At 36.3% G+C, this 107,380-nt stretch overlaps 9 protein-coding genes and 1 long non-coding RNA gene across 14 annotated transcripts; 5 read left to right on the forward strand and 5 right to left on the reverse strand.

Annotated features, from left to right (window-relative positions):
• Positions 1-1,621: 1,621 nt before the first annotated feature.
• LOC135610817 (protein LIFEGUARD 2-like) lies at positions 1,622-4,917 on the forward strand. The gene is made up of 4 exons (XM_065105778.1): positions 1,622-2,023; positions 2,110-2,223; positions 4,294-4,451; positions 4,545-4,917. The coding sequence occupies exons 1-4, from the start codon at positions 1,768-1,770 to the stop codon at positions 4,749-4,751; spliced, it is 735 nt and encodes a 244-aa protein (XP_064961850.1). The 5' UTR covers positions 1,622-1,767; the 3' UTR covers positions 4,752-4,917.
• A 1,816-nt stretch (positions 4,918-6,733) lies between these two features.
• LOC103983111 (VAN3-binding protein) lies at positions 6,734-9,873 on the reverse strand. 2 transcript variants are annotated; one of them, XM_009400280.3, is made up of 8 exons: positions 9,464-9,872; positions 9,047-9,160; positions 8,168-8,561; positions 7,833-8,081; positions 7,701-7,750; positions 7,567-7,624; positions 7,201-7,480; positions 6,734-7,115 (listed from the first exon to the last, which is right to left on the reverse strand). In XM_009400280.3, exons 1-7 carry the CDS (start codon positions 9,740-9,742, stop codon positions 7,230-7,232), a joined length of 1,395 nt encoding a protein of 464 aa, XP_009398555.2. In that variant the 5' UTR covers positions 9,743-9,872; the 3' UTR covers positions 6,734-7,115; positions 7,201-7,229. The 2 variants fall into 2 exon arrangements, with proteins under 2 accessions (XP_009398555.2, XP_064961851.1); XM_065105779.1 differs by having other exon boundaries at positions 6,734-7,480; positions 9,464-9,873.
• A 4,979-nt stretch (positions 9,874-14,852) lies between these two features.
• Positions 14,853-21,532, reverse strand: LOC108952602 (uncharacterized). Of its 2 annotated transcripts, none has more exons than XR_010485702.1 (6): positions 21,453-21,532; positions 19,786-20,135; positions 19,617-19,666; positions 18,408-18,797; positions 18,274-18,332; positions 14,853-15,221 (listed from the first exon to the last, which is right to left on the reverse strand). It is a non-coding gene; the product is annotated as an uncharacterized LOC108952602 (long non-coding RNA). The 2 variants fall into 2 exon arrangements; XR_001977653.2 differs by having other exon boundaries at positions 14,853-15,232.
• Positions 21,533-22,748: 1,216 nt separating this feature from the next.
• Positions 22,749-23,825, forward strand: LOC103983493 (protein IQ-DOMAIN 19-like). Its single transcript, XM_018825017.2, has 2 exons — positions 22,749-23,041; positions 23,109-23,825. The coding sequence occupies exons 1-2, from the start codon at positions 22,796-22,798 to the stop codon at positions 23,823-23,825; spliced, it is 963 nt and encodes a 320-aa protein (XP_018680562.2). The 5' UTR covers positions 22,749-22,795.
• Positions 23,826-24,372: 547 nt separating this feature from the next.
• Positions 24,373-29,729, reverse strand: LOC135584803 (uncharacterized). 2 transcript variants are annotated; one of them, XM_009400279.3, is made up of 8 exons: positions 29,478-29,729; positions 27,608-27,701; positions 27,474-27,524; positions 27,042-27,092; positions 25,869-26,048; positions 25,641-25,760; positions 25,207-25,340; positions 24,373-24,642 (listed from the first exon to the last, which is right to left on the reverse strand). In XM_009400279.3, exons 1-8 carry the CDS (start codon positions 29,627-29,629, stop codon positions 24,576-24,578), a joined length of 849 nt encoding a protein of 282 aa, XP_009398554.2. In that variant the 5' UTR covers positions 29,630-29,729; the 3' UTR covers positions 24,373-24,575. The 2 variants fall into 2 exon arrangements, with proteins under 2 accessions (XP_009398554.2, XP_064961852.1); XM_065105780.1 differs by having other exon boundaries at positions 26,919-27,092; positions 29,478-29,728.
• Positions 29,730-35,783: 6,054 nt separating this feature from the next.
• On the forward strand, positions 35,784-58,692 carry LOC135610818 (multisubstrate pseudouridine synthase 7-like). Its single transcript, XM_065105781.1, has 21 exons — positions 35,784-35,997; positions 36,075-36,153; positions 36,246-36,440; positions 36,519-36,736; positions 37,672-37,744; positions 37,851-37,907; positions 42,257-42,336; positions 42,417-42,479; positions 42,598-42,685; positions 42,792-42,894; positions 42,992-43,095; positions 45,104-45,177; positions 49,334-49,398; positions 53,064-53,233; positions 53,957-54,024; positions 54,103-54,163; positions 56,927-56,964; positions 57,073-57,141; positions 57,236-57,554; positions 57,927-58,043; positions 58,255-58,692. Exons 1-20 carry the CDS (start codon positions 35,798-35,800, stop codon positions 57,954-57,956), a joined length of 2,154 nt encoding a protein of 717 aa, XP_064961853.1. The 5' UTR covers positions 35,784-35,797; the 3' UTR covers positions 57,957-58,043; positions 58,255-58,692.
• Positions 58,693-59,498: 806 nt separating this feature from the next.
• LOC135610820 (protein NETWORKED 1D-like) lies at positions 59,499-67,397 on the reverse strand. The gene is made up of 6 exons (XM_065105782.1): positions 66,910-67,397; positions 66,584-66,672; positions 66,258-66,487; positions 63,260-65,469; positions 61,136-63,097; positions 59,499-60,846 (listed from the first exon to the last, which is right to left on the reverse strand). Exons 3-6 carry the CDS (start codon positions 66,358-66,360, stop codon positions 59,743-59,745), a joined length of 5,379 nt encoding a protein of 1,792 aa, XP_064961854.1. The 5' UTR covers positions 66,361-66,487; positions 66,584-66,672; positions 66,910-67,397; the 3' UTR covers positions 59,499-59,742.
• Positions 67,398-76,952: 9,555 nt separating this feature from the next.
• Positions 76,953-81,428, forward strand: LOC135609193 (serine/threonine-protein kinase 52-like). Its single transcript, XM_065102290.1, has 6 exons — positions 76,953-77,584; positions 80,073-80,197; positions 80,356-80,558; positions 80,636-80,810; positions 80,967-81,101; positions 81,217-81,428. The coding sequence occupies exons 1-6, from the start codon at positions 77,323-77,325 to the stop codon at positions 81,421-81,423; spliced, it is 1,107 nt and encodes a 368-aa protein (XP_064958362.1). The 5' UTR covers positions 76,953-77,322; the 3' UTR covers positions 81,424-81,428.
• A 6,022-nt stretch (positions 81,429-87,450) lies between these two features.
• On the forward strand, positions 87,451-92,553 carry LOC135610821 (type IV inositol polyphosphate 5-phosphatase 7-like). Of its 2 annotated transcripts, XR_010486327.1 has the most exons (14): positions 87,451-88,077; positions 88,181-88,274; positions 88,633-88,701; positions 88,811-88,898; positions 89,004-89,108; positions 89,238-89,738; positions 89,843-89,984; positions 90,129-90,322; positions 90,437-90,545; positions 90,813-90,961; positions 91,109-91,361; positions 91,469-91,537; positions 91,738-91,778; positions 91,871-92,553. XR_010486327.1 is itself a non-coding variant. In XM_065105783.1 (12 exons), the coding sequence occupies exons 1-11, from the start codon at positions 88,048-88,050 to the stop codon at positions 91,329-91,331; spliced, it is 1,704 nt and encodes a 567-aa protein (XP_064961855.1). In that variant the 5' UTR covers positions 87,451-88,047; the 3' UTR covers positions 91,332-91,361; positions 91,469-91,782. The 2 variants fall into 2 exon arrangements, 1 of the variants encoding a protein (XP_064961855.1); XM_065105783.1 differs by lacking the exon at positions 91,871-92,553 and having other exon boundaries at positions 91,469-91,782.
• Positions 92,554-98,349: 5,796 nt separating this feature from the next.
• On the reverse strand, positions 98,350-99,262 carry LOC103983104 (uncharacterized). The gene has a single exon (XM_009400272.3). It carries the CDS (start codon positions 99,072-99,074, stop codon positions 98,709-98,711), a length of 366 nt encoding a protein of 121 aa, XP_009398547.1. The 5' UTR covers positions 99,075-99,262; the 3' UTR covers positions 98,350-98,708.
• Positions 99,263-107,380: the final 8,118 nt, after the last annotated feature.

Consider the following 107,380-nt stretch of genomic DNA (forward strand, 5'->3'; position numbering starts at 1 on the left):
ATGATGCCAATGCTTGATATATCCTTTCTATTATCAATAGATTGAATGCTGTTAGATTAGGGTATTAAATGGATGTAGATCCTTGGAATCTAGAGTGTATAGGGGAATTAGCAACACCAATTATTACATTAAAGAGGGGGTCTTAGGAAGGCGATCGAGTCTAGGTTACACATTAGGTTGTAGGAGGATCATTGACTTCTCGATATTCTTTTAAACAAATGATTTAATTTTATTAATTGTGAGGATATTTTTAAGTTCATTATGTTAAAGATCTATTAGTGCTCAGAATCTAAAATGTATAGTTAAACTGTATTTTTCATCTTTATATAGTCGGTAACATCACAAGTATATACTTAGATTTTAAGTTAATGATAGTTGGGTTTTGAGTCTATACCCTAAAGGGTTAATGATTTTTAAAAATATTTATAGATTCTTGAGGGATCAACAAATTGACATGAGAAGAATTGTAATGGGTACATCGCTATTTGGGGTTTAATTATTTTTAAAAAATCAAAATATTTAGATTCATTGTTTTATTGATCAATATTATCTTTGTGAAGGGGAAGGATGGATTCTACTATCATTTTTATTCTATAATTTCGTTAAATCCTATTAATATATTCTTGGATCTAAGTTGGATTTTTAGTTTGCTTACATAATTTCTAAAGGAGTAAAACCAAGTTTAGCAATTGTAAATCTCATACCCTTTACATTTGATTTAATTTAAGGTCTTGTTCATTCACAATAACAATGATTACTAATATTAACTCCGCGAGAACATCTCCCTTCTAACATACTCTACGTAGATAAGGAAGTGATTCATTTCTTTTTTACTTTATTATATTACGAATTTTTTTTCTAACTCTCATGTTAATATTAATATAGATAATGACCTCTGTCTCTCTGCTCAGTTTATAAGGGGTTATAATGTTCATCAGCCATCAGATCCTTTGTGGGCAAAATTTTGGATCATTTGGGATAGACTTATTTTTTTTAGCATTTATAAAATTTGAACATTTTTAATCTAGTCAATAAAATTAAAATTTTGAGTTTTTAGGGTTTCATAATCCTATAGTTTGCAACAAAGTTGTTTCTTCTTAAAGAAAATATAAATTTAGGTATCAAAATTATATAACAAGAATTTAAATTCTTAATCTTATCTAAGATATGTGAATTAGGTACTGACTAATTATTCGAGTATAAAGCTATTACTAACAATAACCGGTAATTTTTAATATGTTCGAGTAAAATCGACTTTTAACGGGCGAGAGAGAGTAACCGATATCCACATAAATCGGATTCGGGTACGTTCTGACAGAGATCGAGCGCCGCAACAACGTCCGTTCGATTAGAATATTCAAGATCGTGACCGTTCGTGCACGCCGACCATCGGCTCCCTGCTTCCCGCGCCGCGATTGTTGGAGCCGAAGCATCGGCCCAGTGGATGCGGATCGGCTACTTTTCTCCCGACGGCTGAACCACCAACGAAACCGACGGTTTGCTAGTCTTCACAATGGACCAACATAGTTTCTTTGACGTGTCATTTTTTTATTGGATGTATAATTGTCTGCTCGTTCCTGTTGAAATCCGGAACACGTGGTTCGCAGGGCCAACGCGACGGAGGATTCCGTTGCCTTGTCTTCGTCCTCACGCACCATATATCTTCTTCTTCTTGCCTCCTTTCTCTCCGCCTCAAATCGAAACCCTAACTCTAAGACGGCGATCGGAACTCTCGGAAATCCCCCGTGCGATTCGTATTCGGAGAGGATGTGGCAACGCGGGGGGTACCAGAAAGCCGGGGACTTGGAGTCCGGCACGCAGCCGCTCTACCCGATGATGTCGGAGAGCCCCGAGCTCCGGTGGGCGTTCATTAGGAAGGTCTATTCCATAATCGCCGTCCAGTTGGCGCTGACGGCGGCCGTCGCCGCCGTCGTCATCGCCGTCCCGCCCATCTCCCACTTCCTCGTCTCGTCGACCGCCGGTCTTGCGGTTTACTTCCTCCTTATTTTCCTCCCCCTCATCGGTATTCCTTTTGCTATCTTTTTGGGGATCTTTTTGTAATTTGCTGCGGTGCTCATCCCTTAAACATTTCGGTGTAAATACGTGCAGTTTTGTGCCCTCTGTATTACTATCACCAGCGGCATCCAGTGAATCTGATTCTCCTCGGACTATTTACTGTATCGTTCAGTTTCGCAGTTGGAATGAGCTGTGCGTTCACGGACGGTAATATCTGAACTATAATCTTCCTCGATGTGTCAAAAAATATCTTTTTGGCGTCATTTAACATCGAATCGACTATCATTCTCGTTTTTGGATAGAAAAAAAGTCAGCTTCTGGGTTTACCTTATTTAGAATATATTTGAATTGAATTCCAGGACTCGGAATCTGCAATCAAAATCTTATTTTTAAGTTTCTTGTTAACTGCTGTGAAACCATAGAATAGTTGCAGTGTGAGGTCCCCGCCAATCATTAAATGCAGGAACCGTGTTACATCATCTGCACTATTACTGCTTTATTCTTTTACTGGATGTTTTTATCTTCTTGATTCTTCATTCACAAAATTCTTCTTTTTTTCTATCTTCTTTTTACAATGAAAACATTCTTTTTGTTATGAAAACGTAACAGCTAATCTATATTCTTGTTTCTTTATTTGTTTGAAGAAGATAATATTTGTTTGTCTTTGGGCAGTTTTATGTCTCATTATGTTTTGACCAAAGCATTGGATACTATATTAGGAAATATCTTCATTTTTGGGTATGGATGTTTTGGACCAATCATCTCCAATACTTCCTTTAAGATAAGGAGAATATGCTGCAATGAAATGTGAGGTTTATAGTACATGTATTTCGAGACATCCAGTCCTTTCATCCTTGTACTAGTGGGCCAACCTGATACTTTTTTAGTGGTTAAATTAGGATAGTCATTGGTGATGGTAACTAGAAAAAACTAATGTCGGTGAACCTTTTTGGACAAAGTTGTTCCATAGATTTCTATTTGCAGAATTTACCTTGAATGGACATCTTTTGTAGCTACTGTAGAAAATCCATCTCTTGTTGGTTGTGAGCATTTCTATTTGCTGAATTGTTGGAAGAATTTTATGTTTGCTTATGTGTAGATCCAATGAAATAGATACGTTAAGAACCTCCCCTTTTCTTACTATCGTCTTCAGCACTAGGTTTTACTTATACATCCTAGAATTTTCTAGTTGATTGCTGGCAGTTATTAAGGTCTCTTATAAACTTTATGTGCCAACAATTGTGGTGCTCACATGTTAAGGCATGTAGCGGAATCAATATCTTCTTTTGTAAGAAGTAGATCAATTCAATTGATTTGAGTTGGAAAGAGGCATTTAAATGTGATAGTCATATGCTTGCAAACTCGGTGACTGGTTTGCTGCTGGCAGTTTGAAGTACCTTTATTGGACTTGATATAAAAGCTTGTGCTTGGTCAAACCGCTGTAGAAATTTCTATCATAAAATGAATTTAACCGTTGTTTCTGGAGTATTTGTTTTATGCCAAGATGGTTTATGGCAATATTTTCTTTATTTTACAAATAAAGCTGTTGTTGTCTCAACTTTCAAACAAGACAATCATGACACATAAACATGGTTTTTTTAAATAACTTGGAACAGAAGCACATGCATCTTGGAAGGTTGAATTTACAATTAACAAGTTGACAGGGAATATGTCTTAGATAGGAAGATTCCTCATGCTAAATTATTGCTTGGTCAAGTAGCAGGGCCATTTACAAAGGACTATTGGTTTTAATTGTCTTATAAGCAATTGCATACGTGCAATTTCCATGATTAAGTTGGTTAAGAAAGATGACTGCATCTGGGGGACTGTGTGGAGTTTAGAGAGGGAGGGAGCTTTTTCAGGTGTTTAACCTTTTTTATAATAGCATACCTAAAAACAGAGGAACTTTTTGAGCATCAAAGTACTTTAAGATATTGGTTTGAACAAAATGGTGACACAAAGTACTTGATAATTATTGGTAATTGTTAAATAAATAGCAGTCTACAATGGGCTATGCGTTAGGTCACGGGTCTTATTAAATCTACTTTGGGCGTTTGTACTGTTCCTCAAGTCACCAAATTCCTACATTTATGTAGACTCATATTCATTGCATGTGCTTGTATTAGACTCTCCTTATACTGTTCTTGTTATAATTGTTCTCAGATCCACCCTATTGTGCCCGCCGTTGACAAATTTCTTCTAGAAATGTTCAGATACTTTCAGTTAGCATTGTACTTTAGGAGTTGATATGGAGACTGAGTCTTTGACTGGAAACAGGAAAGGTCATTTTGGAAGCTGCTATTCTCACTGCAGTGGTGGTTGTTAGCCTCACTCTGTATACCTTCTGGGCTTCTCGGAGAGGCCATGACTTCAACTTTCTTGGTCCTTTCCTTTTTGCTGCTATCTTGGTCTTACTGGTGTTTTCACTCATCCAGGTAAAAACACTGATTACATGGCTTTTCTCACTTTTTTGTTTTTTGTTTGATTGTTTATACTTACAGTCATTCATATTACCAATCATGCTTCAGATTCTATTTCCACTGGGAAAGATTTCCATGATGATATATGGAGGGTTAGCAGCAATCATATTCGCAGGCTACATCATATACGACACAGACAACTTGATCAAGAGATACTCTTATGATCAGTACATATGGGCTGCTGTTGCTCTCTATATTGACATCATAAATCTGTTCCTTAATTTGCTCACCATACTGAGAGCTGCTAACAATTAAATCATACATAGTGAATAAATAAACTGAATGTGTGTAGAGATCTCTTTGCGACACATTATTGAACTTGGAAATTATCTGTCTTGTAATTGCAAAAACAAGACCTATGTTCATTCAACTCCATCTTGTTATTCGCTGTATCTAATTTGAATAAATGACAGATTGATCAGTTGGTGTTAAACCTCTTTTCCATTTGTTGTCTCAAATAGACATTCCATCAGGAGTTGGAGGTGATATGATGATCTGTTTAGAGTAAGGCCTTCAATGATTTGCAATCACTTAGTATCTCTCGTTGATGTTACTGCAGTCTATTCTTTTGTGGTTCGTACGGTTGGGTTCCCAGTTGGCAAACTTGAAATGCATAACACTGGCAGTCTGAAAAGTTTCTAGAGCTAGAGAAGACTGAGCTATTGCTTTTGCCCGTCTGCTTACAGCTTTTCTACTTATTGGAAACCACATCTTGAGGAGAACTAGTATGGTAGAATTATCATCTCTTGCTGAACTGAAACAAAAGCTCTGTTAATCACTATTTTTGTATGATGTGGTTGACCAGTACAGTGTTCAGTGATTCTCGACCTCAAATAGTTGGGACGTTGTGATTATGACTTGTTATTGTTGTGGTTGATTAGAATTCTAGAATTATCATCTTTTGCTGGACTTATTATCATCTTTGCTTTTTGAATCTCTCTCTCTCTCTCTCTCTCTCTCTCTCTCTCTCTCTCTCTCTCTCTCTCTCTCTCTCTCTCTCTCTCTCTGGATGATGTGGTTGATGGGGCATTAGAAGCTGGAAGCATTTGCATGATGGTTTGTGGAGAACAACAAAAATCACAGTGCAGCCAACCCCAAATCTATGAAGAGTTCTTTAAATTTGGGAGAACTTCAAGATTACATGTTGTAGATTTTTCAACAAATATGAGATACAAAACAACTAGAAAGAGATTATAAAAAAAGAAATGGATATCCATAGCATGTGCATAGGAGTTTTCTTTTCCTTCTATGAGATTGAAAGAATCGAAAGAATGACAGTTAGGGGGTTGTTTAGATGTTTGCTTACCCAATTAATATTTGCAAGAATAGGAGGTGATGACTGATAGATACATGGAGAGAAGGAAAGTCGTGGCAATTATGAGAACTAAAATTAATCTGATGATATTTACCAGTTCGAGCATGAACACCGTAGACGCAAATCATCAATTGTAGCTATAGCATTGGAGATGAAGAAAGTGGTGAGAATTGTTGCAAACTGAAATCCTTCAAGTCATTCATATAAGATGGTATTCACCGATGAGAATTGTTGCAAACCGAAATCCTTGAAGTCGTTCATATAAGATGGTATTCACCGAATCGGGCATGAATCACGATGCAAGACCATCCTTTTTTATGGTATGGTCTGATCTGATTCATTCTTTTGTTTTTTTTTTTGAATTAAACATGACTCATTTTTTGTTCCTCTCTTTCTCTTGTATTTTTTTTTGTTCTTCTTCTTCGGATATACTATGTCTCAAATGATAAAAACGGAGATATGCAACAGATGATACATATCGATCCAAAGTGTGAGCAAATATGACCACACTTATTTCGAATTATTAGATCCAATTTAATAAAATAAATAATAATAATAATAATAATAATAATGAGTCCCGTCCAACATCGTAACCATTATTTCTGCCATTTGGACATCACAATCATTATTTCTCCTATTTCGCCATTGCTTCCTAAGTATGCTACTGTTGCTTCTCCTCCTCTTCTTCCATCTTCCTTTCTCCTATTTCGCCATTGCTTCCTAGGTATGCTACTGTTGCTTCTCCCCCTCTTCTTCCTCTTTTCTCCCATCAAATCTTACGTACCGATATAATCAATACACTTAGATTCGAAATATCTCCAAAATAGATCCAAACTGTAATATCCTTGATTCTGTTCAAGGTATTGTGTTTAGGAAGATTTGATTACTGTAGCCTTTCTATGCTGTTTGTCAGTCTGCTGAATTCGCTTAATGAAACCTTGCTTAAGGTGATTCACACAAAAAAACATACCCAACTCATTTTACATCACATACGAGCTACTAAGTTTTTGCATACTTGGATGAAAACACCACATTTACATGACACTGAGGAGATTTGTAGTGAAAGAGATGATGTTTGTGTTCAATGAGATCCTCAGAGCTGCTTCCAGTGATGAAAACGCCACATTTCCATGAATGCAAGCAGCAAATGCTGTTGGAATTCTGAACCATTCTGTGTTCAACACATGGAGTTTTGGAAAAGGGAAAGTCACAGTTGAAGCTGCAGCATCATCAATGCCTTTTTGACTGCAGAAGCACTTCTGGTCCTCATGTCTTCCTGCATCTCATCTCCTTCTCCTATGTTTCTGCCGAGGTCCAACAAAAAGATGGAGTGCCCCTCAAGCTTCTGGTTTCTATAATGGCAAATGGGAACCCAGATCAGTACATTACCGACTGCAACCATTCTCCTCAAGATGCGTTCAGGCGCGGTGGGGTTGGTGGTGGTGGTGCTGCTGCTGCTGAGGCTGCTTCTTCTTCTTCTCGTTGACGATGTTGAGGAGGCGGGAGACTCCTTGAGTCCACATGTCGTGCTCCCTCCGGCTCCGGCACTCGAACTCTATGACACGTTGCTCCGCCGTCCGCAGCCCGAAGTAGCGGCGCCGCTCGCCGCCTTCCAGCAAGTGCCGGCCCGGCCATGCTTGGATGTCCTTGCAAACCTCGACGATAACACCTGCAAAGCCCACAGTTCCATGAGATCAATGAGAGGGAGTTCAATTGCTCGTCATCTGTAATGGATGATGATTGCATGGCACTGACTCTTCTTCTTCTTCGTGATAGTCCCTGCGACATGCTTGCTCTTCGTCTTAAGCATTACCTGCACCAAAGAACAACAAGGAGCAGTAAGCAGAGATATGTGAGAATTCATGGAGAAGCTACGAGGATCGACTTGCCTGATCCATCTTGTTGACGTAGACAGAGACGATCTTCCAATGAAGCGCACCTGCGATCCGCAATCAACTTGGATTCATCTTCCATGTGCTGCAGATGAGAAGGAAGGTGATAAAGGAGGAGTGAGATGAGACCTTTGCGTGTGCGCTTGAGGAGCTCGGTGCCCCGAGCAAGAAGCTCCTGGCAGCAGAGGCCCAAGAAGTTCTCCTCGGCCACGAGCTCACCGCTGACACTGCTGCTATTGCTGTCGAGTTCCTTTTCCTGCATGCGGCGGCGGTGGTGGTTGTTATTCGCCGCCCCTCCTTTCTCGACTGGTATGACGGCGGCGATGTTCCACACCTCCTTCAGTGCCCTCGCCTTCAGCGTCGCCGCCCCCCTCAACGCTGCCGCCGCGGCCAACGCACAGGAAGTCTCATGAGTCGCAAGAACGACGTGAATCGAGAGCCATGGGAGATCAAACAGTCGTTACCGGTGGCAGCAGCGGCCGTGAGGGCGACGACGTCCCCCGGAGTCCTGACGCTGACGGCAGAGCTGATGACCGACGCCAGGTGCTCGCGCTCAGCCCCCATGATCTCAGCGACCTCGACGCACTGCGCGGCCACGAGCGTCGCGGCGGAGGCCACCGCCACGTCGGTCCTGGCAGCGCGGTCGTCCTTGCCGGAGCCCGAGGCGGAGGCGGTGGCCGCTGCAATTGCAGCGACCGCCGCAGCCACCCCAGCCACGGAGACTGCAGCGTGGAGCTGCGCGTTCTGGGCTCTGCTCTCCTCTTTCTTCCGCTCCCTCCTGTCCTTCAGCCACCTCCCAACTGTCTTGCTCGTCCCTCGGCACGGCTGAGGCTTCCGTGCGTCAGCAGCTCCCCAGAACTGCACGGATTAAGAGAAAGTGATGAGCAGTGTAGTAATCGAGGAGGCACTAGAGCACTGCCGAGAGGAACGAGATCTCCTCTGTTCTCAAGCAGAACAAAGCTCCAAGTCCCAACACAAGCTCAACACAGAGTATAACACGACAACAGAAGTGCGTAACTGCGAAGCCACGTTTATGGTGGTGTACAGGTCAGTGGTTTCATTGGAAGAAGAAGAAGAGGAAGCGTTGTATTCTTCCCTCCTCTGTCTTCTTCCTCTTATTCCATCTCTCTTTCACCCCCAACACTGACATCCTAGAGATAGGCGTGCAGAGACATTGGTCATCACTCTGTCTTCACGCAGTGTCTCCAGTTTCGGAAATCATTATTGCTTACTAGAAGACATTGTTTTCTTCAACACGAAGCTAAGAACAGTAGTCGCAGAAGCGCAGACAAGGAAGAAAGCAACTCGAGAGATCGAGAGAGAGAGAGAGAGAGAAGAATAACCTTGACGTCGTCCATGTGGCAAGGGGAGACGGGAGGGCTATCAGAGAGTGATCCACCGCCGTTCAGCGGCCCGCTACTGTGGGAGAGGCGTCCTGATGTGAGAGGAGACACCTCCTGCCATGGCAACAAGAACAGGGGAAGCAAACACAGCAATCAAAGTTTAAAATTTCAGCATTAGCCAACAGGAAAAAGAAGAGAGTTAATTGAGAGGAAATCCACATCAAAAGACCAGATTAAATCGGAGAACGAGGAACAATTTGGACTGTAAATGTTGCTTGGCTTTCTTCCGATTTGCCAAGATCCTTAAGAGAAGACGAACAGCACAGGAACGGCAACAGAGTGTGTGTCCTGAGCTCAAGAACAGTAGGAAGAGAAGAAGGGATAAGAAAAGATTGGATTTTGGAGCACGCAGCTCACCGACTGCGACATGATCCGCTCCATGACGAGCTGCGAGGTGGCCGAGGAGGCAAAGGAGAAGGTGTTCCCAGCTACCGCCGCAGCCGCAGCACCGAGCTCCTCCAGCTCGCCTGCGGCGTCCTCGGGGATCGCGGCGGCCGGAGGCGGAAGCGGCGTCAGGGCCCTGGAGACCTCGAAGGCGGAGGCGCTCCATGAGCGGGAGAGGAACTCCATGGGGTCCCTGGGGAGCTCTGGTGGTCGGGGGATCTCCGTCCGCCACGGGTGGCCAGCTTCGTCCATGGCCAATGCTATAGTTGTGGGGAAGAGGGATGGTTTCGAAGAGCCCGTCCCTGTATATAGAAAGAAACAGAGAGAGAAAGAGAGTGAGTGTGTGGGGGTTAGTAAATGAGATTGTAAGTTGTGTAGATTGGTCTAATGGCAAAGCCAGAGAGAGAGAGAGAGAGAGAGAGAGAGAGAGAGAGAGAGTAACGAGAGATGTGGAGATTGGTGTCATAGCAAAGCCAGATTGTAGAGTGGGTGTGAAACAAGGAATACAGTACATATGCATTAAATTGGACTCTTTCATTTCTCTTATGGATATTCTTGACAAGAAGATTCCTTCTCTATGAAAATTAGTAGATGTAATTAAAAATATTTTTTAAAAAAAAAAAATATTTCATATTTGATGTATAAGAAAAGTAAAAAGATAATTCACTGGTGGGCAAACTATGCAAGAACTGATAGGGAGAGAGGTTTGATTTCATATTCAATTTGATGCTAGTGATGATGTTATAATCATTTTAGTTAGCATACTTAATTTGACAAAGATGTTTCCCACAATGTCAATCTTTAATCCTTCTCTTTCAATATAACTGAATATAATTACAATCTTAGTTTTTTTTTTCTTCTAAAATTATTATCAGCTGGTTGACTAAAATCATATCAGAGTTAATATGGCTGAACATTTTTTTGGAGAAAGGATTGATCCTATGGTTTGATTTTTTGTTCTTCTTTTATTCAATCCGAGGCTAGTAAAAAATTTTTTATCATCGTATTTAATATTAATTTTAATTTAGTATTTTTATTTTGGAAAAAAAGAAGAAGTTGTGTGTCAATGTGATGAGGTAAAAATGAAAACAAAATTATCTTCTGCAAGTGTTTTTGTCTCTGCTTCCCCTTCATCTTCCTCTATTTTTCCTGTCTTCGCTCTATGTTTATCTGCTATTTTGCTAGTGTTTCTGTCTCTTTTATCTCTCTTTCATCATTCAATCATAAAGTCTCTCTCTCTCTCTCTCCATCTGTATTTGGTGAGAAATAGAGGAGAAAATGAAAGGGTAATGAGATTGGTTTTTGTCGTGTGTCAGTGTGCATGAGATAGAAGGTGAAAACAAAAATCAAGTACTTTTGGAATTGTTTTTGTTTTTGATCTGTTCCTTTAACTATCCACCCTATAGATCTGAACTCTCTATTTTAATTCTCATCTCTCTTTGGTAAGCAGTAGAGAGAGAGAGAGAGAGAGAGAGAGAGTGGTGTAATGAATCAAATTGTCAATGTTACAAGGAGCTATTATGATGAACCATGGTAAGAAGCAACAGAAAATTACTATTATTATTAATTTTTAGTCCAAAAAATAAATTTTGCTTATGTAATTACTCTATTACAGTTATGTTCTTACAAAATGTGAAGTTGGAAACAAAATTCCATTACTGTATTAGTATGTTGTGGGTAGATTATTGCAGTTAGTTTATTGTGGATGAGCTAAATTGTCTCTTAATTTTTCTAAAAAGGATTTTTGTCTACAGATTCTATTTATCTGTAGCCTAAAAAATTAATGTTCATGGTTTTTTTAGTATCAATTGTATGAAGAAAATGAATTTTCTAACAATAATTTTGGAAAATTCTTTCACAAGGTTGGCTTTAATGAGGGAAGAAAAATCCTACTTGTTTAATGAAAATAATGACTATAAACAGTGGAACAGCCATTATTCCTGTTTTTTCTTCCCTCTGTGTAGATCTGGGAAAAACACAATAAATTGGAGACAAGAAAAGCCAGATTGTATGGCCAGCTCTGCCTTGTCCCTCCATACCAAATGATGTATCATCTGTCATGGTGCATTCACATGCTTGGTGGTGACACATCCAAGAACAACACTGCTACCACCAAGGTTTGTATCAAGTCAATTCTTTTTGTGCCAGCCAAGATGATTAGATGTCTTGGTCCAAGGCATCAGAGGATGTTCTTCTTTGGTTGAAGGTTCATAAATGAATGTAAAGATGCATTGAACTACACCTGTGGGAGTGATTGTTACACAACCTTTTTAACTCTCCCCTAGTCCACCTTTTGAATCACAAGAGATGAAAGCAGTGTTAGCTTTTGTCTTGAGCCAAACCACCTCCTAGAGAGAGAAGGGAGCTGCAGTCTCACTCCCTCATCACCATTGTCCACTGGAGAGTAGGGTGAAGGTAGGACCCATGAAGCATTGGGAATCACAAATGTGGGGCTTCTTCATCTTGGAAGTCCCCATTCTCTGTTCTGCAGACCAGAGATATGGCCTATTTCTTCACTCAGCAATGAAACTTGGAATGAGGACATTTTAAGGTTCATCATCTGGACCCCAAAAAAGCAACTAATGAGCCCAAGCAAGTATTCACCCACCAGCTTTTGCCTATCAACCTTTCCTCTGCATGACTCTCTCTGTCTCTCTCTTATTCCTCTGCTCTCACCCTTCCGAGAGAACTTTTTTATCATGTGGATCCTGAAGCTTTTACCATGGACAGTTAACTGTGGCATTCATCACTGATCATGGCTAGCAATGTTTGCCTTGGTCAAGATGATGTTTCTCTCGAGTAGCTGCTGCCGATAGCAACTGTAGTCCTTTTTTCTTTTTACATTAATTTTTCTTCTGCAGACACTGTTCCCCTGAAAGCACTTCCACAACTTTGCAAAAAGAGAGATGCTCATCGCAGACTGGATGTTTGTATGGTGCAGCTCATCACAACATTAAGCATAGGCGCCATTACAAGGTGGGATGTATGATTGTTGAAGTGGTCTACATAGATTTGAGATTCTCATAATTTCTTGCAATTCATCATGTCCACAAGTAATTCAAACATAATACATAGAGTAATCATCTATCTCTTGCTCATTTTATTTCTAAAGAAACTTTATCTAACAGTGCTCTTTAATCTGACCACTGAAACCAAACTACAACACCAGCAAGTTTTTCTTCTCTGGACCATTATTTTCCTCATCAAAATTATTTTTTTCTTCTGTCTCTAGACTAATCTATTCATTCATGCAGGAAACCTTTGTGTGCAAGAAACACAAACTTCTTCTTCTGTGTCTTTGGTCTAGAATTTTATCTGAGATTGGGAAATGCTTGGGTGGGCCAGAGAAATGAAAGTAACATGTAATATGGTGCAAGTTTCTAGGAGACGAGAGAATCTATTGAAATTTAGAGAGAGAGAGAGAGAGAGAGGAAAATGGATGATTGCACCAAGCCTCAAGCAATCTAGAATATAGTTATTTGTCAGAGAAGGCAGGAGTCTTTCATACTTAAGCCTCGTATGATGTTATTGCTGCTCATCTGCTTGCGTTGCCAACCCTGTTTTACCTACAGAGAAAGCTATTCAGTTTCAGTCGGTGAAAAGACCCCAAAAAAAAAGAAAAACTCATGCAAAAAAATAATAATTTATATTCTTAAATACATGATTATGTGATCAAATTCTCAAAAGCTTAGATTGTTAGAAAAAGACCCAATATAGACATTAGCATCTCCTCTCATGAGCTGAGCAAACTGATTAGTGAAGTGTGAACGAAATTTTAGTGCTATATAAATATAGAATTGAACTTGTGATCTGCTTTGATATCATCAAAAGCTTAGACTATTAGAAAACAACCTCATACATATATGATTTGAGTGATAAAGAATAGATTTGTGAGATTTTTATCATTCATAAAAACCTTGTTCTACAGTGAGAGAGATAAAAGCAGACTGACTGCCAACTTACCACACTCCCTCCTCCAAAGAAAAAGGAAAAGGAAAACAAAAAGAGGAAAGTGATGGTCATTTGTGAGCCCTTTGTCACATTTAAGGTAGTGGGTGATTGGTGAAAGGGGATTGTGGAGACAAAAGTGAATGGTCATCATCATGAGCCTGCAATGGGTAGACCCTAACTTCTGAAAAACAAATAGACTAGGTTAAAAGGGAATCACAGGCTCAGGAGAATGTTGCAATAGAATGCCAAAGCTACCCCTTGACTGCCTTTCTCTGATGGAGCTGCAGAAGCTCCTGGAGTGTGATTTCGGAAGTAGAACACATCTTGAAAACAAAACGAAAATAGCTTAGAAAATATAATAAGGAACAAAGGAGCCCATCAGATCCTTATCAATGTTAAAATGATACTCAAAGGAGTCTCCTCAGCACCACAAAGGATATATCTATCCAGGTGTTTTTTTAACTGAAATAAAAATTAAAGAGGTCTAATACAAAACCTTAGAGGACCGTTTCCTTTTTCAAACATAATTGATTAATAATTTAGTCACTCGATTACTTTCTTTATATGCATGTATAAGATTATAATATTTGATAGAGCCGCTTAAGGGCATCTCGTATTTTGTTTACAATAATTGGATGGGTCGCTTAAAATCGTATTCAATCTTTATATGACTAACTCCGAGTTATACTATTACACGCAACGTCTATACTACCATGTGATCTTTGATAGATCCATCATGGTTAAGTTAACTCATCCCAAACAGCTTTTACACCATTTGTTTATTGTTGGCATTTCTCTTTAATATACATATCAAACTCATGGTATTAGTAAGTGATCGGGACTCTTTCTAGATCACTAGACCCGATAAGTCCATTTACATTGATTTGGATGTAGATTGTTCTAGTTTATTGAAATTACTCTAGTTTATCGAATAAGAGGTCTTGGGTGGCCATGATGCTCAAATCAATAATAGTGATAAGAAAGCTTTAGATTAGGGTTGAAATGAGTAAATGTGTATATATCCCTTTATTATGTGTGGGAATGAATACATCACATATGGGAGTGACGCATGATAAACAAGGTGAACAAATTTGTTGCTTGGTAGAAAATAAAATCGAATACTTGGCTTTCGGTGCAAAAGATGGCTCCTTATTAAAACAAGGCTTGCAACAAAGAATCGTATCTAGCGGAGGAACATCACCTAACAAAAAAGTGATGAGTGATATAGAGCCAATTGACTTGTGTTCTTCATGTCTGGGATCGAACATTACAAGTCGCTTTCCTTTTATCGGATCATGATAGATTATTCTTTTTCCAAAATTACGATGAGAGAATTGATATGGACTAGATCTCGCTAAGGGAGGAGTACAATATATTTTCTCTCATTATTATTAAATAAAATAAGTCAGAGGAAGCATCAAATCCTTGTCAATTTTTTTTAAATGATGTCCACATAATGGAATGGTAGGATGAATGGGAGCAAAGACAACGTCATACAGAGACCAGCATTTTGTTTCCCACCACCACCTTCCTTGCTTCACCAAAGCTTGGACTGAGACAAGACGGTGAGTGGGATATCAGTTTCCTAGCACGTTCTGAGATGAAGCACCATGAGAGATCAGCCGGCATTTGGGACTGGATGAGTTGCTCCTCACTATCATCAGATATGATCGGACCAACAAGGCACTTGCCCACCATGATCCTTTCCTCCATTATGATGATCGTGTTGGGTGCACTAGATGGGCGATGCCTCAGTGATAAGAACAGAATCTTCAGCTGCCTGAGGAAAGTCTAACAACAAATGACACCAATTGACCGTAGTTAGCTTTTCCTTGTTTCTACCATCAACAACAACTAACCTCGGTTAATGAAAATGGATTAGTGGCTGACCAATATTGAGTTGATTAAGATATGCATGGATGATGGAACCTGACTTTTTTTACCATGGCAATTCATGAATTTTCAATTCATAATCACCAAACTACTTGCAAACAATAACAAATATATTTTTTTGTCCTCCCATCAAATCATATATATATCTAAAGAAAGAAATAAAAAAAAGGACTCAAAAAGCCTCTAGTCAGACTACATGTTTCATTAAAAATATTCTAAAATATATAAATATGAAGGAGACATGAGGAGAAGAGTGATCACATGAAGAAAAAGTATTTTTTTTTCTCCCTTTAATCCTAATTTAAAATTAACATAAATGCACTCCAGAATAAATAATAATAAAATTTTGAATATAGAAAGTTTAAATCTTGAAATCTAAACCATGAAGAGAGAAAAGAAAAAGAAGACATTGATGGATTCACGCTGTGCCCGACTCTTGCCAGAGAAGTAAATCGATACGGAGTCAAAAGAATAAGAAACCCCCGTCGTCACTACCCATGCAAAGTAGAAGCAGATGGATGGCTTTATGAAGAAGGGCCACAACGGCATCAATTGTACCGAGGGAAGGAAAGAGACCGAAGAGAGCGGACGTTTGGTTGGTCCTCGAAACCACGTGGGGCCCGTACGCTAAGGCTCGATTAAAAGAGGAGGGGAAGGACGGGGAAGGAAAAGAAAAAGGCACGGCAAAAGAAGTCTCGGAAGCCGTGCTTGAAATAATCGTCACGGACAGATTCCGGTATATAATTAGATAGCATCCGGTTGATGTCATGATGACACTACTGCTTTGCAATGAGCTTTTTTTAATCACCAAAAAAAATTGAAAAAGAAGAAAAAAAACACCATGACTACTCATCCGATTTCGTCAGACATAACAACAGGAGCAAACTATAATGTTTATACCTATTATTTTTTTTATTTCTTTTAAGGCTAGTGTGATTTTCTAAAAATATAATCATTTTTTTTGGGTATTTGGTATCCTCTCTTTTGGTTTTCTTCAAACGATAATATTAATTAAAAAAAATACTTAAATTATACCTCAAAATTTTTTTTGCCTTACAATGTCGTGGCTTGTTATAATATTTTTGATCTTTTACAGCTTTGATCACCATAATAAAAATATAACAAAATCTGTTTAAAAATATTATAAGTAAATAGAATAAAAATACACTAAAATTCATTTGATATATCATTCAACTAGGTATTTATAATAGTTTAAGAATAGCATCACCCAAAATAAAAATCAAATAATGGCTTCTGTTTTGTTCACTACAATAAAAATATGCTAAAATCTATTCGAAAACACTATAATGACTTCTAAACTTATAGTCTATGAGTAATAACAATAAAAAAAACATAATATGTAAAACATACTACAATAAAAGTTTTTTTTAATAACGTTCAGTATTTTCGGTATTTCAATAAAAAAAATACTATAAATACTATTGTAAAACACTATAAACGAGTCAGATGAAAACACTGCAATAGTTAAAAATTACCAAAAAAAAAAAAAGGTAAAAAAATTTGGTACAATTTTTAAGGGGCATTTTAGGTATTTTAAATTAGAGATATTATCTAAAAAAATATGAGATACTGATTGAGAAATACCCAAAATATGAGTATTTTTTAAGAAAATCGCCCTTAAGGGTAAATGATAAAGATATATTTTGATTGCAAAATAATGATTTGATAAAGGCTTTATCAACTAAGCTTATTCTAGACCTTATAAATGAATTATTTTATTCTACCTAATTATAATCTATTGCAATATGAAAAAAATACACTAGAGAGTTTGAATAGCATCCCAAAAACAAACTACACATAATATATTGATTGGTCGATCGTATAACAGTCTTTACATCTACTAATTTACATGGTATGCATGAAAGATGCATCATTTAGTAGGCATAAAGATCAAAAAAGGCACTTCACTATAACAGCTTAAATGGTCTAACCTGAACTAATTTGGACACATGTTAGCCAAGAATAAAGTATTAGGTGGCCGAAAACGAACTTAGGCCTCAGCATGCACTAAAAGTCCAATGTTAAATTCATGTTCCTATACAATACATATTTGCATGCATATGGGTGTCATGATTGATCGATCCCGTTTTAGTTTAGTCTAATATCAAGATACACGCAAAACATATTCTTCAGCTATAATGCATCCATAGTCTCACAGTAAATTAGCATGAACATATCAACATCAGTAATTAGACAAGACAAGAAAATAAGCATGAAAGGGTAGTAATGAGGACCACAGCAAGGATCCCATCATGGATACAGCCATACCGATCCAACACCACCCAGCCCCCAGCATCAATATAAACCAGCTGGTGGCAATCATTCACAGGTGGCCCATCACTTGATGCCAGGGTGCATCCATCCCCCATGGGATTTTGATTCGTCTCCATTAAGTATCCTACCATACTTAATGGATATGGAATCTATATAAACCAGCTGTAGCCAATCTACAGCTACAGGGCCTCAGCAACATGGATATGGAATCCAAAGGAGTTTGTAGGCCATGCAAAGGCTCAGAAGAAACAAGAGAGAGTGAGAGAGAGAGAGAGAGAGAGAGAGAGTAGGACGTGGCATTAAAGGAAGTTGGTGAAGCTGTGCCGTTTAGTAGTCTCATCAACCCATCCACTGCGCCGTCGCAAAGATCAACAAAGTAAAGAGGAAGATAAGGGACAGAAAAATGATGGCATCAGGAAGGCTGATATTAAGTGCTTTAGTACTGATGTACAGGTGCTGTAGATCGCCGTCACAATAAAGAAACGGAGGGGCAAATCAAATCCAGTGATGGAGACCAGGTCACACCATCCTCCATAAAGGATGTCCCCACTCAACAGAAGGGACAATGCAATGGGCAGCAGTAAACAGGAAGATAAACTTAGAATTAGTACAAGAAGGTACTGAAGAAGCTAAAGAAAACTCACCTCATATTATGGGGTGGAAGGCTTCAATCAATTAATCTTCCATGCTGATTGAATCCAACCTGTAGATGAATGTAAGCAGTAGAAGTGAGCGACAGTACAGAGATTAAGAAATGGAGAGAGATGGTAGAAAGTACACTCTGGATATAGGCTGCTCCGACAGAACAATGGCACAGGCATTCACAGAAGCCAGGGGTTAGACTAGAGGATCTGCTTCTACATGCTCTACAGGGAAGCAGTCCCTGTCTCACATAAATGTATCAGGAGACCTGCCTCTACATGATCCTTAGGCGACATCATAGACACAGTCGATATATTACAGGCACAGGCTGCTTCACGGAATTGTACCACCACCCTGGCTCTTCTCACGTGAATCGAGGGTGACATCATAGACATCCAATAAGGTGATTCTCCTAGTCTGATTGAGAAAGATCTCAATGGCCTTGTTCTTTTAACTCACACTGTAGTATATAGGAGGAAGCCGCAGTGACAACCTTGGGCCACTTGAACTGAAAGATCTCTTTGTGCTGTGGAAAATGTTGCACGATTAAGTTAAGAGGCATTCAAAAAACTTACAAGTAGTCCACAAACTAGCACATAAAAACCAAGAAGCCAATATAACATACAATATGTTGAGGCTAAGACTGATGGGTCCAAAATGTTAAGGATTCTTGATTGATGAGTGAACCATTATTTTATCAGTATAACTGATGATTTTGTATTAACCTACTACTGCCTCATCTATATCTTCGCTACTTCTGATACATTAAAAAGAAGTCGAAAGTAACTACAGTTAACCAATTTATTTCAGATAAGTGTGTTTCGCCATGAGAGTCAAGTCATCCAATAAGACAGACTGACTGAGGGAAGTTGTGTGTGTACATGTGTGCATGTATGATGTGCGTGTGTGCATGTGTGGGCTTTTGGGTGTGCAATATTTATCATACAGAAATAAAGAGTGATGGTTTTGACAGATACCCAAAATTTAAAGAAATCTATTGCCAACAACTAATATAACTTATTGCTGCATAATGGATGGGAGATTACTTTTTTCTCAAAAAAATGAAAACGATAATTAACGTTATAAACTAAGAAGAATATGAAATTCTACAAAAGAACTGTGATGAGAAATTAAAAAGATGACCCAATTCATAAAATATCACAATTTTATGAATTGAATTGCATTAAGAGATAGCCAATGGAAGAGTATCCTGCAATACAAGATGTAAGGAGTGCCTATGTACATATCCTTACCCCTACAAACAATTTATACGCATACCAAGATATAAACGAACAAAATTTTCATTTAAATGAAATGGATACATTCTAATCAATATATAGAGTACCTGATACTGATGGTCTGCATTGCTTACAGAAAAAGTTTCTCTTCTATGACCTGAAATAAGAATAGATGTTTCATATGTGGCCTCTTACTATTTAAAAGTTCACCAATAGAAATTTTAGGAACAAGATGAAAAAATTGAGATCACTAATATCAATTTTAAAGATATGTACATTTCCATAAACCAGTCACAAAAATACTGCACCAAAACCTTCCAAGTCGAATGGTCCAAACAGGATCAGTCAATTAAGCAGCTTCCCCTTAGCTTTACATTAGATGTCCATCCTATCGATAATCCGACAACTTTATTCTTCACAATTGTTCTTTCTCACATCCCATAAATTATCCACATCCCTTCTAATTCTGGGCTTCATGATCATCTTCTCCAACTTTGGTCTTGGCACTCCACCGAGAGACCGTGCTTGACAACTTCATGGCATATAATGATGAGGATATCGAGCTTGAGCCAAGCTGAGCCTTGCTTGATGAATGTACATATGTGAAATTGTACACATGGGCCGACCTGATGAGTACAACCTTAAAGTGACCCTACAGCCAGTATGAATATCCTTCGAAAAATACATAGCAAATATATTATTCTCTCAACAAAACGGAAAGAAGAAAATAGGCTTGAGATAGAACTTGTTACCTACCTGACGAGGATCTCAATTACTGGTATGCTGCATTATGTTACACTCATTCTTTACACGTTACATATTTCACCTATCAATCCAATTATGATAATTATAATTTATAATAGTTATCTAAATTGTAATCTAAAATTTGGCAATGTGTCTGTGATTTCCTCTTTACTGGATTTTATCTTCTCAATCATATTACAGTATTACGATCAAGCACATATCTCATTGTCTGCTACCTTTTCTGTGCCAACTTTTAGTAATATATGCACTCGTTCCCTTCAAATGATATATTTCTTAACATACATGACACTGCTGTGGAATCATTTCATGCATGCAATTGAATCTCAATTGACATCTATCAAGTGTTGTGCCCCTCAAATATAAATCCTAGCTCGACCACAAACTTATAGTTTAGTAACCGAGGAAGACATAAGGTTCCATAGAAAATAATAGCAAGGGCAGATGATCCCAGTAAATTAAGAAAATATTGAGACGGAACTTGTTACGCACCAGATGATGATCTAAACCATTTATACGCTGCATTATGTTACAATCATGCTTTGCACATCATATAATTCACCTACCAATCTAGTTATGATAGTTATCTAACCTGTAATTTAAGATGGACACTGATTCTCCCTGCATTAGATTCATAATGAAGCACATATCTCATTGTCAAGGTACCTCTTCAAATGGTTAAATATCTCAAATTCCATGGCATTGATTCTCAACTGACATCTATAGGCAAGAGCTAAGTGCTCAGAGGAAATCATAACAAGGGCAGGTGATTCCAGTACAGGAGCATACCGCCAATGTGGGGTCATGGGAGAATCAATGCAAACGCCTTTACAACTACAAACAAAGAGGCTGCTCCTAAATCTGATGCAACATGTATAAAGATCAAAGCTACAAAATGGCTCAGGCAAAGCAATAACTCCAAGAACTAAGAAGAAAGCGACAACATCATGCCATTCCCGGATGACCTACTCCTCGAACGAATTGACGGGAAGAAAAGCATGCCAAGGAAACTGATCGGAGGCAAATAGATCATTGCAAGTGGACGGTCTCGCCGGGGGCAAATCCTTATAATCCTTGACCTCACAACACCGATGCGGGTTCACGTGATCTTCTAGAATCCGAACATGAAGAAACGAAATCGAAACGAAGACGCGACGAGTGCAAGAGGGATCACGGATCACCTGCTCTATGGCATCGGAAAGCCGGGCAGCTCGCTCGCGTACTCTCGCTGGGCAATCGACGCCGCTCCCATCGATGCGAGAGAGAGAGAGATAAAAAGGAGGGAGGGCCCATAGAAGCAAGGCACAGTTTTTGTCCTTTAAGACGCAGCCCAGCCCAATCACGTCAAGACCGAAATGATTCGGCCCAAGCAAGTAAACGAAAAATATATATGTAGTTCATTTATTACCATAAATAATATATATATATATATATAATATAATTATTGTCAGTAGCACTTGCAGATTTAACGATTTGAATACTGACATATACTGTAATTACATACAATTGTAATTAAGATAAAGGAATGATGATGGATGGATGCTCTACGAGAAGAAATGAGTTTTAAGGAGGATAAATATTGAGGTCATTTATTATAATTGACTCATATATAGTTGACTTCTGAATAATAAATGCCATTATTTAATTAAGGTTATTTGCTAGATCAATTTTTTTAATTATTTTTAAGGTCAAATGGTCAACATGAGATCTGATCCCAGACCCTTTTTAATACATCACTTAAAAGTTGTCAGATGAAATCTTGAATCATCAATCTTTAATAAGTGGCTCTGATACATCCCCACTAAATTACTATTTTAAATATCAAAATTTGACAGATGAATTTTTTTTGCTCTTATTTAAATCCTTGGTAAATGAGTAGTACACTACTCAGAACAATATTTTAGATTGAAACTTATTGAATGAAATTATAATCATAATATATATATATATATATATATATATATATATATATATATATATATATATATATATATATATATATATATATATATATATATATATATATATATATATATATATATATATATACTGCAATTAAAATGCTTATGAAGCTCAATCAGTTTACTTCTGATATGAATTGACTCTTCAGAAGTTCGTTCAGCACAGTATAGAAGCACAAGTAGTACACATCTGCATTATCCTGTTGCCAATTCATTGTATACAGTCAAGTAATTGCCAAACCAGGCTAGCACATTAACTTCTTGCTGTCTGAACCGATCCATAAATTGCTTTGCAGAAGAGGTATAAAGAAGCCTCAAAACTACAGCATTTTGTCTGTCTGAGAAGCAATCTAAATGATAAGAATTGCAGTGCTGGGTGGAGGCTTTTTTGGATCCTGTGCCAAAAGCTGGCACTGCTGCTTGGTACAGGAGTTGAATACAGTCCATGGTGAATCCATGCATGTAGTTAATGATGGAGTTTGATCAGCAGTGGAGTCAATTGGATGGAGGAAGAAGGTGAGTGCCAGTTCATATGCCAACCATGAACAAGTTGTAGTGGTGCAATGGAGAAGGCAGGCAAATGGCTGAGAAGCCTTCTTACAGGCAAGAAGGAGAGAAATGGCAGCAAGCCGACCACATCGTTGACAGTGGCAGTCCTAAAGGGTAAGAGAAGATGGAGTTTCCGCAGGCCCACTGCTACATTCAAAGACTCGCAATCTCCGGAGGTCGACAAGAGACTGCACGCCATGGTGATGAAGATTGAGGATAATGCAGCGATCAAGATCCAGGCTGCTTTCCGGTCTTACCTGGTGTGATCTCAACTCCAATAGTTTCACCCTCCCATGATACTGAGCGACTGTAATTGATCTTGTGCAGGCAAGGAAAGCTCTCCGTGCTTTGAAGGGTCTGGTGAAGCTGCAGGCCATGGTGAGAGGGCAAATGGTGAGGCAGCAGGCGGCCACCACTCTCCGTTGCATGCAGGCGTTGATCACAGCTCAAGCCGGAGTCCGAGCACAAAGAACTCGGATGCTCGAGGAAGCCCAGGGCACCTCGCAGAGCGCGAAGGCGGTGGAGATGGATCTTGGAGAAGGATGCAGCAGTTCGAGGAGCAGGCGCAGCTGCTCGGCCTTTGCACGTGTTCGTGCTCGTGGATCACTCGCGGACGTGAGCCCGAGAACTTGCAGTGGCCGCTTCGAGGAGTTCTCCTTCACGACGGCAGGGAGCAGCCCTCGGTGGTCGTCGGCCTGCTCCATGCATCATACGCCGATGTCTTCCTTCGGCGCTTCACGTGACTGCGCCTTCCCGAACTACATGGCCAACACGGAGTCGTCGAGGGCGAAGGCTCGGTGGCAGAGCGCACCGAATCTGCGGGCGGATGTGGTTGAGATGAAGGCGAGTAGGAAGCGGGCGTCCGCGGAAGGGAGAAAGACGGCGAGGAGTGCTCGCATTCTGCGACCTGATCCTATCACTGTCCATGGCGGATCAAGATTGATAGATCCGACATCTGCCGCCCATACACAATTAGCAAGTGAAGGCCATGTTGTCTCTCTTTTTGAATATGGAAGTACAAATCATGAAAATACTATAGTGTAAATGGACCCAAAAAAAATTCTCTTTTTTGAATTTTTGCCAGAGATGACCTATTTTTTCTCCTATTTGTATCTAAGAAAGAAATAGTAAGACTTCTATTTTTCCAATAAAAATAAAGATGGTATTACACAAATAAACTAAAAACCTAATAAAAATTAAATCATATAAAAAATAAAATTTCAAATAGGCATGATTAGGAATAACAAAATAGGAAAAATATTATACCAACTATAGGATTTTTAAATAGATTTACAATATAAAAAACTTCCAGTGTCTATTAAAAATACTTTAACTGAGAGTTTAATGATTCTATTCAAAAATATTTTAACTGAAGAATTAGAGCAGTTCAACTCTATAGCATGATCAAGTGAGTACTATTCTAATTGTCTTGTCAGAAGATATTTAAGAAATTATAGTAAACAGAGGACGTCCTTTAAAAAATCTGAAAAAAATATAACATGTCTAAGAAAAAGCTCAAAAGATTTTTTTTTTCAAGAATTCCTACAAAATTATACATGTATAAGCCATAAACATCTCAAACAAACAAACAAACAAACAAAGACTTTCTTAAAAATGCTTGGCAAACAAAATTGCCAAATAGCATCTACAAAAAGCTCAAGTTCCTCTCATGGTGCTCACACACCCAAACTATGATAAAGCTTGTGATACACAGGCCACATAAATAAACATGGTGGAAGACAAGACCACAGGGATCAGAATCAGATTTAAAGGTGAAAATTTTTGTCTGACATCTCAAAAGGACTCTTTGAAAAGACGAGGAAGCACTTCGTGTGCACTGATATCCAATGCCTCTGGGTTCCTGAAACAAGATGGCCAACGTTTGTGAGACCCTAACTTGATTCAAAATACTCTGATAAATAAATGAGTACATATCAAAAACTTTAAACTTAGTAAAATCACGCTATCAAGGATCGGTGTCGCATATGTGAATAGAAATAGCTTCCGATATATTCTAGAAGGTTGCAATACAATTGGAGCGTAAATGTGCAATCTGCAATCACCATGCCTTTTTGATATTGCTACTCACCCAAAAAACGAATTTGTTTTTAATTAATCAAAGGCATGTCAAGAAGATATAAGCACAGAAGCAAGTGGAATGGTTTCAGAAATGACACTGTTTATAACACTTCCAGTAAGGAAACTGAAATGAGTATACAACTTAGTCATAGTGGTATTTCAGTAGATGCAAATATCGAGCTTACTAGAAGTTAGTTTCCTGCCAACAAAAGCTATACAAAACAAAGATTGACTTTTAAAAGTTAAAACCAACAAAACAGCATGCACATTGTCATCCAGAATGTGATACATGCTTTGCTATACCTCACCAAGAAACCAAGGGAGCTAGGAATAGAAATCGAATTACCTGCACAAAATCCGGCCTTTCTCCGTGGAGCTAGGAATGAACCATAATTTACGCAATAAAGGCGACTCAAATTGCACAAAGAAGCCATTACTCTGGCCAAGCTTCCACTTTCTTGAACCTTGCCCTTTCCACACCTACAAGATATTTGCATGACTGTGAGATCCATAACAGTCAAAACTGTTCTTGCACATCCACTATTATAGTACCAGTCTACGAGCTACAAAAGTACTTTGAATTCCTACAACACTTTTAACATATATAGTGTGCTTTCCTAGAACGACCCATATCAGAAGGGGAAAACAAAGAACAGTTTACTTCTGTAATAAAATGACATTATCAAAATACCAACATCAAGACAACAAGAAAAAACTTAAATATACTCAGATGAATCAAAGGACTAGGCAAATAAACATAAAATGTAATCTATAGCTTACCTGTGGATAGGCCATAATGCTCTTTGGTGCAACCAAGCAAGCAGCCCTGGAAAATGAGTCCTCTGCATACTGCCTTAAAAATGAGAAACAGTTGCTGTGTGTATGGGGAGATTCAAATGCCTGGCATAGGAAAATAAATCAGAAAGATCAACATCATGAAATATGAGCTCGTATTTGATCGAATGTAGAGTACACAAATACTATATTAACCAGGCTGTTCTCGATTACCTTGTCTATATTGACAACTGGAGCATACTTATCAGTCTGAGTCTTCTGCTTATCAAGAAGGAAATTAACCCTAGGATCAACCTGACCAGTCTCATGCCATGCTTTTATAGCTGAATCCATTACATCAGCAAGGAAAGAAAAGATATCTTGCCATACTTCCTCAGCTCCAAATTTTGAAGACTACAAGCAGTCATGCCAGTTTAATTTTAGTAGCAACAAGAGAGGAGCAGGATCATCCAAAATTTCACCCACTAATTGTTAAAGAGGAAAAAGGATGTCTAACAGAAAAAATCAGATTAAAGAGAGAGCAAAAAAAGGACATAAGTATACATGGGTGCCTACTTAGAAAACTTTAGACCATTCCTTGACCCTCTAAGTAATCACATGGTGAAAAGATATCCACATCATTTTAGTTACAACCTCACCCTGTATGCATATCACTTCTAATTGTCAATTAAATGGTTATTGGTATGACATGTAACTGAACGACCCTCTTTCAGAGAATTTCTTCAATGGCTAATCTAACAAGCCTCTAAATTAAGCTAAAAGCCAAATCAGTTCCTAGATAACCCATTCAACAACTAAAGTTACAAAAGAACAAACTCCTAAATCATCCATCATAACTGTTTCAAGTGCAAAGAGTGTTAGGTACAGACCTTAAAAGAAAAAAAATGTACCCAGTGGTGCATAAGGCTCCCGTCAATGTTAGGTACAAACCTACAAACTAATATTGCTACTTCTAACCTCAAGCAGGGAATAAATCAGCAAATGATATACAGAAAAAGAATTAATTAAGTTAATATGACAAACATTTTCTTTGAGGTTTCAACAAGTAACAATATGACTTTAAATTACAAATCAACCAGTACAGAAGCTTCCACTTCAGGCAGAGCAAAAATTTACATCCTGAATTTATTGATAGAGACAATTCTCAAGTTGCAAATAGAGTGCAATAAATCAAACTTAGTTGAAAATACCCATATCTAATATGCCTTCACCATTATTGGTTGGTCAAATAAAGTAAGATAAGTCTAAGTATCATGAACTCACAAATTCAGGTTTCAAGGGATCCAAAAAATTTCTCATGTCAAAGCTAGAACGGATATTTTCTACTTCCAGAGCTCGCTTCTTTTCTCTGGCTAATTGTGTGATTCTCTTTATTTTCTTTGATACCTCAGAGCTCTGTGGATTGCATTGCAAAGCCACTTGGAATGCAGATATTGCCTGCAAGATGCAAAATAGTGGATATCAATACAGAAGGATAATGTTTCAAATCAGTGGCAGCAGAAAGTAAGATCAAAGGAAATGCCTAAGGGTGCTCTGTGCATACTCGACTAATTGGCAAAGGAGGTATTCAAGCCGGTTATCTAGTTTATGAACAAACTTATGTGTAATGATACATAATATATACCAACAAGTTTTCCTAAAATATATCTACTGCTGCAGATAATTGGTCCAGCAAGTTGCAACAACCAAAGGATAGCAAATCATCTGCTCAGCTTAAAAGCAAGGCAAAAGCTTCAAGACATATTCAAGACTGCTTTGTTCATATCTTGATATGTCCTATCAATTATGAAAATACTTTTTTAAGTTTATTGTACTTACATCATCATAGCGTTCCATTGCTTCCAAAATGCATCCTTTCCTGAAATAACCCTAAAAGGGGATCAAATGACAGTTAACTTTACCTACAAACAGAGAGATATTCTACAAGTGAACAATCAACGTAGATGAACAACCTTCTCCCACTGGGGGTTTAGAGAAATCGTTGTCTCAGCATCAGCAAGTGCTTTATTGAGTTTAACCAAATGGAGAAATGCAGCAGCACGGTTACTGCATGATAACAATATCAGGTGTAAAAGAAATAGAAACACTAAATTGTAGATAACACAAAAAATTAAATAAACTAAATCAAAATATTGCCTTGTTAGGATCCTAATTAAGGATTAGTAACATCTGATAGAAGTATGTTAATATTCTATAGGACTCTATAATGAACAATTTATCATTTTTAATGCCCCTTACATTTGAAAAGATACACTTCACATTATCAATCCAACAATAACAAATGATTAATTTATCCTGTTATGGTTGCTGCATCGATTGCCTATAATTGTTCAATGTTGTTGCCAAATGCAGGAACCAATATCAATAGTCTAAAGAAACAGCATCCCATAGTAACTCTGTTACATTTCAACTTAATCAGCCTTGCCCAGTCAAAGCAGCCAGCAACCAGATAGCAGCATTTCAAATTATTTTTGGAGATAATCAGAATTCTAGAAATAGCAAACAGAGAATACTTCGTTTAACCTGTACCTAGACTGAGCAAATTGAAATCCTTCATCTGCATATAGCCCAAGTTGAACCATTGATTTAAGTCATGATAACGCAATTGTACATTATATAATTTGCATTATCATAAAAAGAACAAACAAGTGTCAACAAGGGATTCTCGTAATTTAATGAGAAGAAAAGAACTCTAAAGCTATCAAATAGAGACCTATATATCAACTATTTTTTTTATTACATGAAGAAAAGAAATAACATCCTAGTATGAATTATTGGTTTTAAAATCCATTCAAGAGATGTCTAAAATTCTCAAGATATGAATCCTAATAATGGAATAATATGCCAAATCCAAAATATACACATATTGGGATTCGTCAGCCCAGTAAAATCCACTAAAGATACACTTAAAGTTTTTAGGCATCATTTGTAAGCAATCACAAAATATTAGAGGAATAAAAAAAAATTATCATATTACTATTTCGTGTTGGTGAAAATACTTGGTTAGCCATGTCATTTCCTAATCGAACATCAGAGCCATGTGAAAGGGTTTCTCAATTTCTAGTGCTGAGAAGTTTGAGAGCACCATAAACAAATGGTTGTACAGAACCCTTCAAGAATATAATATTCAATTGCTGGTGAATGAGTAGATAAATGTCGAAGCACAATGTTGACAAGCCAATCCATGGGAATGAAATTAGCCAAGCACATTGAAGTCCCAAACCAACCAGTCATAACTCGTTTGATCTAGAACTTTTACAGTGGCTTTCTTGCATTCACTTTGATCCTACTTGCATTAAGTACAAATTGTGCTTTTCCACAGGCCGCATGCTCTCCCAGGTATCCTCAAAGCATCTTGAGAACAATATAGACTCTTTTTTCTTTTCCTTGGATAATGCTGACAGCACTTCCTAAACCCCAGCAAACAGCCTAGCATCACCTAGCTGACAAATATTTCTCTACAGTTGCATCGATCTAGTACAGCCAACAACATCAAATACTAGAGAGGATTTAACGGCCTTCCAGTTTTACCCACAAGAATATGTACCTAATAAGCTACCAGGAATTGGCAACAAAAAGGATTAGGCCTTTCTGCGTGTCCGCTGCCAATGTCCAAATTTTAGTCTACCGTCCAATCTAACAAAGCTTCGCCGCTATAGAAAGAGAACAATATTCACACAAAAAGAGCCATCTTTGCTAAATGTATCACATCCAGAATCTAGAAAGTTAAACTCTTCCAAGATTTCTTCTTTCTCATCGTACATCATTAAAAAAAACAAAACATCCACAAAGACCCAAACAACGAAAGATTCGATGTCGAACCTGTAAAGGGTGGGATTGCTGGGTTCCAGCTTGATGGCTTGTGTGTAGAGCGCAGCGGCCTTCAGGTAGTTCCCGGCTTTGAAGAACTCGTTCCCCTGGTCCTTCAAAGTGGCTCCCCCTCCCGACGACGAACCGCCACCGGCTTCGGCCATCGGTCTCCTTCGAGCTACTTAGGGTTAGGGTTCCAGTCTCGCGCTGCTTTCGACTCTCTGCTCGAAACACCGATGGCCCAAATCAAAGCAAATAATGAAGAGAGATGCTTTCGATCACCAGCAACGATTATTCATTCCCCGCAAAGCTACCTTCATTTCTACTGAAAGAAAAAGCGGGTCCTCTTGTGGAGCCCGCTGTGCTTACAAGGCTACCGATACTATTTTCTAAGCGTTGTTGAGAACAACGACTGAATCGACCAGAAAGTCTGCGGGGGTGATGTGTTTTAATCGACCGCACCATAATGTGTGGATCCAACACGTTAAGTGCGACGAACCACGTCACCAATGAACTTATTACGGTCGATTCGATCGAACTCGTTTACGTTCTACATAGTGTTGTAGACCCAACCACAAAATCACGTCATCTCATCAAACAATAAGATGATAAAAATATTTCTACAACATAATGCTAAGTTTAAATAAGGCAATTAACTTAGTACATTTTTCGCATAACTTTCTCTAAACTAGTGGATCGTTTGATTCATGTCGAAGCTCTTAAAGCATCCATGTTAGGTTTTAGACATCATATGATTCATATTAGTTCCAAGTTTGATGTGATAGAGTATTAAGCTAAATTATGGACCATGATTTCAGGATTTGGATGATGAATGTAATTATAGATAAGACTAAATGTAATAATCATCATTTTATATTTTTCCTAAAAGATGCCTCACGTTTTTATTTATTTTCATCTGTACTCTTATTTTCTCTTATATTTGAAATTATTGTATCCAACCATAAAGTGAATCAATCTAAAAACATTTTAATTAATATAAATTTTAAGTTTTTTTTATATTTTTTATTTTTATTTTAATAATAATACATATTTTAAACCTAGTAATTATAATAAATCGATTTATATGATATTTTAGATTGTCGTTTCCCATCACAATATCTTTATACATGTGGCAAAAAATTATAATCTGATTTAAAAAACACTATAATCGACATAAAAGTGTAATTTTTATCATTCTTTTTATCAAATAAATAAAAATTCTTATTTAAAACTCCACAAAAGATGATAAATTAGTTTATATAGTATTCAAATTTTTTTGTTCTTAGTTATAATATTTTTTAATATACTAAAAATACTTATAGATCGATCTAATGTAAAGACGAGAAGTTGCTCTTGAGATGTCCTCCTATCAACACTTTTTTTGGGAACAGGAGAAAAACCCAAATCAGTGACTTTCCCAATAATTTGTCCAATGATTATATTAATATTAAATCATACTTAGAATTAGTTATAATTTTAAAAATTTGTGGGAGGTATATTTCCACGTGTATATTATAAGTTTTTGGTTTAGGATGTATTAACTAATTCAAAAAAAAAATCTAATTATAAAATTAACTGAACATATAATTTATCTCGAGTCCTTTTTTACCTCTGAATAGACTCCAATATCAATGCATATAACCAATTTAACCAATGAAAGTTCACTCGATTAAAAAGTTTAACTTTTAGTCGAATGATTTTAATAAATTATGTTTTTTTTATTTTATATTATAACACTAATTTTTTATATAAAGTCAATCACAATCAGCTTCTTCTTTTTTTTTCCTATGATTCGAGTTTTTCTTCAATCAATATTTAAATAAATTTAAAGTGGATTTGCTCGATTAAGACCAAAAGATTCACAACTATCTAAATATAAATAAATAATTATAATACAAAAATATTCTTTTAATCTCATAATATTTCATGGTCAAATTTGAATTATTGTAGCACATAAGATATTTTTTATCTATTTAGATTTAGTGTATGAAGGTTCAAGGACAACTATTGACACTCCACACTTGGAAGCTAGTACATGTAATTGAGAGAAATGCCTTCCCTGTCCGCCTCTCACTTGCCACCAAAACCCTTCTCTCTTTCTTATCTCTCTCAACCTTGAACCCTCGTGACCATGACAAAAACTTTCGGCAAGTCCGACGTCAACATCATCCGCTACGTCTCCTCCCTTGTCGACTTCCATAGTATCTCCAAGTAGAGGTCTCTTTTATCTGATCTTTCTTTATCTTATTCATCGTATTAGGTATTCTAATTTATGACCTATTTAATTATATAAGATATATTATACATTTAATAAATTCTAATTATAATTATTTTTTCAGTCAATAAAAAGAAAGTTCAGTTATAATAAAATTTCTTACGAGATAATTTTAATGGGAGGGACATTTATAATTACTTATTTTAGGTCATCTATTATCATTTATAAAAAGATAGAACATCATATTCAAAATATGATGTAATGTTAAGTTATACATTAAAAGAGTACAAATTCTTTCTCATCTTCTTTTAAATTATATTTTAATTCAATCACTTAAAGTGGTTACGTGAAAGATAGAAAGAGAAGACAATGCAAGTATACTTATCGTTGTAAATCGATATCACTATTTCTTTTAAATTTGATGATGACATGTTTGTATATTAAATAAAGATTTTATGATGTCGAAAGGTATATAATCATAATCTTTTGATCTATTGTTATTTGATTTCAGTTTATAGTATTAAAGTTTTCCTATATAACAACATAATTATAATTCTTATGCTAGCAAATTAGTATCAGTATCATGCTTTAAAATCAAATACCTTATCACAATATCCATAATTTGATAATAATAAATTATGTCATAAAATTTGATAAATATTTTTATTATACATAAATGGAAAAATAAATTATAGATATTTTATTTTTATCCATGTGATATAATGTATTGTTGTTAAATTTAACTACTTGTGTTATTTAAAAATAATAATTATTGTTTTGGATATTGAAATAATTATTAAATATATAAGAACGAAAGAAAATTATGAAATGATATTTATTTTTTATAAGAAGGAATGATTTATTTTTATCATGATTATAATTATCATATATTTTTGAACTATTTTAACATAAATTAGATTAAAATTTTTTAATAATTATTATGATTATTATTGAACTATTTTAACATAAATTAGATTAAAAAATTTGGTAGATATTATTTATAATTTATATCCCTATGTTTTATCTAACTAATAGTTGCCAAAGTGGCATGAGATGATAAGCTTATGGGATATAAATTATAATAAATATTTTTTATAATTTTATAAATTATATTTATATATTATTATATTGATCTTATGATCATCAAAGTAGCCTAGATCAATAACATATTCTCAATATGATTGACAAAGCTGTAAACTTAAGAATATTGTACATGAATGTAGTTGAGTCATTTCTCGTATAATTTTTTTTTCATTTAGCTTATTTAATATTCACAATAATAAGATTAATAATAAATAAAACTTAGAATTAACTAACATATATGTTAAGAAATAATTAATATTAAATAAGAAAAAGACTTATAATATTTAGGTATTACTCAATAGTGGGTAACAATAAAAGAAAGTTGAAACATAAAGCACCTTAATTTATAAATCATATATAAACTCATAAAAAAATCTTTATAATAAAATATTACTTCTACGACAAAAAAAAAAGGTCATGCGAAGAATGATTGTATCGTTTGGTTCCGAAAGATATAAGTCTAACTTTTACAAATTAAATATTACATAAGTCTTTTTCTAATAATTGGTGGATTGATTCTAACACTTTTACTTATGTTATCAATAATAAAGTTTTATTTTAATATAAAAGTAAAAAAAAAATATATTCATCGTTACAGGAGATCATCTTAATATTGATGATGCACGCTATGTTCCTACAATTATAGAAATTTAGTTTTTTTACATATAATTATTAAGATATTGTTTCTGTTTTAGTGATCGCAAACTTTGATTCAATAAAAACTTAACTTTTATTATGTATGATGGTTTGTATAAAATTAATTTAAATATTAAGTTTACAATAATTCTATAATCAAATATAGTTTTAAGAATCCATTGAGATTATGTATGCTTAAATCTGTCGGTCACTCCATATTTCCTATTTTAGTAAGAGAAAGATATTTTTATCACCTTTATAAATAGCATGTTGAGATATAACTATGTATATGTTATCTATTTAAGGTCTTAGACTATTAATACCTTGAGAAGTATATAAATGAAATCGAGAGATGATTATAAAAAAATATTAAATTTATATAAATATGAGTGATAAATTTTATGCTAAATATGATGAGTCTTATCGTAATTTTAGTTTTTTTGTTAGATTTTTTAAAAAGGTGAGGTATTCAATTTGTCTAACCAAATGTGTCACAACAGAACGAGATTATTTGAAGGAAGAAGCACACTCTAAGGATGGTTATATATATCGACGAGTTAGGAGTACGATGAGTTATTAGTCTGTACTATGATTAATGTAAAGAGAAGCTTTAAAAATAATTATGTATATTTTGAACAAGGTTCTTAATAGGTTAATTTCATAAATTCTTTTGAGTTATAGACGGGTAAGAAACCTAACTTGAGATATTAACATATTTAAGATTATTCTACGTAGATAAAGATTTTTAAATTATATGAAAAAATAGATTTAATGATAATTTTATGTATTTTATTATTTATCTATAAAAAATCAAAGGGATACAAATTTTATTATTTTAATCATAATCGAGGATAGTTGAATATGTGTATAAAATTTTATTTGCTAGTGGTGATCTTAGTTTATTGTATGAAACTATAATATTTATCATTATGAAGTTTAAGATAGTTGATATCAGTACGATAGCTTATGTTATTGGCATTGAGATATTCACAACTAGATCTAAATGATTATTATGATTATCTTAGAAAAAGTATATTATCAAATTCCTGAAGAAATTTAATATACAACCTTATCTAGTAAATGACATATCATAGCAAAATTTATTTCTAATAATGGTAAATAGTTAGAGAAAATAGTAAAAAATAATTAATATTAATTAAGAACTTAAGTTGTACTATTTTTATTTGAAAGAATATATATTCTTATGATTAGATTTGTGAGCAATCCATAAAAGATATGTTGATATATGTTTGAGCGAACATGATAATTGACACTATTATTTACATAATTAAAGTTATTTTTTTAATTATTTTTTTAATATTTATGTATGTATACATTATGATTGAATGTGTATAATATGATTGTTTGGATAAAATAAATTATATGAGATATTTTATATTCTAATATGAAGAGCTAATTATGTTATGACACATAGAAAGAAGCATAACATTCATAGCATACCATTGCTATGACAAGTATTGATAGTCAAACTTAATATGATATTATTATGTTTATTATATTTATTGACTTGTTTTATAAGATTCATACACATGCATAATTTTTTAAAATATAATATAATTAAATAAAATTATTTTTTAATTTTTATTTATTTTAAATTCTTTTATATTTGATTATGTAGCTTATATAATTAGGTAATATATACTATAGATTTGATTGGATTATGATTTTAGTTATCGACTAATAAAAAAGAAGTTGAATTATATTAGAATTACTTAGAAGATGATTTAAATCTCATAATTGCTTATCTTGAACCCTGTGCTCTCATCTATAAATAAATAAGACATCACTTGAAATGGTGTTAAGTTATATATTTAGACATTATAGATTTTATCTCATCTCCATTTTAGTCTCTATTTCAATTTCATTATTTAAAAGTCTAGTTATCTTTACATATCAACAATAGTTGTTTTTTCTTCTGGATTTGATAACGATATTTTTTAAGGTCAAATAAAAGTTTTATGAATAACATTAAAATATACACAATCATTATCGTTGATATATTATTATTTGATTTTAATTTATAACATTACAAATTTGATATGATAATATAATTATAATTTTTATGCTTATAAGTAAATCACATCATATATATATTTTTTATATGAATCAAGTTTTTCTTCAATAGATATTCAAATAAATTTAAAATGGATTTGCTCGATTAAGACCAAAAGATTCACAATGGTCTAAATATAAATAAAATAAATAAAAATAATTACAATACAAAAATATTCTTTTAAACTCATAATATTCCATGGTCAGAATTTGAGTCATTATAGCGGATCGGACTTTTTTGATCCGTTTAGATTAGGATAAACGGGTTCGGGTACAGCTAACTAGCCGTTGTTATCGGATGCACTCAACGCTGCGAAACCCGTCCATGCGACTGAGAGCGCCGCCTTCCCTCTCCGCCCTTCTCTCGCCACCAAAACCCTACCTCTTCTCGAAGCCCTTCTCTCTTTCCTATCTCTCCCGTCCTCGAACCCTCGCGACCATGGCTAAAACCCTCGACGAATCCGACGTCGGCATCTCCTGCTACGTCTCTTCCCTTGCCGGCTTCCGCGGCATCTTGAAGCAGAGGTCTGTCTTTCGCCCTTCTTCCCAGCCCTAATTCTTTTGATCTTTCTCTTTTATCTGATCTTTCTTTATCCGATTAGGTACTCTGATTTCATAGTCAACGAAGTAGATTCCGATGGGAACATCGTCCGTCTCACCTCCTTTGATCTTCCCCCAGAGGTAGCTTTTGATGTTTGTGTGTTATTAAGGCTGTTTTGCTTTTGTTCGTACTTATGGGTTCTTTCTCCATTTATCTCTTGGTTTTGGGCCAGGAATTTGACGAGAAAGTTCGAGAGAATCCTTGTTCCGATGGTAAAGATTACACCTTGGAGATTGAATCGTTTCGGTCCCTTTGCGGCGAGGTTGATGCTGATGCATTGAAGGCTTTTCTTGGGAAGGTTTTGGCCTCAGAAAGCGATGCCTCTCCCATTGTGCTCTCTCCCGATCCTGACAAGTCTCATCGAGCGGTTGGTTTCGATAATTTCCATATTTTTCCATTTTTTTGACATTTTAAAATCTCTTTCATTCTTTCTGTTGCATTTTAGGAAGTTCACAATTTCTTCAAGAGGAATTTCAAGTTCTTGGTCACGGATACTGTTGAAGAATCAGAAGGGAGTTCAAAATGCATAAGGGTGAGGTTCTCTTCGGGCAAGGGAGGAGGTATGAGCAAGAGGGGAATGAAACGGAAGGATACCAAAGATGACAAACCATTTGACAGCAGAGGCTCTAAGAATTGGCCAGAGCATATTGGAAAGTTTTTGAGGTTAATTCACATCTTTTTCCCTCAGATTATGATATATTATCAGGCAGTGGGAAATTTTCTGCTATAAACATACTCATTTTAGGCTATACTATTATTCTTTATATTAGGCAGAGAGAATTTTTGTTGAAACCGTGGTCATTCAAAGCTTTGTTGTTCTTTTTTTTTTTTTTCGATAAATAATGCTGCAACCAGTTAAAAGCTTTTTAGCCATTTAAAGATAAGACTAAAACAGTAAACAATAACTTTTTATGGCCAAGTTGCAAATTGCAATGCATTAGCAATTTTTTTTTCCCACATAGTATCCATAGTCTATATGATTTATCATTAGGCGGAGAGAATTTTCTGCTAGAAACAGTCATTTTGAGCTTAATTGTTATACTAAATAAATGATTTATTGAGTAACAGAGAATTTCTTCTAAAGCTGTTGCCATTTAAGCTTTACTCTTCAAATTTTGGAAATATAATGACACAGCAGTCATAAAACTTTTTTGACTCTCTGAACATCAAAAATCTAAAACTGTATTTCCTTCCACTTAAGTTGCAAATTGCAACAGATGAGCCTTTTTTTACAAGACAGCTCTTGTTAATATTTTTCTTTGATATGGATTTGATCTAATATTGACAATTTATCATGGACCTAAGGCCTTGATTTGGAAAGTACAGATTTATATTCATCTGATGGCTTGTCTAGTAATATTACTCTGTATTCTGGTTTTTCTTAACCCATAGTTTCCTTACAAAAGGATGAAACCAGTGCACAAGGCTCTGGCCAATAGCCAATGTATGCAGTATTACCTCCATATATAGAGATTTTGTTTCCGATGGTCACAAGGGAGCAACCCATAGGATTCCTTATGATTGATAATTGTTGCAAGGGAGCAACCTGCATTTATGTATAGAAGTTTATCACTTTTACGGTTTTGTTGGATGTTCAGGTTTAATCTTTATAAAGAGAACAAGGACACCCAAGAGGCTTTAGGACTTATTGGAAAGATGCTAGGCGTTCATGTACGTCACCGATTTCATGCCATCTAATCGGTTTACCTCAGTGAATCTTATTGTGCTTTCTTATTGTTTTTTGAATTTACTAATAACTATCTATTGTTCTTGACAGCAACGATCATTCGGCTTTGCTGGTACAAAAGATAAACGTGCTGTAACTACTCAAAGGGTATCTTTTTTATTCTGTTCTAAAATATTTTGTGTTTTGCCCTCTTTTTCTAATTTACAATCTTGATCATTGCCCATATTTTTGCACTTAGTTCATGATTTTATCTATTGTAGAATTTGCAAGATATTCCCTAGTAATATTGTAAAGTGTGAATGTCTATGTAATTCTTTTTTATAGTTTTGATTTTATCAGATTCTTTTAGCTTTTCAACTCACTAAACATTGTAAAACGTTTTTTTTTTTTTGCAAGCTTTAGAAGGACACTTTGCTTTGTATCAAAATCTTGAACTGTATAACAGGACCAAGTACAACCAGTGGCTGCATGTGCATGGCCTATGCTGGCCTGTATCTGTTGGCATTAGAATCAAGCAAATAAATAATGGAAAAAAAAAACTAAATTGACGGAATGTTCGGTTCTCCCTAGTTATACGTTCAATTTTTGTTCTTGGATATTGAAAAATGAATCACTTTGTTCAGTTGGGGAAAACTATGGAAATCAAACTAGAATTTCTGTACTTCACAAAATTTGTCTGAATTTAATTGGAATCATCCACCTTTTGTATGGATAATGGAGGAGGCATTCCATTTTCATGACTATAAATTAAATGGTTCAGTTTTGATCTCATTTGGGAAAACTATGGAAATTAAACTAGAATTTCTATACTTCACAAGATTTGTCTGAAACTTTGAATTTAATTGGGATCGTCCACCTTGGATAATAGAGGAGGGATTCTATTTATATGGCTATAAATGAATCCCAGAATTTCGTGTTCCCATTGTTGATCCCAAGGACACAAGCATTGTCATATTCTCCATTATTGATGCATGTTTGTTCTCTCTGTCACCTATATTGCAAATAAGCCATCTTTGATGATCTCAAACTTGCGATATTTTGTTTCTTTCCCATTGACAACTTATCCTCATCAATTTTGCAACCTTAGCAAACCTGCTCAATGACCTACTATCCTTTGTTGTTGATCAATCAACTATATACACTTGTCTTTTCCTTTGCAACCTCTGTCTTTTATTTGCTTTGACATTGGCACCGCCACACCTCAAGGAGCTGATGGAACTGCACTGACATCTTTCTCCTTGGTTTCTGGCTTATGGTAATGGGGAGCAAGATCACCATTGGCATTGTGAAGGTATTCAATTCATTTATAAGCATCATGAACCAAGATGAACTGGAAAATTAGGTTCAGTTTCATTTTTCTACTTTAATTCTGCCCGTTCAGTAGTAATTGAAAACTAAAGGGTTCGTTTACAATTATGCGAAACAGAATACAGTCTATTGTAGTTGGGCAAAGCTTTTGCCAGCTTATCCCCATCGGCACATATTGTCTGTTAATTTTTTGGGCATGCTATTGAACATAAAACCTTGGATATTTTAGTGTAATTAGTGGCTCATTGTAGAATAATTACTGAATGAATGCTGTTTTCCTTTATTAGGTGTATAGTTTCATAGTTTTTCTAATGAAATACTTATTTTGGAAAAATGGCAAGGAAATTCAGAGAATGAAATGGAAGATCCAGATGAGTTGTTGATTATTGCAGTCTTGAGGATGAGTTCAACACAAACTACAAATTGATACTTTTAGTTCAGCTTAGAAGAGTTTGTTTTAGTTTAGTTTTTGGTTTTCTTTCTCATTTTCGTTGTAGTTTTCTGTTATGTAATGAACTCTAGATGATTTGTGACCTTGGACTTGTATTGGATAATGCTTAGGTTACCATTGTTTAGGATAAGTCTTATTGTTATTGTTTCAATTTCTATTATTTAGTTGAAAAGTGGAATATATTCCTAGGAAATTTCTAGTTAAGTTTATGTTAGGTAAATAGAGAAACAAGGCCTTATTTTGTCCACAATCTTTGTAGTAGTTGAGTGTATTAGCTTATCTCTAAATAAGCTAATATGGTTGAACTGTTGTATGGTTGAGCCACTTAAAAAATTCCTTAAGCTAACATATGTCTTGTTGACATCCCCTACTACTAAATTTTTTTAGTTTTAACTCATCAATATTTTGCTATCCATGTGCATAGAATTCTAAAAAATCTAGGTAATTTACCACATGTTGGATCCACTGCATGTACAATGTCAGATACAAGTTGTTTCTGCTGCAAATAGTCAAGAAGAAGCTTATCAATTATGTGATTTCATGCAGTGGTTTTAAAAGGCACTCGGGTGAGGCGAGGCTTGAGTGCCTCGTAGAACCCCCAGGCATAGCGCTTCAAAGAAACGCTACTCGGGCACTCGCTTGAGCCCAAGCACCAGGCACCTCGAGTGAGCGCTCGAGCCAAATTTGTTCGAGTTCAAACTTTGGTTCGATTATATTTATAAGTTGGTTCAATCAAACCAACTAACATAGTTACCCTAACATCATTCAACTCCCTCCTTTGCCTAACCCGGTAAAAGAAAACAAAGGTGAAATGAAATCCTACATCTGTCGCCTTTGTTTGCTCTGCTAGCCATCATCGGCAACCTCGTCCAATCTCGTTCGGTGCTGTAGCTCAGTTGCTGTCGCTGCAACTTGTTTGTCGTTGCAGCTCGTTCGCCATTGTGCAGCTTATCTAAATCCTAAACCTATTCCACCACCATAGCTCTATCTATTGTTGTAGTAGCTCTGTCCGCCACCAACGACAACCTCTTCGATTGCTTTCATTCGCCGCCTTCGCACGCGTTGTCTGACGTTGTTGATCCGTCTGCCGTCATCGATAACGTCATCTGCTGCCTTCATTCGCTGCTGCAACTTTGTCCAATCTCGTTCACAGTTGCAGTTTCATTCACGCCCTATGCTTCCCCCACCTTTCTATTAATTAAACTGCGAACGGACGAGCAACAACTCGTTTGGAGCAGTTTAAATATATTTGTTGTATCTACAATACCATGGGCAATATGCACTTTGATTTATACATGAAACTTCCTTAGCTTTTACTTGATAATGTCTTAGAGCAGCAAAACATTCGTAGTTAACAAGATGCTTTTGGAGCAGTTTAATTCTAACACAGGTCTTCATAAACATGTTTAGCATATTTCTATTTAGCTGTATATTATTTTAATTATAATATTCGGGAGCACCTCTCTTCGCTCGAGTGGTGCCTCGGGTGTTTTGGGACCTTGGTGCCTTTTGGCGCTTAGCGCTTTTAAAATCACTAATTTCATGTCATCATTCAAGTTGGTGATGCATTACATGTCAGAAGGAGTAGGTGCAAGTCCTCCAACATAGTTATTTTTACAAAACAATGATAACACATTTTAGAGGTTTGCATCTAATATAATGCAAAACTAGGAATCTAGTTCTTCTCTTGTCCAATGATAATGCATATAAAGATTTGGATGTAATATAATGTAAAACTAGGAAGTAAGTCCTTGTTTGTCGAATTATAGTTAGTAGTTGAACTTTTTGACACGTACATAAATAATGTCTCGTGGCTGAAATATTTGCATGTGTAGTGGATTTCTATTGAGGTTGAAATTCTGTATGTGTTATAGATTTCTATTGAAAACATTATATTAAACAAACATGCCTTGTTGTCCATCACGATTACTTCCTAATTTCTTTAAATTAAGTTGTTCCTCTACTGCTTGCCTGGTGCATATGATTCTTAAAACTTCAAAAATATAGTTCTTTTACTGCATGTTTGGACCCACTTCATGAGTTTGTATTGTATCTAACACAAAACTTTTCTGCTACAAATAGTAAATATGAATCTTATTTATTATGTGATTTTCATGTTATCATTCAATTTGGTGATGCATAACATTGTCACAGACTTAATTGGAATTACCTAAGTTGTGAGGCACCATTGCGTTATCTGTTTGCAAAGGGTCAACTTAGTTACAATCTCGCTCAGGTCTCGAAGTACCTGTAAAAGAATAAATTGATTAGTTCGAAAACGAGTGGCGGACAAGTCCCAATGTTTCGCAAAGGGGACTATTTTACAAGTAATTCAACAAACATTTGGTGTGCAAGTGAGAAAAGAGAGGAATGAGAAAACAAAGACTTTAGAAGGCAAATGAATAGTCGCAAGTCTGCAAACGACTACTCACCGAGTGTTGTTGTTGCATGACAATCGTCCGTGACAACATGTCAAAAAGGAGAAGGTGCATGTCCTCCAAGATAGTTATTTTGGAACAATGTTAATGCATAGTAGAGGTTTACATGTGTCAGAAATATTATGTTAAAATTGCAGCTTGAAGGAAGTGCTAATGCTTTCTGATTTAGGCTTATTTTGTTTAGTCACCTTTTTTCCTTTTTAATTAAATGTTTTAGAATACATGTTTCAAGAAATTTTTATGGTGATGCTTACAAAGATTGATGTTGAATGTTCTGGGAAAATATCTTGTTTGATTAGGTTACCATATTCAAGCAGCATGCGAAAAGGTTAGCTGAACTTAACAGCAGACTATTTGGTGTTAAAGTAGGAGATTTTTGGTAAGAGCAGTGAGTTTCTGTTTTCTCATGATTCTTGTAGCATTATGATGGTGATACAATATAGGTGATCATGGTAATAGTTATGTAAAGGAAGGGCTTGTTCTTGGCCAGCTTGCAGGAAATCGTTTCACAATTACTTTGAGGTACTTTGTGGTTTTTATAGCTTTATATGGTATTAGGATGTTGTGGTCCTTTTTACAGCTTCCTAGGTAAATTTTTGAATATATATACTAGAACTACTAACTGACATATAATTTCTAGAGTCGTTGCTGCAGATTGTAAGGACACCATAAAAGCAGCTGCAGATGGTTTACAGAGGAATGGGTTTATCAACTATTATGGTTTACAGGTAACTTCTCCAGTCTAACTATATTTTAAATTGATACATTGTGGCTTTCTTGAAATGCTTCCATGTGAGGCACAACTTCCATGTTGTAACTGTGGTATTATATCAGCGTTTTGGAAGTGGTTCTGTGCCAACCCATCTTGTTGGAGCAGCTTTACTTCGGGGGGAATGGAAAGGTGCTGCAGCTCTGATTCTTGATCCCAGGGAAGGAGATATCCTTAAACTAAAGTTACGCTGTACTCATTATACTTTACATTTCATAAGTGTTCTCTTAGTATCTTGTTTCTTTATCCTTGACACTGTTAAAACAACGCCCGATCACAAGAGAGGCACGGGAATATTATAAAGAACATGGTGATGTTGATTCAACACTGAAGAAACTACCTCGTTTTCTGGTTGCTGAGAGGGCTATTGTGAGTTTTCTGGAATTCTCTGTTGTATAAATGACCTCTTGCTTCCATACTCTTCACATTAGTTCTTGCAATTTGAGTTTTACCTAATCTTACTAATTTTATTACATTACTAGATCCACTGTCATTAAATAGCAATAAACACTGATTTTCATATGCCTCTTTATAACTCTTGAGGAATCTTTGTTGATTTCCTTAGAAAAGTTGTCTTTACAATCACTTTGAAGTTTTTGCAATTGATTGATAGTGTTGATATACCAGAATCATGATTTAATTACCAGACTTTGTATAACTCAAGCCTAGACCTAACTTTGCTCTGCACCTAACCCTATATCTGTCCTCTATTTTTGAGGAATGATGGCAAAAAAATTTCAGTTATATGTGCTTTCTTTCGTCTGATACAATAGTCTATCAAACTTTTATTGAATGGGTATGAAGAGAATATTTTAGTTGTATGATTTTATTTTGGACCTTCATAGTTTCATTTCTTGCGATTTTAATGGTTTTTTTTGCTTATAATAGGAGTTCCTATGGCATTTCAATTTTACAATAATTGAATTTACGATTTTGGCATTTGAAACACTTTGATTAGAACTCTTGATTGCTGACAGCCTGATCTTGTTTTGTTTTTTTTAAAATGATTTAGGAGAAGTACTATCCTCATAACTTTCTTTTATTTCTTTATAGTTATTTGTTTTTAATTTTGCCAAATGGAATTTTTCATATTCTTGATAAGGACTTATTAGTAGTTTCTTGCATGGAATTTTTGTAAAAGATTTATTATTAATTTCTTACATTGTAGATGTTAACATATTCGTAGCTACTTTTGAGATGAATGATTGACATTGTGAAGCACTGAATATTCTAAGGTTGTATTTGGGAACACATTTGTATTTCAAACGTGCATTTAGAGGAAGGGATTTGGGTGGATGTGCAGTTGGAGAATGCTTCAGCCTTAAAAGTGTTTGGTAAACAATAACATTTTAAATGTGCATTAACGTAAACGTTAAGTGTTGTTTGGTAAAACTATATTTCAAAAGTTTATTGAATATTATGTGACAAATTTACTCCTCTTAACATATTTAATATTTATTCAAAAGTAGATACATATTTTTATTTAAATTAATAATTAACTAAATAAAAATAAATAAATGTTTATATATAATCTTATAAAAAATTTATATGGTCCAGATATCTAATAAATAAATAATATAATCATACAAATGAATATAAAACAATTTTTAAAAATAAATAAATAAATATTTTATATAAGACATAAATCATATTGATTTCTCACTATAGTGACAATGTTGTGATTTTAGATAGAATCATATGGTACTTTGGCATTTAAAAAGTTACATTAACATCCTGAAAACCCTAAAGTAGCATCAACATTTGAGCATTTTGGATGCAGCATCTAGGCCAAATGAAATTTGAAAAAAGTTTACCAAACACCGCCTCACTTTTGAAATGTGCATTGGATCCTCAATGCACATTTCAAATGTGTTCCCAACCCTTAACAGTGAGATCTTTACTCTGTTGACTCAGGCCCTTTTCCCACTCCCTTTTTGGAGTATGAGCAGGTGGCCCTCGGATGGGAGAAGATCTTGAGACCACTAACTCATAAAAACATCTTGGATAAGAGCTGCTTTTCTTCAAACAACCAAACATATAATTTTGTTCATATTTTTTTAAATAGGTTGCATATTGTTTTCTTATGTGTAATTCTTATTAGAAGTTTGTTAAAAGAAATTCTTATTAAAAAGCTTGCTACGAGTTCCTTAAATGTAAATGTTAACATATTCCTTGGTACTTCTAAGACAAATTTGACATAGTGGAGAATTGTCAGTGGTCATGCCTCTGTTGGTAATACAAAGATAATAATGTTGCCTCTGGCTTGTGGCTTACTATTTACGGTAGAGGTAAACCATTTGCTGAACTTTATTTGTGCTTTTTCATGTGTAATTTGACCTTTTTTTTTTTTTTTTTTTTTCCGTTTTTGATCTACCAGCTTCAATGTTTGAAGAAGTCCCCTGGCAACTACCTGCAAGCACTAAAGGCTATTCCTAGAACATTGAGAATGATGTAGGTGTTTGATTCTAAATTGTTGCAAAAGTTTAATTTTCTTTTCCTGAGAGGTTTCTTGGAGCCTATGACCAAAAAATGTGCTATAAATGATTTATAAATAACAATTTTGCTCAGAATGAATACTAGCAACTTATTAAGGTGCTCAATACCAGTCCGTTACTGGTATAGTCTTGGTTCAGGTTGGTAGTGTACTGGTACCGACCACTTTTACAACCATAGGATCATTGACACTGTTGCAATCACACCTAGATGGTCAACTGGGTCCATGGAGTGGCTTTTGGTCCTTCCAATCCCATGACTTTTAACCCTGGTGGATATCTTCTCTCGTATGTGATAAAATATGACAAATATTTACACAGAACTTATGGTCCAAATGGGCACCACATCACCATGCGGCGTTCCTAATTTTCTTTTGCCACCCACCTCGACCAATCATATTGTGTTGTTTTTTCGTTGGACCAATGAAGATTTGTTGCTAACCCTCCTTAAAAGGCAAACAATAGGTCATGCTTTAAATAAAAACAATACCCTCCTTAAGGGTAATTTCATCATCTAATATTCATCAGTCTGAGTTATTAATGCTTTCTACAGTTTTAGTGGATACACCCTACCATATTTTTTTACTAAGTTTGACAGTCTATGTTAAATGAACTTGATGGATCTCTAGCTTTATTGAGCAACAATTCTTCTGATTATTAGTGCTCATAACTACATTATTGTTGAATTTGTCTTATCTTGTATATCGTAAACTGGTTTTGACTTGTTCTCCTTACTCTTTATCTCTCTTTGGTAATGCATTGCAGATATAAATATATATATTGTAGTAAACATATATTAGCTTCTCCAAGTGTCCATATGCAAACCATCAATTTTTTGACTCAAAGGATAAGGTGGGCCTAGCACACCTGCATGACATTTCTTTAAATGAGGCATGCATCATTCAAAATGTTCCTATAATGCAAACAGGGAAACCCTTGCGCTGGACAAGTCTTGAGGTATATCAAGATCTTATGCATGATGTCAAGATGAGAGGCCAAAACATTTTTGCTTTATGCAAATATAACAATTTGGGTTCGATATGATTTTCTTCATTCTAGTGAAATGCAGTGATTTAAAAAGCGCTAGGCGCCAAAAGGCGCCAAGGTCCAAAAACGCCCGAGGCGCTAGGCGCTCGCCCAGGCGCTCGCCCGAGCGAAGCGAGGCGCTAAAATATAAAAATATAAAATATAATTAATAATATAATTATTTAAAATTTTAAATAAAAATATAAAAATATATAATATAATTAATAAATATAATCACATTAACAGTATAAACCTGCTGATGGAGAAACGAGGAAGCAGCGGCGAGCGGCGGCAGCGGCAGCGGGAAAGGGAAAGGGAGCGGAAGGCGCGAGCAGCGGGAGGCCTCGAGGGAGGCGCGAGCAGCGGGAAGGCTCGCGGGAGGGCTCGCAGGAGGCGAGAGGGCTCGCGGGAGGCGCGAGCAGCGGGAGGGCTCGAGGGAGGCGCGAGCAGCGGGAAGGCTCGCGGGAGGGCTCGCAGGAGACGCGAGCAGCGAGAGGGCTCGCGGGAGGCGCGAGCAGCAGGAGGGCTCGCAGGAGGCGCGAGCAGCGAGAGGGCTCGCGGGAGGCGCGAGCAGCGGGAAGGCTCGCGGGAGGCGCGAGCAGCGACAGCGGGAGCAGCGGCAGCGAGCGACGAGATCGCGATCGGGATCGGCAGCGGCAGCAGGTTAGGGTTGGGGTTATATCGGTTTAGTTGGTTCGATTGAACCAACTAACAACCGAACCAGGACCGAACCAGACCTAAAATTCTGGTTCGGTTTACCCAGGCGCTCGCCCGAAGCGCCCAGCGCCTGGGCTCGGGCGAGCGCCCAGGCGGCGCCTGATTGAAGCGCGCCGCCTGGGACATTAGCGAGGCGCTCGGGCCTCGCCTCGCCTCGCCCGAGCGCCTAGGCGAGCGCCCGAGCGCCTTTTGCAATCACTACTGAAATGTATGTAGTATTATTCAACATTTATGTATTATCAGGATTCATGTTATTCCCCTCCCTAAATGTAATGTTGGCAGTTAGCATTAAGGTTCCATAAACCTTTTTAACACAGACATTTCTTAGATTAAGATGGTTCAATTATTACCTTGCATTTATCAGATAACTTGTACTTAATTAAAATTTTAACTCTACCTTTTAGTAACAATGGAGTCATTTTCAATATCTGACTCTAATTTGTTTATGGCATTGCAAATGATAAGTAACACACCTTAAACTTTGGTCTGGTAGTGATGTACCAGACCCACTTATCAAAGGTTGAGAGATCGAAACCTCACATGATATATTTTTGCACCTTAAATATTGGTCTAGTGGTGGTGTGCCAAATTCACTTACTAAAGGTTAAGGGTTCAAAACCTCATCTGACATATTTTTACATATAACATATTGGTTGTGTACCAGACCCATTTACCCAAAGGTTGAGGGTTCGAAACCTCATCCAACATATTTTTACATCTAAAATATTTGTTTGATGGTGGTGTACCAAGCCCACTTACCAAAGGTTGCGGGTTTGGAACCTCAACTGATATATTTTGTGCTCGAAACATTGGTCCAGTGGTGGTGTATGAGACCCACTTACCAAAGGGTGAGGGTCCAAAACCTTATCTGATATATTTTATTACTTTAAAGTTTAAACATTAGTCTGGTGGTGATGGATCAAACTCACCAAAGATTGAGACCTCAAAACCTCATCCGACTAATTTGAAAATGCCAACTAGCTTAGCTAGTGAAAACATTGATAGTTTATTTCAAGATGCCAAGATCCTAAGCTTGAATCTTGCCATCACCATTTATCATTTGCGTAAAAAGAAAAAGGTAACAAGTCTTTTTCAGTGGTGAAACTTATGATAATAAAATGTTGGACTAAGTTGATAGCCTATAACATTTTATGTTCATTTAATTTTATCATTTTATCCAATATGAAGTTGTATCACAATAATTTCTTTACTGGTCATATGGAGATCCCTAGACATATGTTTGTTGCATCATTAATCAATGATGGATGAAGGGCTCATGATGCCCAGGATGTGCCTTGATGATCTAGTCTCTTGCAGTTTATATCATCTGATACAGCAATAACCCATTTGCAGCCTCTCATCAGAAAACATATATAGGCTCCATGGAAACACTAGTCTTCACTCTATAATTCCATAATTTGGGAGCCAAAATCTTTTTCACCACCTTTCACTTGGCTGTGATCTTATATCAGTATGCTTCTAAACTCATCTACGTTGATAATATTAGTTAATATATTAACTTTTGCATCTTAAAGTCATCTACGATGTATGCAACAGGGTATTGGCCAATAACCTGTGCAAGATGAGCCTTGAATGAGGCTCAGGCTACAAAAATATCTTTGATATTTTCTTTGACTTGACATTTGAACTTTTCTATTCCACTAAATCTAGATGTGAAGGTAACTGTTAGATATGGGAGGATAATTATGTTGCATAGAACTTACATATCACCCTTCTTTCTTCCTCTATTATTCCCCCTCTTTTTCTTTTACCTCCATATTACTCAATTAATGCTAGATCACTATTCTTGTTACTGAGCTGATAGGCTTGGAACAATCTTTTTCTCCTATATCTAACTCATCTTCCTCCAATTTGTTTCACAAGAATATTACATTGCTGTCCATTCCTCGTTCCCTGTTAATTTTCCCTATAGCTTCGCATTTTTGTCATTCATCTTTTTCTTCATATACCTTTGTTCTGCATCCGTTCCACAAAAAAATAATTTTAAATGTAGTTATTTGTTATATTTAAATTATTGTTTATTTTGTTCTTTTAGTATGCTAATAAATATTATTAATGCGTGTTGATTAAAAAGCTTTTATGTGTTGATCAGGATTTAAAAAGGTCCTGATAGCAGAGAATAACTAGCATTTTGTGGTGTCATAAGAAGTTTATATGGCCACAGTATAGGAACAATATGTGCGTGGTGAACCAGAATATTGTTATTACACTAGACTATTAAGTTATTATGATAAGTTGTTTTCTAGAATCTTGTACAATATTGTTTATCTTTGTCGTTTTTTATTCTTGTACTTCTATATTTTAATTTATTATCATTGTTTTAATAGTTTTTAGGACACTTATTCGTACAGGTATGTGCATAGCTACCAAAGTTTTCTATGGAACCATGCAGCTAGCATGAGGGTGCAGAAATATGGTATGTTGCCTCTTTTTCAAGGCTTTGATTGCCACTGAAAGGTTGTCACAGCGTAAAAGATTTTTTAATGTTTAGAGTCGTAAAGAAACTTGAAATCAATTGAAAGATATGAAGATATTAGGGGTAAAATCAAATAGTTGGAGCCTGTTATTTCTACACCAATCAGTCATAGTCTTAATGGGACAAAAAGGTTTCACTTTTGTCATAAAATCAGGTCAATGCTCGGGTTAGTTCATGCTAGCATTTGGGGTATCACCCAAAACATCTCATGCCAGTTGGTTTCCTAACTTGAAAAGGGAGATCAGCTGAGACAAGTCATGTTGTAAGTATAGAGCTTTGCTTGTACTAAATGCTTGGGGGATCTAATCGGCCCAGATGTTATTTAAAATTTTAAAACTTGTTGGTATTGAGTTAGTGTGTAGCTCTTTTATTTGCTAATTGTTGAATATCTACCCATCTCATTGAGGCCTTCATCATCTTGATGCCATCTCTCATCCAAGGACAGGTCGAAAGACAAGGATGTGGATGTAAAAGACGATTATAGGCTATATGTATTAGTTTTATATTTAATCATCATTTTTGTGTTTTGGCTTTTGGCATTGCCGATTTACAATTCTGCACTACCAACATGATTGTGTGTGCTTGTTTATGCTGGTATCACCTAAATTTTTTGGGCTCATCCAACATTATTTTGTTATGGTTGTCATATTTATTGTCCGTTGACTTTTTTTTGCTCCTATTTCCTATTTCTTCTCGCTTTTTTTGTTTCAATGGTCTCTGCCTTAGTCTCTAATCTGCTATCATTTTTCTTATATGCTCTTAATATTATTTCTTATCTTCAACTATTTATTTTATATTTTTCAGTTCACCTAATATAAACAATGGAGATTATATTCACTTTGTATATGGCCTTTGGAATCAAACCAGGGTTATATCCTTCGTTATGAGAATCTTTAATGAACAAGAAAGAATGGCATAACACTTTTTTGTTGTGAACAAAATTTGGGAAAGCTTGAGATATTATTGGTGCAGATCGTATTGGGATGGCATGATGAATATGGATTGTGGTTATTCAAACGCAAAATCCTTTTTGCTTACCTTATTGAACTTTGTTTATGCAACTAAATAAATAAAAAATCTTTGTCTAGCTACCTAGTCTCTTGGAATTCTTGGATTAGATGCATTCAATTCATGAACTGTGTAGAACAACATGTTGATTTCTACTTGTGATTTATTTAACACAGGAATGTCAAACAGTTGTTACTCAAATCTCGTGGGGGATACATTAATCGTCTTTTGAGTGGCGAGATAAACGAAAACACTTTATTTAAGTAAAAAATTAAAGAAAAGTTGTGTGTACCAACAGGACATCTGATGCAACTCGGTCTGATTCAAGTTAATAATTATTAAATCTATTTGATTGTTAATGAAGACTAAATTTGAGTCAATTTATGTTCAGGTTGAGATTTTGTTTCTAGTCAATTTGTTATATATGTTACTATGTTCTGGGATCAGAATGCGTTAGATTTGGGCCCTGCTTGTAGTAGGCTTATGCAGGATAGGTAGGGGCAGACAATTTATTGTTAAAAGAGGTAAAATGCAATTGTTTGTGATTTTAATTCTAGCCAATTTGTTATATATGTTATTATGTTCTGTGTTCAGAATGGGTTAGATTTGGATCCTGCTTGTAGTAGGCTTATGCAGGATAGGAAGAGGCAGCCAATTTATTTTAAAATAGGTAAAATGACAGGGCTTCACCATTGCTCCAGCTGGTTACTGCTTCCTGAAGTTGATTTATCCGGGTGGAAACTATAGCATGTGGATAGATCTAGTTAAAAGATTGTCTTAGAAAAATAGCCATAGAACTGGTGCTGCCATGAATATATGTAGGCATTTTTATTTTATTTCCTTTCTGAGAGTTACTGAGTTAAATACAACCTTTTATTATCTTTAGAAAAAAATAGTTGCTGTATGATTAGTTTATGAATACAAACAAAAATGTTCAGTCCCCTGTGGATTGGTTCTTCCTTTTCTGACTTCCCTCTTTTTCTCTATCTTACCATCCCTTTACACACCATTACTTTTAGAATATCTTTATGCAGCCCTACGGAGGACTGCAGACAATATCTTTATGTATTGTAGTGTCGCAAAAGGTCATCACCATGAGCAACAAAAGATTCATAAACTTAAGAGAGATGGGTTCTTTTTTGATATCATAGCAAAGCTGATCTCCCATGATGAGTATTAAGATTGGAAACGTTACAATGGTGAGTTAAGGCAGATGAGTTGAAGTACTATTATGACAATTATTAACTTAAAGTTGGTTGTGAAGTTCTTTGATATGGATGATAGTGGAAGCAAGGGGTTCAAGTACCTAGGCATAGGACAAGTAGACTAGGATTACTGAGTAGTGATCTGGTAGTCTGAGCTTGGTTAGTAAACAATGTCCAATGTGATTAAATACATCCTCTATATCAGGTGATTAAGTGTACTCATGGTGTTTGGTCTGACCAAAATTTTGGGTTCATTATCCAATCAGTATTCTGATGTAGGGTGACCAATATGGTAATTGGCTGTATGAGCTTACCGGTTGGTAAAGTGTATGATTAAATATTTTGCCTGTATGGTTTAGTGTATGTGTGGTGTTGTACTACTCCCATCTCATTGTTGAGTCCTTGATGTCCATTTTATTTCACCCATTAGCTGGACCAGGAGAGGAGAGACAAAGCAGAGGACAAGGTTGAGAAAGCATATAGAGTGATCGAGGAAGATTGATGGTCAGTAGTGGGCCTGAAAAGACTAATTGAGCAATGAGGGAAGGCTCAATGGCTGACTGTGTGGCTGAGAGGGGAGACTGAGCTCAAATGATTGGAAGAGTGGCGAGGGAGAGTTCTATCATCGGCTATAGTGCAAAAGATGAGAGATTGATCCAAAAAGGACCAAGACAATAGTTGAGAGATCACAAACAGGTGGAGCTGACAATACATGGAGAGCCACTAAGGTAGGTCTGATGCCTAATGGTGGGTTTGATAGGGAGTGGGGCAATGGGGGAGAGTTTGAGGGCTGGCTAAGTGATGAAACCACAGTGAAAGCAGCAAAGGAGAGACAGACCAACTGCCACTGGGGAGAATAGTAGAGAAGTTAGATGATAATAACTTTTCGCCCACTTGATGCATGTGGGATGAAACATGTGACTAACAAACAAAGAAGAAATTACAATCTAATTAAAGCTTGCTTTCAATTTCTATAAAGCATGTACACAATTACTAAACAAACAAAAAATGAAAAATGTAATAGTATCTCTGTCCAAGTTATGGGCCAGTAAGCTAACAAGTTTTACAGTTGAGGGGCTGTTTTATCCACTGAAGCAAAGTTGATAGTCCAATTATGTAATGATAACTATCCTTAAGAACTTAAGAAGTCAATTGAATCTCCTAGCCTATTGCTACAGGTCTAAGCCATGAACAAGTTTACATAGCTTATGAAAAAGTATAATGCATATATATAGTCTTTGTACTTTCTTTCTTCTTTTACTACTATGTATGTAGCATAGCCTACTCAAGACCTCTACTGTAATAAATACTGTGATGCAAACTATTGGTACTGTGAAAACAGTGTTCCATTTCTGTTCATCTAGTCTCGTTGGTAATTATTATATATGACAGGGATTTCACAGGTGGTACTAGGAGATTTGGTACTATGTAAAGAAATCTCTCCTGCAGAAATGGCTTCCTCTGACAATCCTGACCTCGAAGATGATTGTAATGATGGAGATAATTGTTTATTGGATTTGTCTGATGGAGTACATTCTGAAGAAAAGGTTCAATTTGTAAAAGTGAGTTGTTTTTTATTATGACTAATCTTTGCTCCAACATTTAATTTTACAGGTATACTATCTTAAGTTCTAATTCAAGACTTGCATGTACACAGATCGAGAGAGAGGATATCTTGTAGAACACATTCAAGAACTATACTGTAGATTCAAAGTCTAGGAAGAAGATTCTGACTTGAAGATTTGCTCCTTTTGGCCATCTATTATAATGTTTAGAATTTACATATAAACTGAGATATCTATGTTTCTGAGTTCTGCATCAACTGTGCAGAAAATAAATGGCTTAAGATGATACCTTTTAAATATCTGAGTACATTTGTGCTCATGATTGGTGAGGTGAACTGACTGCACCTTGTATGAATTTTTGATATTTAGATATGAGCAAGTTGGTTTGAGCCCTCAACCCTGCTAGGTCAAAATCTGTGGTATGGTTCAAATTAGAATATACGTCAGCTTGTATTTGCCTGCAAATTTTATAAACTTGGGGAAAAAGAACTATGTTTGGACTTTGGAATTACTTTTGTCAGTTCATCAGGAAGTGTGTCGTAAACAATTATAGAAACAGTTGAATGCTTAAATTCGATGTCTAACTTTCTCAAGTTAATCCATATACTGCTAGTGTGATTTTACATTTTTTGTTAAATGAAAACATTAGTGAAGACACTACTGATTGAACAGTATCATTCTCTTTAATTATGACATCGATTAATGCTTTGTCTGTTACAGGTTGTTGATTCTGAAGATCTTCTTAAAGGACTCTATACATTCGAGGATGTTGTACTTCCTTTGCCTGGGTATGGAGCATCTCAATACCTTGTGAAGGTTCACGTAGAAACTGATCTTGATAGTTAATTCTTTTCTTCTATTTGCAGTTCAAAAATTTTGTATCCAGCAAATGATATTGCTGGTGTGTATCATGATTTGGCAAAGAAGGTGGGTGTTTTTTCTCTTAAAATGGTGTAGAATAATGTATTTGTTCCACCAACCAGTTTTTTCTCTGGTCGTTCTTGATTGTTAACTTGTTTAATGACCAAATTTTTTAGTTGTTTAATGTCAAGCTATCATCTAGATCATGTATGGTCATAATTATCATGACTGTGTCTGCCTTATATCTCTGCTGGGTTTTTGTTTTAGATAAGCATGTTGCAGGGAACATCATATATCAGTTGCTATTTAGATATGAGCTCATTTTGCAAATGGTTAAAGCTTGCTGATTGTTATCTTTACAAGAAATTATATTGTGCTTCAAAATAATGCCCAGTCCTCTGCATGGATCATATTTAGCCTTTCTCCAGTCCATTATGACATAATCATAGTATTTAAGACACCCAAGTATACATGAATTTTAACAATGACGTAAACAGATGTTTTGATGATCTTTTGAGATTTATGAGAGTTATAAGTGGTCAGCAAAGATTTGGAATGACATAGGTGGTTGTTGGTATTGTTTCAAGAACCACTGAGTGAATAGAATAGGTTTAGCAGATGAATAAAGCAAAGAAAGGTTTTATTTTTCAAAGTTCTTATGACTTATGGAAGAGAGAGAGGAGACATGGTTCCTAGGAATCTCACCTGATGCATGGATGATGGTGTCATGCTCTTGAAGGAAAAAGAAGTGTATTGCTAATCTTGTCAGGGAGGGAGTGTACGTGGAGACAGTTCCTAGGAATCTCACCTGAAGCATGGATGATGGTGTCATACTACTGAAGGAAAAAAGATGTGTCTTGTTAGTTTTGTCATATACTTCATTGTGATCACTAATTATAAGGGAGTTAACTTTTAGTATAAAGACTTTCCAAAGATAATAAATCTTGTAACTCTTTAAAATCCTATGTAAAGAAATGAAAATATTTCAAAGCATGATTTCTAGTGGCTTAAAGGTTTCTCTCTATTCATGGTTCAGAAACAATGATACAGATGTTATGTACTTGTTCGAGCATAGACCAGGTTACTGACCAATTGATTACGGTTGTGTATATTGGCCAAATTTTAATTTAGTATACTTTTATTGGTTTAAGTTAGTATTGGTTCCTTTTATCCAACTGGTTGAAATTTTATTAACTTCAATCTGTTTGATTGAAGATTTTAATTTGCCCCACTTCAAGCAATTGCGAGTGGTGACCCCCAATTTGTGATTAACTTTTCATTGCAAAAACCTTGTTGACGTGTCCACAAAAATAGAAAAGAGAAGTGGGGACAGTGGCAGTAAGAATGACAACAGGTAGGTTACCCATGAATATTCACCATATCGATTCCTGAGCCCAACTGACTACACATGTATCTGATCTTATTCTATACCCAACTCTAATACTATTTTTTTGCCGATATCTGTTCCAAATCTGACTAATTGATACCCTAATCTGGCTTAATCTGATTAAGTGCTAGTCTCTGGAAAAAACTCAACCCACTACCATGTAGCAATGTCTACATGTCAAGAACAAGGAAATTCAACCGTGCTCATTCTTGGACAGACTTAACCACTGCATTCCCAACCTGTTTTGGGTACCCTATTTTCACACCTGGATTGATGGACACCCCAATTTGGCTTAAGCGGATCGGGGATCGGTAGGTGTGAGGACCCCCAAAAATTCTACTTCCCTACCCAAACTCATCCAAAGTCCGATTTAAGGGTATTCAAATTCGGTTTAAGTGGGTTAGGTAGATCCAGCACCTGAAGAAACCCTGACCTGTTCTCATGCATATGGTCAGTGGCCAATTTAACAAGAAAAGATGCCATATATGTATGACCTGGACAGCTTATGTTCAGGTTTGACTAGTCAACTGGAGTTTTTCTTTAAAAAATGGGCTCCCTGTCTGATCTTGCATACAATTTTAATACCTTTCCAACTTTGATTGAAGCCTAGTTCAGCTTTGGGTTTTATCAATTTCAGTAGTACAAATTCACTCGAAGCTTGATGCTGAAATTCAGATCCATGGGAAAGTTGTAAATTAAAGCCTCATAAAATGAATCTCAAAGGACCTATTAAGTAAGGTAGCTGCTGTCTATCCTCTATTTGACTGGAAATGGTTGCAGACAGCCCCCTTAAGTGACATGCCGAGTGAGTCGGCACTTGAGGTGTGGAACACCTATATGGGTTCAGACAATTAAGGAGGTGGGGTGGGGCAGCAGGGTTCTTAGGAAAGTTATATAGGTTCAAAGGCATGATACTTACAGAATCCATGCTGTGTAAGCTAGAGCATGCTTCTGAGACTTAAAACTTTATTTATGGCTTCATAAAAGTTAAATATCTTTCCTTCGGTTGTGACCCTGAAAGAGCAGTAGTTAAATATCAAAAGTATTCGTGCAGTTTTTTTTCCTGCATTAGTGTTCTATGGATCTACATTTCCTAATTGAAGCTCCTATAAGTTTTGTAACTTTGTTGTTATTGGTTTCCTAATTTTTTACTAAAAATCTCTTGATCTGCTAGTTGTTTTCTTGCATATTAAGTTACATAATCATAATTTGTTTAATCTTCATTTTTCCTCTTAGCTACAAAGTTAGGAAAACAGAGTTCCAGGTCAATATGACATTAATTCTATCAAAAGATGACTCCATTGATCTATATGATCAATCTTGCTTGATAATGAAACATGACTGACATGGAAAAAGTGTTTGTATAGCACGCCAAAAAAAACAAAGCAAGTATATCTTTCTATGCAATGATGCAGTACTCATTTTAGTGTTTTAATGGTCAGGATGGAATTAGCTTGACAGAAAGTGTTCATGGTGCCAAGTAAGTTGTGCTTAAATCCTCTCTGCGGATATTATCTATTTTCCTTGCATTATCATTGGCTTCTGGTTCATGCTTGCTCTAACAATTTATGTTATCATTTGTGTTTAGGGAATTTTCAATTTCTAATTTGAAGGGTGCTTATAGACGGGTATTTCAGCGTCCTATTGATTTTGTGTGGTATGTCAGTTTATTTGAACCTTTTTTCTCTTGTAGTCATAATATTGTTTATTACATGGAGAAATACTGAAAGCTATATTTTCTGTGGAGCCAGGGAATTACTGGATTATACAGATGACAATATACCTTTGGTTGAGACCGATCTTGATATCATGCAAAAAGATTCTGGCCTCTCTAACAAAGAAGTGTTTGTAGATGGAATCTCTGTCAGCCAGACTAAAAACTTAGATTCAGAGGTTTCAATTGGTAAACATATGGTTGAGGATGGAAACGCGGATCCATCACCAACGATCGAGCTTGTTCACAACTCCGACATTCAGTCACCCAAGCTTGCTCTGAAATTAGCATTTACTCTTCCGACGTCATGCTATGCCACGATGGCCGTAAGGGAGTTACTAAAATCTTCAACCTCAGTATGTGCTAAACCACTGATGATTCTGTTTAAATATTATAAATGTAACTTCTGATGCATATATGCCTAAAGTTTTGGTTGGAATGATTGGTTTGCCTACTTTCAACATTTTTTTTGGTCTCAAGCATTCGCTCTAGTAAATAATCTCATAATAATTTGGTTTAATGGGTTAGTTTTGAATTTTGTTGGGAGGACGGCAAGACATTTGAACTTAAACCAATCCAGAGAATGAAACGCACAGCTTTTTCCCAATATTAGAACACTTGCACTCTGAAATCTGAGAATTTATGCCTGAAGTTGTTTGCTGAGTTGACATGCACCAGATTCTGATGAAATATTCATTTCATGATAATGTCTCATTACCTCATTGCAGGTTTCTTATCATAAATCACTGAACCATTGACTCTATTGGGTGTTAAAAGTTGTTTCTCTGGAAGAGTCACAATGTTTGAAACGGACAGGGCAAGTTGCTGTGGAGGATGAAGCCACCGTAAGTCTTTCTTGTTCGCTCACTCTCATTCTTTGTATGTGCCCTTGCAAGTGTCTGTGATGTGTTGGTTCTATAACAAGCTGGTTATTTATGAAAGCCAGTGGTACTGACTTTTCATGTTACATGTACTTCTTCCCACTAATAATCATACTCCAGCAGCAACTTCTTTTTTAGAATATGCTTGTCTGACATACTCAACTTTATTTGGCAGTGAACCATTTCAAATTCATTAGACACAGTTGTCATTGGCCGACTGTTTTTACCTGCTGTGTTCTTCTTGACTGACTACTGCTAGATTATCATCAGTGGCAACTTGATTCAATTTGTGGGCTGCAATTATGCACAAGGCTTCAACAATGTGGCAGAGATTTGGTGGAATTCTCTTTCATGGTTGTTATGGAAGATAGTTTTGGTTCACTGGGTTAAAATGATTTCCTGCAATATATTCCATTTTTATCTTATCTAGCGAAACCGATTTGGTTAAGGTGCAAAAAATGTCAGGTTATGAAGTAGTAGTCTTTTGATGTAGCAGACTGTCTATGGCCTGCCTTTATAAAATATGTATACTGTTGCCTGTTCTTGTGGTCGTGTGTTTTGATGCAGCAGACGATGGCCTGTCTCTATAAAATATGTGTAACTGTTGCCGTCTCGTGTTTCTTTGAATGGCCTTGAGTATGAAAAAAGAATGCATTTGTGGAAGGAACTTGATGGCTTTCTTTGTTAGTAAAAAGAAAAAAATATATATTAGATTTATGGTAAAAATTTGGTTTTTCATTTTGCTTGTTTAAACTTAGAAACAACTAACAACTTGTGTAACCAATCTATATATATTTGCAATATTTCTTGAATTCATAATATCTTTTTTCTTTTTCTGGTGAAAGAGATCTAAACATTTTAGATGAACACCTGTGCTATATGCTACGTACAACTCCAAGATATCATATTCTAAATATATTTTTGATATATATACTCCAACAAGAGTAATTTGTGCTATATCAAATGTCAAGTGATTTAGTCATCTCTAACATTTTAAGAAGAAAAAAAACTGTCCATTATGATCCAACGACATAATTTTCTCACATCAAGACACCGTTGATGAGGCTCCCTATAACATTAAATACTATTGAACCGAAAGACTATAATCGTAGTCATATCTTGGTGCTTCATGTCATGAAACAACTAAATCCTTTCCCTTTGTATGATGTGATCATATCTCTTGCCAATGATGCAGATAACTGAGGGGATCCAAGTAACCTGGAGAAGCCGCAAGGTGACAGAACAAAGATTTTGCTGCACACAAAGCATGTCTTTCAAATCCATTGTCAAGGAAGCTTTCCATCCATTGCTGCATGGATGTCTACAGGACTCGAGAAAGAGGAGCGACAAACTTACAAAGCTCCTAACATGATTGATCAATGAACAAAGAAGATGTCAACTCTGACACTGTCAGAGTCATGAACATGAAGCCACTTCCGGTCCTAGCTTGAATTACATGTACACTTAAATACAGTAACAATGCATGCATGCATAACATCATCTCAGGGGAAGCACTGGATCAAATCCCAGCATCAACAAATCACCAAGACAAACAAATCCCAGCTTCGATTCCATGCACACTCCATAGATTGCTACTAATCCAGCTTCAGTTGTCCATGGAGTTGTGAGGAAGAAGAAGAAGTGAAAGAAGCAGCAGGAGAGCTCAGTCACCCTTTGCTTTGGGCCGCATGCATCCGCAGGCGCCCCTCTTCTTCTTCTTCTTGACGCTGTCTCTCTTCCCATAGATGTACTCCTTGAGGAGGACTCCGGATTTCTGCACACTTCTGGTCTTCTTGCTTCTGTGTTCTTCCTCTATCTTCTGCAACGTGGATTGTGCTTTCTGCAGATCCAACTCCAACCTTCCGATCTTTTCAGACAGCTTCTCTGCCCGGTCAGAGATTTGTCTTCTGCTTCTGTTCTCAGCATCCTTCTTCTCCCCGGTCTGGTCGGGTGGCTCGGAAAAGCTTGCAGCTTTCTCTGTCAATTTGCTGTTGATGGCACTCAGCTTCGAGGTGGCTGATTCAGCTTCTTGTAGCTGCAGTTTGATAGCATCAAGATCGGATCTTGTCGGGTGGTTGATCTTTTCGAGTTCTTCCATGTTCTTGTGCAGTTCCTGTGTGGTTGCTTGGAGAACCATGAGCCTTTGAGCATCAGAGCGAAGCATCTCCATGACCCTTCGGCTCCATTCCTGGGGGGACTCGGCTTTCTTGGCCACCTCGAGCTTGTCAACGCCCAACTCTTTCTCGGAGACCGGCTCGCTTGAGGGATGGTTTCCCTCCATTTCCTCGATCAGGTGGTGTGCTGCACTGAGCTCCTCGATTACCGGTGGCGATTTCTGCGTCTCGTTGCTGCAATTACCTTCAGATGTTGTTCCCCATAGTTCAAGGGGCTGGCCCGAGGCTTCACTGGCGTTTTCCCTCTTGTTTGCGCCATGAGAATGGATGTTGCTGCTCCCATGTCGTGAAGAATTGAGAACGATGTCAAGCTGTATGTCTCTCATGATCCTCTCATACTTCATCTTCCGCATGTCAGTGTCTAGTTTGTCTTTTGATTTCACTGCTTCGATCTCTCTGCATGCAGCCTCCAAGCCAGCATGTGTTCCCAGCCTCTCCAGATCCAAGAGGCTCCTGGTCTTCCTCACCAATTTCTGAAGTGCCTTGACCTTGGCCTGTAACTTCTGCAATTCCAAGATTCCCGGCGGCGATCTCGCACTGCAAGTTTGACTTAGTTCTTGACTCCTCTGGTGAGCAGACCTTGTTTGCTTCTCCTGAATAAAGATACAATGATTTGTCTTAGATCATACGATTGCTTATTTCTATCAGCTAAATTCCATTATTAGATTGTTTGCTTTTAATATGAACATGGCATCGTAGCTCATTTGCTTGTTTGAATCTACAACAAAGTTTCATGTGAGATGACTTGAATTTAAGAAAAAGTATGTATATTTAAATTTTGGTTAAATGAAAATTACTGAGTTTCAATCCAGTCCAAAGATCACATGACATTGTGGTTCTAATTCATTAGTAATTGGGATGCAATTGTGAAGAAAAGAACACCTGCTTTCCCTGATTGGTTGGTGATGGATGGTGCTTTCCCAAGTAGAGAGTCTGTTCTTCCAGGATAGCAATATCATCCCAAAAGTTGCCTAGAAGTGACAAATACGCATTCAGTTCTTCCTTCAATCTTCCGTTTTCTCCCTCCAGGGCATTGACTTTTTCCTTCAGTTCATCAACTCTTGCATCTCTGTGCATGAGTTCCTCATGTAGAACTTTCCTGTTCAACAAGGAACTTCTCTCAATGCTCTCACACGTTAGTATCAGTTCAATTACCTTCTCTCTAAATAGTGTTGCAGTAATCGTAGCACACTGAACGTCGTTTAACAGTGATAAAATTTCTACCTCAGAGGACTTGGTCTCATCTGTTCTTTTTGGCAATTCAGTAGTCAGATTATCTTCTTTGATTCTGAGCTTGTCGGCGTGTTCATTCATTCTATCCATTTCCGATTTCATAATCTCATTTGCTTGATGAAGGCATGCAAGTTCATTTCTCTTACAGCCATAACCTTCTGAGCTGGAGATTTTCTTCTCCATTTCTTCTCTCACTATCTCAGCCTTATTGGTGTTGATTTTAAGATCTTTTAGGTTTCTATCTCGGTTGTTCTTCACTTGTGACGACTCCGCATCCTTCTCCAGTACAAGATTATTTCCTGTATGACTTTGTAGATTCAGTTGTTCGCAAACATTTATTACATTTCTAGCCATGTTCAGATCATTGTCAAGTCTTAACAGATATCTTCTGCACTCTTCCAATTTGGTAAATGATACTTTCAGATGTTTGTTTTCAAGCTCAAGCACTTCAACTTTTTCACTAATTTGTGTAATTTCCTGGACAAGGTCATTTCTTGCCTTGCAAAGGTAGTCCCTTTCATCACTTAATATCTGTAGTTCCAATCCTCTCTCAGCACTGGAATTCCGGAGTGCCACCGAAAGGTAATCCAAGGCCATAATCTCTGCAAGCATGGCACTGTTTTCCTCCTCCAATTTTTCTTTTGTCTTTCTCAGCTCATGAAGTTTCTTAGACAGAAATTGATTTCCTTCAAACATCTTAGAGGTTTCACTTTGTAGTTTGCAGTGAGCCTCTTGTAACTGTAATAACTGTCTAAAAAGAGTATCCACTTCAGCATTCAATAGTTCCTCTCTTTGGTTGCTGGCCTGTAACTTCTCCCTCAATTGCGTATTCACCTGAAGGATTTCATCATTCTTGTCTTTGAGTGCTGTAAATTCCTCGGTTCTTGTTTTAGATTTCCTGTCAAGAGCCATCATTTCTGCTCTCAGATCTGAAACATACAGTCCAAACTGCTCGAGTAGAGTGACAACAACTGATTTTTCAAGGATCAGAATTTGCTTTTCGTCATATGCCTCTGAAATAGATTTAAGTAGGTGTCTGACTTCACATAGAATAAGCTGCAAAAGAAAGTCATCTTTGACATCATCAAAAGAAACATACTTCAGATCAATCTCAAGCAGTTTTACTATTCGAAGAATCCACTCCCTTAGTTTCTCATTATGCTCCACTAAAGATTCCATCTTTTTCTTGTTCATGAGGCATTCTTGTTCAAGCTCGACTATTAGTTTCTCTGCAGATCTTAAATTTTCTTCATGTCTTTGAAATCCAACAGAATGGCTCAAACTCTGCTCCTCCATATCACATAGACATCTCTGCAAGATGAAAATTTCAATCTGAGCATTCATAATTCTGTGCTGTTCCACTTCAAGCTCCTCCTCCCTTTGCCGACCTTGTTTCTCCAGGTGATAAATCTGATCTTCCAATGCGCTAAGCTGATTTTTGCTCGAATCAATAAGAGCTGTATGCTTGTCCTTTTCTTGCCTCAGTAAGTGTTGTAGCTCAGCAACATGATGAAGTATTGAAGCTTTCTCCCATTCTAGATTCGAGCATTTGTCTTCTAATTCAGTGTAGCTATTCTCCAAGTTCCTTAAACTCCAGCTGATGCTTTCCACCTGAGCCAATGGTCATTTGCAATACAATAAGAAACAAGTAGAAGTGTCAAATACCTCTTCAAAAAATTCTAGACTGCATAGGTATATTAAAACAAAATGAATTTGCAGAAGTGCTAAATTCCTAGTCAGGACTGAGTGGTGAGTGGTGAATGGTGCATGGACCTGTGAAACAAGAGTGTCCTTTTCAGAAAGAAGGGTAGATTTTTTATCATGAAGAGATCGGCAGGATTCATCCAAGCTTTTCAACTTTTCTTTTAGACTATCAAGTTCAGCATTCACATCAGAGAGGGAATTCTGCAAGAATGTATTTTTGTTCAAAAGTTTCTCGATATTTTGAGCAGCAGTATCCATATGGGAGATGAGTACAGCTTTTTCAGTTTGATCGAGAGAAACCCTCCTTTGGAGATTTTTGCAGGAGTCTTCTGATGTCTTTAGTTTCTCTTGTAACCTCTTTAACTCATCATTTGCATCTGAAAGTGAAGTTTCCAGTATTGCATTCCTCTCTGACATTGTTTGAATATGTTTCATGTTCTGCACATAAAGAATTTTCTCAAGCTCGTGTTTCTTGATGATCTCTTTTAGGTCATTGTTGCTATTTTTCAGCTCCTTCATCAGTGCTTGAAGGGTCTCCATCTCCATTGTCACTGCATGTGTTTGGTCGTTGAGCACATGATGTCTCTCTTCTAGATTATTTTTGTCTTCTTTAAGTTGACAAAGCTCTAGATGAAGAATGTCCTTTTCCTCTCTGCAGAGTTTCAGCTCATCTTCAAGTTTTCCTTTTAAATTCTTCAGGAAAATTATCTCATCCTGCAGACTGATAATCTTTAGAGTAGACGGAAGTTTTTGTTCATGCAGTCTGTTATTTTTCTTCTTAATCTTCTGCAGTTCTTCCTCTAAGTTCCATTTAGTCAGTTCCATCTCTTTCAGCTTCTCATGGAGACCTCTCACCTCTTCCTGTGATTCAGTATACTGCTTCTCCATGTGTTCCGTGTTCTGCAAATAAAGAACTTCTTCCAACTCATGTTTCTTGATGGTCTCTTTGAGGTCACTGTTTTCATTCCTCAACTCCTTTATCATTGCCTGAAGGGATTCCATTTCCAGAGACATTGCTTGTATTTGTTCTTTCAGCACTTGATGTCTTTTTTGTATATTGTTTCTGTCTTCTTTAAGCTGACAGAGCTCTAGATGAATAACTTCCTTTTGCTCTCCACAGTGATTCACTTCATCTTCAAGTTCTCCTTTTAAATCCCTCAAGAGAATGATCTCATCTTGCAGATCGATTATCTTCAGCGTAGATGAAAGCTTTTGTTCATTCAGTCTGTTATTTTCCTCCCTAATCTTCAGCACTTCATCTTCTAAGCTCAATTTGGTCAGCTTCATTTCTTTCAACTTCTCAAGTGCAACTCTCATCTCTTCCAGGGATTCAGTGTATTGCTTCTCAAGAGACCAGAAATCGATTTCGTTCTTCATGCTTTTTACATGTTCATCATGCAAGGATATTTCTAGTTTTGCCAACTCTTCTCCCTTAATGCTAATCTCTTCCTGTTGCTCTCTTGTTTTCTGCTTCAGCATGTCAAGTTCCAATTCCAAAGATTGATTTGCCTTCTCCAAAACAATTCTTTGCTCCTCAGCACTAGTTAATCTCTCAGTTTGGATTAGCATCTCATCATTAAGCTTCTTAAGGTCTTCTTGGATGCAAGATATTTCTGTTTCCAGATAAGATGCTCTTGCCACAGATTCATGGTATCGACAAAGAGCATCTTTGTTTTCTTTGGAAAAGGCCTCTTTTAGTTGTTGAACTTCTGTTTCAGCTCCATTGGCACGCACTGACTCCAACTTGATCTGATTCTTGAAATCCAAGTTTTCCTGCGACAACCTGGAATTCTCTTCCCGAAGTAACTTCAACTCTGAATCCTTTCCATCATCCTCTTGAGAGTTGAAGCCCTTTGTCATGATCACTTCAGCAAATGCTGCATCAATCACTTCAGGAAAAGCCCCACTCATCTTCATGGCATCATAGAATGATGGCACACCTGAAGCATCGAGCCTTGAACCATTAGCATCAATTAGTTCCATGAGCATTTCAGAACTAACTGGCTCCACATCTGCAGCAGGAAATCCAGAAGGGGATTCATCAGATATCTCAAGCGGAATTTGGTTGGGGAAGACGACAGCCATAGTCTGGTGAGCCTGACGAAGCACCCCAGTGGCATGGTCATATCTTTCTGCCAAAGCACGGTAAGCTCGGTAGAATTCCTCTACCAGTTTCATGAGCTCAGGGCGCTTCTTGTAGTACATTTCTGCTCTTTTTGCAAAGGAATCAGCATCTTCTTCAATAATTCTGATCATGGCTTTGACCTTGCCATCCATGTCTGTGCAGGTAACCATATATGATTAGATACAGCGAAATGAAACAACATTCATTACAAGTGACCAGAGGAAGTATGAGAATAGCTACAAGAGCAATTTGAATTGCCCAAGAACCAATTGCACCAGCAAGTTCTTATTTTCTTTCCAATTCTACCAAGGTGACAGCTTTCTTACATCCAAAGAACATGAGTCTTTAGCTATTGTAAGATGTCTAAATTTCTTTTTGTGATCTACTTGGCATATCCAAATGTGAAGCATGAAACTAGCTATAGTGTAGAAACTAAAATTAGAAATATCTAGTAAGTTTGAACTAATTACAAATCTCTGGTCAAAATAATGCAAATCTTCGTAGCCTAAAAAATTGAAATATTGCGTGAAGAGTAAAATTTTAGCAATGCAGGTGATCCGTAGACTTTTTGAAAATTTGTACAGGAAAATAGGATTCTCTTTAGTTGTATTTCTGTATTTGCTGCTGGATTTGGTTGTGTTTGAGGATAATCATCTTGCACGGCATAACTGAAAACTAAACAAGGATAATAACACAAGCTTATTAACGTAGAGGTAAAATTCATATGAATTAACAAGATCCAGAATTATAAATCATCAGATGTTTTATGCACCCTTCTTTCAAGTGACTAAAGTGATTAAGCCTGTTGAACTCCTTACTAATGTAAGTAAATAGTATATTTTGGTACTTCAGTTCAAAGATTTCAATGTAAACTTCATTTGGGACATCTAATGCATGGGATTCTCTATCCATCAAAGAAGAAGAAAGAAAATTTCTGTTTACCTGCAAGGTTTTCTTGAAGCCACTTAGAATTCTTTGGGCTGATATGACTATTCCACCACCATGAGTACAGGCGCCTGGATTCAGAATGTGACAGTGTTGCCATGATCACAGGCAAACTGATGGTATCTGCTTCTACCTAAAACCTCTTCAGCATCATGGAATCCCGGGTAGAAGATCCAAGCCAAAAAGAAGAACAATTCCAGATCATGAGCTGAATTGGTTCATCTCCTCTTTAAGAACAGATGACAGCAATAACATTAAAGTCAAAGTTCAGTAACTTGAAGACATGAACAAGATTGAAGAGGAGCATGAAATGAGGTGTCTACCGATGTGGTGAGGCAGCAAGCAGACTTGGAAAGCAATCCAAGTTCTTTGGCACACAGCAACTTGTACCAGCATACCAGCAAGATCACAGCTGAATTCCAAGAAGAAATGTTTCAGAAAACATATAAGATATATCCGAGCTTTGCTGGAGATCTAAAATGCAGATCAGAAATGATAATTAGGCAGAAAGCAGAAGGAATCAGAAAGAAGAGCAGAAGTGAGAATAAGAACTCAGCAAGAAATTGGGGAAAATTCTACTGTTTGTGCTGAGGCAAAAGAGATCAATCAAAGGAAACAGCACTAGTTACTGGAAATGAAAGTTGCATACCATAAGGAGAACAAAAGACTTTCTTTTGATTTAACGAGCAGCCGTGCTGAAAGATTCAGCTGCTTTTCCACCACTGTCATCCCATTTCTCTGCTGCAAAAGAGAGCTTTGTGCTTGTGTGAGAGACAGATAGAAAGAACTAAATTCCTACACGCCGGTAAGATCCAGAAGAAGGAGAAGAGAAACAAAGTAAAAGACAACAGAGAAAGAAAGAGAGAAGAAGCAAGGAGATGATGCAACTCTGTATGGCAAACTTTGGTAGATTTGTGGGAGTTGGAATTGCCACTACACCTTTGAGAATGCAATCAATTAACTACTAACCACCTTCTTTACACTTGCACTTGTATACTGAATGCCCATACCACAAGATCCATGCATTAAAATACTGGGAAGGATCATATCAAGTAAAGAAAAAGAAATAGCATCAGGGAGGAAGAGTCACTCCATGCTGTAGTGACCCTGCTGTCACCTGTCCTTTGCTTCCACTCAAGAAATGTTGCATGTTTGTTGCCATTGACTGCTGGTGATGTTTTAATATGCGAAAGTTCTTCGAGGGTTCTTCTTCCTTCTCCCACACTATCACATTTCCTATGAATTGCTTTTTGTTTAACAATGGCATGGACAGTACTGAGCTGTGGACTGATTCTTTGATTACATACTATAGTAATTGAACATCCTTACCTCAATCATTGTGGACACTTGGGATGAGACATTAATTAATTACATTGGTCCACAAGCATGGTTTCACCTACTTACAATGTGATGACTACCTATCTAACATTCCACTCCAACCTCCAACCACTAAATTGTGTCTAATTTTTCACTTTTATAAAGTGACATCTGATTTATCTACAATTATATATATATATATATATAGGACATTAGATAGGACATTGTTATTAGCTCAACTAAAGTTCCACTTGTGATATTGTTGAAAGTTTTGATTTATTAACTTATTCGGTCGGGATTATTGAAACGAAATGTTCTAAGCCTAAGTTAATAATAATATATTCATCAAATTCTTATAAGATGTCAGTTTAGATTAAGTCATGAATAAATACATATTATTTGACAAGCATCTTCTGCATCATAAGGTTATAATGATTCTTCTTTATCTGCCATTACTGGCAAATTAGAAACACTTTGAAGGTGTATAGTCTAGATGGGAGTTGGTCATGCTGATCTAATAGCATTGATGTCTTCTACTTTTGAAATTTGTACTGCAGGACATCTAAAAGGATTGATTTGTGATGTGACTTCAGTGCTCTATTAATTAGTTTGCCTGATACTGCACCTACTTTGTCAGTGAGAACAAGAGCCTTGATTCTGCATTCTTCCTCAATTGGGATTTTGGAGTTGAACCCTAGCACACAGTACTTGGTTTTCTTTAGTGTCACAGTTCTTTTGAGCCACAACATTATATTTTTCTAAGACACCAAAGAAAAGAATTGGTGGATACCTTTAGGTATCTCCCACTTTAGGTATAATTTTCTTTTGTGTCGCTAATTTAATCAAAGACACCAAAGAAAAGAATTGGTGGATTCCTTTAGATATCTCCCACTTGAAGTTCATAGTGCATCTTCCTTTTGGCAATGATAATAATCTCATCTGGGTCCAAAGAAACATTATATTTTTCTAGGAAAAAGGATCTAAAGAAACCTTCAAGCATGCAGGTTGTAAAGTACTAGCATCACCTTCATCCCCAAGGACCACAAATTGGCTCATGCTTTCATTCAATAACTTGGATTTATAGCTTTTCTTTTCTTTCTTTTAATTCTATAACACCACCAGTCCTTTATCCTACCTTTACAGCATCATACAACATCCCAAATCTCAATTTATCTTGGAATCTATAAGGGGAAGAGAGCTTGACATTAAAAGAAAAACTCAAAAAAGCTTTAAAGGTTTGAAGAAAAATTAAATTTCTTAATATATTAAATCAAACTATAAATTTAATTGAGTTACTCCAACTTAAGTATATATCTTCTTTTACAATCTTTCATGTTAATCTTTTCAAGATACTAAGAGGATTCTAAAAATACTTATCAAGAGTCAAATCCACTTCTTTTTACCTCATGCAAGAAAAAACATTTTGATTAATTAAATTATTATTTTATGTGAAATTCTTGTATGACTCATATTTCATTTCCTCAAGATTATTTTTTCTGGTTTATTCGAGACATTATCTAAAATGCTTGGTAGAAGACAACAGTGCCACTTAAATCAGAAGACCCATGTATTAAATGGTGCTTTTCTTTTGTCACATCAACAAAAAAAGAAGTGTTTTTCTCACACCTTTTTAGTTCACATATCACATCTCATGGATTCTGCCTACTTTATGATGGTGTAAGCTAGTATTGATGAGAGAGATCATCCAATTAATAAGATGTGGACTCTTATGATCATGCTAATGTCATAGTCTAGATGTGATTAATTTCATCAATGTTGGCCATCCAAGCCACTAATATATATGTGCAGCAACATTGTTTGGTTCACCAGTCATTTTCCTTTGTATTTGATGCTTGGCTTCAAAGATATGTGATATAGGACATGCCTCCTGAATGACAATGTGAGCTGCTCAAGTTATCACATACTAGATTTATATTTTAAAAAATATTATTTTCAATATTTATAATTTATAATTTATTATTTTTAAATAAATCACCTTTTTAAATAATAAATTTTTTTTTACTAAAAAAATAATTTCTTTTTTGTAGAGTCACAAGTGAAAAAAAAAATCTCTTCCGCCTAAGCTCAAATCTACTATAAAGTATTATGTTATTCTAAAATAAATACAAGATAAAAACACATCAGTAACCATATATACTGATAGTGATTTTTGAAAATTATAAAAATAATTTTATTATTTATGAAACATATAAAACAATTAGTAATTTAATGTAAAATGATAACATATCAATTCATTATGAAACTCATATATCAGAAAAATAATGATAATTTTTATATAGTAAATAAAATCATACATCAATCATATGCAACATATCTCGATGATATACATAACACTCAAATAACAAAAATATATATCGCACCAACTGACACACTCTCCTAGCAGTAAATAGAGAGATATACTTTATGGGATGGATTCCTCCCAATAGCAAATGGAGAGAACTTATATCACACTCCCAACAACGAATGGAGTTGTATCCTCAACGTTCAAGTGGGGATACATTTCTCCTAACAACAAATGAAGGATCCATCTAATCATCACATTTGATAGTGCGCTAATCCCAAAAGAGAATTGTCCTCCTTACCCTCGGTAAAGATACATAAATAACTATGATGATTCATTTATATTCATTCATTTACGCATACATCCAAGAAATAGTATGATAAAATAATGTATGATCTATATCCATTTGTGGTTCGATATTGTGATTGACTTATAGCTTTTTTCATATGTTAAATTTTTTTGTGAACCACTAGTATAGTCACATATATTACATAGTAACATTCACATCACTGTCATAAATCTAAAAGAAATAATTAAAAATTAATAATTATTTTCAAATAATTCTTTTAGATAACACTTTAAAGTTTATCAAATCGTAAAAACATAAGATATCAATCTCTTAATAATTTTCAATCAACCAGAATCCTAATTGGAATAGCCTAATTAACTAAATTCAATTAGGACATAATAAAATTAATTAATAATTTAATTGATTAAAAAAATTCATGACTTGTCCATGTAATTAAGAAAATTAATTTTAATCATTTCCTTAATCATACTGTGCAAACTAATATTTTTTAAAAAATATATTATTTATGATAATTAATTTATATTAAGGGAGAAAATTATCAGTGATTACAAAGGTTGCCTTCAATCTCATACAAAATTTTTCTCTTGCATTGTTAATCTTAGTCTTAATCTTGCATTGTGACTTGCATTCTCTAACTACACTTCTATCATGAGGAATGGTATGAATTGATCACTGTATGCAAATATATGTATCAAGTCTTATTAGTTAAAAGCCTCTTTAGCTGAAGGAAAATAAGATTTTACCGATGTAAAATGTACGTATAACACTTCTTATCTACGTTCACGAAGCTTTAGCATATCAGATAAGATTACAAGTACCCTTAGTCAACCCTAACTTGAGCATAGATCCCTTTTATAACATCTCAAATAAACCCTCAAAGAATTTTTTTTTCTTTCACCTCACATCCTCCTTTCGTCAACATCCAGAGATATCTAGAGTATTTATAAAATAATCAAACCTTAATTATTATTATTTTTTTCACAATTAAATCTTTCCATATATGGATTCTGTCTTTAAACAATTAGGCATATTATTTATTTTCACATTTTTACATCTCATATATATATATACATATATAATATTTGAGCATCTCTTCAATTTCCTAAAAAGGAACACATCTATAATTTTAAGAAATTTAATAGAAGGAGCAAGTAATAGTTATGCTGACAAATGAGCCTTGAAGATTCTATCTTACAAAATCAAGCCTACACTTGCAATGGAGATGGGAAGTCCTATATGCAACTTGAGTTTTTGTTGTCTTCCTACTGCATGAGTTGTAAGTGGCCTACAACTCATGAAAGGTTACACTGACATAGAGCAGATCCTTGAGGAGCACCTGTCTCTATCTTTGTCACCTCACCCCATCTTACACCTTATCCCAACCAGCAGTACACTGCCCACTGTCTTTTCTTCCTGCACTATACAGCAATAGGAAGACAATATCTTGTTGCATTGTGCCTTGTGACATCTAGTGATTATACAACAGATTCTTCTCACAAGCTATTAGTGAGACAATAATCTCATAATGAGACTTGGGAAAAGCTTTTCTTCTTTTCCTTGTCTTGTTATCTCACTTCCTTCTTCTTTTTTTCCATTTGCTGTCTTTTGGTAGGAATCAGAATCGGGATGGGTGAGTAGTCCAAGCACTTGATACTCCACTCCAAAGGGTTTTTGGAGCCATTGCTGGAGAAGGGACATGATGAGAGGGATCAGGGAAACATGATGGTGTGCTTTTCATCAGTCTTTTCCTTGAGCCAAATATAGGAAGACATGGATCCTAAGATTCAGCAAACATGTGGTAAAGTTCATTTTGTCTTGATGATTTAATCTTAATCTTAGATTGTGTCATGAAGATTACTTAGGTCAATTCATTCATGATTGCTGTAATTTCTACAGAAGCCTGATGTGGATTCACACACATATTTACTGACAGAAAGTTCCTTTTCTTTTTTTTTGGTTAAAAATGATATCTGCTAGAATTTTTTCTAACCCTCAACCATAAAAAAAAATATTTACATGCTCATTAATCTTCCACACATTTAAGTTGGAAAGTGTCATGTTAACTCAATAATCAGTAACATTTCTTAATCAGAAGTTTATGGAATCAGTAGTGAATATATGATAAAATTTAGAAATCATTGAATATGAAAATTTTTTGTGTATTATGATCTATGTTACATGCTTTTCAAATTTAAAGTGTCATTTTAGAACCAAGAATATATGTGAAGAAATTTTATTTCAAAAGCATATGAAATTGAGTAGTAGAATTCTGCTGCAGATTTATAAATCATTGAGGTTGAATATTAGAACAACTGCACATCTGCTATCCTAAATTACACACTTTCTAATCAAAAGGTAATATTTTTGGGTCAAAAATGAGACCTGTCTCCAAATTATATAGTTTGATAAGAAACTGGGCTGGTCCAGCAAGTGTTGCAGCATATGAGTGTTTTGCTGCTAGGCCCAATAAATTGGTTCTAAGGTAATGTTAATCCAACTCCAATAAGATGTTTTAAGGTGTTGGATATTATCAAAGGGGACTTGTGAAGTTAATAATGTTAGCTTCAGGCAGATTTATGCTATGATCAATGGAACTATGATGATGAATTGGATTCAACTTTTCTTCCATGATCTAATCTCCAATCACATATTTCACCATCTTTTCTGTGTAATTGGACCATTGAAGCTTGTTCAATGATAGATTCATCTTCCTTTTATGGATTCTGCTACAAACATCATGACCAGATCTGAACAGTGAGTCAAGTAAAAATAAATATATTTCATTTGCAAACAATAGACTTCAAAGTCCAACTCCCTATTTCTTTATTGGTCACTAAATCTTTGTATAGTTAGTGGATTAATATCAGTTAATTACATGCTACTTCAGTGACTTTACCTCATTGCATTTGACTTCTTCATTTTTATACAAAAACATTCTAAGGTCAGAAGAACAGAATGGCAAGTCAACTATCTTCTTCCCACATCCAGAGTCTGATTCTGTGAGCAGTTAGGTCAAATGGTGACATGAGAAATTGAATTAATTTTGGAGGACAAATAGGACTGAAATGGTCAACACAAGGAAAAAAGATGTTGTGAACTGACAAAATTACAGCACCAATATTAATCAACAGTTGACCTAGAATAACCCAATCTACTGCTTGTCACCTCTGCAGACCAGAGAGTCAAAACACTAAATCTTCTTCCCTTCAAAATTGTGGTGTGAAAAGTCTCCAACCTAGGTAGATATTGTCCCAAAACTAGAGCTCATATGTGAGTCTAGGGTTGACTCAGCTGCTCAAACAAATCTAAAACTATTAGTGACACATTCTTTAGCTCAGCATTGTGGATTAATTTAGATAGACAATCAGATATTACAATAAAAAATAGTTAATTAATATAAGTTTAATTCTAACCATGGTAATCACTTCTAATCATGGTTTATACTAGTTTATTTGAGTCAAAGAAATATATAAAATATCTAATAGTTATTTTTTTTAGCACCATGATAATTATTTAAAGGTTTTAGCATACATTTAAGTTTTGCCTAATAGTTAATTTACTGTCTACTGAGATTAATTACTATGACATATATGTAATAGACTTATATATGAGGACTTTATTGGCCTTTAAGGGATACATACGCAATTTTGTCTTATATATGTATATTTATACATATATGTATACATATACATATACATACATATATATACATATATGTATATGTATATATATGTATATATGTATATATGTATATATGTATATATACATATATATACATAAACATATATATATACATATTACATTTTATTTTTTATACAAATTAAACTTTAGAGAATGTCAAGGTAACAATCTTGATACCAAAAGAACCAATCTAAATATCAACACTCAAATAAGACCCTCTTTCTTGAGTTAATCTAAATGCAATTCCTTGAATGTTTCTACTCTCCCATAAATCCAGTAAATCTTTTATCAATCTCTCTATATTTACTTGAGAAAGTTCTATGAATGTTCAAAATATATTTTTAGTTGAATTTCTTGTTGTCGAATTAACCTTGTCACAAATAATTTGAATCATATTAGCTCTCAAAGACACTTACCAATTATAAAAAAGAAGATAGAAAATAGTATCAATATAACATTTTAAAATTTGAAAATTCCCCTATTAGATTTCAAAATACAAGAAGATCATAGTTATGATTAAAAATCTTTTATGGTTTGTGTGTGTGTGAAAGAGAGAACTGAGATTATTGCTGATCTAGCTTTACAAGTTTTAATGATACATCAACATCCAACTTTTCATACATAAAATAATGAAACTTAGTTTATAGTTATGTATTGTACACACACAAGAGTAATGTAATGTTAATTAGATGTCGCCAAATCCTATCAACGAAAGAAGAAAGAGAAATATAGAGCAAAATGCTCAAGAAATATGAATCTCTCGTTCGTCATGTAGTCTGTCATCAACCAATGGTTGGTTGCCAAGTCATAGCCATTTGATAGATTCTACTATTGGTAGGTCAAATGACTTAAAAGGAAAATAAATGAGCTTTTGGTAACAACCAAATGATCTTGGAGTACTTGATTTGACTTAAAGCGGGTTGAATGGAAACGAGTATCCAAAAAATTTGATCCTATATTATCCAGAGAACAAATAGTATATACTTCGATTTAAATGGATTTAAAGAATTCAAAAAGATTCGACCCGTTATGAAACAATGGTGGAATTAGTGGGTGAGGAAAGAAGTGGGTCCATATCCATTACCTCTTCCACTAGCTCTATTTTGATATACTCATTTTTCCTATTTCTTCCCTCCGTCTCTATCTCTGCCGGTGTGTGTGTAAGCAGTCATCGTCATTGTAGATTCTGTTTCCAATTGTGCCTCTAATCCCATGTTATTGTGCATCGCTGGTGACACCCCAGGAAGTCACGCTTCTTCTACCCCCAATTGCTATCTCATGGTTGAGACTTCGATGGGTCTTGAAGCAGTTGAAAAACCATGGTCAACGATTTTGGCACCCACAGTTCTTCTCTTTTTGCCTGTTGTTTGATTCCTCCTCATCCTCCTTATAGGTTCGTCGAGTCGTGTTTCTCTAGTTGTGTTGATTTTAATATTGAATTATCGTTCGGACGAGATTGTTTATATTTTTTATTATGAGTTTAGTTAATTTTATTTAAGTCATGTGACATCTTTATGTATTTATCCGTAAAGAATCAATCTCTCTAAAATCTCTTATAATCCCAACAAATAAAAAAAAAGATATATTAGAGGAAATGTTTAACTTGGGATTCCGTAGTTATTTCATCAAGTACTTGATAGACAATACAAATTATAAGTATAAATTTCATAAGCTCTAAAAAGTCATACAATAAAGAGTCCAAGATAATCTACCATGATCAAAAGTCCTCACAAGTGCTCACATGATATTGTTATAAAATAATATAATGAACCGACGTGAGATACTACCCCAAAGCTTATTCAATTATGTGCCACTCGGGTAGCTCTTATATGTTTTGTTAGCTAACAATTTGTACCATTCTACAAAGTTAGAAAAATTCGAAAATGACTATCTAGATAGCATATTTCTAAATAGTTTTACATTTACATGATAACTACACATAACATATGTTTATAAACTTAAAACTATCACAAAACCTAATCAAAAATTGACATACCAAAAGACATGAACATATATAAACATTATATTGAATACCCTATCTACAATTTTGTGTATGACATTCTCCCCCACTTTATGAATATTATATTTTCTCATCTTTGTTAAATTTTTAATCTTTTGCTCCAATTACAATATGTCTCTTGGCTCTCAACTGCTTTCTACCATTGTTATTGAGTAGTCAAACTTTGATCCACTACGTTACTTCAACTCGTCAATGACTCTTGATTCTAGTATAGGATCGATCTAGCTGTACTAATATTTGTTACCTCTTGTAGATCATTTAGATAAAGGAAAAGACCTTTCTTGTTATACGCTAATCTTTCAAATATCTTGCGCCACTTAAACTGGTTTGATGCCTGTTGGAGCCTTAATAAGCATCGCCTCACTGACTTTGATGTTATTTTGAGGTCTTTTCTTCGTAAAATTTGCTTATCAATTTCTCTTCTACTTAGTTGTCACATTTAAGTAGGTTCATATTATTGGTGATGATTTAACAATTGTTATCTTCCATTAAGTTTCTTTGAAGAGTCTTTGAACATATGTAGAGCTCCTCTGCTAGATAACTAAAAGAATTATGATACTTAATTTTGTCTATTCTCTTAAGAGTTGAGAAGATAATTATTACTCGATTTCACCAATCTCCTCAAAGGTTGTACTCCATACATCGAGCTAGTTATCAGTATTCGCCTACTCTTTGCTCAGACTTCTAAAGCATTTAAAATATTTACACTCCTTGTGTTGAGTTAGCTACTACAATTTACCTCCTCAGTGTAAATTATAAACATAAACTTTGCAAGCTCAAAATGATCGTGTGACAAAAGGTCCAAAATGGTCAAACACAATAAAAAATTCCCACAAGTGCCTATATAATACTACTACGGAATAAGATAACCCTAAATACTACATCAAATATATATTTAGTCATGTAACACCTGAATAACTCTTGTATGTTGTACTGATTGACACTTCGTACCGAAGTTAGATATTCCCAAAATGATTACCTAGATGATTTGTTTTTGAACAATTTTTTTCGTGGGTGATGACCATACAATCTATATTTACAAGCCTAAGACGATTAAAAAAGTCAATCAAAATAAAATTATCAAATCTACTATAAAGCATAAATAAGATACATGAATATACATAAATATTATATCGAATATTATGTTTATAATTTTTATATTATTGTGTTTTTGAATGGAATTCGTTTATAACAATTGGCTTTTTTTTTTTTTCTGGTTCTGATGTTGTTGCCGGTAAAGTTGGGATTTTAAAGTATTAGATGAATAAGTTTCTTGCTGGGGTTTAGTCGATTAGTGTAGCATTTGATTGGGGAGGTCTGTCTTGGGAAGCTTGTAATTAAGATTAAAGGGATAAAGGAGTCGTGCTGTTGATTTTGTGTAGGTTTTCAGCCATCTGGACATTGGGACTGTTGTTGGGTTGTGTCCGTCGGCATGGATTCGGAGAGTGGAGAGAAAGATGAGGGCCTCGGAAGCAGTGATATATTCCTCAGAGCAGACCAGATTGATTTGAAGAGCTTAGATACTGAATTGGAGAAGCAACTGAGTGAGACAAAGAGAAAAGACACAGACGTCATTGAAGGGCCCAAGGAGGAATGGCAGATCGATCTATCTAAGCTGGAGCTTCATCGTGTTATAGCTCAGGGGACATACGGTACTGTGTATCGAGGAACTTACGATGGGAAGACTGTTGCAGGTACCAGTCTGTTTCGCTATAATTTTTGTATGTACATATCTCAAATGGTATACTCTATAGAAATTTATGGTTATGCACTTTGAGCAAGTTGATGGTTCTATTTGCTTTTTTTATGCAGATCAATTAAAATGGATTCTTAGCATTGTACAATCATCATAGTTAGAATTGATTGTTCCATTCAGTCATGCTACTTTCTGATTACCTGAATATTGATTTGCAGTTGCAGTTGATCGATCATCAGTAAAAAAAATAGCTGGCTAGCAAGTTTATGTTTCTTCTCTTGCAAGATTGATTGTGACTTCAGTGTTGCAACTATTTGAACCTTTAGCTTCTTTTATCAGCATTCCAAAATCAAGCCCTCACGAGTGTGTGCATCGAGGCCAGGCATCATGGTCGTTCAAGTGTTTGATTGTTTTCACAACGAAAACAAGAGCCCTAAACCAATCACCTGTGCTACACACAAAGGCACAAAAACTAAGAGTTTTCTTTTCTAAATAAGACACAATAATAATAATAAAATCGTAAGGTCTAATTATTTGGGATCATCTATATGGATCTTTTATGGTTATTGAGATATACAAGATGTCATATATTTAGTTTAATTCATAATACTTAAATATTTATTTGTAGTTCTTATTAAAGTCTTTTTAAGTCTTCTTCTATCTCTCCTCGTATCACTAATATAAATTATATTATATTTTTTAATTATTACATCTGGATATCTCATTAGTATATGTCTATATAATCTTAAATGATTTTCTTTTATCTTATCTATACAATCTAGTTATTCATAAATAAGAATATCTTTTTATATTTTTTCTAGTAACTCTACATATCTATCTTAATATTCTTATCTCAGCATCATAAACTTTTGGTATATATTTTTTCTTAACTATCCTTCATAAAGTATTATTGATCTCATAATTATCTTTTTTTTTTATCTCAAAAGAATTCGATGATCACATAAGGCTTTTACCGCCCCTCGTCATTTTAATTATCATATTTTTATCCTATGAATAATATCTTCGTTGATATTTTTAGCTTGTTAAATAATTAATTTAAGATACCAAGGCTTTTACTAAAATAAACATTTTGTTCATCCACTTTAGTTATATTCTCTTATTTATTTCTAGAATCATAAAAATTATATTTTATATATTTAGTTTTAATCCTACTTAATCTAAAACCTTTAGATTTCATGACTTACGTTTGTAACTCAAGTTTATAATTAATTATACTTAAGCTCTAGATAATATTATCGATAAATAATATGCAAGCCTATTATGCTATTGACTAGTAAGCTCATCAATTCTAGATGTAGAAAAGTATGAACTTAAAGTAGAATCTTGCTATAATCCTATATTAATAGAAAATTTACTAAGTACACTCTCTATAATTCTAATACTAGTAGCTATATTATATCATATATATTCTTAATAACATTAATATAATAAGTAAAAATATATATTTTTTTTTCTAAAATCTACTATAATAAATATCTAGGAACCCTATCATAAGCTTTCTCTAAGTCAATAAAAATTATATAAAATTATTTTTTCTATACTTTTTTATTAGTTATCTTAATAAATAAATAGGTTTTATAGTTAATCATCCCAGCATAAAATCAAATTAATTTTCAGAGATATTTATTTTAAATCTTATCCTAATTTTGATTACTCTTTTTTTAATATTTTATAATATAGTTCATGATTTTATTTTATTTTTATAATTTAAATAATTTTGTATGTTATTCTTATTTCTTAATTCATTAGGCATCCTTTCGAATCCCATGATTTTATAAATTGATATTAAAAAACTCTTTATTTATTAAATAAGAAAAAATACCTAATACTTTTTTTTCCTTTACATTATGTAATTCTGTTTTTTCATACTAATACAGTGTTACCTTACAGATGCAAGCATGCATCTGTGAGTCTACCTGCATCTATCACCCATACATCCTGCAACAGCAAGGCTCTCTTTGGTGTGTCATTTGCGGTGCATAAGTATACTAGTAGTCTGTGCTCGTGGACAATGAGGGGTTTCTTGCTCTTGCTTTGTCCATTTGGCTCTGATGAAACTTAATGAAGTCGGTACAAGTATTTTTATCGCCAACACCATCATCAAGCCATGCTGTTATTAGTTTTGACCTTTGGAATTATTGGGGTGATACAGATTGTTTAATTCAGAAAGCTCACTTCGTCTCCTGGAATGCACGAAGTTGTTGCACCTTATGTCAGTCAGTGTGTTGAGATGAGATGGATCATGGGTTGATAATTAGTTTGACCTTTCCATTTCTTTGGAATTTGGATTTGGTTCTTACGTAGTAATCCCAAGCCCTGAAATCACTGGTCAAGAACAGTAACAAAAATCACGGTGAACATCATGAATCAAGAACAGTTTAAGACGGTTGCTTATGATATTTTAAGCAATCTTTTCGTGGTGTTATAATTTAGAACTCGTAATAATAATTCTCATGTTGCGACAGTCAAAGTGTTGGACTGGGGAGAAGAAGATGGCATGGCCACAGATGCCGAAACTGCTTCTCTTCGAGCTTCGTTTCGTCAGGAAGTTGCTGTTTGGCATAAGCTTGACCATCCAAACGTTACAAAGGTAAGCAGGCGCCTTCCAACTAATAATTCAGCAGCTGTTCATATTTTGCCTCGTTAAAGATCATGATCTTCCGGTTCATGAATTTGCTGTTCTACTTGGTTGGTTCTTATTCTTCTTCTCATGCAAATCCATGGTCAACCTCTGCATCTTGGTTGCAGTTTGTGGGGGCATCGATGGGAACTACAGATCTCAAGATTCCACAAAAGGATTCCACAAGCAGTGGCCACGCTTCTCTTCCGGCTCGAGTACGTTGTGTCGTCGTCGTCGAGTATCTTGCCGGGGGAACACTGAAGCGATACTTGATCAGGAACAGCGAAAGAAAGCTTGCCTACAAAGACGTGGTTCGGCTTGCGTCGGAAGGGTGAGCGGTGGTAGAAATGTTTCTTCGTTCTGGAAATGTTTGGATGAGTATGTGAAATCATGATCCGCCTGTTGCAGATTAAGCTATCTGCATTCGCAAAAGATCGTGCATCGTGATGTCAAAACTGAGAACATGCTATTGGACGGCCGCGGAAACCTCAAAATTGCTGATTTTGGGGTTGCTCGAGTTGAGGCTCAGAATCCCAAAGATATGACTGGCCAAACGGGTACTCTTTGGTACATGGCGCCGGAGGTACTTTCTGGTCTTGTAGTTCTACCAACATTCGACTGCCTGCTGCAGCTTTCCATAGATTTCCGCATCTAACTAAATAAGTGGATCGATCATCCACATCGCATTATTTCGTCGGATGGTAAACACAAGTAAACTTGGTATAATAACTTTGCGCAGGTCCTTGATGGTAAGCCTTACAATAGAAAATGTGACGTATACAGCTTCGGCATATGCTTATGGGAAATCTACTGCTGTGACATGCCATATCCTGATCTGAGCTTCGCTGAAGGTTCTTCTGCTGTCGTTGGACAGGTCTGTCTTGCCATCATTTTGAGGTGCCATATACGTGTAGATATTTAAAAGCCTTTTCGTTATCTAGTGCTCCATAGGCCCAACAAAGGCTGAAACTTTCTTCGTTGTGTGTCAGAATCTGAGACCTGAGATCCCACGGTGTTGTCCGAGCGGTATGGCAAGCATCATGCGCAAGTGCTGGGATGCCAATCCAGATAAAAGACCTGATATGGATGAGGTTGTAGGGCTTTTGGAGGCGCTGGACACGAGCAAAGGAGGTGGGATGATACCTGAAGATGCGGCACACGGTTGCTGGTGCTTAATCCCAAAACGCGGTCCGTAGGCACTTTCCAGCAATATCCAATGGTCCTGTAAAGGCCAAACCTGTCCAGCAATATCAACGATGCGTAGCATTTACTGCACTGCTCTAATTTCTAATGAGCCAAACACTCGATACTTTATTGTTGCTCGAATTTTATGCAGCAAATTTGCTCCGTATAATCAAACTTGATGATTACCTGAACTTACATATGAATTTTGCGTTGGGTATCCTTGAAGTATGCTACTTGAATATGGCTATTGGACCACAGAGAATCCATTGGTGAAAACAGAGAGTATCTTTTCTATATATGCTTAGATTTATCTTCATTGTTTCATAGCTCTTCTTAAATTTCCTCATCAAAGCATTACATTCTGGCCAAATTTATCGGAATTTCATTTTTCTTTCCACGACATGGAACTAATTTATATAACAACTTGCATCATCCATCATATGTTTGCTAAAACAGATTTGCGGCAATTCCTGTCAAAGATGATGGTCCAAGTTTGTAAGAGCCTAAAAGGAGTTTGTCTGACTTGATTTTAGTGGTTGAAGAGAGACTTAAATCTATTCATACATAATTTTTCATGCTGATATCTATTTGTAACTCCTCCTATTCATCAATCTTGAAGATAAATATTATTTGGTCTCTTATCCTATCTGCAAGCTTATACTGTGGTCGAATTCTGCATCACATTTTTTAGTTTAAGGGCAGCCTTCTGTGATTCCTTGAATAGATTTTCATAATGTTCAGTACTTGAACTCTTCTTATTTGGCTCAAGTTTTGTTCTTTGGCTTGTGAGTAATCAGATGAAGACTTCGTGCCAGCCTAAGGTTTTGAACTCTCTGCTGAGTGATATATTACTCTGATCTACTCTATTCTTCTTAACAGAAAAATACCAAGTCTCATTAAGCATAAACAATTGTCTGAATCTTTACACAGCATTTCTCTACAGAGTGGAAGTTAAAATGCTGTGGCTGTATTATTTTAGTTATCTTTCTCTTGTTTTGTGTTTCTTTGTGGTTTGCTCTTTGGATTTCTGATTAGAAAAGAAATCATACATGTCATTGGAGTCTTCAACATGTTTGTTCTGATTAGCAGAGGACTCAGCTAAAAAACTAGTGTCTGGTCCATCATCATGTACTAAGGTCTCTGGAAATTAGTTTGATGACATTCTCGAGAGCTGCTTCAGGTATCATACTAGAAGTACTCTTACCCTAGATGGGAGGAGAAGAAGATTGAGATCAGGAAAGGGTGTATTGTAGATCATCCTATGCTTGAAAGCAACAGCAGTAGTGAATAGAACTGTCATCTATTGAAGGGTCTTTTCAACCACAAGAATGGTTATTCACACATCTTTTCAATTACATAATGTCTTATTTCCATATTTCCATAACTAATATATAATAGAGAGGCATTTGTATGTGAAATGTGCATATGATAATCAAACTATGTACTAAACTATTGGTATGTGCTATAGATAAGAAACAGAATCAGGAAGAAGACATGACTCAAAATAAGAGATACGAAGTTATCCACCATTAAGAAGAAAGGAAAAAAAAAACAAGAGCATGCCAATAGAGATTGACATTATCTGTTGAGTTTCAAAATCCCATGCACTTATGACTACTGTTAACTACAAGTACTACTTTTTCATTGAATTGTCTTAATCATCTTAATGTTACAGGATAATTGACAGCAATGGCTGATTGTGTTTACTTGATCTTTTCCTCACCTCTTTTTATGCTTCTACAGTGAACCAGGTACTAAATTTTATTGGCTATTGCAGTACTGTATGCCAGGAAAACTTCAGCAAGTTGAGCTTGGAATACTTGACATTAGGCTTTGTCTTGATCCCTTTGGAGCAACTGATTTCAGAATATCTCATGTATGACTGAATCGAGTGTTGTTCACTAAGACATTTTGATCTCATCTTGACATCACTTAAAGAGACAGAAACTGAGAGAGAGAGAGAGAGAGAGAGAGAGAGAGAGAGAGAGAGAGGAATTATCTTTTGCAAATCTGGTCCATAATTAGGTTGAAAAATTGATAAAGACCTTGAAATTTATCGTAAGATCCTAAATTTGAATTTGGCTTTTATCATTTGCCCATTCATAATAATAATAATAATAAATAATCAAAATATCTTATTCATATATGGGTCAGATTCACCAAATAGATCCGATCCCTTTCTCTTCTATTGGTGGTGGGTCACTGAGACAATTGAATCCATCTCACATAGCATCATTTAAAGATAGAAAAGATAGGAAGATAAGAATTAAAGATCTTTTTGTTGTCTTGGACAGGTTGAGTCAACTCAGTATGCACTTATCATTGTGCTGCATAAACAATCCATATCCAACCCATTTATTTATTTAATATTGAAAGTTAAAATGACAAAAACACTGGTAACTAAAAGTTTTAAGTTTTTTTACAGGTTGAGTTTTTAGAACAATCAAAATTTGGAGTTTAGTTTCAAGCTTTCACTTCTTATATACTATGTAACTGATAACATGACTCTATCCAACTAAAATGCAATAAACTTCTTATCCTACTTATTATTCATTTTAATCTACAGCTTTAGTCAACTATAGTCTCTCCCTACATTACACCTGGAGGGCATGAGTCCAATATTTGGAGAGATAAAGGTGCTTTATCTGGATCACATATCATCGATTACTCCTTTTGATGAGAAGAGCTCCAGGAAAATGACTTGAACAAAAGGCCAGGCCAAGGACACAAGACCTATGTTTGCAGAAAACCATCAAGTAAAGCCAGTGGGATTGGCATGGAGGATCTTAAAGCTGAAAAAGAAAAGGGAAGAGGGAAGAAGGAAGAAGATACTTTGCTCAAAGTGTGGATAGAGTTACCCTTTGACTGTCCTTTCTCTTTCCCTATGCATGCACATTCCACATGGGCCAGTCTGAGGAGGATGCATTAGTGTTGGTGAGACTCAGATGGATCCTAAGCTGAGAGCGTGTGTTATAGTTTATCTCTCTCTTTCTTTAGATCTCTCAGTACATATAGTAATATGATTCTTATCCAGGCCACTGCCAAGATATACAAGGACAAGACTCAGGTGCCGCTGATCCACTGAAATAGGATTTCTCTTCCGACACTGAAATCTGCAAGTGAAGCTTGCATGATCTCAATGCACAAGTTCCATTAAATGACCTTGGAAATTTGGCAACAAATGCACATGATCTTCCCAGAAGCATTCTGGGATTGAGTGCTCTGTCTCTGCAATCTACTCTTCACAATGAAGAGTTTCTCTCTTTGGTGGAGCAAAAGAAATGGAGTGCAGTGAGCTCAACCTTTTGGTGGCTGGATTCAGGGTTCTTGCAACAGTGGAACTTTCTACATTCAAACATGCATAAGAGAGACGAAGAACTTTAGAGAGAGCACTATGTCCCTCAATATGGAGCTGCCTTGCTGCTTTCTCAGTAAAAGTACAAACTATATGATAGAAAACAGTTCCATATTCCAAAGTGATTTGTGACGTGATGATCTTAAAATGCCATTAGTTTACTCTTTAATGTGGCTGGTTATGCATGTGACAATGTGGCTGTAACCATCGGAAGGATTACTTTAGCATGAAGCTTTTAGATCTAAGCACTGTTGATACTGCTTGTCCATTGACTCTGAGTTGTCATCTCTGATGCTGATCCTTCACGGATGACAACCCTGAACAATTCGCAAGCTCTGTGTGATGCTGCTGCTCACAGGATAGATTCATCTTTAGCGAAATCGACGGTCGAGAATTCCACGTAACAGATAAGATCCAACTCATGCTCCCTAGTTGCCTGAATGAATCCTAGCTTAGATTGTGTCTGAGATCCCCTTCCAACTCCATGGGTGGAGAATCCAGAATTGGAGCTCAAATGGCAGCCATGGCGCAAGTGCACTAGTGATTGTGCCATTCCTCTTGTCTTCTTCCACTGCCTCAAAAGGACACTTCCCTTGCCCCCACACCAACACCTCAATTGGAATGTACAAATCAAAGCAGGCCATTGCCCACTCAAAGAGCACAATATGAGTTTGATATGGGAGCTTGAAATTCTCATATAGCTGGAGTCCAAAATGGTTGCCTGACGGAGATAGCAAGGAATGAGCTCCATTGCTCACAGTAGAGATGTCTCTACAGCAAGAGTTTGGGGTTGACAGTTCTGAGACATCTTCTCCTTGAGCTTTTCTAGGGAGTAGGGTAGAAGGAAGGAAGATCCTGCACCAGTGCAACTCATACCTTAAACTGAGGCCTTGAGGAGCTCAATCAAACCCATAGTGTCCCCTACCTGCTTGGAGTGGCCCAGGCAAGTCCCTGAATCCAAACAATGCACACCCTGCCTTGTCCCCGAAACCACTCATCCCCATCCAATCAACAGCCAACCTACACCCCCATATCAAGCAGTCGAGAGGCAAAGCAGCCCTACAGCGACCTCAAGGTAGGGAGAGCTCTTTGATCCACCATTACCCAAGCTTTGGTGGCCCACAGTTCAAGGAACCACACACACACGCCCAATAGGATTGTAGGGCACTCGCAAGCTAACCGCCTAAAACCCCCCTCAGATCACTGTCCCTGTGAGTTGAGCATTGCAGTGGTCTCACTGTGTTGGAAGAAACAGAGACATTGCTCATCTGTCAATGAGAGTGGCAGCGAAGCATACAATGGTCTCACTGTATTGGAAGGAGGAGGAGGACAAAATGGAACCAAAAGGGAGAAGAGACACATTACTCCCACTCCCCTATACTCCAAGATTTGTACTAAGCTGACTGCAGTAGTAGAGTAGCCCGTAAATATAACATCTCTCTCTCTCTCTCTCTGTGTTCCTTTAACAGTTTCTTCTCTCTTCTTTTGGTGGTCTGTTATCCCCTGAAGGAGGGCACACAGAACTGACCGCGGGCAGGATGTGAGGACGAAGACTCCGCAGACTGGCGACGAACGGGCAGCTGCCGATCAGCGCAGTGTCGTTCTTTGGAAACATTTCAATTATATCCTCAGTAATGTTTATATCTACACAAACATTTCTCTTCTGACATACTGTCATTTGACAATATACTTTAAAACTAACTGATAGTTGATAGTGATCCTTTACATCATGGTCGAGCGAGCTGGCACGGTTTGGTTCGATCCCGTATGCACAAAATCGTTCGCCCCCAGCAGGTCGGGTTTGAGCTTTAGCTTTCGAGTCGAATGCTCCCTAGGACTGACCGACTACTTCTCGGGCTCCGGTTCTTGCACATAGGTCGAGGTCGGGAAGGGATTCCTGACTTTGACCCATCCGAAGATCTAGTTAGTATTGAGTGGCCAGCTCAGGGACCTCCTACCGAAAGACCCCTTAAGAGGTTTTTATCTTCCCCTCACGGGAACCGATCGTACTTGGGTTGTTTATTACCGTTGACGCTGTCCTGGTTTTTTAGGGACGACGCTGTGCGCGATTGATGCGGTCTTGGCCTTTGCGGGATGGCGATGTGTGCGCGATCAACGCTGTCTTGGCCTCTGCAGGACGACACTGTGCATGGTCGGTGCCGTCCCAACCTTTACGAGACGACGTCATGCTTGGCGGGTGCTGTGCTGGGTCAGCGCCGTCTCAACCTTTCCGAGTCGGAGCTGTGCCGACCCGGCCCTTACGAGTCGGCGTGGTACTCGCTCGGTGTCGTTCCAATCTCTTCGGGACAACACTGTGCTTTGTCAGCACTGCCCTATCTTCGCAGGAATAACATTGACTGAGGCGTGCTGTCCTATATGCTAACGTGGTCGTGAGCGATGGTAGATTCCCAGGATGTGTCCTATCAATAGTAAAAATATTTTTTTGTATTTTATATATCTTTTAGCTTAGATTAAAAAAAATATAAACCAATGTTTGAAGTGGTCAATCCGAATTTTTGGGTTGATATTTATAAGAAATTACATGTATCAAATCTTAAAAGTTGAAAGAGTAAATATGACATTGCAAATATTAGAAGGGTATATATGCAAAATAACCTACGACTTCCTTTTCCTTCTTCTCGGCTCAGGTTTTGGGGTAAGCCCAAAAAAAAAAAACCTCGAGAGAAGTGGGAGAGAGAGAGAGAGAGAGAGGGAGGTAATCTAAAAGCGCAATGCTCGCACTTTATTCCCTTCGCTTCAAATTGGATACTTTGCTGTACTCCGAGAAGGAGGTTGAGGAGGAGAAAGAGTGGTGTCTGTGAATGTCCGCTTCATTGCGTCCCCCATTCTCCATCGCTCTCTTCTTCTTCCGTCTAGTGCCGAGATTGGTGTTTCTGTTTCCAAAGTCTGATCTTTATTGCTCCGAGGCTATAGATTGAAGTCCCATTGGCGAAAGGAGAAGTTTTTCCTTTCTTTTGAGCTTTGGTTTGGAGTGGATGGTCAGCTCCTGCTCACTTGTTGTGTTCTGCGATGTACCCTGGAATGGTGTACCTTCCTCGAGGGTGCTAACCGGTTCTCTTGTTTCTGCGGCTTCTTAGTTTTCCGATCCATCTCTGTGGGAAGAAGTTTGGAATCGATCTTTTTGTCAAATAGCACTCGAGAAAAAGGTCGGCATTTGCTGTTCTCCTCGTTGGGATCCAAATCAGGGCGAGACTCCTGAAAGCGTATAGGTGGGGAGAGAAACCATCTCCCGGTGGCTGCATGAGGGAGTGCTGAAACAATGAGAGATGAGAACTCGATAAAAACCAAGGTTTCTCCTGTCGAAAGATTCGATTTTTACCATCGTTCCTCTGTTAGGTCTTAAAAATTGCTGATTTGTTCCACTGTTTTGTTCTCTCATTTTGTTGGAGAAGCTATCATGGTCCAAGACGCTTGTTAGAAAATGGTTCAACATCAAGAGCAAACCTCAGGACTTCCATGCAGACGATGATGTTGTTGTTGAAAGAGGTAGGTCTAATTGCTTGTGTGCCTACAAAATTAACTCACTTACATATACCTTTAGCTATTTGTGCTGAGTTCTTAATTTGTGTTTTGGTCTAGAAATCTCTGCTTCATGAACTTGATATCTAGTCTTATGAGATCTCTCTTTCTTTTTTTCCTTTGATTGCAATGCCATATGACTGGTCTTCTGTAGGCTTTTACTCACCCGACCAATTGAAATGCCATTCTCTTGTTGCATTGCGCAGTACTTGTTGTTTCTTTGCTCGTGCTTAAAGTCATAAAACGTCATGAGAATATTAGCACACAAGCTACATCCTTTTTTGTTTTCTTTTTCCATTTATTACCTATTCTGTGTGTTCATCAGAAGGTGATGGGGAATGGCGGACCAACTTCACAGAGAGGGAGACATGCACAGTTAAGAAAAGCAGAACAGGTATAAAGTTTCAGGCCTTATAACTTTGGACCACAACCGAGTAGCTATTTTCTTTGTTTCTTCGATTTCTGTTTTCATAATCCTTGGTAATTTTCTTCTTGATCATTAGAACGATTGAACAAAAAAAATTCAGAACGAGTTCGGCGAGGAAGATTTGATGTTGATGTGGATCAAGTTGCAGATGTTGAGGACTATAAGTAATCACATTTTTTGGTCCTTACAATCCTTTGATTTCTAAATTTCTGCAATTGTTCAGTGACCTCCAATATGATCCATAAATTTTTTACTCTTTTGGTTTCTAGAATTTTTGTCTCGACATGGAATGTAGGTGGGAAATCTCCACCAAAAAATTTGAATCTTGAAGAATGGATCCATGCTTCACCGCCGGCAGACATTTACGTTCTGGGGTCCGGTTTCTTTACTTTTCTCCTACATTTTAAGATTTTTGAGGAACACATAAAAATGCTATAGTGGTCGTACAAAATTAGTGATATTGAAGTAATTCATTTCAACTCATTTACCTTTTTTCTTTCCAGATTTCAAGAGATTGTTCCTCTCAATGCTGGAAATGTTCTTGGTGCAGAAGACAATGTTCCAGCAAAGAAATGGTTGTCACTCATTAGAAAGACACTGAACACTCTTCCGGGCAGTTGTAGTTCCGGCAACTACAGTATACTGTCCCCTCTTCCCGATCCGCTTGTGGAGCTAGATGCTGATTTTGAGGGCTCCTCAACGAGGCAAAAGAATTCATCATTGCTTCACCGACGTTCATTCCATTCCATGAGTCGCAGTTTAAGAATTGATGGTGATATCATGGCAATGCAACCAAGGCTGGATCGCCGGTTCAGTGTTTGTGATCGGACAAGCATTGCAAGCAGACCAAGTAATTTTGATCCCAGTTTTAGATGTGGAGGTTCATCTGATGATGAGAAACTTGGGGGAGAATCTCCTTCGACAGATATTTTTTCACCAATGTCTTATGTCTATGGTGCTCCACAATATTTGGAAGAAAGGGAGAGATCATCCCTCCGCTCTAAGTACTACTCCTTAAGATTTCTTTCATTAATTCCATTTGATTCAGTTCTCAGTGATAAAAATCTTACATATTCTATAGATTCTGACTGGTGCTACTCAATTACAGTTCCAGGTATTGCTTGGTTGCAAGTAAGCAGATGGTTGGCATATTTCTAACAATTTGGGTGAGAAGTGAAATAAGAGGTGATGTGAAGAACTTGAAGGTTTCCTGTGTTGGCAGAGGATTAATGGGTTATCTTGGCAATAAGGTAATCATATTTATCTAATATTACACTGAATCTGCCAAATTAAATCTGAGATAGGAGCTCGTCCAACAAACTCAAACTCCAAACAATGGAATGGTATCCTATTTCAAAGTTCAAACAATGGATTTTTTTCTTTTCTCCTTCCAGGGTTCAATATCAATCAGCATGTCTTTTCACCGAACAAGCTTCTGTTTCATCTGTAGTCATTTGACCTCGGGACAGAAAGAGGGGGATGAACTACGGAGGAACTCAGATGTGATGGAAATTTTAAGAAAGACTAGGTTTCCTCGGGTGCACAGAGTATGTGATGAGAAGTCTCCTGAAACAATTCTTGATCATGAGTAAGCCTCTTTGTCATGACTTTCTATTTTATCCACTTATGTTTCTCTCAGGTAGACCTGAAAGAGGTAACGTTTGTGAGAAGCATGCTCTCATTATTTTCTTTCTTATGTCAGTCGTATCATATGGCTTGGTGATTTAAACTACCGCATCGCTCTTTCCTATCAGTCAGCAAAGGCTTTAGTTGAGATGCACAACTGGAGAGCTTTGTTGGAAAAAGATCAGGTGGTTTACTAATCCTTTTCAGAGTCTGCTATATAAGTAGTATCATTGCTACCAGTGTTTCTGTGTTGCTTTAAGTTTTAGCATATTAAAATATCATTCAAAAGTATGGAAATCTCTTGAAGTACTAAGAATCTAGTGCTTTTTAGATTCCCTCTGAAAAGGGCATAAAGACCCCTTGTGCCCTGGGGAAAGCTATGATTCTTCTATTCCTCTTTATGTATTCTCAAACTGCTAGTCCAAATCTCTCATTGCTTTTTGTTAAAACAGCTTCGAATAGAGCGAAGATGTGGCCGTGTTTTCGAGGGATGGAAAGAAGGAAGGATATTTTTTCCTCCAACCTATAAATATTCAAATAACTCAGATAGATACGCAGGGGATGACACACACCGAAAAGAGAAGCGGCGGACACCTGCATGGTAGAATCTTGCATCATCTCTCCTTAGCATAGGTTTCTCGTAACATGACCTCCCCAAATTGGCCTAGTTTCTTAAAGTTTCTTCTTTACCTTTCTTTTATATCCTCATATTTTTTAAGCCAATTGGGATCTTTCTTTTTGGTCAAAGGTGTGACCGCATTTTATGGTGTGGAAGAGGCCTTACTCAATTGGCTTATCTACATGGAGAGTCTAGATTCTCTGATCACAGACCTGTATACAGCATTTTCACTGCAGAGGTAGAAATTACCAATCACAACCAAATTACGAACATGGGTTGCTCTAGCTCTCGGATTGAGGTGGAAGAACTCTTGCCCTACTCACATGGTTTCACAGAGTTCAGTTTCTACTGAGGTGGCTGAAGAAAATCAAACAGAATCGAGGTCATATTTCTTTATATTGAGTAGTTACCTATGCATGTCATGTTAGATTTTTTTTTTTTTTTGCCTTTTCTATGCACTGTTGATCACTTTGCCTGTCATCACTGCAGGTTGTTCTATGTCTTTTGCCAATAATTAGCTTCTAAATCTTTTAGTCTCAGCAACTACCAAAGGAAGAGGTGCTTATTCTTTATTTAAGTCATTCCAATACTTCAAGTAACTGCATTCTTTGGAGCTATAAATTTTTTCTGTGAATGGCTCAAAAGAACTCATTCCTTTCTTGAACAAAAAATTAAATTCGATTGTGGCATTTTCGTATTTGAATTTTAGTCTACAATTTTAGCTAAAATCTATATTGTTGTTATCCATGGCTTCCCAGCAACCACCAGGGAACAATCACATCATAGAAGTTACCTAAAGGTAATTGCTTTTCCTTTCCATTTGAACTCCTCTCTGAAACTAGTACCACTTTTGGATTTACTGTTTACATTATCTGCTTTTCTGTCTGCCAGGGAAAAAAAAGTATTTTGTGGCTGAACAACCAGTCAAGAGACAAGTCCAAGAACTTCTTTCTGTAATAATTGGCAACTAACATTACAAACTAACCAGCTTACTTCACCTTTGAAAAGCAAGCAGTTTGACAGTTCAGTAGGTTGATCAAAGGAAGATGCCCAAACAAAGGGAACTATTTAAGTCTACCAAAGGACTCCTGGGGAACTTGGGACCACCCTAGAACTGCCAAATGGGTGTTAGCATACTTCAAATTTTGATTTGTAATTGTTCTGACACAGAGTGTAAGGAATTTTTTTTTGTAGAGTGAGAGGATTGAGTCAAACAACTGTGTAAACAGTACTTTCTGTTTTATATGGTGAAAAAGGGAAGCTGAGTTCAGAATGCACCCAAATGCAACACTGATAAAGGAGTGTAGCTACTATATGTTCAGTAGGCATGAAATATATTGTGTTACTGAAAAAAGTTCTTGTCATTGTTAATCTGGTTTATACAAATTACTTTTTTTTTTTTTTTTTTGTGAGATTGTAGAAAAGCATGAACATGACAGATATGGTTGGCAGACTTGGGGACATGAACTTCGGAGACCTAAAAAATAGTCCCGAGGGATTAGGATGTGTGTACATATTTATTTTGGAGATGCCTTTTTGATTTGGCCTTTGGATGATTGAAAGATCCAAGTGGGGTTACTGATGGAAGGCCACTGAAACTGCTGTCTGTGCTTCTTATATGGGGGAAGAGTGACCAATATAAGATTGATCAAGAACTGAGGTGCAATTTTTTCCTTGTCATACTTTTAATGGACATTTAACAAAAATCAAAACATTATCCATCTTTGACCCCCAAATAAAATAAAATAAAAAAGGAGTAAGATGCAAATCACATACTAAAATTTAATTTTATTTAATATAAAATGCTGGGAGGTCAGTGCTTCAATCAATTCATGGGTTCACAGCTCTCCAAGGTAATGAGATCAGAATCAACACCTTAGATTTTGGTTAAGAATTAGATCTAGTGATGTTTTATCATTCTTGTGACATCATAGTGGGACGTTCATTGTTTCAGAATTCGAAACTTGGAAGAAAACAGTCAAAAAACAACCTGAAACAAAGGTATAAATTCAACCTCAAAGCTATATATATTTGAGGACAGTTGATGATCTTTCATAAGGATAATATTCACCACCTTGGAAAGTTTTGACATGCAAATACTACCTATCAGGAAATGACAAAAAAACTAATCGCAAATCCTAATAGAAAATATTCTTCGAATAAAAAATAATATTTACCGATAAGTAAGGAATTTTTTACTATGACAAGGCATCTTCTTGACCCGAATTCCTCCTAAGTTAATACGGGTATTGAAGAGTTCATGATTTAGGAACATATTGATTGCGATCTAAGGTTCATATTATCAATGAGGTTTTCAAACTCTCTTCAAGATTATAATTTGGATTGATAATCGATATCGAAACTAATAAGATCATTTGTGTTTCATTAAAGTGCTACAAAAACATTAGAAATAGCAAAAAAAATTCACCTTACAAAACCAGTGTATGACCAAACCAAGAACCATGAATCAGACAAAAAAAAGAAAAAAGGAAAAAGAGTGCTACTTGCATTGCACTGAAGGCTTTTCTGTAGTCACGCTGAGCTCCTCTTTCGACAGGGATTCTGTCGATGTTCTCAGTAGTACGTGCAGCACTGCCTTGATAAATACAATAGGAAAGAAAGCATTGATGAGACATTCAGCAACAAGTAAATGTGAGATCAGCTTTATGACTGGAGACGATGAAAACTGTCAATTTCATGCACAAATTTTTTGGAAAGATGTAAGGAGAATTCTTTTGATTAGATGACCGCTCAGTTGGACAGAGAAAAAGAGAGAGAGAGTGAGAGAGGGGGATCAGCTTTATGGCCGAGACTATGAAAACTGTCATTTCCTTCGATGCACATGTTTTTGTGGGAAGTTGGAAGGAGACCTCTTTGGATTAGATGGCTGCTCAGTTGAACAGAGAAAGACAGAGATGGAGACACAGAGAGAGAGAGTTCTGCTTCCTTTTCAACAATCCACATAGTAAACCGTGAGAGATTTTGCCACCAAATTGTTCGGGGATTTTGATTGATTTGTAGGTCAACAGGAGAAATCTTTGAGGGGACACGCAGTAAAAAGTCAAACTACCACTTTGAGTTGAATGATTATTTTTATTTGTATTTTTTTTGTTTAATTTCCTTAATGAAAAAAAATATTTTGGCTTATCATTCGCTCAAATTATCAAAAGACTAATTGGCAAGGTTAAAACAAGTGGCCATCTGATTAATTATTCTTAATCAAATGCAAACTAAGTTTCAACTTTGCTAAAAATAAAAAAAAAAAATTAAAAAAAAAGGAGAGAGAGAGAGAGAAAAGTTCTTCATGAGTGACTTGCCATGTCTTAATTAGATTGCTTAAGATATGAAAAATATAATAATTCCTCCTCAAATGCAAGAAATCGGTTGCACATAATTGTTAGGGTGATTTTCTTAAAAAATATTTATATTTTAAATATTTCTCAAAAGATATCCGTTTTTTCATAAAGTATTTTTATTTCAAAATATTTAAAATATCCCTCAAAAAATTTTCATCAAATTTTTTCGACCATTTTTATCGGTTTTCAACTATTACACTATTTTTATTTAGTTCATTTATAATGTTTTTAAATTATGTTTACAGCGTTTTTTTGCGATAGTGAAAACATTATAAATACTATAAGTGATATTATATTATGTCTTTTAGATTGTCATTACTCATAGACCATTACAATATAATATTTTTAGGCTTATAGTTAGTTTAGTTGATATTAAACCTCATAGTGTTTTTATTACAATGATCAAAATGCTTTATTATGTCAAATACACTATAAAAGCGAGTTTTTTTTTACGAGATAGTTTGAGTATTTTTAAATTAAGGATACTGTTCGAAATAAAAATAAAATAAAATAAATATCGATTGTGAAGTACACAAAATGTGAATATTTTATTTAAAAAATCACCTTAACTCTTAACATAATAAGATTAAAATAAATTAATGAACCAGTTAATACGGACTGTCGGATCAAGCAACATCTTTTCATCCACCATTCAAATATATAAATTCATATTCTTTTTTTTTTGGCTTAATGCTAGTGAGATAGAAAACGTCATTAGTTCTCAAAACGTCTTTTTACCTTCATCATACCCATTTGAACAATTATTTCATTTTTTTTGTACTTATTGTCCAATTAAATCAAATGAATGTATTTATTTTTTTAATTAATATTTAGAAAATCACTTCAAAAATATATATATTACAACATAAAAAAAGAAAAAAAAATCAAAACAAAACAATGTCTTTGACAGGGTTGACCGAAATGGACCACCCTTTCATGCATGCATAGCGGTTGCTCGGCTTACCCTTCTCGACCCAACAGAAGTACGTCCTCCTCCTCCCCGTTACGTGCGTCGCCAACCTCGGACTCCCGACGCACGCCGAGGCACGTGCCGAGCGTCCCGGCACGAGCGACGAGGCACGCGTGCCTGCGTGCTTACGTACGTACGTGTCCTTTCCTCGTTACGAGGTACGTCTTGCGCCAGTGGAGCTTCACGTCGGCGCTGGTGACGACGCCCTGTTGCATGGCGCGTACGTCTCGTGAACGCATGCATGCATCTGTTGTCTGGGACCTTGGCACGTACGTGATGTGACGCTCTCCTTGGTTCATTCACAGGTCTCACAGCAACTTGCTGGTGTCAGGACGAGATGGGAACGAGGTGATGTGGCCAAGGCCAACTTCTCCGTCTCATGCCTTTGGACGAGTGACAACGAAAGCTTCGCGGCCACTTCCGAATGTAGAAACGTTACAACCATCACAAAATAGAGAGAGAGAGAGAGATTTGAAGCTTAATTAATTAGATCTATTATATCAGAAAGTTTCTTATCCAATGAAAACATATGGAATAAACTTTAGAAATGTGAGTGTTCATTCGTTGAACATCACAAGAAATCAAATCGGCAAAGTGATAATTAAGATGACTGACATGATCGATCCATAGCCAACATCGCGTCATGCGTGCTACTCCCACCACGCACTGCATTTACTGGACGTCACTAAGAGGAGCAGCTGGAGTAGGGACGGCTTCATTAAGATTGCACCAATGGAGAAGGAAGCTGAAGCGTGTCATGTGGCGTGCGTATCAAGTTGTCAGGCGTGCGTTGATGTCTCCTTTGTGGGCATGATTTGATGCTGGGATCCTACGGTGCCGCTCATGGGAACGGAGGTTTTGGGAAACTGGTAGCATTTGGCATATATACATATATATATATATATATATATATATATATATATATATATATATATATATATATATATATATATATATATATATATATATATATATATATATATCAAACGCAATAAAGCCAAACACACAAACATCAGATGTCCTCAACTTACTTAACATTTACCCAAGTCATTTGCCGCCCTATGGCAAGAGCGAGCCCGAGGTGTGACCTGTGTTGGATGTCTTATGTCTCGTAATCCTTTTGTCCTAATGAGGGACTGAATAAGATAATTATCGTTGATTCTGCAAGGCTCGCAAACATTATTAGTCATACATATATATTTAAATTGACGCACAAGTATTCTTATGAAGATAGTCATTCAAGGTCTATAAATACATGACAAGTAACATCTTTTATTGATTAGTAATTTTGATAGTGTGTATCCAGAACCCCATTATCCTTTTGTCCTTAAATCGATGCATCAGAATTCTCAAGGTGGTAGCGAAGGTCTTTATACAAGAAAAGTTTGATGATCTATGCAATAGTGTCAATGTATTTAAATATGTATGCCTGACTACTAAACTTACTTTTTAAGTATTTTTCATGTGGGATACAATTAGTGATATGATTTTCCATAATAGCGGTGGCAAGAACATGTTTGACCTTAAAACAACATATTACTCGTTTTGAAGGATAATTCAATCAATAAATAGTTTAGATTAATTCAGAATTGTATAGATCTAATGTTGAATTGTCACCAAATTAGACGAATACTATCACTTCACATCACTAATTGTAGGCCCAAATATCGGCCCAACAAATTCATCATAGTGTATCATCAGGAAAAACAAAGGAGGGGGGGGAGAAAATAGTAACTTTTCTTAGTAACTTATCCAACTAATTAATTAAAATTAATTCAATATTCGATATATTTATTTATTTATTTATTTATTTATTGTAAATGGCCACTACTCTTTGGGTGGAGAGCTTTGGGGAAGTTTCTTTAAGCCTAAAGGATGAGAAAAGAGATAAGTAATATGATAAAACAAAAAACTCTAGAAATGAATCCAATTGCATAACTATACATAAAAAGAGTTTTATTTATTTTTCTCCAAAGAAACTATAAACTTTATTACTAAAAAAACCTTATACATTCCTCTCCAAATCATAATCTATAGTCCAGAAGGAAAAAAAAACATTGCATTTTATGTGATTATAATGATTAACACCTTTCAAATTTGCTGACCAGTGCGCATATAGCTTTTTTCTTCCCTATATATGTGAGAGATTCTAAGTTTCTCAAAGAAATTTAGCATATAAGAATATAATGGTAATAGTTGAAGGAGAGTTTCCCCATAACTTTGCATTAATCTACATGTTTGGATCACATTGAGTCTAGATGATAGATAGCTACTTAAATTAATGACCTAAATAATAATCAAATAAATCAGTATCTAAATAGTCAAAACTAAGGTTTGTTTATACATAAGTAGCCAATACCATGACAAGTCATTGCACAGTTCTTTCACCCCAGAAATCATAATTCAAACCCCCAATACATAAGTTAGCAGCTGATTGAGGTGCATCCTATCATGATATGTTTTGTAGTAAGTGGTGGCCACTTATATGTCCTTTTAAGCTTAACCAAATAGAGAATGCATGCACTTCTTTTATTTTCCTGTGTAATGATTCAACAGCTCTGAGATTTTTGCTTCAAGTTTTAGTACAAGTTCTTAAAAGACATATATGCAAGTATCAATCAAGATTTACTGATTCGATTGCATACTAATGTCGAACAATATAAATTGATTAAAACATCATTTTTATTTTTTTTTAACATTGAACAATATAAGTGTGTATATCTCTCAGTGCATTAAAATTTAGTAGAAGTGCTTAAAATATATATATATATATATATATACACATATGTATATATATTATCAATCAAAATTTATCGACTACAGACGGATATCGAATCATATAAATTGATAAAAAAAAAAATATTTTTTTATTTTTTTTATTTTTTAAACATAGAAGATGGTGCATCGAACTGATTTATTAGAATCAATATTAGACTGATATTTATAACCTTGACTAATTTATCCTGCATCATAACTATGTATCATTTTTACCATGTCATTATTATGTGTGAAGGGATTAAAATATTGAAGTGAAAAATGAAGGATTAGCTATGGCAGAACCCAAATGTTAAGCAAACCAAAAGGTACTACAAGGAAACAAAGTCTCCAAATGACAACTACAGGAGCAAAAGGTGAGTTTAGATACTACATACAGCATCAGATATCCTTAAGGGACATGGCACAGTTGATCTAAGAACAGAATCCTCATCATGCCATGAAGACACAAAAGCTTCAATCACACAGATTATTTAGTACCTACTGCCATTGTCTACCTGTACAGCCTCATCAGTCTGTCCAACTGGGAAAGCAGCAGTCTCCACTGATATCCACCTCTTGTGTTCATGGCCACAAGTAATAGTAACAGCAAGCAGACAAGGAGAAGAAGAAGAAGACAGACTTAGCCTCAGAACAGCGAGACCTGCGATGTGCCCGCTGCCGCCCTTCCAAATCTCTTGGGAGATGCTGTGACCGTCGACGGCTTCGACAAGTCGCCGGATCTCCTACGCAGCATCTGCCGCATGCCGTCGGCCACCCGGACGGCAGGGTTGGACATGGTTCGCCGGCAGAAGGACATGTGGGCTCTGATGGCCTCCTCCACCACCCCCTGGACGTCCTTCCTCCGCAGCCTGCTCCGCTCGTCCTTCACCGCTTCGGAGCACAGCCCGCAGAACCATTTGCCGTCGAAGTTGGCCTTCACGCTGCTGATGTAGTCTCTGGTGCAGTCCTCACGTAGCCCGCAGCACTCGCACTTCACCAGCTCGATCTCCATTGCTCAGTGGATGATATCAGGCGAGAAAGGGGAGTTGGAGGAGGATGTCATGGCCGTAGGGAGGAGGGAGCTGCATATTAATGGGGATGAAGCCACAGACTTGTCTCCATGTTGTGAGGTGGGATATGAGACAAGGTTGGTTAGTTGGAGGGTCTCAAGGTTTGGCTGTTTCCTTTGCATTTAATGCTGAATGTGAAGTGATTGGAGGAGTTGAGTTTGCCAAATTGGACTGCTTATTACTACCTAAACATCACTTTCTTTTCTTCTCAATCAATCATTTGATGATTTACTCAGTGTAAATTAATAGCTAAAATGCATATATACTAATAAAAGATGAGTTTGTATTGCTAAGATGAGATTCTTATCCAACCGGATGAGTGTCAAATACATGCCGAGATAAATACAGAAAACTATCGTATGTGTCGGGTTTTCTCTGATGCTCAAACTCGAGTATGTAGAAATAAGACTCAGAGAGGTAATTCATTTTGATTTGACTGGGTTGAGTCGAGAGCTGGGAATGGTGATGTGGTTGTGCTTGATGCTGAGACCTTTCTCTTCCGATGAACAGCACTAATCTCACAGTAACTCTGACACCTCACAAACACTTCTCCATGGAACCAATGGCGGATGGAGGAGAGGCTGATCAGACAAACTCCACATGAAGCTGTCCTCCCCCTGAATTCTACCGTGTCGGGCAGAGGCACGCAGGGTGGGTAAGCCGTGTGGACTCCATCGCTTCCTTCTCCCTGCGCTGTTGTCTCCGGCCGGCACACATCAATTCGCCAGTTGTTCCTACTTGCACCGCCATGTGAGTCCTTGCGGGGATGTCAGCGAGAGAAGGCGGTCGATGATGCTGCTGCTGTCGGCAGACTGCGACTCGGCAGCTATGTCGTCGTCCGAGGCATGTTGGGAAAGCGACACGGTTGGAATCCGGTGGAGCCCCTTCTCGCACTCGGATCATCTGATCCGCCATGTAGAGAATCTGTGGGCGTCATTGATGTTGGATCTGCGCGTGTTTTCCTGACAGAATGAGATTAGAGTGTCTCCCATAGTCGATAGTTTCTGCCTTTACCAGACGCGCTAAATCAGTCAAAAGTGACTTCTCTGCCTTTACAAGATTAGATTTGACTTTCTCGACAGAATTTGACATTGCTTTAGAAAATTTTGATGGATGTAATATTATTAATTCAGATTTTGGTATTATGGTTCAATGGTTTAGACTTAATAAATTGATGGATCAATTATGCTTTTGGTAGACCATCATGAATGATATCATGCAGAATTTAATATCAGACATGATGAGACTCGAGAACAAAAAAGGATTGTGTCACGACTTGGAGCCATTATTAGGTTAAACTTTGAAATAACTATCTATAGATAAGACTATAAGATCATTTGATTAGGTCTCCTGCATTATAATTGAGTTTAATTATATTAGTTTAAGCTAATGAGTCAGTCGTAACAATGGATCTAATTGTGATAAATAGTATTAAAGCTTGATATTAAGTTATGATGAGTGATTCGAGCAAGAAATGACTATTCATAGATATCACTAGAAGACAAGTCATGATGTGAGATTACTATTGAGCATTTACGTACACTATATTAGGATTTGATTCTAAACTATGTTGATCCTCGTAGACTCTTAAGTGAGGGAGTACGTAATACCTCTAAATTTAATCGTGAAGTTGTGAACATCGTAACATCTCCAAATTTAATCTCACATTATAAAAATTTGATGAGTATATTATTATTTATTTGAGTTCAGACGAAGACGAAGACTAATTGTAGTCACCCCATTATATTTAATAAGATTGATTAACGAAATTTAGCTGCCATAAAGATATTTGTCTCAATCTCATTCCCCTCTTAGATGATAAGGAATTCATCATCTTCCAAATATATACAACAGGCCAGAATCGAAGATATCACCCCCTCTTCAATTCTAAACATGAAATCAGACCCTCCAAGCTGCAAATTAGTATCAAAAGTTCCATCAGTATTCAATTTGACCCATCCTCCAAGAATGGATTCAATCAGTAGATCAATTATCTTGTTGGACTGATCGAGACACGATGAAAGAATTGGCATCTAATCCTACTTGATGAAGGACGAAGCCAAGGATATGTATTCTCTCTATCTTTTCTTTTCATGCATCACGTGAATCCATGTCCATAGTCCATTACTCAATCATTGGCCACATGGGAGTTGGCTTGGATTATCCCCATCACTCGACGAGATTGGTGGGATTGAGAGTCTTGGCACTGATGACAATGTGCCTACCACATGTACTGTCCAAATATGGGGACTAAAAAAAGACCTTATCAGCCAACTCATTCATTTCTCCCAATCAATCATTCCACGAGATGATGCGGTGGATCTGTCATTCATGTGCAGGCGCAGTAATTTTTTTTTGGGACGCAAACAAAGGGAAGGGTTCTTTCAGCTCATTATATTAAGCACAAGTCGATACATCTTCCTCATCTCCTCATGCAAGCAGCTCAGATATGTGGAGATCGAAGAGGATATCGAAGCTCATTATCTACTTCGATCAGCTCGTGGTTGCACCGGAGGATTTCCAGTTATCAGGAAAATGGAGGAGTAAGACATGGACTTGGTTGTGCTTGCTAGGAAGTGGTGACAGGACATGGTTTGGTTTGGTTAGCAGCATATGAATCTCATCTCATGGTGATGCCATTGGGCAGATCAAAGCATGCAACACCTATCTTGCTCTGAGCATGTAACAGCAGAATCAAGAGTTGCTGAGAGGAAAAAAGAAATGAGCATTAATCCAGTTATGTGCAGATGGCAACTACTAAAAAAATTGAGTTTAGGCTGTCATTTGATCTTTGGAGTTCATTCACCTGCTCTGCAAACAAGACTGCAGATCATGGTGGCAATTCAGGACCCTTACTTCCACTGATCTAAGTTGTCGAATTAGAAACAAAGGAAATATGGAGATTTGTTGCAAACAGTAAGGCTTCCTTTGATGCAGTAGGTTGAGATTAAGCTGCTGCCTTCGATCCTTTGGCTTCCTGAGGAAATGTTCACACTATGTAGTCTTGAGCTTGTTTATCTTTCTGCAGAACAATCTTTTTAATGAAGCTGTGGTTATTATGGAATGCATTAGATGATTGTACATAAGTTTGATAATTATTCCCTGTACAAGCTACCAATAGCTTCTTCAAGTACATCTTTGCCTTTTCCAAGGTCTAATGCATTTTTAGCTAACTTGTTCGATTTCTTAGGCAGAAGTTATTACTGAAGAAGTGGTTTCCAATTTCATCTTTTCATTCTCTAGATTGAACTGTTTGATTCATTTTTAATATTGTTTCTGTGAGAGATTTATTTTGATCAGTGGTCACTGATTTGTAAGTTCTACTGGTTCATTGTTGCTGTAGGCACTTTATGCATCAGAAAGTAATTCATTTTCTAATTGAATGAGAAAAATCTAAAAGATGGTTTGATATTGGCATTTGGAACTGTGACTTCAGCTAGAGGAAAACAAAGACCATATTATATCTGATATAGCACAAAGATTCAGCATGGTGATTGACCAATGATAGTTCCTTCATAATACTTGATATGGGGCTACTCAGTTATTTTTTATCTTCCTTTGAATGTATATTCAGAACAATTCTTTTAGGTTTTCTATTGACCTTGTCACACATAAATGGCATGCCACCTACAAACACTGGCATGGAATCTTTCATTTCTTCTTCCTCTTCGATTGCGATGATTATTGAGTTAAAGACATTGTTTACGCTTGAGTAGCTGTTTCTTTGGCTTTGTTAACAATGCCATTTCTTGTTTCTCTGTAGTAAAATATGAGTCTGCACAAGCTTAAGTTTCTTGTTTCTTATGGCTCTTTCTCTCTCTTTCTCATGCTATGGCCCGAGTTACTGGCAACAAGTGTTCAGTATAGAATCAATGTCTCCATATTGTATTTGGTTCATTCAAGTACTTGTTATTAGCCTTTTCTGTGATGATAGTAAAGCAATTTAGAAGTGTTCAGTAGTGTCATAATGTGGATCTCTAGAGATGCATCTTTCATTTCAGATGAGTATCATCATGTTCATTTGGTGAACATGCATTTCATATTGACGTCGAGGCTATGATGTTTGTTGCACTTTTATCCTTGGATAAATTTGGTTATGTGGGTTCAAAATCTCAGTTTCAGTGATATCAGAATGAACAGATTCATGAAGCTCAGTCAACTTGTGCAAATGAGCAACTTGATGTTACCATTGCTCCACCACAAATGCATCAAAGTAGTCCAGAGCAGAGTTGATAAGAAGCTGCTAGGTAATCTTCAGTGTTGTCCTTCAGCTTCATATTCAGATGTCTACCAACTGGATTCAACAAGGTAGGAGAGAGAGAGAGAGAGAGAGAGAGAGAGGCAGACAGAGATGGTTTCCTGTTGTCTGTCATGTTCTTAGACAACTAGTGGAGTCTCCATAGATGAAATGGAAGCATGGAATCGATCACATATCAGCATCTTATCATGAAAACAATCTCATCCATTACAGGGTCAAATGCAAGAGATCATTTCTTCCTTCCAGACACTCTGCAATCTGAATTTTCCAACTTTGACAAAGGAAAACACCCAAAGAAAAAGTCCAGATAAGATGACTCAACTCAAGCAGTTAATTCTTATGCTCTTTTCCTTCTTTTGTGCTTGAGAAGAAGAGGCACTGTCTCTGACATTTCAAGACTAAATCTTTAGGTAATGAAAGCTTCTGGCACAGACCAGAACATCCCCATCTCTTGTGCCTGCAGCCGCATTGCGACAAAAATTGATCAAAGATCATCCATTCATATACGAAAAACTTTCACCACTCTTTTTCTTCTTCCACTTCTGTAAGAATCTATAAGCCTGTCAGAGTACGAAGAAGGTTTTTGGGTGCCCAATCATTGAGGTTACCGTGTGTAAGTCCACAATGAACACATACTTCTTTTCTGAAAAGGACTTTGATGATAAGATTAATTTCCCTTAGCCATGACAGTCATCCTCAAAGGACCCACCATTTCTTTTTCTGAAACTGAAATCTTTCGAGAGTTCTAAAACTCTGGGAACAAACTTGAGGCGTTCCAATCCAGATATCAAGATCACAGGACGGGCATCTTTGACAGCATAATTCCCTGCGCATTTCTCCTTCCTCATTTGATCTTCTTGGCAGTAGATTTCACATGAACAAAACCACTTTTACTTCTCAAGCCCACTGGAAGGATTGTTCTCTTTAAGCACAAGAGTGATCCAATGCTCAAGATTTAATCCTTGACCTTCCATGGAATGAGAACCAAAAGAATCAAAACAAATGTCTTTCAAGAAATGCCAATCAATTATCATCTCTACCTAAACCCATGACACATTTTAATGAATACTTCATTTGGGCTTTGTCAACCAAGAGTTTGATTGTGTGAAGAAAGACTGTTGGAGTGAGCAAAGTAGCCATCTCATATGACACGACATGGCAGCATGCATTGTTTTCAGTGGCATCCCCACACCACATAACACTGAAAGCGACAACCACTTGAAGTAACGACACAAATGTCGGGAATTCATCATCTCCTTGCTCATCAACTGGGAGACTAAGGGTGTGGATTGATCTATAAGATCTTTTGTAGTTGGCAAGACCAAAACAAGAAGGAAGAAGTTGTGCACCAAAAAGCTTGAAAACCATGTCTTCTAGCATTGAAAATGACTTGGCTGAAGAAGATAATGCAGAGAGTTCGAAGGAGCTCAGGCATGATTGTATCAAGTCATCAATATGACTCCAATGAATGTGATGGGCGAAGAAATTCTTGTAAGCTTCTTGAAGACAGCTCTTCGTTGTTTGAAGTTGATACGCACCAAAATATATAATGCCAGAGTAGCATCTACTCGACTGTAGAAGCAAAGCATAAAGTTGCAGATGGCATCATTCGAATGATACAGTTGGAAAAGGAGTAAAGCTCCTCTAGATTAGCTTTCTTGCCTGAATTATGCAGAAACTTCAAGTACCCATATCTGAGCCAAGGTTGAGAAATGGCCAAAAATTTGAGCTTCCAACTTCTCCAGGCAACAGTGTTCATACAAGTCAATGAAAGTGGTAGGTGCTCCTTGATCATTATCATGATAAGAACAATGGGAAGTCCAAGCAGGAAGGACTACAAAAGAAAAACCAATGAAATTGTAATCCCCCTTTCTTTTTCTTTTTTTTCTCTTCCATCTAGAGATCATTCTGCATATTGTTTTTCTCAATCTCAATTAATTATACATTGATCTAAACAATTGCATGCCTCATTGGGGGATGGATGTGTTGTTTTACATCCTTTTTTCCATGAATGTTTCTCCAGCACACAAATACTACATCTACAAGAATGATTAAGGTGGACTTCTTTTGTCACTGCTGTTACTGGACAAGTTCTTCTTACCTACCGGAAGATTTGCCTCTGAAGCCTAGACTTCCCAAGCAACAACAAAGGGGCTATTCAATGTGTGTTGTTTGTATCCTCATCTGATCAATGTCACAAGGGACTAATTGCTGTTCTTGAGTGATTCCTCTCAGCTAATTCCCCTTTGTCTGTGGGGTTATTGGTTGATGACTTGTTGTGCTTGATGGTAACCTCCAATGTCTCATCACTATTCCTGCTTGAAGAAGGAAGCCAATCACTTCAAGATACAAGAAGAGAACAAACCAAGGAATGGAAGCCCACCACCTCCTGAAACAATGTCAGAGAGATGAGGTTATGGTCCTCGTGGCCATGGTCACTGCTTTGTTGCTCAACAAAGTTTTGAGGTAAGGTTGAAGGGTTTATCCTTATCTTTCCCTAATTAGTAGACCATCACCACTAGTCCATGAAAGATGGATGTGATCAACAGAAGCTGCAGTTCTCTACAGTCTATCAGAATCACACCATTTCAAAAGCTTAGAGCAAACAGTGTCAAGCTTCCTTGATGAAAGAAAGCTCAGTGCCACTCATCAGTCATGGTTTTCTTCAACCATTATATTCAGTAAACCATGGAAAAGAAGAACGAGGTCATGAAACATGGTTTCAAGTGAATAGCTACAGAAGTTGCTAAGTTGACATTAATGTCTACCATATCCTAACAAGCTTAATAGTGGCATCATCATCATCCACAATCATCGATTTTGGTTTAGATTCTACCAAATTTACAATCGAAATCGAACTGATTCCAATTCTAAAATTATCGATTCTAGTTCTCGAACCAATAGGCCTTAAATCCAAAGTATTAACTACTATATCATTGTACTTATTTATTTTTTATATTTAGCTAGTTTGAAATAATCAATTTTGGTTATAATTTATAGGAATAATCAATAGTTATGATCACCCCTATCATATGGTTGACCAATAAAAATTGAAGTATAGGTGAAGCTCTATTGTCATCATCATCATGGCCTCATAAATCCTCTCTAGCTGCAAAAAATTTAGATCCAATTGAGATGGACTCAGTTGTCAAAATAAATAAGATGCCATATGATGACACTCCAGACACATCATCCTCAGGATAAGTTTGATTTCAAAACCCATGCATTCCTCAGTCCATAAGTGAGAGAGTCCAACACCCAACCAAGTGGTGATCCTAACTGTTACTAAGTTGGCCGTTTCTGGGCATCCTTGGCACCAGACGACAATGTCTAAGTCAACATCCATGTAAGAGAGGGAGATTGGTAGCTATGATCCAATTATTGTTCAGATTTGACTTTTATAAGATGATGTTTTATATGATATTTTTAATTAAATTAGGATTTTTTTTATATTGATGAGAGTCAACTTTGATAGATATAATGATAAATATATTCCTTTACAATATAAAAATATTAGGATTAAGTCATGAAAATAAAATTTATTGTATTAAAAAGATAAGCCCGTATATATTGACTTCTTCAAATATTATATTAGTGAAAGTTTAGGTATATTCCTTTAAGAGTAAGTTTTGGTATTTATTATTCGTTTGTGGGTTAGAAGAGTAAGAATCGAGTTACGAAAATAACTCGACTTAATAGGATCATGTTTTATATGATATTTTTAATTAGATTAAAGCTTTCTAGTATGATTTTTTTCACATTTACGAGGATGATAAATTTACTTTTTTACAATATGAAAATATCAAAATAATAAACTCTTTATATTAAGAGGCAAGAATATACCTTATCAAATATTATATTAGTGTAAGTTTTATATACAGGATATAATTTTTTAGAGTAAATATTGATATTTGTTCTTTTATATTTAAGATATAAGATTATATAAGTTGATCCTCTATAAATCCTATTTGTATTGATAGGAGCCTCACT

Source organism: Musa acuminata, chromosome BXJ2-4 (assembly GCF_036884655.1).
Source record: "Musa acuminata AAA Group cultivar baxijiao chromosome BXJ2-4, Cavendish_Baxijiao_AAA, whole genome shotgun sequence".
Lineage (NCBI taxonomy): Eukaryota > Viridiplantae > Streptophyta > Magnoliopsida > Zingiberales > Musaceae > Musa > Musa acuminata.

Excerpts from the sequence above, each read along its gene's own strand:
- LOC135610818 (XM_065105781.1), top strand. The coding sequence starts at position 35,798 with ATGCGACTGAGAGCGCCGCCTTCCCTCTCCGCCCTTCTCTCGCCACCA. Across the intron at positions 42,480-42,597 it reads CGTTTCACAATTACTTTGAG|AGTCGTTGCTGCAGATTGTA; the intron begins GTACTTTGTGGT and ends TATAATTTCTAG. Across the intron at positions 57,555-57,926 it reads TACTAAAATCTTCAACCTCA|GTTTCTTATCATAAATCACT; the intron begins GTATGTGCTAAA and ends ACCTCATTGCAG.
- LOC135610820 (XM_065105782.1), bottom strand. The coding sequence starts at position 66,360 with ATGGCAACACTGTCACATTCTGAATCCAGGCGCCTGTACTCATGGTGG. Across the intron at positions 65,470-66,257 it reads GCTTCAAGAAAACCTTGCAG|ACATGGATGGCAAGGTCAAA; the intron begins GTAAACAGAAAT and ends TTACCTGCACAG. Across the intron at positions 63,098-63,259 it reads AGGACACTCTTGTTTCACAG|GTGGAAAGCATCAGCTGGAG; the intron begins GTCCATGCACCA and ends CCATTGGCTCAG.
- LOC135610821 (XM_065105783.1), top strand. The coding sequence starts at position 88,048 with ATGAGAGATGAGAACTCGATAAAAACCAAG. Across the intron at positions 88,275-88,632 it reads TGATGTTGTTGTTGAAAGAG|AAGGTGATGGGGAATGGCGG; the intron begins GTAGGTCTAATT and ends TGTGTTCATCAG. Across the intron at positions 90,962-91,108 it reads AAGCGGCGGACACCTGCATG|GTGTGACCGCATTTTATGGT; the intron begins GTAGAATCTTGC and ends TTTTGGTCAAAG.
- LOC103983104 (XM_009400272.3), bottom strand. The coding sequence starts at position 99,074 with ATGGAGATCGAGCTGGTGAAGTGCGAGTGCTGCGGGCTACGTGAGGAC.
- LOC103983111 (XM_065105779.1), bottom strand. The coding sequence starts at position 9,742 with ATGGACGAAGCTGGCCACCCGTGGCGGACGGAGATCCCCCGACCACCA. Across the intron at positions 9,161-9,463 it reads AGCGGATCATGTCGCAGTCG|GAGGTGTCTCCTCTCACATC; the intron begins GTGAGCTGCGTG and ends TTGCCATGGCAG. Across the intron at positions 7,481-7,566 it reads TATCACGAAGAAGAAGAAGA|GTGTTATCGTCGAGGTTTGC; the intron begins GTCAGTGCCATG and ends TGGGCTTTGCAG.
- LOC103983493 (XM_018825017.2), top strand. The coding sequence starts at position 22,796 with ATGGAGAAGGCAGGCAAATGGCTGAGAAGCCTTCTTACAGGCAAGAAG. Across the intron at positions 23,042-23,108 it reads CTGCTTTCCGGTCTTACCTG|GCAAGGAAAGCTCTCCGTGC; the intron begins GTGTGATCTCAA and ends GATCTTGTGCAG.
- LOC135584803 (XM_065105780.1), bottom strand. The coding sequence starts at position 29,629 with ATGGCCGAAGCCGGTGGCGGTTCGTCGTCGGGAGGGGGAGCCACTTTG. Across the intron at positions 27,525-27,607 it reads TAAACCCCCAGTGGGAGAAG|GGTTATTTCAGGAAAGGATG; the intron begins GTTGTTCATCTA and ends ATCCCCTTTTAG. Across the intron at positions 24,643-25,206 it reads AAAGGCCGGATTTTGTGCAG|GAACCCAGAGGCATTGGATA; the intron begins GTAATTCGATTT and ends ATCTTGTTTCAG.
- LOC135610817 (XM_065105778.1), top strand. The coding sequence starts at position 1,768 with ATGTGGCAACGCGGGGGGTACCAGAAAGCCGGGGACTTGGAGTCCGGC. Across the intron at positions 2,224-4,293 it reads GAGCTGTGCGTTCACGGACG|GAAAGGTCATTTTGGAAGCT; the intron begins GTAATATCTGAA and ends GACTGGAAACAG. Across the intron at positions 4,452-4,544 it reads TGGTGTTTTCACTCATCCAG|ATTCTATTTCCACTGGGAAA; the intron begins GTAAAAACACTG and ends ATCATGCTTCAG.
- LOC135609193 (XM_065102290.1), top strand. The coding sequence starts at position 77,323 with ATGGATTCGGAGAGTGGAGAGAAAGATGAGGGCCTCGGAAGCAGTGAT. Across the intron at positions 80,811-80,966 it reads TTTGGTACATGGCGCCGGAG|GTCCTTGATGGTAAGCCTTA; the intron begins GTACTTTCTGGT and ends AACTTTGCGCAG. Across the intron at positions 81,102-81,216 it reads CTTCTGCTGTCGTTGGACAG|AATCTGAGACCTGAGATCCC; the intron begins GTCTGTCTTGCC and ends GTTGTGTGTCAG.